The sequence below is a fragment of the Arachis hypogaea genome, chromosome 8 (genome assembly GCF_003086295.3).
Source record: "Arachis hypogaea cultivar Tifrunner chromosome 8, arahy.Tifrunner.gnm2.J5K5, whole genome shotgun sequence".
Classification (NCBI taxonomy): Eukaryota; Viridiplantae; Streptophyta; class Magnoliopsida; order Fabales; family Fabaceae; genus Arachis; species Arachis hypogaea.
Genome location: NC_092043.1, coordinates 1,449,630 through 1,593,808, shown reverse-complemented (window position 1 = coordinate 1,593,808; position 144,179 = coordinate 1,449,630). Strand labels below are relative to the sequence as shown.

The 144,179-nt window shown below is 31.8% G+C and overlaps 7 protein-coding genes across 7 annotated transcripts; 4 read left to right on the top strand and 3 right to left on the bottom strand.

The window, feature by feature from the left end:
• Positions 1 to 31,810: 31,810 nt before the first annotated feature.
• LOC112705602 (protein SHI RELATED SEQUENCE 5) lies at positions 31,811 to 34,052 on the top strand. The gene is made up of 3 exons (XM_025756475.3): positions 31,811 to 31,950; positions 32,409 to 33,103; positions 33,450 to 34,052. The coding sequence occupies exons 2-3, from the start codon at positions 32,428 to 32,430 to the stop codon at positions 33,803 to 33,805; spliced, it is 1,032 nt and encodes a 343-aa protein (XP_025612260.1). The 5' UTR covers positions 31,811 to 31,950; positions 32,409 to 32,427; the 3' UTR covers positions 33,806 to 34,052.
• Positions 34,053 to 39,837: 5,785 nt separating this feature from the next.
• Positions 39,838 to 47,192, top strand: LOC112705600 (V-type proton ATPase subunit a3). Its single transcript, XM_025756471.3, has 18 exons — positions 39,838 to 40,001; positions 40,127 to 40,171; positions 40,638 to 40,760; positions 40,851 to 40,958; positions 41,149 to 41,259; positions 41,352 to 41,525; positions 41,777 to 41,914; positions 42,016 to 42,123; positions 42,294 to 42,401; positions 42,507 to 42,655; positions 42,843 to 42,996; positions 43,093 to 43,253; positions 43,349 to 43,555; positions 43,638 to 43,821; positions 43,922 to 44,005; positions 44,099 to 44,289; positions 46,481 to 46,540; positions 46,616 to 47,192. Exons 1-18 carry the CDS (start codon positions 39,861 to 39,863, stop codon positions 46,821 to 46,823), a joined length of 2,454 nt encoding a protein of 817 aa, XP_025612256.1. The 5' UTR covers positions 39,838 to 39,860; the 3' UTR covers positions 46,824 to 47,192.
• A 227-nt stretch (positions 47,193 to 47,419) lies between these two features.
• Positions 47,420 to 79,714, bottom strand: LOC112705601 (cysteine proteinase 15A). The gene is made up of 6 exons (XM_025756472.3): positions 79,295 to 79,714; positions 78,914 to 79,137; positions 48,703 to 49,391; positions 48,485 to 48,604; positions 48,085 to 48,331; positions 47,420 to 47,913 (listed from the first exon to the last, which is right to left on the bottom strand). Exons 3-6 carry the CDS (start codon positions 49,150 to 49,152, stop codon positions 47,636 to 47,638), a joined length of 1,095 nt encoding a protein of 364 aa, XP_025612257.1. The 5' UTR covers positions 49,153 to 49,391; positions 78,914 to 79,137; positions 79,295 to 79,714; the 3' UTR covers positions 47,420 to 47,635.
• Positions 79,715 to 80,023: 309 nt separating this feature from the next.
• On the top strand, positions 80,024 to 83,786 carry LOC112705605 (transcription initiation factor IIF subunit beta). The gene is made up of 6 exons (XM_025756476.3): positions 80,024 to 80,486; positions 81,160 to 81,268; positions 81,626 to 81,759; positions 81,854 to 81,928; positions 83,114 to 83,263; positions 83,368 to 83,786. Exons 1-6 carry the CDS (start codon positions 80,292 to 80,294, stop codon positions 83,488 to 83,490), a joined length of 786 nt encoding a protein of 261 aa, XP_025612261.1. The 5' UTR covers positions 80,024 to 80,291; the 3' UTR covers positions 83,491 to 83,786.
• A 16,115-nt stretch (positions 83,787 to 99,901) lies between these two features.
• Positions 99,902 to 102,546, top strand: LOC112705599 (protein WALLS ARE THIN 1). The gene is made up of 4 exons (XM_025756470.3): positions 99,902 to 100,245; positions 100,329 to 100,391; positions 100,475 to 101,146; positions 102,175 to 102,546. The coding sequence occupies exons 1-4, from the start codon at positions 100,025 to 100,027 to the stop codon at positions 102,365 to 102,367; spliced, it is 1,149 nt and encodes a 382-aa protein (XP_025612255.1). The 5' UTR covers positions 99,902 to 100,024; the 3' UTR covers positions 102,368 to 102,546.
• Positions 102,547 to 106,900: 4,354 nt separating this feature from the next.
• On the bottom strand, positions 106,901 to 110,478 carry LOC112708286 (protein NRT1/ PTR FAMILY 8.2-like). The gene is made up of 4 exons (XM_025760473.3): positions 110,333 to 110,478; positions 110,021 to 110,238; positions 108,103 to 108,647; positions 106,901 to 107,875 (listed from the first exon to the last, which is right to left on the bottom strand). The coding sequence occupies exons 1-4, from the start codon at positions 110,436 to 110,438 to the stop codon at positions 107,077 to 107,079; spliced, it is 1,668 nt and encodes a 555-aa protein (XP_025616258.1). The 5' UTR covers positions 110,439 to 110,478; the 3' UTR covers positions 106,901 to 107,076.
• An 8,612-nt stretch (positions 110,479 to 119,090) lies between these two features.
• LOC112708299 (dehydration-responsive element-binding protein 2D) lies at positions 119,091 to 119,804 on the bottom strand. Its single transcript, XM_025760486.2, has one exon. It carries the CDS (start codon positions 119,802 to 119,804, stop codon positions 119,091 to 119,093), a length of 714 nt encoding a protein of 237 aa, XP_025616271.2.
• Between the last annotated feature and the right edge of the window lie 24,375 nt (positions 119,805 to 144,179).

Sequence of the window (144,179 nt, the reverse complement as noted above, 5' to 3'; positions counted from 1 at the left end):
TTAGTGACAACATTGGTAGATTCAGCATTACCCAAGTGCATGGTACCGGTCAAGTACGTCACCAAATTCACCGCAATACCCAGTGTCGTCATCCTCTCCATCACTTCTCCTCCTGTTATTAGTACATATATAATGAATAAGTCTAGCTAGAAGAAGAGATATATATACATATCATGATGATGAGTTGATTAAGGAAGAAGTGACCTAGAATCATGGCGGAGGCAGACCAGCCACTAGTCTTGGACCGCTCTACCGGAGCACCCTTATAGTTGGTGGCATCTGGGATTGTTTTCTCTTGTGTTGTGGGGAGAGCACTCATTATGATACAAATTAAATTAATGGAAGATCAGATCAGATATTGAAGCTTTTATAGGAGAAGTAAGGGGTGCTATGCCTCAGGATTCACTAGCCTCACCCCTTTATATACAACAAGGAAAGGGCTATAATGGAACAGTAGTAGTAATATTCTTTTTATTAAAGCCTTCAAAGTCTTTACCTGAATCAATAGAAAGTATTTTTTTCCTTTGAAAATAAGATATGAAAATCATGTACCTACAGTCACTGACGTGACGGAAATTGGCGAGTTAAGAAATTATTAATAAAAACACGTTGCAAGTACAGTTCTTAACCAGCCGAAAATCTGCTTATCAATTTAGAAGGGTTGTCACAATATTGAAATTAAAATACTGGGAGTATGAATCCCAGGTCGTCTCCCAACGAGTTGCAGAGAGATGTGCTATTTTATCAATCAGGTGTTTTAAAAAATGGTTGAGTTGATAAACAGAAAATTAATTTAGAGAATTTAATTAATTTTAAATAAAAGCCTTGACTGGGAGTAGATTAGTTGAAAGCCTTATTCTTGTTGAAGTACTCTCAAGATTAATTAATAATTGGAAGTTGCTCTGCTTAGTTATCCCTTACTAGGTAAAGGAAAGTCAAGCAAGTTGGAAAGTTGTTTCTAGTCACAAGTCCTAATCCTCTCCCTTGGGAAGGACTAGTGTCAATGATTAGAGGGTGATCCAACAATAAACCCAATTATAATTTCTCTCTAGAGTGATTCAACTCAAGGTTTCCTTTTAATCATCTCTCAATCAAGTTATGGAACTACTCACTCATCATAATTATAAACTTCACAGAATTAATGGGGAAAATAAAAGAAGACATGATAAATAATAATGAAAGGGATTAATTGAAAATAAAAATAGTCTATATTAATAACTTATGAAAATAATCAAATGTCAACTCTGGAGGATTTAGGAATATGGAAGAATAAATGAAAAGTAAATAACAGAATATAATGACTAGTATCGGAGGTAGACTCTTCTCAAGAGCTAAAGCCAAAACTTTCAAAATCCTAATTATGAATGTTCAAGTGAGTAAAACCTAGGGGAGGAGTAAATTCAAATCTAAAAACTAAAAATTATGCGGAATGAATGTTGTTCTCTGTCTCTGCATGTTCCCTAGCTCTAATCTGTGTTTCTGGGCTGAAAACTGGATTGAAATTTGGCCCAGAAACTCTGCCAGCGACTTCTGAAATTCTGCAGATCGCGCACGTCACGCGGCCGCGTCGTCCACGCGTTCGCGTCACTCAGCGTTTCTCGTACTACGCGTGCGGGTCATCCACGCATTCACGTCGTTCAAGCAGCTTCCAATCCGCACGGTTGCGTCAGGCACGTAAGCGCGTCACTGTTATTTCTTCCATTTCACGCGGTCGCGTCAGCCATGCGACCGCGTGACTTCTCGCTGGTTATCTCCTCTATTCTTTGTGTTCCTTCTATTTTTGCATGCTTCCTTTCCATCCTTTAAGCCATTCCTGCCCTGTAATTCCTGAAATCACTTAACACACATATCAAGGCATCTAATGGTAATAAGAGAGGATTAAATAAAAGAAAATAAAAGCCAAAGAAGTATGTTTTCAATCATAGAGTTTTTTTTTTGGAAGGAATTGTAATTACATGCAAATCATATGAATAAGTGGGCAAAGACTAGATAAAACCACACAATTAAACACAATATGAATCATAAAATAGTGGTTTATCAACCTCCCCACACTTAAAAGAGATAAATATGAATAAACAGGAACATGCAAGACTCATGTAATGCAATGCAACCTATATGCATATGAATGCAACTATATGAGTTGGTCTACATGATTAAAAATAGATAAGTTTTCTAAGACAAAATATGGGGCAGATTTCACTAATTCAGAGCATATTGTAAAAGCAGATAAATTTGTAAAAAGACAGCTTGTGAAAGCAGGGGATACAGGACTGAGCATTGAACCCTTACTGTTGGTGCATGTGCACTTTAATCATCTCTAGCATATGGGGTAATCACTCTATCCTTCTCTAATCATGCTTTCAAAAAATTTTATTTTTCACCTAATCAATCAACAATTTTAAAATGCCAATGCAAACATCATGAGGTCTTTTCATGGTTGTAATGGGGCTAAGGTAAATGTGAGGATACACATATGGCTAAGTGAGCTTATATATTGAATCTTTAATTAACCCAAGCTCCTACCTAACATACATATACTCTATATAATTTCAACATTCATCTTAGCTACCCAGAATTTCCTTTTCACATTCCATATTCATGTATCAACCTTTATTTTAATTTTATCATATGTGCATTAATTATTAAATTTTGACTTATCATTGGGGTGATTTTATCCCCTTATTCACTAAAATAAAGAAAATATTATATATATATATATATAATTTTTTTTGTATAGCTTACTAATGCACATAGATTTGTAATTTCCTTTTATGGTTTCACACGAATAGGTACCTAAATTCCCTTTATTCTATTATAATATATTTTCTATTACCCTTTATTCCCACAATTTTTCCATACTCAATTAACACACAAATTCTATCTTATGCTAACCAAAGATTCAATTGGGATTTTCGATTGTTTTCCGCTTAAGGCTAGTAATATGGTACAATATGGAACGAATGGGATTAAAAACAGCTCAAAGTGGTTAACAAAGATAGTTAAAAAGGGTTGGCTTATTTGGAATATGTGAGTTAAACAAACAATGGCCTCAATCATATGCATGCACATAACACATTAATTTTGGACATATAGGATAAAACAAAATTCAGATTACAATCATAGAGAAGTAAACACACAAGAAAAAAATGTTTATGGTTAAATGGTGTAACCATGTATTTAGGCTCAAGGTCTCACGGGTTGTGTGTTCTTTTTAGCTCAGAAATTCTGTTCCAATTTCAACTTCAAACAAATTTAACATAAATATTTTGATTTAAATTAGTGAAATTTAAAAAAAAATATATGGTCTTAAAAGAAACTTATTGTCTTTTCAATCAGGTAGAACATGCATGCAATTAATCCTACTAATATGCAATCTATCCCATTCTAAAGAAGAAGAAATTGGTGTTAGGGGGAAAAGAATTACCTCCGGAAGTCAGGTACTGACCGACCTCCCCACACTTAAGGCTTTGCACCGTCCTCGGTGCCATCTGTCAGGAACAATGGTGGGCTGGTGGTAGTATCTCCACAGCTGGGACCGTCATGGCTCCTTGTGCTGGTAAAGGAAGTGGAGTCCGGAGTGCCTGGGTCCTCGTCAGGTCTGTGGTTGCCTGTGAGTAGCTCCTTGAGGTATTTGAAACGGCACTGGTTACGGCACTCTCGGAGCTTTGCTTTCTTGTCTTGTTAGTCCAACCGCTTCAGTATTTGATGCAGCAGCTGACTAGTAAATGATGGAGGAACTGCAGCATCCTCTGTGGACTGACTGGTAGTGGCAAGTGGTGGCCTGAGATATCTCCCGTTAGGGACGTACTGATCATCCCGTGGAAGTATGGCTTTGGTGTCTCCAGCTCTGTAGGAGACTCCGGCTGCTAAGACAAGATCAAAGACCAAGGCGGGGAAAGGTAGGTTGCCCGCAATTTGCACGTGTCCCATAACATTCTAGATATGTCTCGGTAAATTTAGAGGCTAGTCTGTGAGGATGCAGCATAGTAGAACGGCCATGTCTGCGGTGAAGGAAGACTCATGAGTGCTCGGAAAGATGTAATGGGACATAATCTGCGCCCATACGTGAGCCTCTAAGGTAAGTGCGGAAGCCAAAATTCCCTTAGGACGGGAACGATGGTATCCAAAGATCCATTTGCTGCCAGGTTGAGTGATAACTCTGAGAACAGCGTCCCAGTCAAAGTTGTACGCCTGGCGCTTGAGAGCGGCTTCTTGAAAAGTGTCCAATCCTTTCGGAGCAGGGGGAAGATCTAAGGCTCGTTGAATGGCCGCTTCTGTAATGGGGACTTGCTTTTGACGTATATAAACAGACTGTAGAGTCGGCAGGTGGAAGTTGGAATAGAACTCAACTACCCAAGAAAGATTGAACCTGTCATGGCTGTCTCTGTAGGAATCCCCAATGTCTTTGTGCAATTTGCAGCTCAACAAAGTTGGCAATGCGAGGCGGAAGGATAAAAAGGTGTTTGTTGTTGTAATTCCGAACTGCCAGAATAGGAAACATCTACTCACAGTAGCGATTTGGAAATCGTGCAGTGTCCTTTGCTGGGAAGGCTCTCTCCTTTTCATCAACCTTTATAATCCTTTTAATTCTTTTTGTTGAGGGCTTGACTGCAGTTGAAGAAGGCTCTGCCACTAATGCTCTTTTTGTTCCTTTCCTTGCTGTGGATTTGGGGGTAGCTTTCTCTTTCCCTTTCTTGGTGGCCATCCTGACAGAAAACGAGGAAAGTCATTAGCATACAAGGGTTATAGCAAGGAAAAGAATAGGAAAGGTGGTAATCAATGCAAACATGTAAATACACTAAATATTGGACATATAGAATGGAACAAAATAAAGATTGCAATCATAGAGAAGAAAAACACACAAGAATAAAATTTTATGGTTAAATAATGTAACCATAAAATTAAGCTCAAAATCTCACAGGTTGTGTGTTCTTTGGCTCAAAAACCATGTTCCAAATACAACTTCAAACAAATTTAACACGAAAAATTTTGATTTTAAATTAGTGAAATTTTTTCAAAAATAAGGTCTTAAAAAGAAATTTATTATTTCTCAACCAAGTAGAATATGCATAAAATCAAACAAATATGCAATTAAACATGCAAATGCAACAATGAACTAACAAATAAAATAAAACATTGGTGTTGAGAAGAGAATAGCTAACCCGTGGAGATCGGTATCAACCTCCCCATACTTAAAGATTACACCGTCCTTGGTGCATGCTGAGATGTGCAGGTGGACGGGTGGTTCCAACTGGCGCCTTTCTCCAAAGATCGTGCAGATGGACTTGTCTGTCTCCTCATGTAAACGTCTTCCAGTTCGCTTCCGAGTGGCCATCCTGAAAGAAAAAGGAAAGAAAAGTAACCCAGGAATAAAAATAAGAAAATAAATAAAGTATGGGTGGGTTAATGCCAATTGATAAGGGTCTCATTTACATGGAAGCTTCAACATGTAAGTGATAAAACAGTAGAAGCGCATGGCAAATCAAGAGTGCAAAAATTTGCAACATAGGGGAAGAGTGTGGGTAATGAAAGACAATATAAATTCATGTCAATGCAAAATTAATACAAGTATCATAAAAGATTAACATTGATTTAAATAATATTACCCAACAGTGTAAAACAAGTCACTGAGCACCAAAATAACACCAGAAAAGACACAACAGTTGAATATGAACAAGTAACACCGATGGAAAAATAATAAATTTAGAAAAGAAAAGACAAATATGCACAAAATTAAAATGCAATGAATGAAATATGCAAATAAATTAAGAAAAATAGAATGAAGGTGAAAAAGAATGAGAAGTGAAAGAAATAAAGTAAGAAAGAAAGAGGAAAAGATAGAAGAAATTAGGATTAGAAAAGAAAAAAATAAGATAATTGGCGCTGATCTGGATAAGTTGTGTGGCGCAGGTGACGTGAGCGCATGGGGCACGCGGTCACGTGGGTCGCGCTTTGATGAAGTGACACGAACGCGTGTGGCACGCGGACGCGTGACTCGATTTGTGCTGGTGGCGCGAGTGCAACCTCGCGTTCGCACAACTCTCTGTTTAAATGCATTTTGCCCAAAAATCTGGGTGACGCGGTTGCGTGGTTGACGCGATCGCGTGGATGGCCTAAATTTGAAAATGGCGCGGACGCGTGGGGCACGCGTACGCGTGGTAGGGCTTGTGCTTCTAGCACGAGTCCAGCCCAATTCTAGCTCAACTTTCGGCCATACACCCTTTTTACGTCGATTTCAGGGCACGCGTTCGCGTGGGTGACGCGGACGCGTGGGAGGCATTTTCCCACATGACGCGGACGCGTCGGCGACGCGGTCGCGTGGATCAATTTGTGCCAAAGGCACGCCTCCAGGCTCCAGCCACGCTCTCGCGTGACTCTATGTTCAATTTGTTTTCTTCCCAACGCACCTATGATGCGGACGCGTCGCGTGCGATTTTTTTTTTGTAGTATGCATAATGCAATGCTAATATGAATGCTATGCATGATTCCAGGTTCAATAAAAATTCAAAAATAGACTAAAATTTAAACTGAAAAAAGAACGATCATACCATGGTGGGTTGTTTCCCACCTAGCACTTTTAGTTAAAGTCCTTAAGTTGGACATTTGATGAGCTTCCTGTCATGGTGGCTTATGCTTGTACTGATCCCGGAATCTCCACCAGTGTTTGGAATGCCAGCATCCTCCGGGGTCCCAAACAAGGTACGTAAAGCCCTTAGGTGAGTTCAAGAAGGCTTCAAGGCTCCCGGAGTGTTGAATGTCAGAATAGATTCCAGGATCCCAAATTCTACTTTTACACCCATCTTTGTCTTGATCTGCATTTTTCCAGCCGGGTGGTGAGTAGTATGAATTCTCACTGCAGTGACCAAACAGCTTCCGAGATCCTTTCAATTGAGCTTGACACCAATCATTGCACCTCAAATTGAAGTGTGAAACCTTATTGAATCTTGCATACCAACTCTGAGTGCGAGTCAATTCCCTTTTACTCTTAAAGCCGCAGAGAGCTCTAAACTGGCCATCTGTTTCAAGTAAACCATATTTAAGTGGAAAAGTAAAGATAAAAGCTAAGGATTTTACCCACTTGAGGTTTGTATTGGGTGGTAATGGCCTTGGGATAGGTGTTTCTAGTGGCTCTGCAAGCTCTACTCCCTTGCAGTCTTCAGTAAATTCCTCCACTTCTTTGCAAACCTTTTCCATTCCAGCCATGTCCTGGTCAAAGTCTTCCATATCTTCCTCATCACTTGAGTCATAATTAGGAGCGAGGTTGAGAAAAGTCGACCTCTGTATCATCTTCATATTCACTTAGGGAAAATTCTTCTGTCTCAAAGAATTCACTTGCGGATGCAAGTTCATTACTAGGAGGACTTGACTGGTGACTATCATCATCAAGAAAACATGCGTCTTGGGTTACTCCGTCCAGTTCTTCATAAGATACTTGCATTGGAGGCTGTGCACTATCTTCTTTAGCATTAATTGTAACGTCTTCGATGGAATTCTCCACAATTCTGGATTCCTGCGGAGGTTCAGCATCTCCTAAATCTTCAACCAACTCTTCTTCTTCTACAATGACAGCGTCCTCTACTTGTTCCAGTACGAAGTTATACTCTATGCTGTCCACTGGAGCTTCTCGTGTCTTCTTCACAATACATTCTTCATTAGATTCTCCACATGAAGCCATGGGAGTCTGTTGAGTGTCCAAACGTCTGAAAGATAATTGATTTATTGCTTGCTCCAGTTGATGAAGGGTTGCATTGAATTGGTTTACTCTTCGAAGCGAACCTGTGATTCTTGGCTTGATGGATATGGACATGGTGTGTAGGAGAGTGGTGGTTCTTGGGAGTAATTGGATTGGCGTTGGTGCGGATAAGGATCATGTGGTAGTGAATGGTGAAAAGAAGCTTGTGAGTATGGTGGTTCAAAGTTATGTCGAGAGGATGGTCTCTGAGCACAGGGTGGGGCTTGTTGGTAGTTACAAGGCGATCCACCAAATCTATCAGTTGGGCATGCATTGTAAAATGGTCTTTGTCCATGATATCTAGGAGGATGTTATTGCCTAAAGGGGTGATCAGATCCTCGTGGCTTCATCCATCTTTGATTGCTTAGACCTTAATGCATAGTCCAGTTATAGCTTCCATTCCTTGCAACAAAATTAGAACCAAACTCAAAGCGAGAGGGATGAGAATTCATAATAGCTATCAGAAATAAGAGGGAAGAGAGAAAACAAATAAACAAGTAAAAGAAAAATATTTACAATAACCAATAATAAGGCACACGTTTGCAATTCCCCGGCAACGGCGCCATTTTGAAGAACTCAAGACTGATGGTTTAGAAGTTATAGTAAACTCTCGTTGTAAGTATAGTTACTAAACCAAGCAATCAACCTTTCTTACAAACGTTTTGGTTGTCACAAGTAACAAACCCCTAAATAAATTGATAACCAAAGTATTTAAACCTCTGGTCGTCTTCTCAAGGAATTGCAGGGAGGTATGTTCTTATTATTGGTTATGAAGATTGTAAATCGGGGTTTTAAAAATGAGGAACAAGTAATTTAAATTGCAATTAAAATAAGTAAAAGACTGTAAAATAAATAAATAAATGTAAAACACACTTTTGGCAAGGTGTGAGAAATTGGAAGTCCTATCCTAGTTATCCTTATCAATGATGATGAAAATTGAATCTTAATTCCACTTAGTTAACCTCTACTGGTGCAAAGGAAGGTCAAGTGACTAATTAGTTTGATCTTCAAATCCTAGTTAATTCCTAGAAAAAGATTGGGATTATTGAAGTTCAAGCTAATTAGCAAAGATAACAATTATCGATCACGTTGAGTCTAATAACTCCTGAGTTACTGATTTCCTAACCAAGACCAAAAGGAGAAAAGTAAATCTACTGGAATAAAAATGTCTTCAGATTGGAAGCAATAGTAACATAAATAAAGGGGAGCAATAATAAACCGAAATACCTCAAATAACATTAATTCAAAGCAGTCAAATCTAACATGAAAAAGTTCATAAGCCAAATAGGCAACATAAGTAATACAAACATCAAAATATCTGAAAGTAAAAGAGAAATAAAAAGTAAAAGGAATATTGAATCTATGATGAAGAAGAAAAATTGGGAGTTGAAATAATAAAAATTCCTAATTTCTAAAAATCCTAATCCTAATCCTAAAAGAGAGGAGAGAACCTCTCTCACTAAAAACTACATCTAAAATTACAAATTATGAGCTGATGATTATGAATGAATGGATTCATCCACTTTATAGCCTCTAATATGTATTTTCTGGGCCACAAACTGAGTCGAAAACAGCGCAAAAATCGCTGGAGAAGAAATTCGCCACGCTGATTTTCGTCACTGCGACGCGTCCGCGTGGAGCACGCGTTCGCATCGCCTATCTGTACAGCCACTATGGCAAATTATAGATCAATTGAAGCCCCAGACGTTAGCTTTCCAACGCAAGTGGAACCGCATCATTTGGACCTCTGTAGCTCAAGTTATGATCATTTTAGTGCGAGAGGGTCAGGCTGACAGCTTTGCAGTTCCTTCAACTTCTTGTATTCCTTCTACTTTTGCATGCTTCCTTTCCATCCTCCAAGCCATTCCTACCCTGTAATCTCTGAAAACACTTAACACACATATTAAGGTATCTAATAGTAATAAGAGAGGATTGAAGTTAGTAATTTAAAGATCAAAGAAGCATGTTTTCAATCATAGCACAAAATCAGGAAGGAAAACGTAAAACATGCGAATAGTATGAATAAGTGGGTGAAGAATTGATAAAAACCACTCAATTGAGCACAAGATAAACTATGAAATAGTGGTTTATCAAGGCGTAAACTATGTAGCCGCCGGTGAAGGTGGTGGATGGCATGAAGGTGCCATCAAGAACGTTGCGCCACTACCACAATTGTTCTCCGTCACCACCATTACCACAGAGAGAGATGGAGACCCAGAACGATAGAAGAGAGAGAAAGATAGAATGAGAGAGAGACCACGAAAGGGAGATCACATTACGATGAGAAAGAGAGGGGTGGAGGCCACGGAAGAGCGAGGCGGCAGAGGGTGACACAGCTGCTGCCATCGTTGTTGGAGGAATTCACTGACGAGCTGCTCCCTTCCCATCTGTTGTTGGTGTTTGTTGATCATTGTCTCAGATTCGGTCTCAGATTCAGCCTCTATTGTAACACCCTAATTTTTAACACGTCATGATCGTACTAAAAGTGAGGCATTACTGACCCGTTTTTCGTATTTACTATTTAATACTGAGCCTTTAGTTCGATTTCGCGTTTCAATTTTTAGCAAAAAGCCGAAAAGTTTTGTTTCTATTAATTAAAATCATATATCAAAGATCTCCAAGTAATACTAGTCACATAGTTATTAATAATAATAAATATCATACAAAAGAATTCAAATGAAACTCAGATACAACTCCTATCCCTCTGTATAAAATAAAATCTTAACTAACAAAGGCGAGGGAATTCTAGGAAAGAGACTCAACACATAAACTTAACTCAAATAAGACTAATAATTGCCCACAGCTTCAAACTGAGTCTTCGAACCTGTGTCACTGAAAGGGTGAAAGATTTTGGGGTGAGAACAAACCACGCGTTCTCAATAGGGAATGAGAATGCTGTAAGAGTAATGAAATAAAATGCAAATAATTAACTTTACTCAATAAAACTATATTTTTATCAAATTTTTGAAAATATTTTTTACTATTACTTTATATAATTAATTACCTTCTTTAAATTTTTCGAACTTAAGACAAATCTCAATCACAACCTCAGTTCTCAGTCATCTCAATACACAAACTAATAGCACAGGAAACAGATCAACACACAAATAAATAGCAATAAGATAAACAGTACAATCACAGAGAGACAAGATAAGCAAACACAATCAAAAGCAAATGTGCAAACAATGATGATGCATGTCTAGTCCTATCACAGGTAATGAGCTCATTTCTCGACGCAATCCGACTCGCAAGTCAGATAACGCATTCCAGCGGCATAACCTCTACAAGTTTTTACTTCTTGCAGACGCTGATTCTCTAGCTGAAGTATGCCGAACATGACCTCTGCAAGTACTTGCAGGCGCTGATTCTCCAGCTGAAGCATGTGCCACTTTCTCCTAGAAGCCATTCCATACACATGGGCATCTCCGCATAATCATTCACACATAAAGCCTACGCTCTCCAGTGAGCGTTACGTACCGCCGTCCTCACTGAACCGTCTTTATTGTGTCAAGTGAGCGTTATGTATCGCCGTCCTCACTAGACACTTCGCATTAAGGCCAAACAACACTCAATATCTTTTCAGTCACTGTTCTCTGCTCTTCTGTGACAGAGATTTCTTTACTTAATAAACCGAATTCAAGTCATTTTTATTTAAAACCAACACCTCTCTTTATAACCTTTCCAAACCTCCGAAACCACTTTACTTACAACAAGTTCTTCTTTCATACAAAAACCAGTTCTTTCTTAACCATGATTTTCCCAACCTAACTTCAAAACTATTTCAGATTTAAACCTCTTTAAAACAATCATTTATTAAGTAAATCTCACGGCAGGGTCTCGACACTTTAGGAAGGACGACAGTCAAACTCAAAACATAAAGTCTTTCTTAATAAATCAAACCCAAACATAAATCTTTTCTTAATAAATCAAAAGCCAAATAATACAATTTTTCAAGTCCAACCTTTTTCTAAATATTTCAAACAAAGTCTTAAGTTTTATGATAAAATTTCGACAGCATCTCTCTTAAAACTCGGACTTTGCCACCCTTTTTGGGTCCCAACCGAACCATTCTCAACCTCTTTTCAAACATTTCCAAAATCAGAAATTATTTTCAAATCTCAATTCAATACCAACAAATCAAACCGACTTTCCAACTCAACAATCAGAATTCTCAGCATTCCTAAACAATCAAGAAATCAAATACATATTCATCACATTTAGTCACAAATGCAATTCAAACTTATCATTTAGTCATTCTAAACAATCATAAATTATTTGCAAATATCCACTGTACTTCTATGACATTCATAAATTAAAAACAGTTAATTTCAACATGAAATTTCCTACCTTCGTACGAAATCAGAATCAATGAAAATTTTGGGGAAGCTTTTTAACCGAGTTGCTGAAAAAAAAAATATCTGAAATCGTCTGTGTCTCTTAAAACTCCAATTAATCAAATTTAAAGAGAAAAAGAATTACGTCACCGTCAATTTATACCGAATAAAAATAACATCAATATATAAAAAAAAGGATACAAATATTTTTATTAGATTAAATTTTTTATTAGAATTACGAATCTCAAAAATTCGAAGTTGGACGAAAAGAGTTATAATTTTCTTTCATGCAAGCTTCGGTCTCTCTCCCCCTATTTCCTTTCTTCTGGGTCGGTGGTAATAAGAGAGAAATGAAGAATGATAATAGGTAATTAATGAAACAAGGGAATTGGTGTCACATTATATATATATATATATATATATAAATAAACAAGCCACGTTTTGGCTTTTCTTTCCTGATTCCTGCAATGGGCCAAATGGATAAGGAACTTAGTTAATAATAATAATAATAATAATAATAATAATAATAATAATAATAATAATAATAATAATAATAAATTTTATTTTATTTATTAAAATAATTTTTAATAAATAATTCAAACTAATAAAATAAATCATAATTAATTTAAACTTTAATAATTATAAAATTAATTTAATTATTCTTAGTAAATTAATTTTTAAAAATAAAAAATTTTAACTAATAAAATAAATTATAACTTATTTATATTTATATTTTTAAAAATGTGAATTGTTATATTTATTTTGCTTCGATTTGTGTTTGTCTTTTTTTTCTGTTTCCTTCTATTTTTACTTCATTTTGCTTCTGCCTTTACTTTATTTTATTTTTACTTCATTTTACTTTTCTTTTTGTTTTTGAATTGATTTTACTTGTGTTAAAAAAAATTTATTATACTAAAAAATTCTGATTAAATATTTTGCTGTAACTAACTAATTATGTTAAGGCAAAAATTCTGCTTTTAATCATATTAAAAATTGATTATGACAAATTTTTTAGTTCTGGATCTGTGGGTAATGTTGGAGGGCAGTGTGGATGGAAGAAAAAGGGGAATGAAAGAGGTTGGCGGCGAGGTGTTCGACAAAATGCCACTGAGAGGGATGGGTTGAATGGAGGTGACTTCGAAGATTAGTCTTTGGATTTCCAAAGAACGGAAAAATAGGGAACAAGGTAGTTCCTCTAAGTGAAGACATGGGTAAATTAATAAATTTATATTTCAAAAACGTTTTTTTTAACGTTAACGATTAATAAAGATATAATTATAAAATTTAATATTTATAAGAATCTAATTAAAAAAAATATATAAAGATCTAATGAAAAATTCGATAAAATTATAGTCATCGACAAAATAATTAAATCTAAAATTTATTAGTGATAATTTTATTAGTTTTGTCAATCAAAGTTTATTTTTTTTTGTATATCAAAGTTTATTTTTATAGATATTAAATTAGTTTTCATTTATTATAGTTAGTTTTGTACGTGACAAACATTTTTGTGGACAATAATAATTATTTAATCATAAAATTTCATAAAAAAAACTTCTCAACGATTTTTTGTTACGTTAAAAAAAATAAACCTTTTCTGATGTTAAATATACTATGGGCTTAAGACTAAAATATATATAGTATAGGCTTTAGACTAAGAGAAACCCACCGTAGGTTTCGTTTTTGGTCAGCAGGTGTTTTTATTTTATGTCATACACCGTCTCGAAACTTACACTAGAGAATGTCAAGCCCAAAAAGAAAGACCAAACAGGAATTTCTGGTTGAAAAAAAAAAAACTTGTGATCTCATAGATATAATTTCTTACCAAAAAAAAGTTACTGTGAAACGTAATGCTTAAAAAACCAAGTAAAAGTTTAAAAATATTTATGTGTTATTTTAATAATAACATGTGTACACTAAAATCAGCCACCAAAATAAAATACACATTAAAATATAAAATATATGTTAAAAATAAATTATATTACACATGTATTTAAATTTTATACACAAAATAAATGATAGCTAATTTTAACTAATAATTTTAGTGTGTAAATAATATTTTTATTTTACTCATTATTAATATATAAAATTACAGAAAAACGCTAATATTTGTTGGTGGCAATTGAAAATGGGTCCTTTTTTAGAAAAAAGAAATTATATGTGTAGTGTGTAACTTTTAAATTATGAACTATATTTATATACATACTTTTTTTTATATCTATTATATATTATTAATTTTACAATTAAAATGTGTTATATATTATTTTTTTATTATAATTAAAATTAAATTTTTTTTTTAAATTAAAAAGTTCTTCCCTCTTTCTTTTTCCTTTTTTGTCTCTCAAGCTCTTTTACTTACTCTATTTCTTTTATATATCATTATCAATGACTAATTACAAATTTCGAAAACAAAATGTATAATATAGTATTCTCTAATTACATTCAAGTTAAATTAAAGCTAAAATTGAAATTTTGAAATTGAAATATAGCTATATTATATATTATATATTATATATTATATATTAATAACTAATTTAATAATCAAAATGTGTCGCATAATACTTTCTTATTAAAATTGAGAGAAAATATTTTCCTCTAAAATTAATAAGCTCCCTTTCTACATTCTCTTATCTAACTCTCTTCCTTTTTCTATTTCTCTCTACGCTTCCCAGTCTATATATCATTTTTATTTATATTTTATATTAGTTGTTTGACAAATCAAAATACCAACAAACTATAACTCAAATGTTATAATCTCTCCATACCCACTTAGAACATTAGAGGTATCTGTCACCAAATATTTTTTCATTACAGTAAAAATAAAAATTTTTCTTTCAAAATTAGCAAACTTCCTCTCTTATTCTTCTTCTTTATTTTTCTCTCTCTTTTCTCTCATTTTCTATTTTTCTTACCCTTCAATTCTATAAAAAAAATAAAATTAACAAAATAATATACTTAAAATAAAAATAATAATAATAATAATGATAATAATTATATTATTATTATTTGCATATTTTTTATTTAGTTTTAAATTTTTACTACTTATCTTTCTAATCTATATTTTTACTTATCTTCTTTCAAATATTTATTACATATAATTTGAAAAAAAAATACTAATATTATGACTAAAAGTTAGAATTAGATTCAATTATTTAAAAAAATATTTTGAGTTAATTTTATAACTATCAATATAAATTTTTTTATGTTAATATTTAATTATATTTTTATATACATAAAAAATATATTATTTTTAAATAATAAACATAAAAATTAATTATTTATATTTGTGTAACAGACTTTACACCTAATTAAATATAAAAGTATACATATTAAATTCTTTCAAATTTTAGATAATAAATATTAAAGTTTCATTATTAGTAAAAAGTTAAACTCTTTCACATAAAAATAATAACTAAAACTTTTATTATTTAATTTTTTTATTTACGGAGATCCTAATCTTTTTAGCCGACGAAAACTTTTGTCTAATAATTTGATTCTATAAATTTTTTGTGTCATAATCTATAATATCAGAACAATACAAGCCGACACAATTTTAAAAGATTTATATTCCTATATATTACGGTAAAAAAATATTAGTTATTCTGTATATATTATTACCAAAATCGTGGGGCTATAACAGGGGCTACCGATTTATACCCGCAATTCTTGGATCGGGGCCCCTCTAAACATGAAAAGCCACAAGTAAGTAGCCTGTTTTTATATATCCAGGTTCCATTCGGTTTCCTAGTATGTATATATATGCTGCTACTTTCCATTCAACTTTTTATAGAGTAAGACTGAGAGGGCCTATCTAAGTGCATATAGTGATTCCTCACCGGGGCCAAGAGTTAATTGTGTCCAACCATGCATTGACCTATTTTGAAAAAAATCATTCTCACATTTTGCTGAGATCATCTTGGTCCATGCATTTTTACTTTCTATTTTATTTAACACCGTTTTTTTTTTTTGTGTACTCTACAACCGCATGAGAATTACTTAGAAGTTCGTTTATATATATAAGAGAAAAAAGAAAAAAAAAGCACAATAATAATAACGATGCATGGGTACTTAAGTAATTAAGCTATAGCTAGAGCCGAATTAGGGATTGGGGTTGTTGGTGTTAGAATGCGATGGAGAATTATTGAGCAGTGGAAAATGTAGCATAGAAAAAGACCGCTGAAAAGATCATTAGTTACGTCCTCTCAAACCTTTTAACTCCACTGTTACCAACAATAATGCCATATATGTGGACAATATAGCTTACTCAAGATCTCTTAATTATTACTATAAGCTTCAACTACATTAGCCAATATCTATGGATAACCATTCATCATTAAACTTGGTTATCATCCATTCATTCACCTTAATTAAGTCTAATCATCGATGCTTATGATGATGATATTTATCTAAACTAGTTCGTTTTGAGGATACATTATTTCATATATTGTTTAATGTTGTCGGCCTTGTTGACCTGCACAACACTTTATTTTCAGGAACTGTACCATCAAAGCTTGAGACCCCAGGGTGTCATTTTAATTCCGTCCAGTAACTGGCGCAACCCTAATTCATTCAAGCTAATTAAGCATCGTATTGTATATGCATTTATTACAGATAATAACATGATAAATAGTAGCACTTTTTTTTTTTACGATGAAAATAGCATGTCCAAATTCTACAAGTATAAAAAGAATAGAAAAGTCACCAAAAAAAAAAAGAAAATTTTTCTTATATACCATTAATAATTGTTTTATAATTAAATTGAGTAGATTGAAACTATAAATTTTATCTTTAAAAATATATGAAGAATCAACAAATAGTCAAATTGCATGCAGAACGGCCAAAAGAATATATTAAAAATAAAGGAAATAATTAACAAGGGTAGACTTTTTAAGCTTTTTATATATAAACAAGTTAAATAAATGTATTTCTTTAACTCTTGCCAATACCGTACAACATTAGTTGGTAAAACCCCCCAATAAAAAATGGAAGAAAAATGGAGCATGATTGAAAGGAAGAAGACGACAGGGACACTCGAGAGTGCGAGAATGTGCAACTTGAAGAAGGGGCGGCCTAATAATAGTAAAATAAATGTGTGTGTGGAAATGCAAGGCCTAAAGATGTATGATTATTTTGTTTCCTCGGGCCCTGTGGAGAACTTGAAAAATTCTTTTGATGGGAAAAAAATTTTAACATTAAAAAATATAATAGTATTATTATATAACAACAAAATTTATAAATATATCTATTTTTTAATATTTCGTCATTATTAGTATGACAATAAATGAATTATTTTAAAGATAAATATTATAAAATATTTTTGAGTAATACTCTTCAAATCGTAAATACTTTAAAATTTTTTAATAAATAAATTAAAGAAAATATTTTTGATATTTTTTATAGTATAAATAAGTAAATTATCCACAAAAAAATATTCTTCCATCTTGTTTTCTTAAAAAACCAATGAAATTTAAAAAATCATTAAAAAATAAACCAATTAGGATTATGATGATGAAGGACCTTTTTGGGAGAAGAGTTATCAAGTAATGGTTTAAGAATTGAAGAGCCCATCATATTGAATTTGAAAATATTAGTGAATGGGAGAAGAGCACAAATATGTTTCACTCGTTATACAAGACTCTAGTCAAATCATAATTATACAAATATCATCATTAATCAAATACAATACGTTTGATTTTAGGTCATGAATATAGCATACTTTACAAAATAGTTATAAAAATCTATAAATTATTTATACACGATTTTATAGAATACACGCTTAAAATAATTTGTCTCTTACGAGTTTTTACTCACTTTGATCTAAAATCACATACATATACAAAGATACTGTAAAAATTTAAAATTCTCAGTAGATATGACAATTTTTTTTATTTATGTTGGTATTAGCCATTCGTCATGAAAAATGTCGTGACTATTACAGTTATATAAAAATAATTTTAATGCAATGTAAATATATCTTATATGATATTATTAATTTTTTCATTACAAAAAAATGTTGAGTATCATCAGATTTATCGGTAAAAAAATAAAAAAATTCGTCAATATTATGTTTACTGGTGGATTTTCCGTCTAATTAAATTCGACGATATAAATCTCGCCAGTAAATATTTATTGTCGGATTTTAATGTCCACCGATAAATTGCAACGAATTTCCACCGGTAAAAAATCTTATGAATGTTACCGGAAAAAAATTCGACGATAACGTTGGCGCTATAAATTGAGCCTTCGTGCTATTTTACCGTCGAAAAAATCCGACAAAAAATATTTTTTGTTTTTTTTAAAAAATATGAATAGTCACTATCATCGGACTTTTTCGTCAGTAAATCTGCCGGTAGCGTGAATATTTTCTTTTTTTTTTCAATCTATGATGGACCTCAATAGTTAACAATTAATAGTTAACTTTCAATAACATCGAATAAATTAATATTTTATCTAAAATATATATATATATATATATATATATATATATATATATATATATGATGTAAAATATCAAATATACAGAATGTAAATATGAAACGAAAATTTGATAATGAAATACATAAGATAAAACTATATTGCTATTAATCTTATTCAGATGCATCATCTTCTTCCTCTGGTTCATCATCATCCTCTTCTGAGGTTATTTCCTTATCATCGAACTCGTCTTCTTCTTCTTTGTCTCCATCAACCCCGTCTTCTTCTTGAAGATCATCGTCATTCAGTGGTAGTGTGTCGTCGTTTACACTAAGGTCAATGATGTTATCATCCATAACAGCCAATCTAAGGGTGATCGGATCACCAGTATCAACCATCATTTTCGAAGGAGTTAGGTCATGAATTTAGAAAGGTTCCTGACCATATGTCCCATCAGATTCGATGCGACCTCTTGACTTAGTCTTAACCACAATCACCCAATTAGACTTGCATGACCGCAAATAAGGCAAATAGTATACCTGTCATGCATTTTGAGGTAGAACAAAAGGATCGTAGTGCCTATATTTCCTAATCACATTTACTTTAGTGATATTGTTGTCCTTGTATGTCGTGTTCCTTGTCACGAACTTGGATTATACAAATACCTTGTACGTAGTGCAACCAAAATACTCTAATTACACCATACCAATTAGAATGACCACTGGCTGAATCCCCACGAACCTAGCCCTCGGTGCTATCTGTTTTCTTTTCAACCGACCATTGTAAAGAATGGAATCGATATCTATTAACATTGTATACTGGGTAGCTTGTGCCCTTTTTCATTGGACCCCAACTAAGTGCAATTAGTTCAAATCTGTTGTGCTAGCTAGATACACTCTGATGTATTCTCTAAAGTAATTGAAAAAATTGTTTAGTGATGTATCATGATTTATTTCTTAGAATAACCTATGATACAATAGGATAAATAAGAAAACTTCAGTGCAATGAAGTTTTGATTAGATGATGAAGATAATATCCTACTAAATACAATAGTTACGAAGGCTTAAAAATTCACATAAGGTAGGGTAAAACCTAGTCACAGTTAAGCAACACATGCAGATGTGCGACATTGATTTTCTTTTTCTCTAACCAATATTCACTACCTGTGCTCATTGTAACTCCTTTAGAAATAAATATTGGATATGTTGGTCCTTTGATCCTGACGAGGTTTCTCCCCTCTCATCATTTCTTCCAACTCTTATTCTATGTGACTCAACATAAGACTCAAAATAGAAGGATCAAAATAGATGTTTCTTTAGCTAGGAATGCTTCACAAATACTACCCTTGATTTGAGCTCTGTTCTTCACGTTGCGCTTGAATAATCCAATCATCCTTTCAAACGGGTACATCCACCTAAATTAGACTGGCCCCATATTCTTGTTTCGTACGGCAGGTGGATTGATAATTGTTCCATGACATCAAATAATCCGAGAGGGAATATCCTCTCTAACTTACAAAGTATGATTGGAATGTTCTTGTCCATGATTGTGAGATCATTTACGTTAAGTTTCATAGCATATAAATCCCTAAAAAACTCACTTATTTCTGTAAAGAATTTTTAGATGTTGGTAGAAAGTTTTCGAAACGCAACAAGAAGCAATGAATCGATAAATACATGACAATCATGACTCTTCAACCCAGCAAACATACCTTGTGAGATATTTTCACACCTACCCAAGTTAGAGGCGTAACCATCGAAAAACCTCAGTCCTCAAATTCACCTACATATATTTTGCCTCTAGTTCTTTGTTAGAACGAATACTGCCTTTGGTTTAGCCTATTGGCTGTTATCAAGTCTCGTTAAGTTTAGCTCTGGCCGTCTTCAAATGTCTATCAAGTCTAACCTTGCCTTATTGTTATTCTTTGTCCTCTTATCGTCCATTTGTGTGCATGACATTATTAAATACGTTCTTTACAATGTGCATCACGTCAAGACAATGTCGAAACAAATTGTCTTTCTAATAAGACAAGTCCCAAAATACACTCTGTTTGGTTCAATTATGCTCCTTACCATATTCCAGAGGTCTCACACCTGCCCTGTTATCGACGATCCCTCGGATTCTACTAATGTGATGCCAAATTTGCAAACCACTCAATCTCATGAGTGCCTCTTCTTGTTCAGTTTTATTCTTCCTAAACGAGTCTTTGTTGCACCGAAAAGGATGATCAATATCGAGGAACCTTTGATAACAATCAAATCACAAATTCTTACCCAATTCGTCAGCCAAAATGCCTTTATATCTTCTATACAAATGGGACACGACATTCTGTCCTGAGTGGACTAACCTGATAACATTCTATACGCAAAAAAGTTGTTAATGGTCCATATCAACATAACATACAATTGGAAGTTTGTCTTGGTTAAAATATAATACGTTTCTACACTATTAATCCACAACTCCATCAACTCATCCACCAAGAATTGTAAAAAAAAATCTATTTTGGCCTTTGAACTACTTGGACCAAATATGATACAAGTTAAGAATATGTAGGGATCTTTCATGCACATTTAGGGAGGTAGGTTATAAGGAGTCACCACTACAAGCCAACAAGAGTATGTATTACCGAAATTAGAATTTGGTAAAAATCTATCATAGCACAAAACTAATCTACCGTACTGGGCTCGCTCGCAAATGTAGAGTGAACTGTATCAAAGTGCTTCCAAGCATCTCCATGTGACGAGTGTGTCATAAAACCATAAGCTCTCTTGTTGTTACTATGACAGGTCATGTGAGGGGTCAAACTCATCGATGCATACAACTATTTTAGCCTAGGAATTAAGGGCGAGTAGTGCATCTGTTTGTTTGAAAATCTCTTTAACCACCGTTTACCAATCCGTTCTTTCTCGACTTGAAATCTCAGTGCATCACAAAATTTACAAGCAGTTAGATCTACGTTTTCCTTGTAATACAGTATACAACTATTCAAACAACAATCAATTTTTACCGAATTTAAAACTAATTTCGAAAGTAACTTCTTTGCTTTGTAGTGGTTCCAGGGGATGCCACTAGTCCCGGCAGGTACTGAGTCATTGCAAAAGGTATCCCACTTATCAAAAGACTCTTGTGTGTGATTTGACTCAAACTTAATACTCATCATTCTAACACATGCAGACAATTTCGAATGAACAGACCCTTCATACAAGGATTTCGCGGCAAATTCTAATAAATGATAAAAATTCTTTACCTCTGGGTTAGACTCTTGTTCAGCATCTTCCGTATCAGTAGCATCTATTGCATCAAACACTATATCGTTGTGTCTCTCTTGGTTACCCTCCTGGTGCACGAAATTGAAAATCACAATTCTTGACAATTCTGCACAACTAACCAGCAAGTGCACTGGGTCGTCCAAGTAGTACCTTACGTGAGTAAGGGTCGATCCCACGGAGATTATTGGTTTAAAGCAAGCTATGTTTATTTTATTAATATTAGTCAGGATGCCAATAAGGTTATTTGGATTTAATTGTAAGAAGTAAAAGTGTTTGGAATAAGTAATTGTTACTTTATTGATGGAGAATATGTTGGAGTTTTGGAGATGCTTTGTCCTCTGAATTCCTGCAATGTAATATTCAACTCAATTGTTTGTAAAGTTCCATCCATGGCAAGCTGTATGTAGGGTGTCACCATTGTCAGTGGCTACTTCCCATCCTCTCAGTGAAAACGGTCCAGATGCTCTGTCACAGCACGGCTAATCAGCTGTTGGTTCTCGATCATGTTGGAATAGGATCCATTGATCCTTTTGCGTTTGTCATCACGCCCAGCAATCGCGAGTTTGAAGCTCGTCACAGCCATCCAATCCTTGAATCCTACTCGGAATACCACAGACAAGGTTTAGACTTTCCGGATCCTCAAGAGTGGCCGCCATCAGTTCTAGCTTATACCACGAAGATTCTGATTAAGGAAGCTAAGAGACGCTCATTCAATCTGATGTAGAACAGAGGTATTTGTCAGGTACACGTTCATGGATTGAGGGAGGTGATGAATGTCACGGATCATCACCTCCTTCACAATTAAGCGCGAATGAACATCTTAGATAGGAACACACATACGTTTGAATGAAATAGAAACAATTGCATTAATTCATTGAGACGCTACAGAGCTTCTCACCCCCAACAATGGAGTTTAGAGACTCATGCCGTCAAAGTGTATAAAATTCAGATCTGAAAATGTCATGAGGTACAAGATAAGTCTCTAAAAGTTGTTTAAATAGTAAACTAGTAACCTAGGTTTACATAATATGAGTAAACTAAGATAATTGGTGCAGAAATCCACTTCTGGGGCCCACTTGGTGTGTGCTGGGGCTAAGACTAAAGCTTCTCACGTGCTTGGGCTGTTTCTGAAGTTGAATGCCAGGTTGTGACGTGTTTTGGGCGCTGAACTCCAACTTGTAACCTGTTTCTGGCGCTGGACGCCAAACAGCAGCATGAAACTGGCGTTGAACGCCAGTTTACGTCATCTATCTTCGCGCAAAGTATGGACTATTATATATTGCTGGAAAGTCCTGGATGTCTACTTTCCAAAACAATTGAGAGCGCGTCAATTGAACTCCTGTAGCTCCAAAAAATCCATTCCGAGTGCAGGGAGGTCAGGATCCAACAGCATCAGCAGTCCTTTTTCAGCCTAACTCAGATTTTTGCTCAGCTCCCTCAATTTCAGCCAGAAAATACCTGAAATTACAGAAAAACACACAAACTCATAGTAAAGTCCAGAAATATGATTTTTGCCTAAAAACTAATAATATTATACTAAAATCTAATTAAAACATGCTAAAATCTACATGAAATTACCCCCAAAAAGCGTATAAAATATCCACTCATCACCTCCCAATTCATTTCTTCTATATTTGGTTCTCTAACTACCTGAACCTTCGTCGATCGACCCCCAACTATATTGAAATTCGAGGCACACTAGTAAATTCCCTACTCATCCACTTCTCCGTATTCCATCCACATCCAATACACATCCTTAAACCCATTACGGTAGAAGTGAAGTGTTATATCCGAATGTCCTAACCACTTAGTCAGCCGATAGCGCTAGCAAGAACACCTAGATACCCTTTGAAACCTAAACGGTTCCATGTTGAAGACATACGCAATACATGTCAACCCCCTCAAAGAATTCAATTTTTAAACCCCCTGTGCACTGTTGTTCTTATCATACATCTACAAATAATGACTTGGAATCATCTTGCAACAAACACCTTAAAATTCATCCAACACCATAACTTATTAAAATTTTAGAAAATTTGGCAACGTGTCTCCTATAATTTGAATCTCTAACTCCAACCAAATCTAACGATTATCATTTTCTTACAAACCAAACATGTTTTAAATAATTTAAACGAAATTTTGGTAGAACTTTCCCTTAATTCAAAGACATCCACCAAATAAATTTAACCATTTTTACAGAAAAAACAACTACATGTATAAATTAGAACAAACACGAATTCACCTTAACCGTTCTAGTGTACAACCCCTTATAACTCCACAATTTTCCAGCAAACAAGAGTTTTGAGAAGGCGCCTCTACGTGACCTTCTCCCACTTCTGTCTTGAAATACTATCCTAGAAAAAGTATGTCCAACATAAAACTTAAACAATTAATATATTTAGAGATAAAAAATCTACTTAAAACACGGATGCATAGAATACGGAAGAAGCAAACTCCAATTAATCTCAGATAAATAGCATCGTCCTAATAAAAAAGATAACTTATTAAATTCAGGCTTTTTTATTTATATAAATATTAAAAATGTTTAATTCCCTAAATAGGCATAATGGAAAAATATTGTCAAAGTGCGCATAGCCAATTCACGTGAAGCATTTGCGAAATAGATTTTGTTACCATTTTGTACGTAGCACCTGCGAAATGGATTCAGATGTGCCAGAGTCATTTCTAATGCATCGTCCACGAAATAGGAAGGCCCCATTTCTGCTTTGTTGGTCGTGAAATGGAAGATGCCGTTTCTACTTTATCACCTGTAAAATGGGCGAAGTAAGAGAGCATAATAAACAGAGAGCAAGAGTATGAGAAAGGGATAGAATAAAAAAAATAAATAAATAAATAAAGAAGAATAAAATAAATGAGATTAATTTTTCCTTTTTATAACAAGTATGTATAACATGAATCTTAATTTAAAGAGGAAGAAGATGCATCTTAAAGAAGAAACGAAGAATAAACGTACTAGAGGAGAAAGAAGGAGAAGAAAGAAAAAACTAGGGCAACACATAATATAATGAGTTGTTATATGTTAAATTAGATTGGGCCTGATCCAATATTTTTTTAACACTATAATAATAAGAATAATAATAAATATTTAATAAAATTTAATTTTTATAACTTAAAATTTTAATCTTATTTATTATTTAAATACTAATTTAAAATTTTATTAATATATTTTTATTATTAGTATTTTTTAATTTATTAAATTTAAATTCTTTAATTAATAAATACAGATTAAATAAAATATTTTGTTTGTAAATTTTAAATGGTTATATGATTGCATTTTACTTCTTTTGTGTTTAAGTTTTTAAAATTTAAATTTCACTATAAATTTAACATTTCAATTCTAACTAAATATTTAAATTCTAACCATAATTAAAATATAACCATTTTAAATTTTAAATAACTTTTAGGTAACTAACTAAATACTTTATTTAATTGTGCTGTTATTTAAAGAGTTAAAATTTACAAAATTAAAAAATACTAATAAAAAGATATTAATAAATTTTTAAATTATAGAATTCAAATAATAAATCAAGATTAAAACTTTAAATTATAAATTAAAAATTAAATTTCATTAAATATTTAATATTATTCTTATTATAGTGTTAAAAAAATATTGGATCAGGTTCAATCTAATTTAACGTATATATGACAACTCATTATATTATGTGTTACTTTAGTTTTTTCTTCTTTCTCCTTCCTCCTCTTCTAGTGCCGTTTATTCTTCATTCTTTTTTTTCAAAATGCATCTTCTTTCTCTTTAAATTAAGATTCATGTTATATATGTTTGTCATAAAAAAAATTAATCTCATTTATCCTATTCTTCTTTTTTTATTTATTTATTTTATTCTACCCTCTTTCTCATACTCTTACTCTCTGTTTATTATGTTCTCTTACTTTACCCATTTTGTAGGTGATGAAACAGAAATAGCATCCTCTATTTTGCATACAACAAAGCATAAATGGGATTCCCATTTCGTGGACGACGCATCAGAAATGACTCTGACATGTCTGGATCCATTTTGCGGGCGCTACGTACGAAATGGTAGCAAAATTTATTTCGCAAATACTTCACGTGAATTGACTATGCGTATTTTGACAATATTTTTTCATTGTGCGTATTTAGAAAATTAAAATATTTTTAATATTTATATAAATAAAAAAGCCTTAAATTCACATGGTGAAACTAATTCAACAAAACAAGCAAATTCTTCTAACAGCTCGAGTATCCTTAATTTCACCTTATTTAACCTACTTTAACTTAATTTAATTTTTATTTACATTAAATTAATATAAAAAATTCTAATCACAAACTTTATTATACTAATTTAATTAATACTTTGATAATAAAATGCCTAACAAAATCCTAAATTAAACTCATAAAAAAATTTGAAAAAAAACCCAAACCCTAGTCACAAACTTCATTACAATTATTTAATCAATAATTTGATAAAATACCTAAAAAAATTCTAAACTCACAAAAAATATGAAAAAAAAACTATACCAAATCCTAATCACAAATTTCATTACACTAATTTAATTAATAATTTGATAAAATACCTCAATCTGAAAAAATAAAAAATTATACCACATCGTAATCACAAACATCATTATACTAATTTAATCAATAATTTAATAAACTACTTAACAAAATTCTAAACTCACAAAAAATAAAAACCAACACCAAAAGCCGCAAATTTGGGGGTGCGAGTTTGGCAGATTTTTTTTTTATTTGGTGGGTCCCAAATCCTTACCCCACCCGCTTCTTTTAGCAAGTTCGACGGGTCGGCCTAACGAGTTCGACCCATTTTGCCACTCCTACTCTACACTGTGATTTCATTACGAAACCAAAAAAAAGTACTTTGGCACCTCTAATCACTCAAAAAAGATCCGTTCTCGAATTTTGTAGCTGAATATATAGTATATGAAAAGGAACAAATATAATGAAGATAAATTTTTTTGTATTTTTGTATTTTTCTCTTTTTTTTTGTATGGTATATTTTTTTATTGTTTTTTAAATATAAAATCAACAAGAATGATAAGATAATAATAAAATACAAACAAGATGGATAAAAACATAAAGGACTTGCAAGACACTAGACTTTTTTTTTTATACAAGAAGAACAGATATAGATTAATAAAGATTATAATCTAATACATGAGTTCTGATACTAAATGATAAAGAAAAAAAGAATAAACAAAATGACATGAATTGGATTGAATAAGAAAGATATATTAAAATTGAAATAGAAATAAAAGGTATAGATTAAAATTAAATAAAAAGAGAATCACTCTACTTTCTATTCAATTTCTTGATACAACAAAAAAGAGACTCCTCAACCTAAGTTGTCCACATCATAGTTTGAAAATTAAATCGAAGGGACTCCTCAACCTTCTATCCAATTTCCCGTACAACAAGAGAGACTTACTCAACCTCACTTGTCCACAGCAGGAGTGGCAAAGCAGGCCGGTTCGCGCTAACCCACCCCATCCCGCCTAGGTCCACGCCATAAAACAAGACGGACCAACCCGTCCCCACAACTAAGGTGGGTTCAAAATGCTAGCCCGTCTTACTTTATGGCGGATTGGCGAGTCGTCAGACTAACTCGCTTGACTTTTTTTTTAAAATAAAATTCATTGAAATTAATAAAAAATAATAATTAAAAAATCAAAGACAAATAAAAAATAGTCAAATTATAATATAATTTTTTAACTATCTTTTTGTTAATTTTAAATTTTAATAAAATTATTTAAAATAATATTTGTCAATAGAATTATCTTTATTTTAAAAAATAAGTTACATAATTTGAGGATATATACGAAATTATAAAATAAAATAAATAAAATTAATAACTAAAAGAAGAATAAAAATAAAAATAAAAAATGTTTAAAAATTATATAATTATTAATTTTGTAGCAGTAATCACTCTTTTATTTAATAAAAAATAAAAACCAACACTAAAAGCCGCAAATTTAGCGGTGCGAGTTTGGCAGAATTTTTTTATTTGGTGGGTCCCAAATCCTTACCCCACCCGCTTTTTTTAGCAAGTTCGACGGGTCGGCCTGATGAGTTCGACCCATTTTGGCACTCCTACTCTACACTGTGATTTCATCACGAAACTAAAAAAAGTACTTTGGCACCTCTAATCACTCAAAAAAGATTCGTTCTCGAATTTTGTAGCTGAATATATAGTATATGAAAAGGAACAAATATAATGAAGATAAATTATGGGATATAGTCATTTTTGGGTTGAAAATAAGTATTTATTTTTAAATAAGAATTCATTATTATAAAAGTGAACAATAATTATTTATTGATCAAAGAGAGTACTATTTGGTGTTGTTTGGTAACTTGCTGCGTGCAAAAATTTGAAACACGCGTTGGCAAATTATTAAATCAAATTGGATTATTATTAACTTTAATACCTGAAATGAGTATAAATTAAACTTGGATTACACATTATGGAAGAAGTAGAATCGCGTATAAGGCTATATCAAATAGCAATATAATGCAACCTGAGGCTGCGTCCTTATTACCTGTCACCTGGTTTCGTTATATTATTGTGGAGCCAATTATTATTAGTTGTTATAAATTAATTACGTTTGGGGCGTTCACGTGATACATACTGATGATGAATCATAGAGCTAGATTTTTTAATTTACACTTTTTTTTAACAATGTCTGGCTCACATTTGAGCTCACTGTACTCTCTTCTTCGTGCTTCTAAATTAAGCAATGGGTTAACCTGCTGTCACTGCTATGTGCCTAGTCCTAATAATGCTTTCTTTGTTTCAATAATAGAAGACTATTAGATATTAAAAGAGCCGAGTATAGCATCTTGGTTTGTTTTTGGTTTATATTATTCACTTTTTACAAATGCCAGCTAGCGGTGCTGTGATATTATACTATGTTTGTAGTTAAATTGACCCAATTCAATTCGTCTCAATATGTTCTATGTTGTATGTTAGTTTCATCCAACCAGCATTGAATTTTTCTAGAAATTCGGCGAGCAGAGAGAGGATATTGAATTTTGCTACAGACACTGCGAAAACTACGATTGTAATCATGGTCAGGTTCACGCGGAAACGAGAAAATTGTTCACATCTCAGTGTTGACAACTGTGATCTTTTTGTATGTTGTCATAATTGTCAACTCAAAATCGTCGTCGTTCGTGTGTGTTTGTATGTCTTACTCCAATTCGACAAATCTCAATGTTTCCATTTTATTAGCATTTAGAGGCATGAATATTATTATATTCTTACGTACCCTAATAAATGATTTTTATTAATTAAGCATGCAAATCAATTATGGATCCTTGTTATTATATTCAATACTTACAGCTAATAAGTTGAAAAAGTTATATATAATACCATTTATAGTAAGAGAAAATACGGAGAGTCAATATATATAATTTACAATGTGTATAATGAAAGAGATTGATTATGTAATAGTGGTTATTTTTAAAATTAGAATAAATACGAATAAATTTTATTTTTATTTTATATTGGACCAATTAAATAATTTATTATACATATTGTATAAATATATTTTTGGCTCCCTAACAGACTCTTATAGTAAATACAAGACTCGTCTTTATTTTTAAATTACAAACGCCATAATCTATCCTAGCATTAAGTTTAGCATGACAAATTAAACGCGAATAAATAAATATTTTATCTCATCCATCAATATTCGTAGCAAATTTTCAAATGTGTAGTCGTATTATTATTATTATAATATTATTTAATTTGTATTTGGAGCTTTCGTGTGATGCATATTCCACGACGGAAGACAAAAGTCAAAATTAATTAATACGTAGAGGCCCGTAGAATCTCAATCTTGTTTTATTTGAGGGTCATGAGTAGAATCTGAATTTGAACATATATATACTTAGTAGACACCCAAAGAGGAAGCAAATTAAACAGAGGCAGAAGCTATATAATAATGAAAATACTAAAATTTGAGTGAATTTTGGTTGATTATATTTTTTTGTTATAAATTGCTTAAAGTCAAGATGGTTCGGGTACCCCACTTGAGAATGGAGGCCCGTGTGAGAGGCCCATTGTAGACGAGATGGGAAGCATGCATTTCCTGTGCTGCTGTGTCTGGCCTAATTTTGCATCCCAGGTGTTGTTGACCTCTGATCTCCAATAAGAAACTCTTTTTCTATAATATCTCCAATCAAATTTATCCATCCATCCATCAATTATGCTAAATTTCAATTAAGTCAAGTATGTAATCATTGTGCGAAGAATTTTGAGTGGAATACGAGGCATATGGGGACGAGTACAATGTTGAGGAAAAAACAAACGATATATAATAATACAGGCTAGCTGATAGTATATGACAGGTAAAAATACACCACCCCCAAGGACTTTATTATTAAGAGAAATTGGTAAGTTTTTGAACTTTTATCTCAAAAATAAATAATTTTTTTTGTCAAATTTAATTATGAATAAATTTTTAAATTTTGTAAATAAAAAATACATAAATCATTTCGTATGGAATTCAAATCATTTCTATTTATAAAAAGTAAAAACCTACTTTTATTTTAATTTAGTAAGAGATTTATCTATTTTTATGATAAAAGATTAAGAAATTATTTGTCTTTCTTTCTATTATTAATTAACCTTCATTAAATCACTCCAAAATTTTTTGTTTAAAAATGGCGATAGTTAGAGAGAGTAAGAACGTGCCAAGAATAAGACGATAATGGTTGGATTTGGGGTGCAAGCGAATTTCTTAGATATACTAAGCATAATTTGGAATTTTTTTTGTTCTATTCCATTTATATTATAACTTACCTCATAATCATAACTCGGTTTTATTTGATTAACTACTCGGAAGAAACAAACATCTTACGTTAATTACTTGCACGAAATAGTCATCTTTTCCAGAACTCATCCGTAAAAAAAAGAAAATATTTCAAAGCATGAAAAAGGTACGTTCTTTATTCCATAGGGCACCACATCGGGAATATAGATTCATATTAATTTGAGCACTAGTATACTTTTTGCAAGAATCTATATTATGTATTCTTGATTAGCTGACAAATATATTTATTTATCTACCGAAAAAAAAAATAAGCAAGTCTGATTTAATTATGTAAGAGAATTAATTATCTAACAAAATTCAATGCTTTTCAACACTAGAGCAATAGCATATCATCTACGTTAAAAAAATGAGTTAATTTAATTAAGAGAAATGCTATACCGCCGAATTTATTATTTTTGGCTCGGTCATCAATATTTAAATATATGAAATAAAAATATATTATTAAATTATTAAACTAAAAAAAATAAATTAATTAATAAAAATAATAAAAGTTTTAATAACTCTCTAATATTTTTCTTCAAATAAACAACTTAGATTTAATTTATAAGTTAAATTTTGTTGTGAGGTATGATGAAATGGGGAAGTAGATGCATTCTGAGTGCTTCACACTGTAAAGTATTTTCCAAAATGGGGGAAAATGAGATTGCTTACCATGTAGAGTATTATCAAATAAAAAATGGGAAGAAAACTATCCATCTCTCTTAATTGCGGGAAGGGTCAGAGAGAAAGTACCACCGGGTTTTCCGGTGCAAGGACGAATAAGCAAAAGCTGATTAAATGACACGTGTCGGATGTGTGTCCGTTGGATGGTCAAAGCAGAACTGTGATTCACTCATCCCGGCCGAGATTTACTGAAACTGAAAGAGAACTGTAGAGAGGTTTGGCAGTGATAGATTTTCATGTTCCCTCACACTCACACCCTCTCTCTCTCTCTCTTTCTCTCTCTCTCACACTCACATGAGACACACACAGAGACATACTCTCTCTCTCTCTTTCTCTCTCCTCAAGTCTTGAGTGTGCTTCACTGCAGCAACAAAACCAACCCCGTCTGAATTGCTCTTGTAGGATATAGTGAGATACAGTCTACAGTTACAGTCTAAAAGCAAGAGAGAGATGGTTGGATTGGTGACCACAATTCATAAATGATAGTTGAACAGTAGAGTGGATGGGTGCAGTTACCATGGCGGCGTAGCAGAGAGAGAGAGAGGGGCTCTAATTCCGTGCCATAATTGCCTTTGATTTGGAGAAACTAAAACTGCAACTGCAGCTACTGCAAGAGAATTGATCAGCCAGCAGCAACATACACCAAACCCAACATCCTGTTTTCTTTGGTCATTTTATTCTTTGAAAGGTCTTTTTCTTTTTGTTCTTTTTTATTTTTAATGTTTTAATTTCGTTTTGGTTTGAGCAGGAAAAGAAAAAAAAAAAAACAGTTTTCCGCAAAAGCTGCAAATGCCCAAACAAGTCTATACAAGATCAAACTTGAGACGCCTCTCCCACATAATTCACAGTTGAGTTGAGTGGGTGAGAGAGTGACATAAAATTTTATTTAAAAAGAAAAAAGAAGATTGCTTAGGTAAAAATTATTAAGCAAAAAATTAAGAAGTATCTGCAAATAAACGTAACCCACCGTTTATGCAATTTAAACAGCTGTAGTAGGACGATGTTTGGGTTAAACAGAAACACTAGTACGTAATAGTATGCGATTGAATACAAGTTGGTGCGAGCTGAGTGCACTAGTATTTTAAAGATTCGCGAAGGTTCTATCTGCTATGGATGATATTATCTCTGAATTGGGGATAGTTTCAGCTTTTGGGTGCAACAACAAATGGCTGGGTTCTTCTCTCTAGGTGGAAGGGGAGCTGGCCCACACAGCAACAAGGAAGAAGAAGGAGAAAGAGTAGCAGAAAAACATCATCAAGACCATCACAACAGCAATAGCCTATTCTTGTTCAGGAACAACGAGGAGGTGTACAACAAAGGAGGATTCGAGATATGGCCGCAGCCCTACCACCAAAACCAAGGTTTCAGCAACTACTACTCGTTTGGGGTGGGTCCTAGTACTCATCAACCTAGAAGGAACCACAACAACAACGACAACTCCAACAACAACTCCAACGACGAAGGCGTCTCCTTCTGTGTCTCGGATGAGTCGACGAGATTCGGACTGACGATGATGAGGTCCTCCGGTGGTGGTGGAGGCACGGGGAGCGGCGGCGGTGGCGGTGGCGTAAACTGCCAGGACTGCGGGAACCAAGCAAAGAAAGACTGTGCTCACCTGAGATGCAGGACTTGTTGTAAGAGCCGAGGGTTTCAGTGCCAAACCCACGTGAAGAGCACTTGGGTTCCTGCCGCAAAACGCCGTGAACGACAGCAACAACTCGCTGCCTTGCAGCAACAGCAATTGCACAGTGCAGACACTTCTTCTAAACGACACAGAGACACTCATCCAGCTCTTGACACTCTTCCTTGCGCTCCTCCTGTTCCCACCATCACCACCACAGGTACATATATTATTATATATTATTTTTCTATACAGTACAGTGAGTGAGATATTGAGCAGCAGTAGTAGTAGTAGTAGTAGAAGAAGAATGCTATACCTAACCGATGAATGATGATGGATCCATATCATGTGAAAATGAAACTACACTACTAGCTTCATATGCTTGTCCTTATCCTTTCTGTCCCTCTCTCTTTCTTCTATTTCTAAATTCCGTCACTGTTTTCAAGTAAAACTGACGAAATTATTTAGGTTTAATTTCCATGTGAGCCCTTTTTGGTTGGAGAGTGGGCTAATTGCATTCTTTTTTGATTTTATTTGTTTGTCCTTATTATGATGATTATGATTAGGGTTGGAACTGGGTCAATTCCCTTCAGAAGTAAGCTCATCAGCGGTGTTTAGGTGTGTGAAAGTTAGCGCAATAGACAGTGTAGATGAACAGTATGCATATCAAACCGCTGTCAACATCGGAGGCCATGTTTTCAAGGGAATTCTCTACGATCAAGGTCCCCAAGGACTTTACACTACTGCCGTTGTTGCCGAGGGTTCTTCCGCTGGAGGAGGAGCTGAACCTCAACAACAACTCAGCCTCATAACAGCTGCAACCACCACCGCTGGGAACCCCTTTGACCCTTCTTCACTTTACCCGGCTCCCCTCAACGCTTTCATGGCTGGTACGCAATTCTTCCCACCACCAAAGTCCTAACATACACACCTGCACTCTCCCTAGCTAACTCTCTCGGAGTAACACCATTGAATTTCTATCCAGCCTTGTTATTTGGAAAAACGGTTATGAGAGTCTATGACCATGATCAAGTTAAAAGGGGCCGCGAGGATGTTTGTTACTTTGTTTTATGTTATCGAAATGCCAATGTCAATTCAGGTTTTCATGATTTATCTCGGCATTAGACCCACTTTTCATATAAAAATGATTTTGAATTTGATTTCTCCAATTGTATGTGGGACTGTGTGTTCCGTTTTCCTCGGCATAGACAGCATTATTTTGATCGATGTGTGTGCACTAAATTATGTTAAGTTTTTCGGTTATGGCGGTGATTTGATTTGATTTGTTAGTTTATGTAATTTTTCTTTTTCTGGGTTAATAGTTAGTGAGCCTTTCTGCTCGGTGCTGAACTCGAAGCCGCTTTTTCCTGTTTACCCGTTTGCTTGCCGGATTAAAATGGAACGAAATAGGTTCCGTGTTTGGTTTAACATAGTAGAATTTCAAATATTTTTCTATCCTTTTCCTTTTTATTATTAGTATCAAAATCCTCTTAAAATTTGCATTTATCACCATTAATTTCTTGGGAGAAACAGGCGAAGAATGCTCCATCTTTTTTTTCTTTGTCTCTTCCATGCATTGCGAACTTCGCAACTATATAGCAGGTAGAGCTGTCCAGCCTTTAAAGTGAAATCTGGATTCTGCGCGCATTATTTTCTTCTATACCATTGATATTTCATAATTATGTTACGTATAAATGGAGAATTACAACTAGCATTTACACCAACTACTTCTCTGAGCAACAATAAAATTTAGCCACTGGAATAGGCAACCATGATCCATGGATGTGACTTCCATATTCTAAAGTCGGAAAAGTCATCTTCTTTAATTTGGCACATAACGTTTAAATGCTTCTAAAAGTATGTGCATGTGATGTATGTTTATGCATATAAGTGTATGCTGCTACCAAAGATATAGGTCAAGGTACACATTGTTTTATAGGGTTAATGATACTTTCCTAGAATGCTTCTTTTAGTTCATAAGGAAGAACCAGAAACTCCTACAGAAAATTTCCCTAGTTTTGTAATAACTGGCCCATAACATGTGCTACACAACCTTCCGCTGATTGTGACCTTCCATAGTCTTTATTAATAACCTCCCCATACTTTTTTCTTTCTCTATTTTTCCTCTTCTTCTTCTTCCTTTGCTAGTGTTTATCATGTTTATAGACAGTACGTAGATAGTGTTTTAGAGAAAGTTAATTGCATCGTTAACCTATGTACCCTATTGTTCCTTTGTCACATATCTAGGAAAACAAACCCTTTGATTCCTTCATCGGGTCCATTTGGTAAACACTTCATTTAATTAGAATAATCAGCCACTCATCAATCATTATTTTAAATATTATTTTTTTAAAAAATTTATTATTTTAGAGGTGAATCAATACTATTAGAGTTCTACATTATATGTAAAGTCTTAATAGTTTTTATTGGTGTTGACAATTCTCACCCCTTAAACTAACTTAGAATATTAATGTAAACTCATTTAATTCGAATGTGATGATATTAGAGTTTGTCCTATATATATAATTGTTATTAGGCAACTTGACACATTATTCAATTAATTTTTTAAAAAATTTAAATTCTTGACCATTCCTAAATATGTGGATAACTATTACACTCTAAAGTCTAATGATTAGTCTAGTTCATGACTAGTAAAAAATCTTAAATACAATTTATTAAAAAGATTATTTCTATTGTGAGTGTGGTTATATTAGGTTCAAACTTGTTCCTATAGAAGAAGCTTCAGCAAAATGTTATCGAAGCTTTTGCTAAGATCTTCATGATTATAAGATCAGTTGAGGATTAAAGTAGACTGGATTTTATGCCTTTTAGAGGACACAACCATAGAGGGAATAAAAAAAGAGTTGAATCTATAATTGTAGCTCAAGTCTAGTCACTTCTGTTGGCCACATGCATGCATCAAGAGAAAAAGAAGAGAGGGAGAAGAACATTATAAAGAAAGTAGTTGTGACACCATATCGTTCATGTCAATGCTTTGGTTATGCTGAAAAACGTTAATTTTTGCTAAGCTAGTTCATCCTAAGAAGAAGCATCATAATGAAAATCACTCAAAGCATGAGAGTAGTCCGGAAAAGGCAACGCACACATGCACAAATAAAGTAAGATGGAATGATCGATGTTGCGCTAATGATAAAATCACCATTAAAAATATATCAAATTACATTATTATTGAGCTCCTTTAATTGTAAACAATATATTATACACAGTATTCTTTATATTTATCATACTTACATTGACTACACATTATACAAATATTGAATTATCAGGTATAATATCATCATCTATCTAAATCTTCTTTAAATTGAAGAAGACTGATGTAAGGTGAAAATTAAAGTAGTACATTTTTATTTACTAGAGTATCCTATATGTAAGGTGTTAGTAATTTCAAAGTATTAACCCCCCCAAAATACTGTTTAAGTTACCCACTGATAGAAACATACAAAAAAAATAGAAATCTAATTAATAATTAGACCTTTGGATTTTCTGATGTTATTATTGGAAGATTATCAGGTGTAACTGGAATGCTCTCATGCTGCCATGCATGTAAAGTTTCACCGTATAGCTAGTGCTATAAATTAAAGTCAAATAGTTATCATATTATAACTTAATTGAATTTTTAATCCCCGTCCAAACCTGAAAAATATAACGATAAATTTTGAACATGCAGTCCATAATTAAACGATGCGAGTGATATATATGCCATCTTTTAGGAATGCTAAAATGATTGATGAACTTCGGAATTAGGATGCAAGAAAAAGGGTGTATGTATCATATATATCCTTATTGCTTTAATTGTTTCTGCAGTTTATTTATTTGCGAATAGCCAAGGTTGTTAATCATTTGATTTACAATTCTACTATAACTAATTAGGGTACCAACCAATTATAACCAATTAGTGAATGAACTATAAAAGAAATCTAATAAAAAAATATTAGATATAATTTTTTTAATTTTTGAATTTTTTTTATATTTCAAAAAATAACATTCAAAATTTAACAAAAAAATATCTAAAATTATTATAAAAAACATCTAAAACTTAATAGAAAAAATTCAAATTTCTTAAAAAAAATCTTTAAAATTTAACAAAAAGAATCATCTAAAATAATTGTATAAGAACTTCTAAAGATGATAAAAAGATAATGCAAAGAGAGAAGGAGCAGCAGCAAAAAAGAAAAAAAAAGATGAAAAAAAAAATGAAAAAATAAGAGAATACATATTTTTTAGCGCAAACCTAATTCTTTAAATTTTAAAATTAGAGTTTTTATTTTAAAAATTGACTGTTTGATAGCTAAACTTTTTTTTTTATTTAAGTGAGTTGGTCGCTAGCTGCTATATCATAAACTCCTTTTTAAGACTAATGGTACGACCATGCAATTAATCTGCACTATTCATGAAATTAAGGTTATGGATTCAACCGCAGCAAAAGAAAAAGTTGTCCCTTAATTTGTTAATTATGTTTTCGAACTGTGAATTAATCTCAGAGAAGGCTATGAAGTGACTGTTATCTCACGTGTATGGTAAATGAAACCTAAGCTTGTCATGACGGAATTCATGTTACTATATACATTGTCATTAAGGCACCGTTAAGACAAAAGTAGGTACAAAGATTCTTGAAAATGAAAATCTTTTTTATTTTATTTTATGTTTTTATTTTTGAAGAGAACTACTACTTTCCTAATTCCTATAGCCTGTAGACAATAGAACTAGTGAGTAGTGACACTAAACATGTCAAATCACAATTACAGAATAATTATACAGAGAATTATTATTTAATTAGTTAATATTAATTATTTTTTATTGTAAAACGATCTTTTTTATTTTATTTTTATAGAATTTAGAATTAAGAATAATTTAGAGTTTGAAATTTTAAATTTAAAAATAAAAATATTGCTGATATTGATGGAAAATAACTTATTCTTTACTTAATTAACGATAAATTCTTAATATGAATTTGTAAATAAGAAATTATTAATGCTTTCAGACCAAAATATTATTTTTATTTTAAATTTTATTATACATCTAAGTATTTTATTTAATTATGTCTAACTAAATTGATTCAAACTCAATAAAAATCATTCTAAAATAATATACGTATAAAATTATACATTTTTTTAACTTTGACACCAAAATTTTTCAAAATTTTAGCTTAATACTGCAATTTTTCCCTTGCTTCTTCAATTTTTCCCTTGCTTCTTATCATTCTTCTTCCTTCTTTCTTTATACAAAATTTTTATGTTTTTATTTATAAAGTTATGTATTTTTTTGTGTTTATTTTCAAAAAGGATAATAAACCAAAAAATAAAACAAAAAGTTGCATAATTTTTTTATTTTTTTTTGTTTTATTCTTCTTGGAGGATAAAACAATTAAAATTATATGGGTTTACAAAAAGAATTATAAAAAGAAGAAGGAGGAGGAATATGAGTTATCTAAAAAAACAAAAAATAAAAAAATAGTACCAGATTTCTTAATTATGACATATAAAATAAAATGATGCAAATTTTGTTCGCTTCTTTTTTCTTCATGCACAAATTTTGAGTTTTTTTTAATGAAGTTATGTGTTTTTTTTAAAAAATTTTTGTATTTATTATTAGAAAAAAACTAAAAAATGAAATAAAAAATAGAATACCTTCATCTATTATTTCTTATTTATTTGTTTGATTTTTTTTAAGGGTGAAACAATAAGAATTATAAGAGTATGAAATAAGAAAAACTATAAAAATAAAAAGAAGTAGGAGGAGGAAGAAGAAGAAGCTAATTTTTTTTATATTGATTAAATATATGTGTAATACGGCGTTATTGGAAGATTAGGTATTTTTCTTTGATATGGTGTTTTTTTTTAAATTGATATTATTCAAATCAGACGGTCCGATTTGTTAAAAAAAAAATATATAAATTAGAGGATCTGATTTGTATTTTTAAATTTTTTTATTTTTAAAAATAAAAATTAGACGATCCGATTTTAACATTAAAAAAATTTTAATTTTCAAAAACACAAATTGGACCGTCCAATTTGTGATTGTTTGTTTAAAAAATAAAACAATAATACAAAGAAATTGAAGGCACTCATTTATATAACCCATAACAATGTAAAACACTTCTCTTCTCACATCATTCTGTGATACACTTTTTTCTCTCACAAAAAAAGAATAAGCGAAAAAAAAAAGTTAAGAACGTATACAAACAAAAAATGTGCTTACATAAATTTAACTTAGTTGGATTTAATTTTAAAAAAAATTGATTGTCTAATATTTTTATTTTATTTTAATCAATTAATTAATTTTGTGATGCAACATTTTAGACATCTTATTCTTAAATTGAAATAATTTTGAAATATTGGAAGGGAAAGTTGGCCAGCAATTTTTTATAAACTTGACCAGCATTTAACCATCAAAAGAAAATTGAATAATTCCACACCATTGAATTTAATCTCACACCATTAAAAACATTATTAATGACCAATTGATAATTACAAAACACAAAAATTACTTACCCCTAACACTCCTCATATTAAAAATAATACCCAACTACCATATATATAAATGTATTAATTAACTTTATTTGTGTAGTTAAACAACAACAACAATAATAATAATAATAATAAATACATATAAATAAATAACAAGGCAAAGAAGAATAATAACAACTTCAATGCGTGTGTGTTTAGAATAATAACAACTTCATCAATAATGCGAAACTCAAATAATGCAATAGACACATAATTAAGCAGTACACTTCAATCTTCATATATAATAAATAACTCAGATATTTATGTATTTAATTAGTTAATTTTAATTATTGCATGGGCATATTCTAATATGAGTACGAAATGCAAGCACAGTAAACCGCGGGATGGAAATAGCGGCAAAATTCGTAAACCAAGTCTTATTCGAGACAGTATAAATTCACATCCAAGGCGTTAAATCCGTGCTTTTGCATTTCGAAATCACAAATCACGATGATGAATGAAGGATGCCTTCCCACGATGGATCTGCTACGATCGGAGCCTATGCAGCTAGTTCAGTTGATCATTCCCATCGAAGCAGCTCATCGATCCATCTCTTACCTCGGTGATCTCGGCCTCGTTCAATTCAAAGATGTACGTGCGTCTTTTTCGATTCTTGTTGCTCTTTCTTTTTGTGATTCACAATTAATGCTCAGACTCGCATTTTTCTAATGTTACCACTTCCATTGTTGATGGATCGTGTTTGTATAATTTTCCAGCTCAATGCAGATAAAAGCCCGTTCCAACGGACATATGCTACTCAGGTGCCTATCACATTATTTCTTTTTGAGTACGTAGTTGCTTTAAATTTAATTTCTGCATTTTACAGAAAACAGATTCATGCATCTATGCCTTGTGTGCATGGCTTATTCAGATTTTGTCAATTTTATAGTGTTATTGTTACGGATATACATACAGGCACAAATAGTATGCGGATCATCTAGAACATTCTGTCATTTGATCTATTTAATTTTTCACTTGAGCAATTGGATTTGCAATTTAGATTTTGTTGAAATTTGAAAACAGTTTAGATCTCTAATTTTGGTGCTTTTTGAGACTCCTAAGAAAATTCGAGTGATTAAGCTGATACCTTAACTACACCCTGGAGAGAACTCTTTCAAGCTTATAAATATTGATTGATCTTAATTCTTACAACTTAAAATGAGACTGTTCTATTTTATAGAATTGATTCCTACGTACACTTGAAAACTTTTCCATTTTAATATGTAGATTAAAAGGTGCGGGGAAATGGCTCGCACGCTACGGTTATTTAAGGAACAAATGACAAAGGCGGGTGTATCTCCCTCGATGCAGAATACCAGAAATAGTGTTATTGATCTGGATCATTTGGAGGTTGTTATGTGCTCTGAAACTTTTCCCACTCACTTTAATTTTCTGTTTCAGAACTCTATTCCATGTAATGAAACTTCTCTTCATGGCTAGGTTAAACTTAAAGAACTTGAAGCTGATCTGCTTGAGAACAAGGCAAATAATGAGAAGTTGCAACACACCTACAACGAGCTGGTAGAATATAAGCTTGTTTTGGAGAAGGTAAGGTTTGCTAAGTACAACAATAATAGCTACAAATTGCCATCACCAAATTCGATAGGTTCTTCTATTTTTGAATTATATGCAGATTGTAAGTATAGATGGAAACATTATGCTTAGGCTGTTTCTTATCCTAGGTTGAATAAGGCTACTGATGGCAAAAGCAGGACTGTGTTTTTGTTTATCATTTCAGGTTGGTGAATTTTTCTCTTCAGCACAAAACAGTGCTGTAGCTCAGCAGAGGGAGCATGATGTCCAAACAACTGTTAAAGGGTCGATTGACAGCCCATTATTACTAGAACAAGTATCCCATATACCTTTACATATTCAGATTATTACTTTCCTGTTCTGTTCTAATTCTCTTGCTGGTGACACTTTGAAAATTATGTTCTGTAGGAGACAACAGCGTTTTCGGCTAAGCAGGTTAAGCTGGGTTTTATCAGTGGTCTTGTTCCGAGAGAAAAATCAATTCCTTTTGAAAGAATCTTGTTTCGTGCTACAAGGGGGAATGTATTTATGAAGCAAGCCGTGATTGATAAACCTGTGCTCGATCCAATATCAGGAGAGAAGGTTATTCTAAAATATTAAGTTTAAATCTATAGTCTCCTGTAGAAGTTCAAATATATAGTTTGCACGCAAGAGCATTATTACACGTCTTCCTTTTATCCTTTACCACTATAATGCTCAAGATTTTGGGATATTTCTATCTGATATTATCTTTTCCTTCTTCTGATTTGGGCAATTCATTCTTATATTGTCATTGGTTCTTTCTACTTTCTTAATCAGCGTTAGATAATAAAATCTTGACTGTAATCTTACAGGTTGATAAAAATGTATTTGTTGTATTTTATTCTGGGGAGAGAGTTAAAAGTAAAATTCTGAAAATATGTGATGCTTTTGGAGCAAATCGCTATCCTTTCTCAGATGACCTGGGGAAACAATTTCAGATGATAAGAGAGGTACATTACTTATTGCCAAGTTGCGTATTCGTTCATGCTCTTCATAGCCTGACAGTGGATAAGCCACTTATAATAATTATTGTACATTACAAACTTGTCAGGTGTCAGGGAAACTTTCAGAGTTGAAGACTACCATCGATGTAGGATTGCTTCATTGGAACACTTTACTCCAGTCTATCGGACATCAGTATGAGCAGTGGAGCCTTCTGGTTTGATAACAGCTTTGTTTTAGTATTTCCGATGATATTATCTCTGCTGAAAGAGACACATAAACTAGCACTTTTTTCTGCTTTCAGTTTTGCTGCGAAGTACCAAGCTTCTGCGTTTAATTAATTTTCATTCCGACGCTGATATTTCCTTTATTATGTTTAATTGATAGTTGAGGAGGGAAAAAGCCGTTTATCACACCCTAAATATGCTTAGCTTTAATGTGACGAGAAAATGTCTCCTTGCAGAAGGTTGGTGTCCTGTTTTTGCGACAAGTCAGGTTTGCTCTTGAACTAGGAATTTAATTCTGATATGAAGTGCATAAGCTTATATGGATTGCAACTTTACATTTGCTCTAATTAATTTTTAATTCAATACTTGACAGATTCAGAAAGTATTGCAGCGGGCAACTAGGGATTGTAACTCCCAGGTTGGAGCCATATTTCAGGTTCTCCAGACAAAGGAATCACCGCCGACCTATTTTTACACAAACAAATTTACTTCTTCTTTTCAAGAAATTGTAGATGCTTATGGGTGAGTTACACAGGGCTTAGCATATCCTTTCCAATGAGCTTTATATTGATCAAACCAGCAATTCTAATAATGACTTTGTATCGATAAATTTTCTGGTCTATTGCGAGTACTTTCTTTATTTGCTTATTTGCCTCCTGATGTATTGATAGTCATGGAACTAAAATCACCAGTTGCTAATACCTGACAGAGTTGCCAAGTACCAGGAGGCAAATCCCGGTGTATACACAATCATCACCTTTCCGTTCCTTTTCGCTGTCATGTTTGGTGACTGGGGCCATGGCATATGCATATTGCTGGCTTCTTTGTACCTCATAATTAGAGAGAAAAAGTATTCGAGTCAGGTACTCAACTCATCGATTTTTGTATTCATGATGATTGCTTCTTCGTCCTCATTTTCCATGCTTGCATTAATTTTTTCTCGTTGATGTCAATGGCAGAAACTTGGAGACATCATGCAAATGGCATTTGGCGGACGCTATGTTATTGCGATGATGGCAATCTTCTCAATCTACACTGGCTTCATATACAATGAATTCTTCTCTGTTCCGTTTGCTATATTTGCACCATCTGCCTATGCATGCCGTGATCCATCATGCAGGTGGTTGTCAGTACAATTTATTGAACTTATTTTTTTTCTTCTATGCTAATTGGTCACAGTATATGTATTTTAGTATTATTATTATTACTTTTCAGGGATGCTTCTACAACAGGTTTAATAAAAGTGCGAAACACCTACCCATTTGGTCTGGATCCTGTATGGCATGGCAGTCGGAGTGAACTTCCATTTCTTAACTCTTTGAAGATGAAGATGTCTATTTTACTAGGAGTATGCCAGATGAATCTTGGAATCATATTGAGTTATTTTAATGCAAAATACTTTGGAAGCAGCATAGATGTTTGGTAATAGAGAAATACTAGTCAACATGTGGTCTGTTTTTTATGCATGCAGTGCTCAATGTTTGACTTACTGATGTTGTTTCAGGCACCAATTTGTTCCCCAGATGATATTCTTAAATAGCCTATTCGGCTACCTTTCGCTCATCATAATTGTTAAATGGTTTACTGGATCACAGGCTGACTTATATCATGTGATGATATACATGTTCTTAAGTCCAACTGATGATTTGGGTGAAAACCAGCTCTTTGTTGGCCAGAAGTTTCTTCAAGTAAGAAATTTTTAAATTTGATTTCGGTACATTTTATTTTGTTTAGTGATACTGATTAGATGCCATCTATTAACCGTCCACACTGTTTCTTTACTGCTAGCTTGGATTATTGTTGTCAGCACTTGTAGCTGTACCATGGATGTTATTACCAAAGCCCTTTCTTCTGAAGAAACAACACGAAGAAGTATACTTTGAATCAATATTTTTTGTTTCTTTATTTTTCTTTTCATTCTTAATTCCTATTACTATACTCAAGCTTGATTATCATGCTTCACAGAGGCATCAAGGTCAATCTTACTCTCTGGTCCACAGTACGGATGATCCTATTGAATCAGGGCCACATAGCCCTCACGGCCATGAGGGGTTTGAGTTCAGTGAAGTTTTCGTGCACCAACTTATACATACAATAGAATTTGTGCTTGGTGCTGTGTCTAATACAGCTTCATATCTACGTCTATGGGCCCTCAGGTAGGTAGCTGAAAACATTTGAAAGCTTCTTTATCATGCTTGGATTTCTTCTTCGGGTTCTATCTAAAAAAAAGACAATTCTATGATGCCTTTACTCTAGTGTCGAATTCATTTAATTTACTTTCTAGAGTAAATATCAAATACTTAAAAATTTCTTTTTTTATATTTTTAAATTAAATATTAATTTTTAATCTTATGTTAACAAAATAGATTCTAAATATTAGTCACTGTAGCAATAAAAAAAAAAAAAGACAGAACAAAACTCACAAATAACCATTCATTATAAATCTATGAATAAACATCTAAAAAATCACTAGTCAGTAAAGCCAACCAAAAGTTCTTTTCCATCTAATTTTTTTTTTCTCCCATCATGCCGTTGCTCAGTGTTGAAAAGTTCATCATTGGCTTTCAAGAAGAAACCTTGACACAGATAGATTGTTACCGTCCGATTTAGATAGTGACCAGCGTTAAAGAAAGATTTCTTAACAAGTCTATTAATCGTGTAGTTCTTAAATATTAATTCTTTTCAAAATACATAAATTACAACACAAATACGAGTTTATACAATATATATAATACTATTAAACATGAAAAATTTTGCCATATGAAGCATTAACTAAGACATTCATAGGTGCATTATAAATTACACCGTTCTTAAAAAATAAGGACTTGCCAAAAAACCGATTTCTATTGAGGGACAGAAGGTTTTTGACTCTGATTTCTATTTGTATCTGAAAAATATAAAAAGATAACGGAGTGAATTTTGTAACTTACTCAATAATAATATATCTGTCATCCATATAAAAAAATACAAATTATATCAAAATAAATCATAAGTTCAATATGTATATAATACATGGTTTATACGTTAGGCTAATATCACTAGTACTAGTTAAAATCTGATGCATTCACAACTAACGTCACCGTTATTAGCTACAATTTTCTAATTAGAACTTTTCAAATCATACAAAATATATAGATTATTTAATTCTTACAAAATACCAAATCTGACAATAAATAAATATATATTAACTTCATAATAAAACTTACTTAGTATTTCAAAATATGCAAAAATATATTTAAAATAGTAGCATACCTTGTGGACAGTAATATAAAGTATTATAAATAATAACAAACAGAATTTGTAAATAGATATTTGTGGATAGTAAAATACAGTAACTGTGAATAGTAAATAGATATTTGTAAATAGTAAATACAATATCTATGAATAGTGAATATAGTATCTGGAAATAGTAAATGCAGTATCTTTATATAGTAAATATTGTATATAAAAATAGTAAATACGATATTTATGAACAGTAAGTATGGTATTTGTGATTAGTAATTACGATATAGTAACATATAAAAAATTGACAATTTAGGAAAATATTTGTACTAAAAAAAAAAATACTACAGATAGAGTGTTTATTTAGAGATTAGTTTTAAGGGATGTGTAGCTATTTCGGTGTATCACCTATACTTACATCAGTCTAATTTTAGCAGTATCTGAACTTTAATAAAAGTGAGAACAGAGGCGGAGCTAGAAGAAATATTAGAGGGAGGTTAAAAATATTTACACACTAAAAAAGACTAAAATAAAATTTTAAGGGGGGTTAAACTAAAATTTACATATAATTTACATGTAAAAAATTAAAATTAGGGGGGATTGTCCCCTTTCTATGTATGTAGCTTCGCCCCTCAGTGGGAATATTTTTTTCTTTAGCAAAAATTCTTTTAAAAGAGTTTTTTTTTTAAATAAAAGAATAATATTAAAAGAGAAAAAATAAAACATTCGTGTGTATAGAATGTGCCTGTTGTGGGTACAAAAAAAAGATGAATGATTGGCTATTTTACAGGGGAGGGAGGGGTCTTTTCACAAAGAAAGAGCAAAATAATTAATTAAAATTTTTATATGGGTCTCATATTTTTTATTTTATTATAATTATTAATAATATAATATTATTATAATCACGTAGACCTCATTGTTAATGTTAAAAAATCTCTTCCTCCTTGGCTATATGCTGCGGACGGAGAGTCTTCTATTTTTTTATTTTTTTTATTTTGGATATCACAGAGATGTCCTGTCTCAGCAAGTTTAAGCTATTCTTTCTTTCATTCTAATTCATGGATTGCTTTAGTATCATCCCCGCTTATTTTAATCTTCAATTGCTGTTTGTTTTAATTTGTTCAGTCTGGCTCATTCAGAGTTGTCGAGTGTCTTCTATGACAAAGTTCTACTTATGGCCTGGGAGTAAGTTCTTTTATTTGTTTTAGCAAGTGTTGGGCTGATAAGAAAGTTTGTTTGACATTTATGTATCTGATGCAGGTTTAATAATACCGTTATTCTTATTGTTGGCGTTATTGTTTTCATATGTGCAACTGTTGGTGTATTACTGCTTATGGAAACTCTAAGCGCTTTCTTGCATGCTTTGAGACTTCACTGGGTAGAGTTTCAGAATAAATTTTATGTGGGAGATGGTTACAAGTTTGCCCCATTTTCATTTGCGTTACTTAGTGATGAGGATGAACTGTAGTTGCCATATACAGATACCAGATAACATGTATATTAGAATGTCAGTTTTCCCTTAGCCTCTCCTGTAGTTTATGTATTCATGTCGAATACCATGTTAAAGAAGAGCACTGAAACAGTGTATTATCCTTCTTTCCTGTTTATTAGCCATTGCATCTGTTGTCAAATCTGCACTATACAATTTTGAGAGGAAGTTGATGGTAATTATCTGATGTAATCAGCATCTACAAGTTTAAGGTATGGTTCTCTAGTACGGAAAGCACTTGCCACTTAAAAGAATAGTTAAGTCGTGTATAAAGTAATTGTACAATCCTTCTAGAACTTGAAGTTGGTTATTGTTATTCACATATTCGTTTTGACTTATTTATTGAAACTTTAGTTAGAGTAATTGTCACATTTGATTTTATTGCTTTAGTGCATTATTTAGTACAGGAAATCGGGAATCGATCCTCTCACGTGAAAATTTCTTCTTGGAGTACTAGCATCATGACCTTTAGTGAGTTGAGCTCCTCATGTACAGCTAATTGCATTCAATTGATATCCGTTAATTTTAATTTCTATTGATGGCCCGGGGTTGAGTCAAGTATATATAAACTGGACTGTATGGAACAAGGAAATATTATTGAATGCTGAAAACTTTCCATGCCTACTGTTTCACACCTTACACTGATATTGAGAATAACAACCAGAAGCAATAATCACGGGATTCACAATAGATGAACACCGGCGTGGCAGTTTGCCAGTGTCCTTTGTGTCTACAACACTAAACCAAGTATTTACATAATATACCACACAACCATGAAAGCAACCTTATACTTAATGGCTAGATGTGCGAATAGCAGTAACAGTTGAGACCATGGAATCCACCCCACACATATTGTGACCTCTGCAGATCTTGTAATATCCATTCTCTCCCCAGTTTTCACCCCATGAGTTCTTTATAATCCAATAAGGCTTTTCCTTAAAGCGAATGGGAGCATAACCACCAGCACCATAGCCCACTAGAAGAACCCCATGATCCAAGTGCTTGCCACAGATTAATGGGCATGAGACTCCTCCTATATATGTCTGCATATAAACTGCATTGATACCAACTGTACCATGCAAAGCTATAGTTAGAGAGAGAGAGAGATAGAGAGAAGATCAATAAATTAATAATTAATTCAACAGATAATTTCAAAATTCCCAAGGGGGGATGGGGCAGGGGATAAAGATGGATGTCGGGGACAGGGAGCCAAGCCTCTGTGTAAAGAAAAATAAGCTACCTGAAAGAGGACCATTCTTCACCAGGTTTGCTGCAATTTGGTCTTCATCTAGGGAAACCACACTGAAATTGGACACAGAAGCAGCAATTTTGCTCTTGTCAAATTTGCAAGGGCCACGATCTCTTCCAGTGTAAGGATAGTCCTCTTCTCGTACTAGTCCACCAGCCTTCTTTGTGTACCCAAATGCAGTGGTCATCAACCCCCCATTGCAGCCCGAGTCACATGCATCATTTAGGTCTGGATCACACTGATAAGATTAAAGAAATTAATTGACCAATGTTTATACAAATTGCTGAATTTATCAGCAAAATATACAACTTCAGGCAGAAGTGCTTCAAGAATTGACACAAGCAACGCTACAAATTCAAGATGTATGTAAGTGAAAGACTGAAAGAGTTACCTCGTGATCGCAATCCACAAGCTGTTGCTCACTAAGGCTCACTAGCTCACCCGTTGCCAGAAAATGAGCTCCTTCCAACGCTCCTGTGGTGCTAAAGGACCAACACGACCCACACGTGCCCTGATCAACATATTTCCCCATAAAAGAGCTTAATCAAGAGCAATACTCAACACAAAACCAATTTAATCTAACTAAGTATACGCATATATTATACATGCCTGGTTCTTGACGTTAGTGACGGCTCCATGGTCGCGCCAGTTGAAGTCTTTAGGGAGATTGTCGGTAGGGAGGATTGGTGCGTTGTGAGCATCAGAGGGAAGGCTAAGAGGTTTAAGGCCAAGGAACTGGCTGCGGAACTCTGACGGAGTGAGATCGGAGAACTTTGTGACGCCGTGTATGGCGGAGGGGTCCAGCTCCTGATGCGACTTTGCTCGGAGCATGTTGCTCTTGAACACGCCAAACCGATAGTCGTGCTCCTCTTTTGTGGCGTACGTCTTGCTGAACTTGGTCTTGAAGGCGGAGAAGTGGTGCTCCGCGTTCAGCAAGTGCTCATCGCCATCCTCCACCACTTGACGGATCAGAATGTTGTCGTCGTCGTCAATCACCGCCGACGCGACGGCAGCAGAGAGGAGAAGCAGGAGGAGAGTCCAGCGTGAGTGGCGAGCCATTGGAGGAACGTAGTTAAGAATGAACGAATGAGATTGGGATATATTGTGAGATTTTATACGAGATTATGGTGATTCCACATGTGGTCCCTATGTATTATTGTTGGGGGGTTAGGCTGTTCATCTTTGGAGTACACTCATTAGCCAACCAAATGAATACACGGCGGGGCATCTTCTGGTCCTTCCTTCTTTACCCTTTTTCTTGGGACAATTGAGGGATATCCAATTCACCAATTCAGGTGCTTTCATCAAATTAAGATAAGACAAACATGGATTCATTCACCCGTTTTCCTCGGACGGTTATTAGCATGATTTTTATCAGAGACAAACAAACAAAACAAAATACAGATATTTGGTTTTTTTTTTCAATAACTTTTTGAAAATTATTTCGAAATAAGTTTTATAATTTTAATACGTTAAATATATGAAACCTTTTTTAAAAAAAAAGTTATTGCTGTTAGTAAAATAAATGAATAAATAAGGAAGAGGTAATAAATATAAAAGTATAATTATGTAACTTTAATAGTAATATTCACCATAATTATTATCACAATATAATAGATATGATTAGTATATTTACTAATATTATAGTAAGATATATAAAGAGAGAGAATAAAAATTAGTAATATGAAAGAGAGAGAAGAAAGATTATTATTGCTGGTATATAAAGAGAGGGAGAATAGTATTTGTTGTTGTGTAATAACAAAGGAGGCTTAACCTCTTTTTATAGGCATATAGAAGGAATATTTTCAACTTTCATTAATTTCATTCTCTTTTGAGAATGTAATCCTCATATAGGAAATGCGCATCCACGTCCCATACTTTTCATAACACTCCCCCTTGGATGACCATTTAGAATTATTGCTTCGTTAAAACCTTATTAAAGAAAAACCCAGTAGAAAAAAAACCTTAGTAAAAGAAAAAGAGTACAATATCATTTGTGATGGGGGCTGCCTCATTAAAAACCTTGTCAAGAAAAACCCAATGGGAAAAAACCTGACCAAGGAAAAAAGAGTACAGTCTCCCCCTCTTGCCGACATCATTTAATGTCTCGAAATCGGCGCATCCCAATCTCATGTACCAATCTTTCAAAGAAGGATTTTGGGAGTGACTTTATGAATAAATCTGCCAGATTGTCACTTGAACGGATCTGTTGGACATCAATTGTCCCTTGATTTTGAAGATCATGAGTGAAAAAGAATTTTAGAGAAATATGCTTTGTTCTATCACCTTTGATGTATCCACCTTTAAGTTGAGCAATGCATGCTGTATTATCTTCAAACAAGACAGTTGGAGCTATCTTCTGATCAATCAGTCCACATGATGGCAGAATATATTGGATCACACTCCTCAGCCAAAAACACTCACGACTAGCTTCATGTATCGCTAGTATTTCAGCATGATTAGAGGATGTTGCTGCAATCGTCTGTTTCGTGGATTTCCATGATATAGCTGTACCACCATATGTGAATAGGTATCCTGTTTGAGAATTCCTTTTATGTGGATCAGACAAATATCCAGCATCTGTATATCCAACTAATTATGACTTGGATCCATAGGGATAAAACAATCCCATATCAACCGTTCCATGAAGATATCGAAAGATCTGTTTGATTCCACTCCAATGTATTTTGCTTGGAGAGGAACTATATCTTGCTAGTAAATTCACAGCAAATGATATATCAGATCGTGTATTATTAGCAAGATACATTAGTGCGCCAATAACACTAAGATATGGTACTTCAGGACCAAGGATATCTTCATTCTCTTCCTTAGGATGGAATTGATCCTTTTCCACATCCAAAGATCTTACGATCATTGGGATACTCAAGGATGTGACTTATCCATATAAAATCTTTTCAAGATCTTATCTGTGTATGTTGTTTGATGAATAAAGATCCCATTTTTTATATGCTCAATTTGCAGGCCGAGTGTAACACCCTAACTACCAAAACTCACGCTTCCGGCTGCGTTACTCTGATAGCTCGGACATTACAACGACACTTATACTATTTAATACTAAAATATGAGCCTGTTTAAAACTTAAAACCGCAAAACCGCTCCCAAAGATACTTTTGTTCGACAAAGTACATCTATAGATACCATACAACTTACAAAAACTCATAAAGAGTACCTCCATATAATATTACAAGCATTATCCAATACAATTCCTATCCCTCTTACAGAATATATCAAAATAAAGGCGAGGGTTCAATAAATAATAACTAAAGCAGCACAAAGCATCTCAACAACAATTAAATAAACTCTTCGTGACATCTGCGTCCATATCCTGAAAGGGGAAAAATGTAGGGGGTGAGAACATCATCCTCAAAAGGGTTCTCAGTAGAGGGTTTTTGGGAATTACTGTAATAGGATACGTGAAGATAAACCGTACCAGTGATTAATAACCGTCTTATGCCTCTTTAAAAAAAATGACGGTTTACAATAAAAGAGAAATAAAAAATCCTTTTCTGAAGGAGGAAACTGTTCATTTAAAACAATATTCAAAAGCCTTTCAAAAGGTTTATCTATGCTGAACCAATTTAGCCTTTCATACTTTTCCAAACCAGAAATATAAAACTGGAATCAACCATCGGTCCATCTCAATTCAACCACGGCCCTAGGCCCAAATAATCCAATCCAACAACCAATCACCACAAACCAACAGAGTCCCAGTTGCAAACACAGATATGAAGTTCAAGCACAAACAAACAGTTACAGCAAGTAGAACAAGTAGCAGTTAATCTCAAATAGTCACAAAGGCAAACCAAGTACAATATGCACACCCAAACAATGTCACATAGATGCATATGATGCATGCCTATCCTAGTGACTGATGATATCATCTGTCGGTTATAGAGCCAACCCGACAAGTCCTGGTAGCTAACCATTGGACTGTCCCTCTGTCATACATCCCCAACTCGAGTTATACTCATCATAAACTTGATCATAATCATGATCCATATCCATCACCCTCACTGGTGAATATTTATGGGGGCGAGCTCATCCGAGACTTTCACAGTGCCCGGCCACACTTACGACATATGGTCAGCAGAGTCTCGAGTCTCCACCTGGAGCACGTGGTGGCTAGCCACTGCTTTCTCCCAGGGAACTCGTGCCTCTGATAGTGGAAGTGCAAATCACAATTATCAATAATTCAGCATATACATGCATTCATTCTCAGCCATGGATCAACATCCATCTCAGCCATCCGGCTCACGATTCAATCCAGAACCAGCCAATATTCATATCATACACAGCCATTCTGGCTCATAGTTCAATCCAGAACCAGCCGATATTCATAATCATACACAGCCATTCCGACCCAAAACAAAACAGCACTTCCACCATCCAACATCATCAAATTCATAAAATCGGCATTTAAGCCATAAATCACTTTTTCTCAAATCATTTCACTTTGATATCAAGTTTCAACTCTTTTCAGCCATGGCTTTAAAGATCTCATTTCTCAAATCATCTCAGGCTCATAAGCCACTTTTACTCAAAGTGAGTTCCCTTTCTAAAACAAAGCCGCTCTCGGCATTCTATTTCCAAAACTTCCAAAACCATGGAAAGTTAAAGATTCATTTTGGAAACATTCAAAGTCATCCATCCATCAATGGGATTTTATAACAAAGTTTCTCGGCAGAATCCCAAGTCTTTAGGGGAGAATAACATAACTCATTTTGCCAAATTCATTTAAAATCATTAAAACCTTGGCTTTCCGATTTGAGTAATAAAATAGGATCTAAGCCAAACCGAGTCATGTAATCCTTTAGTTCTTTCAAAGCCGTTTCCTTTACTTAGGCAAAACCAACTTCAACCCTATGATAAATGCTAGAACATTTCAACTGTTCAAAATTATTTTAGTTTTGCAAGAATTCAAAATTCAAAGAGTACTTAAAACCTTTCTCAAAACATTTCAAAATGAAACTTGTTAATAGACATTCAGGTTCTTCAAAGTCATTGAAACTCCTCTAATTGAAACCCTCAAGTCAAATTCAAAGGCATTGCCCTTGTCACATTTAAAACAGCTTTAAAACATAGGTTTCATCTAAATAACTTTCTCCTGAAAGAGATACAATGCTTTTCTTAAGAAGCAAGACCAAATCACAATTTCCTCTTTAATAATTCGTTTCAAAATCATGAATCATCCTTTTCTTGATAATTCAAATAAAATAGTAGAAGTCTTTAACTCATCATTTTTTCAAACAACATTTCAATAAAGATCCGAATTTTATAGAAATTTTGGCAGCATCTCCCCTAAAACTTGGACTTTGCCACCCGGTTCGGGTCCCAACTAAATCGTTCCACAATCCTTTTCAACAACCCAAAATCCAAAATCAGTTCAAGGCAAGCTAAATCCAACAGTCACCTCATTTTCATTTCCCAAGGAAACGGTTTAAAAAAAATCAATTTATTATCAGCCGATGAAACTCATTTCCAAGGCTTTAAAGAAACGGTTCAGCAACAAATCAATTATCAAAAACCAAGTCAATTAAAGTAAACCAGGCTGAATTCAAAAGTGCATCCGACTTTTCACAACATCAAAATAATGAACTCAATTCAAATCAATCCTCAACGGATTAAACTCAGATATTCAAATCTTTAAAGGATCAACTTCAAAACATTCCATTTCACAAGCTGCACAACGATTCAGCCAAACAAACATTCATAATCATTCGAGACAATCAATCAATACATAAGGCTGATACAATCACCAAATACACAATGTTTCACATCAGTATCCATATGTAATAATTCCAATACATAAAACATAGTTTTTGGAAAGCGCCCCTACCTCAAAACGCAAATCCATAATCCAAACGCCTCATAAGTTCTTTTCGCCTCAACACGAAATCACCGGCAACCAAAACCTCGGCTCCAAGTCACTTTCGCAATAACCATATCAACACTAATCGCAATATACAATAATCAAGACTCGACCCCACGTTATCAAAACTCATATTCATTAACTAAACACAACAGAACACTAACGCGAGGCTTTTCGAAACATAATTTTTTCCCGAAATAACATAATGAGGCAGCTACGATTTTGAACCGGCCCTGGTAACAGCTCCGGCGGTGGCCAGAAGCTCCGGTAGGTCAATTATAAAAACCGCGCAACATTAAAACCTTCTCAAAATTCAAAAAGGAAGAAACTTCAATTAAAACCCTTACCGGCAGAGTTTTCCGGCGACGGCAGCAAAGTTTTTCGGCGGCCAGAACAATGATAACAGCACTAACCAAAACAGAGCAGAATCTAAATGAGTGGCAAAACCCCAGAACAGTTTCGGTGACACAACAGTAGCATACGGCGAGCCCAACAGCTCCGGTGATGGATCTTCGGTGATGGTGAAGGAAGGCGGCGACCCTTCACAGCGGCAAGCCCAGCCTCGTGGTGGCAACGGCAACCCCACGGCGGCTCCTTTTTCGTGCATCCTCTCTCTGTGCGTGTGGTCAGCAGTGGCGGTAGGGACGGGTTCGACGGCGGAAGTCCGACAAAATCGGCGGCGCCGTGCTTCCCCCACGCTTGCGGGCTCGGCGATGATGCAGTGATGGTGTGGTGGTGACGAAGGCGCGCTGGCCCCCAAGCCCGAGACAGCCATCACTCGCGGACCAACCCTCTCCTCGGTTCCGCTCTCCCTGGCGACAACGCAGATGGTGTGGCTGTGGCAGGCTTAACTGGAGCACGATTAGCGGCTCGTGGTGACTTGACGATGACAGCCCCAAGCACGGTCTCCCTCGAGACCCAGCGACGATGCGGCAGCGGTGATAGTAGCTCCACGCCGGCGCCGTTCTTCCCCTCTCCCCTCTCCTTCTTCCCATTTTCCTCCTAACCCTTTCTTTCCTTGGCTTCGTTTTGCAGCTGTTGCTGCTGTGTGTGTTGCATTACTGAGATAAGGAAGGGAAACAAATAGGATGCAGCGGCTGGGTTGGGAATTAGTGCTTTCATTATTTTGAAAATTAGGGTTAGGGTTACTTTTGTAATTTCAAATAAAAGTAGGGGTAATATAGTAATTGAAACTCAATTAAATCCAACACTAATGATATATAGAAAATACTATTTGTTCATCACTTTCACAAATTATTTTCAATAAAATGTTCAAATCCAAAACTAGAAATAATATACTTAATTTCTTCATTTTCAAAAATAGCAGTATTAATATTTAAAATATTACTTATCTAGTCCAAATCATGTAAAATCCCTATTATTTCATAACTGCCAACTTTATAATTTAAATATAGAAAATAATCCAATAATTATAAAATTGGATAATAATCATAACTCATCTCAAATTCAATAAATCAAAACTTGCCTGAATTATCTTTAATAAAATAATTTCTGAAATTAAGGCTATAAATAACTATATGATTTGAGACTTGATCATAATAAGACTTTTCAAAGGTTTTGGGTCTTACACCGAGACAAAATTTAGTTCTTCCAAGATCTTTCATCTCAGACTCTTCTTTTTGAGTTTTTATAATTGTTGGAATCTCTTTAGGATTTCCAATGATATTTAAATCATCAACGTACACAACAATTATAATGAAACCAGATGCAGATTTCTTTATGAAAACGCATGGACAGATATTATCATTCTTGAATCCATTTTTGGCCAGATACTCAATAAGATGATTATACCACATTCGTCCAGATTGCTTCATACCATATAAAGATCTTTGCAATTTGACTGAGTATAACCCTTGCGAATATTCATTGGATGGTTTAGATATCTTTAATCCTTCAGGGACTTTCATATAGATATCATGATCTAATGAGCCATACAAATAGGCTGTTACCACACCCATTAAATACATATGCAGTTTATGATATGCAGGTAAACTGACCAAATAACGCAATGTTATCGCATCCACTACAGGGGAATACGTTTCTTCATAATCTATACCAGACCTTTGTGAAAAACCTTGTGCCACAAGTTGGACTTTGTAGCACACAACTTCATTTTTCTCATTTCGTTTTATCACAAATACCCACTGGTATCCAACAGGCTTTACATCTTCTGGTGTACGGACTACAGGTCCAAAGACTTCACGTTTTGCAAGTGAGTCTAACTTAGCCTTCATGGCTTCTTTCCATTTTGGCTAATCATTCCTTTGTCGACATTCTTTGACTGATCTTGGCTCAAGATCCTTACTTTCATGCATGATATTCAATGCCACATTATATGCAAATATTTCATTGACAATTGTCTTATTTCAGTCCCATTTCTTTCCTGTAAAGACATAATTTATCAAGATATCTTCATTTCACACTTTTTAGGTACATGAACGTCTTCTGGCATTAAAACTATATCAGAATTTTGGATAACTGCAGGTGTCTTTACTATGTCTTTTTCAACAAGAATCGTATTTACCTCTTTTCTTTTTCGAGAATTTTTGTCTTTGGAACCGGCAGGCCTGCCACGCTTCTGGCGTGAATTTGCATCAGTGGCTACTTGTCCTACTGGGACATCAATTCGAATTGGGGCATTTTTTGCTGGTATATAAGATTTAGTTATCCTCTTTGTATCGAAAAATGCATCAGGCAATTCATTTGCTATTCTTTGCAAATATATAATCTTTTGAACTTCTAGTTCACATTGCTCTGATCGAGGATTTAAATGCATCAACGATGATGCATTCCAATTAAGTTCCTTTTCAGGAAGCTTATTCTCTCCCCCCTAATGTTGGAAATTTTGATTCATCAAAATGACAATCCGTAAATCGGGTTTTAAATACATCTCCAGTTTGTATTTCAAGATACCTCACTATAGAGGGAGAATCATATCCAACATATATCCCCAATTTTTTTTGGGGTCCCATTTTGATGCGATTGGGTGGTGCAATGGGAACATATATCGCACACCCAAATATTCTTAAATGGGAAATATTTGGCTGCTGGCCAAAAGCTAATTGCATAGGAGAGAACTGATGGTAACTCATTGGCCTCAAACGAATAAGTGCTGCGGCATGTAAAATAGCATGCCCCCAAACCGAGGTTGGGAGATTTGTTCTCATAAGCAAGGGTCTAGCAATTAATTGGAGGCGCTTAATAAGTGATTCTGCTAACCTATTTTGTGTGTGAACATAAGCTACTGGATGTTCAATACTTATTCCATTAGCCATACAATAAGCATCAAAAGTTTGGGAAGTATATTTACCAGCATTATCAAGACAAATTGCTTTGATTGGATTTTCTGGAAATTGTGCTTTTAATCGAATAATTTGAGCCAGTAATCTCGCAAATGCCAGGTTGCGAGAGGACAATAAGCACACATATGACCATCTCGAAGATACGTCTATCAGGATCATAAAATATCTAAAAGATCCACATGGTGGATGAATAGGTCCACATATATCACCTTGAATCCTTTCTAGGAATTCAGGGGACTCAAATCCAACCTTTACTGGTAATGGTCTTAAAATTAACTTTCCCCGAGAACATGCAGCACAACAAAATTCACTAGTTTTAAGAATCTTCTGGTTCTTTAGTGAATGTCCATGAGAGTTTTCAATAATTCTTCTCATCATGGTTGTTCTCGGATGATCCAATCTATCATGCCAAGTTATGAATTCATTTGGACTAGTAAACTTCTGGTTTATAATGGCATGTGATTCAATTGCACTAATCTTGGTATAATATAACCCAGATAAAAGTGAGGGTAATTTTTCTAATATAACTTTCTTATTTGAATCATGAGTTGTGATATATATGTACTCATGATTTTCCTCATTCATAGTCTCAATATGATATCCATTTTGGCGAATATCTTTAAAGCTCAATAAGTTTCTTCGAGACTTGGTAGACAATAGTGCATTATTTATTATGAATTTTGTTCCTCCAGGAAATAAAATTATAGCTCTTCCGGAGCCTTCTATCACATTGTCCGAGCCAATAATAGTATTAACACATTCTTCTTTTGGCACAAGATGGGTAAAATATATATTACTTTTAAGAATAGTGTGCGAACTTGCACTATCCGCAAGGTAAATATCTTCAGAATATGTCCTTGCCATTTTTCTTCAAAAACAAATAATAATAATAATAATAAAAGTCAATCCGGAAAATAGATAACTCTGAAGCCTTAACTGTTTCTCCATATATATTTCACAACCAATTTACTGGTTGCTTTCTGATATTCTGAATTTACTGTTAATGCTTTTGAATTCTCAAACACTATTTTCTGTTTGGCTGACTAAACTAATCACTCAATCATTGTTGCTTGATCCATCAATTCTCGTGGGATTGACCCTCACTCACCTGAGGTATTACTTGGTACGACCCAGTGCACTTGCCAGCTAGTTTGTGGTTGTAAATTTCGCAACAAATTTTTGGCGCTATTGCCGGGGATTGATAGTGATTAACTACTCATTGTTTGATTGCTTAAATTAGATAATTTTTTCTTTTCCTTAATTTTATTTTAGTATTATTAATTTTTAATTCTCAGTTTTTTCTTTTCCTTTATTTTTCCTTGTTTTTCATTTCCCCTTCCCTGACCCGTGCAAATTTTTTTACTTCCTTTTATTTTTTCTTTTTTTCAAAACTTTCGTTCGTTCCTGATTTATTATTCCTTTTTATTTTTATTTTCTTTTTTTTTTCGTTTTGTTTCTTCCCATTAATTTTCATCTTTTTATATGTTATTAGTTTTATTTTATTTTTGTGTTTAATTTTTAAAATATATATATATATATATATATATATATATATATATATATATATATATATATACATTGCATCATATAATTATTTTTCCTTAATTTTTGAAATTAAGTTTGGTGTTACCTAGATAATTTTATTTTCATTTTCCTGTTCAATTTTTTTCATTTATTTCAAAATTTCTAGCTTAATATTATTTATAATTTTCGAAATTTAATTATCTTAATTAGTTAGTTGTTTATTTTATTTCTTTACTCAGGTTACTTCACATGGAATTCTCTACACTCTGACGTAGAGAATCTCAATTTTTTTCTTGTCTTCTTTCTATTTATGAGTAGGAACAGGGACAAGGAATCTCTTTTAGACTTTGATCCTGAACCTGAAAGGACTTTCAAGCGGCGTTTGCAACAAGCAAGGCTTTACAAGGCTGCAGAGTCCACCATGGATCATAATAATGCTGTTAATGCCAATATGTCAAATCCAATTGGGAATGAACAACCTAGAAGAGTGCTTGGCTCATACACTGCTCTTGCTACAGATCTTTATGGAAAAAAATTGTGGTGCCTCCTATAGCTGCAAACAACTTTGAACTGAAACCACAGCTAGTCACTTTGGTGCAACAAAACTTTCAATATCATGGACTCCCTCAGGAAGATTCCAATCAGTTTATCTCTAATTTTCTGCAGATTTGGATACTGTGAAAACTGATGGGGTGAATCCTAAGGTGTACAAACTCATGCTCTTCCCATTTGCCTTGAAGGACAGAGCAAAGCTGTGGCTAGATTCTCAACCCAAGGAGAGTTTGGATACTTGGAAAAAGGTTGTCACTGGGTTTCTTACTAAATTTTTCCCACCAAAGAAGCTGACTAAGCTTAAGGTGGAGGTTCAGACCTTCAGACAGAAGGATGGCGAGACCCTCTATGAAGCTTGGGAGAGGTACAAGTTGCTGACTAGGCAATTCCCTCCGGACATGTTCTCTAAATGGACCCAACTAGATATCTTTTATGAAGGCTTGGGTGAAATGTCCAAGATGTGCTTAGATAATTATGCAGGTGGTTCATTGCACATAAAGAAGACATCGGAGGAAACTATTGAGCTTATTGATTTGGTTGCTAGCAACCAATATTTATACTCATCTAACAGGAATCGTGTGAACTCTGAGACCCCTCAGAAAAAAGGCGTGTTGGAAGTAGAAGTTTTTGATGCTCTTCTTGCTCAGAATAAAATTTTGAGTCAGCAGATGAATCTGATTACTCAACAATTGAGTGGGATGCAAGTTTCAGCTGTCAACACTCAGAATGCACAAAAGGCCCCTTATGACATGACAGGTAATTTTATGCAAAATAAAAATTATGATTATGCTCAATCTTCTTCTGAACAGGTCAATTACATGGGGAGTGCTCCTAGAAATCCCAATAATGATCCCTATTCTAAGACCTATAATCAGGGGTGGAGAAATCACCCAAATTTTGGGTGGAGACAGTAACCTCAGAGGCCACAAAATTTTAATAATAATTCTCAGGGTGGTTTTCAACAGAATAGTTTTAATAACCACCAGTTTCAGTCATCTCAGTAAGCAACTTCTCAGCCCCTGCAGAATAATGATTTGGAAGCAATATTGGCAAGTTTTAGATAGGAAACCAAAGCATTAATCAAGAACTTGGAGATTTAGATGGGTCAATTAGCCACAAAAATTAATAAAATTGATCAAAGGACCACTAATAGCCTTCCTGGTAACACAATTTCAAATCCAAGAGAGGAATGCAAGGCTATCACCTTGGTAAGTGGACAAGTGGCAAGTACGGAAGTACAAGATAATGAGGAGCCTGTTGAAAAAGAAGCTCTAGAGGAGAAGAAGAAAGAAGTAAAGCACGTCCCTGCAAAGTGTGCAGATAACTTATTCCCAGACTCTCTTGACACTTATCCTACATTGCCAAAGGCTCCTGAGTACAAGTCTAAAATGCCATATCCTCAGAGACTTCAAAAGGAGACCAAGGACAAGCAATTTTCAAAGTTCTTGGAAGTCTTCACAAAGTTGCAAATCAATATTCCTTTTGCTGAGATTTTGGAGCAAATGAATCTCTATGTCAAATTCATGAAGGAGTTGTTGTCAAAGAAGAAGCTTTTAAAGGGAGATGAGACAATGGTCCTGACTAAGGAATGTAATGCCATCATTCAGAATAACTTGCCAAAGAAGATGCCGAATCTAGGGAGCTTTCAAATTCCATGCACCATTGGGAGCACAACCTTTGAGAAAGCATTATGTGATCTGGGAGCAAGCATAAATTTAATGCTCTTGTCTGTGATGAAGAAGTTGCAAATCCAAGAGGCACAACCCACAAGGATAGCATTACAGATGGCAAACAAATCTATAAAGCCTGCATATGGATTAGTGGAGAATATCTTGGTCAAAGTGGGTAAGTTCTTTCTCCCAGCAGATTTTGTGATTCTTGACACCGGAGAGGATGAGAATGCCTCTATAATTCTAGGAAGACCATTCCTAGCCACTGGAAGAGCTCTAATTGATATGGAAGAAGGTGAATTAGTGCTTAGAGTGCATAATGAGCAACTAGTCTTTCATGTCTTCAAATATATACATTCAGCAGGTGAAGAAGAGAGGTGCATGCAGACTGAGCTTATTGATCCAAACCTTCAAGAACCCTCTGATGATGCACAACAGAATCTGCAACTCAAACCTCCTTTGGTGACAATCAATAAAATTTCTCCTGACATCAAACCTAAGCTTGGTGTCGGGAATGCATCATCTACCAAGGAGGAGGTTCCCAGAAAGAAGAAAGTACCCAGGGACTTGAGAAACAAAAAGATTCCCACTGAAGGCTTCTCCCCAAGAATGAAGGTGGTGTTGACTAGCAATCCAGTGTTTACTTATACAGTAAACAGAATCCTCTCTTTGGAGCATATTGAGCTACTTTATGGAGACACAGGGAGAAGATTCATAGTGAGGGGTGAAGAGCTGAGCCCCTATGATCCTCCTCCTTAAAGGAGTTGACCGTCAAGCTAGTGACAGTAAAGAAGCGTTTGTCGGTAGGCAACCCGATGTTTTCGTATCCTTTAGTTTGATTTATGTTGGTTTGATTTTGTTATTTATTTGGTTTCAATTGAATTTTTATTATTTTTTCTTTGTTTTACGTATGTTTGGATCATGCAGAATTATTGAAATAGAAACAGATTCCTGAATATAGAGTTACGGACATGCAAAAAAAATTTGTCTCTGGAGGGTCTGCGCCTAACTTGAGAATTCTCAAATTAGGCGCCATATACTGCGCGCATCATTCAATTTTTTTCTGCAGGGTGCACCTAACTTGAGAATTTTCAAGTTAGGCACCATATGTTACATACCAAAGAGCAAAATTCTCTGGAGGATCTGCGCGTAACTTGAGATTTTTCAAATTAAGCGTAAGATGTGAAGACCCAACACAAGTCAGGCACAGGGAGAAGCAAGTTAGGCGCCGAGGCAGCTAACACACTCGGGAGGCCTCAAGTTAGACGCACCATTACATCAAGTTAGGCGCTGTATGTGTGGAATAGGCCATCAAGTTAGGCACACCAATTATCCCCTCCCCTTGCACCGAATCCTAATCATATCGATTCCAGGATTTCTTTCTTTTCCCAAGCCTTCAACCAAACTAAAACCGTGACCCCACCCCCATTCCTTTACACCTGAAACCCCCCACACCCCCTATTATACAACAACTCATATATATGTTAGGATTTGGTTGAATTAGTCCCACATTGCTTAGGATAGCAAATGGAGTGGGTGGCCTAGGCTATAAATATAAGGCTAAGTTCTCCATAATTTTTGCACCAGTCAGAAACACTTTAAGCTTGTATCTAATTTTTCTTTTCCTATCTACTCTTTGATTAGAGAGTGTTGTGAGGTGTAGTTAGATATTTGCTTTGAGAGAGTGTGGTGTACTGGGGTGCCGGTGTTAGAGAGAAAGAAGTCTATGTGTTGTAACAATTTTCACATAGTGATATTCTCTGGTTGTCATTTGACAACGGCCGTGGTTTTTTTTTCCGGTAATTGGAGTTTCCACGTTAAATTCTTGTGTTGTGATTGTGTCTATTTTATTTCTCTGTCAAAGGTATTTTCTCAAGGGGGAATGGTGTATTATTCCCAACAAGTGGTATCAGAGCTTCAGTTCAGTGTGATTTATTCTTAGTATGCTCTGTGGTTGCAGCCTAGTCTGACCTTCCACATCAGAAAAGAATTTTGTCCTATAGCTTGAGGTTGAGCTTTGGTTGCTGTTGTTGTTGCTGGAAGGCAGTGTGACACTGTGAGAGTGCAGTTTGGAAAGGTTCTGGCTAAGGAAAGACCTGGTATTTAAGTGTGTCCATTGTGACCCACCTCTCTTTCATGGGGACCCTTCCTAGTACACGGTCTACAATTGAGTTATACTATTCCAGTATACGGTTGCAACAATGTCAGGATATTCAAGTGCTGTGAAGCTTGAAATAGAGAAATTTGATGGAAGAATCAATTTTGGCTTGTGGCAAATACAAGTCAATGATGTGTTGATACAATCAGGTTTGCACAAGGTGTTGAAGGAGAAGATCTCTAGTTGCTCTCTCTATGAGAGAAGATGATGTTCTCTAGAAGACAAGAAGTATCCTCATGGTATTGCCGCACTGCTATGGATAAGGATAAGTTGTGGCAATCGGGTCCACAATTGCACACGGGCATTGGTTGGCGTTGAGATGCAAGGTGTGTGGCGGAGTTAGGTCGATGGCTGAAGAACTTCCAGGAAAAGCCAATTTGGAAGTTGCACCATAAATTTTCAGCAAGGTTTCGATCTGTACCAAGGCGAAATGCTTGGAGTGGTCTAATTCCAAGTGAGTATACTTTCATGGTGGAGTATGATAGTTCTCTGAACTATGATTGTCGGTATAGACAATGGCAGCAAAGAATTGTCGATGTTGACAATGGAAGCTGAAGATGTGTGACTATTTCAATTAAGGTGGAGATTGTTAGGATTTGGTTGAATTAGTCCCACATTACTTAGGATAGCAAATGGAGTGGGTGGCCTAGGCTATAAATATGAGGCTAAGTTCTCCATAATTTTTGCACCAGTCAGAAACACTTTAAGCTTGTATCTGATTTTTCTTTTCCTCTATACTCTTTGATTAGAGAGTGTTGTAGTTAGATATTTGCTTTGAGAGAGTGTGGTGTACTGGAGTGCCGGTGTTAGAGAGAAAGAAGTCTATGTGTAACAATTTTCACATAGTGATATTCTCTGGTTGTCATTTGACAACGGCCGTGATTTTTTTCTCCGGTAATTGGAGTTTTCACGTTAAATTCTTGTGTTGTGATTGTGTCTATTTTATTTCTCTGTCAAAGGTATTTTCTCAAGGGGGAATGGTGTATTATTCCCAACAATATATATATATAGGCCAATTCTATGGTGTCTTTTGTTTGGTGTCTAACTTTTGCCTAAATTAATTTTTATAGTAACTTTAAAATATTTAAAAGTTTTTAACTTTTATACTTTTAAATTTAAAATTAATTATTTTACCTATTTTAGTAGTTAGGCAATACTTTTTAGGCGCACACACACACATATATATAATCCTATTCCCTTCAACTAAACCCCCCTTATATATACCGATATACGTTTCCCCATCTCTATATATATAAATAAATAAATAAATAATTATATATATATATATATATATATATATATAAAAGAAAAATAATTTTTTTTACTTATTATCTTTCTTGTTCTTTTATTATTTTCAGTTTCTTTTGCATTAATATTTATTTTTACTCCTCCGTACGTCTTTTTATGTCCCTCCTTATTTTCATTTTTTTTTTGCTTGAGGACAAGCAAACTTTTAAGTTTAGTGTTGTTGCTTTGCTTGTGGATTTCCTGTTTATTTAATAGCGCCAAAGGGAGATGAATCATCTTCATGGAGGAGCACAGCCTGAAGAATGAAACGGCCACCAGGATAACTAAGGTGGTTGAGTTCCTTTCATTCTATATTTCCTCCCGTTCTTATTATGTTATATTCCTATTTTTTGCTATTTTACTTTGTTTCTGCATGATCCTTTGTTATTTCGATTCCTAGGTTCTAGTTTATTTTGCTATTTTTTATTTTGTTATTTGCTCTTAATTTTGAAAAGTGTCCCATGTATCGCTCACTGAGCTTGCATCCAAAAGAAAAAGAAAAAAAAGATGTATTGCATGAGAAATATAGTTTATAACAAAGAACAGTCTTATTTACTCAATTGTGGTGGTATTATTTGTGATTCTGGATTAATGATATGAACAGTGCATACCTGAATTTGAATCAAAGGATGTTGATGTATAAGGAACATAAATTCAGATAACTATTATGAATTCTCTGAAGTTAGTGAAAGCTTAATCCTTGAAGCAAAAGAAACAGCAAAAGAAAAATAAAAGCAAGGTCCAAGGCTCTGAGCATCAATGAGTAGGGAGGTCAGACATGATTAAAATCTCAAAGAGTTGTTTTCCTAGTCATATGCTTGTGGTGTAATTCTGTCAAGTAATCCTTGAGACAGAGTACAAAGAGTCGAGATCAAGTACATTTAACAGAGTATGCCAAAGGCTTTGAGCACCAGTGTATGGGAATAACTGAAAGAAAAATCAGAACTTAAAGAGAGCTCCCCAGTTAAGTGCTTGTGATGTTCTTGTGTCAAGTGAAGCTTGAGACAGAACATTTAAAGTCACAGCTAGGCTCAAGGTGCAAAGCACCAAAGAAAAGAGAATTAAAAGGAAATTGTTGTGTTTAAGGATCAAACTGAAGTATAAAAGAGTAGAGAATTTATAATATTATCCGGATTCTAATTCCGAATGACAGTGACATCCTTCAGATTCAAAGGAGAGTGAGATGCCAAAACTGTTTAGAATTACAATAGATAAACCCCACTTTAAGAAGAGACATGAGCATAACTGAACTCTCACTTCTCATGAAAATTCACATCTTAATCATGTACTAATTTTGGTTGCTTGAGGACAAGCAACAACAATTCAAGTTTGGTGTTGTGATGCGTGAGCATCTTTCCTGTCTTTTCCTAGTGAATTTGCATTCAATTTGTTGAGTTTAATCAATAATTAATTATATTTTAGCCACTATGGATGCTACTTTGAGTTTTGTGTAATTCTATTTATTTCAGATAGCATTCAGCTGGATTTGATGGAGTTTCCGCAGAAAAAGAGAAAAAAGCGAATGATGCTGTCAACACTGACCTCTTTGCACTCTAACCTGAATAGCTCGAGCTACAAAAGTCCAATTGACATGATTCTAGTGGCGTTGGAAAGATAACTTTTAGATCTTTCCAACGATGTATAATAGTTTGTACTTCTTTTCCATTAACTCTGCCAAGACTGTGCCTAACTTGAAAAATTTCAAGTTAGGCGCAATGCACAACAACAACACGCAAGATTGGTTCTGCCCACTTCAAGTTAGGCGCACTAAAGCCCAAGTTAGGTGCAGCGTCACTCAACTAAACTCCAATTCATGCTGCCATGCCCAATTTAGGCGTTCTCCATTCCAAGTTAGGCACCAGTTCGTCAATTTAGCAAGTGGTCCCAGCACCAAATCAAGGATTGCACGAGTGTTTAATTAAATTCTGATTAAACAAATAGGAAAAGATATTATTTAGTTTTAGAAAATATAATTTATATTAATTAGGATTAGATATAAAAGGGAAAAGAATAAGCCCTTCGGGCTCCTCTCTTCTCTTCTACCTCATTCCACAATTTACAGTTTTTTTACGAATCCTAGTTTTCTTTCTAAACCACGAGCAGCTAAACCTCCACTATTAAGGTTAGGAGCTCTGTCTATTGTACGGATTGATACTATTATTTTTCTATTTTAATTCATATACTGATTTATATTTCAATAATTGTTTTCATTCTTTATTTTATGAATCTGGGTGGAACGGAAGTATGACCTTGGTTCTAATTGAGTTTTTGTATAACTTGGAAAAACTCTTTACTTGAACAACAGCTTGAAAGCATATTTTTCTAAATCTCTAATTATCTGGACTTAACGGGATACGTGACATATAATCCTCTTATATTTGGGTAATTAGGATTTCTGTGGCATATAAACTAGAATTGAACTTCACCCTCTAATTGGAATTAAATGACCAAGGAATTCGCGGTTGATGAATTTTAGAGGAGACTAAAAAGGTCTAAGGAATTAGGGTTTAGTCACATATAGTTTGCCATGAATTAAATCTTGCATGATTAAAATAGTTAGTAAGAAAAGTCAATTCGGAAAATAGATAACTCTGAAGCCTTAACTGTTTCTCCTTATAATTTACTGCTTGCTTTTTGATATTCTGAATTTACTGTTAATGCTTTTGAATTCTCAAACACTATTTTCTGTTTGTCTGACTAAGCTAATCTCTTAATCATTGTTGCTTGATCCATCAATCTTTGTGGGATCGACCCTCACTCACCTGAGGTATTACTTGATACGACCCGGTGCACTTGCCGGTTAGTTTGTGGTTGTAAATTCTGCACCACTCTCCGGTTGATCAGTTCCCGCGAAGCCGTAGTTATAACTTAAAAAAGTAAGTTTCTTGGAAAGAAAAAGGAACTTTATTAAAAGTGGGTCTCGTCAAAAGTAAGGCATAAAAGGTGATACTAAAGTAGGGCATAAGCATATCAAAACTAGTAAAGTGAACATGAAAAATAACAAGGTATAACCGAATTGTCTCCGAGATGTCGATGCGGCAAAAAGGATGTTGCCCCTTCCAAGTTCTCGGGAGCTCCTTCCCGTCCAGTTGCTCTAGTTTGTATGCACCTTTCCCTTGTACTGCTTTAACCCTATATGGCCCTTCCAATTGGGAGACAACTTTCCTTCCCCCAGTACCGGTGGTCCAATGCCGTTGCGCCATAAGACTAAATCTCCTTCGTCGAATCTTCTACTATCCACTTTGCAATTTTAATGCGGTGGCAACCTCTGGTTCATTTGCTTTCGACAAGTGGGCTATCGCCCCTGTCGCGTCTACCAAATCCTTTTCACTTGCCTCATCGCCGCCCCCTAGCAGGAGCCTTAGATTGGGTTTCCTTATATCGACAAAAATAATGGCATCTACTTCATAAGTAAGATGGAAAGGCATTTCACCGGTGGCAAATTGTGGTATCGTCTTGTAGGACCATAGGACTGGGGCTAGCTCGTTTGCCCACAAGCCCTTTCTCTGCTCCAGGCGCTTCTCGGTTCTTTTAGGATGACCTTGTTCACTGGCTCCACCTGCTCATTATGCTAGGGGTATTCAACAGAAGAGAACCGCTGCTTGATACCAAGACTTGCTAGGAACTCCCCGAATTTCTTATAAAAAAACTGCATCCCGTTGTCCGATATCACGACTTCAGGGATCCCAAACCTGGCGATTACCTGAATCTACAAAAATTTGTGGCAATTCACCGATCATATACTCGCTAGTGGCTCTACTTCAACCCACTTCATATAGTAGTCAATAGCCACAATTAGAAACTTTACTTTCCCCAGTGATGTCTGAAATGGGCCCAACAGGTCAACTTCCACATTTAGGGGTGGCAACGGGTAGGGTAGGGTAGGGTTTGAAGCCAACCCTAACCCTACCCGCGGGTTGAAATTTTTATATAAACTCAACCCTACCCTACCCGCGGGTTGAGAATATCCCAATCCTAACCCTACCCGCTCTCAACCCGCGGATACCCGACCCTACCCGCGGCTTATAAAAAAGATGCAAAATGTTATATAACTTCATAATAATTTAAAATGGAACTGACTTTTATGTAAAAAAAAATATTAAATTATCAATTAAGGATCTTTTTTTAGTGGCTAAGGATCTTTTACATTTAGTGAGAGGTCTTTGGTTCAACATCCAGTTGAAACATATTTTTATATAAATATATAACATATACATATATAGGGTGCGGGTTGGTCGGGTAGGGATGATGCTCAACCCACACCCTACCCGACCCGCACGAGAATTCAACCCGCACCTTACCCTACCCGCTGCGGATCGGGTTGACAACCCTACCCGATCGGGTGGGATCGGGTTGGGTACCCGCGGGTAGGGTACATGTTGCCACCCCTACCCACATTGGGAAGAAGGTCGGGAGGCCATGATCGAGCTCAACTCTTCTGTTGGTGCCTTGTGAAAGTTCGGGTTTTTTTGGCACTTGGGGCATTTTTTAACATACTTGCTGGCATCGGTCATCATTGTGGGCCAATAGTAACCGGCCCTAATGAGCATCTGAGCTAAACCTTTCCTATCGATATGATACCCACAACATCCTTCGTGTACCTCTTTCAGGAAGTAGTCCGTCTACCCGGACCGCAAAAATTTTAGCAAAGGTTGATTGAGCCCTCTCTTATATAGATGGCCTTGCACTACGCATACTTGGCGGTCTCTCTTCTCACGAGCTTGGCTTCTCTCGTGTTCTCGGGTAGGTCTCCCTCTTCAAGGAACCGTTGGATCGGATTTGTCCAGGAAGCAAGTTCTTGGTGATGATCCTAGGTCAAGCATAAGGCTACCGATGGCTCCTTCGTCAAGCCTTGAATAAGAGATTGGTTTTTCGCTTCAAATTTGGTGCTAGCCAGTTTCGACAGTAGGTCAGCTCTAGTATTCATTTTCTTGGAAACATGTTACACAACCACCTATTTGAAACTCCTATACAACTGTTTGGTTTTCTCTAGGTACTTCTGTAATAGCGGGTCATAAGTTTGGTACATTCCGTTCACTTAGGCCGTTACCATTTGGGAGTCACTGTTGACTTCGAGTCTTACTACCCTAACTTCTTTTGCTAGCGTTAAGCCCCCAATCATGGCTTCAGACTCCATTTGGTTATTCGACACTGGAAACTTGAACTTGATGGACTGGTGGTAAGTCACCCACTCTGAGTTCTCTAATATTGTTCCTGCCCCACCGAACGCTTAGTTGGATGCTCGTAAGTCACCCACTCGAAGGCTATCCACTTTTTCATCAGGATAAAGAATGGTAGTTCCTTGTATGCCGACACGCCGAGGAAGCGGGAAAGAGACATCAATCTCCCTGCTAAACTTTTCACATCCTTCATGCACTTGTGGCCTTCCATGCAAAGCACGGTCTAACATTGGTCCGGGTTGGCCTCTACCCCTCCTCTGGGTAATAATGAACCCTAGGAACTTTCTTGCTTCCATGGCGAAAGCACATTTCAGGGGGTTTAGCCTCATATTGTGTCTTCGGAGGGAGTCGAAGATGACCTGCATGCCGGCCACCAGAGACTCCAGCTCTGCTGTTTTGACAAGCATGTCATTGACATAAACTTCCACCGACTTTCCTATGTGATCCTTGAAAACCTTGTTCATTACTATTTGTTATGTCGCCCCCGCAGTTTTTAGCTCAAATCGCACGACTTTGTAGCAATATGTTCCCCGTGGCGTTATGAGTGCCATCTTCTCCTCATCAAATCGGTGTATTGGGATATGATAGTATCTTGACTAGGCATCCATGAAACTCAGGAACTTATATCCTACCGCCGCGTCCACCAATGCGTCTATGTTGGGTAGGGAGAACGAGTCTTTTGAGCAGGCTTTGTTAAGGTCTGAGTAATCTATACACATTCTCCATTTTGCATTCGCCTTCTATATGAGATCCATGTTCGACAACCACGTAAAGTAGTCTAATTCCCTGATAAAGCCAGCTTCCAACAAGTTGGCCGTCTGCTTAAACCCCTAGTTTGATCTTTTCATGGACGTCCTTCGTTTCTTTTGTGCGACAGGCTTTGCCCTCGATTTTAAAGCTAAGTAGTGGGACATAAACTCTGGGTCTATTCCCGGCATATCAGCTAGGGTCTAGGCAAAGGGGTCTCCATTAGTTCGAACGACTTTGATCAGTCATCCTTTCAGCTCGTAAGGTAGGTTTTGGTTTACAAATGTGAATTTATTCTCTGTCTCCCCCATCAAGAAGTTTCCAAGTCACCCTGGGGCTCCGGGCAGGGGTGTTCATCAATCCTTGCATCCAAATCTGTCAGGAGGATGCCGGCTGCTTCCTTGGACCTTATTAGTAGGGACAAATTGGCATTATTGCAAGCAATTTTCGTTTCTACGTCTCCTTGGATCGTCCTTACCGATCCGTCGTTTGCCACGAATTTCATTGTTAGGAACTTGGTGCAAATGATCACCAGCAGATCGTTGATGGTTCTCCTCTCGAGGATGACATTGTAGGCCGTAGAGTCCTTCAAAACTACAAACTCGGCCATGGAGGACTTCCTACTTGCCCCGGATCCTATGTAGATCGGAAAACCGACGGAGCCGTCTGGCTTAATTTAGTTATCACCTAGTCCCACAACCTTGTGGTGGTGGTCCTTAAGGTCACTTTCTTTAACCCCAAATCATCGAACATATTTCAAAATATAATGTTTGAGTCAACCCCTGTGTCAACTAGAATTTGCTTGACCAAGCCTGTCTCGATTCTTGCCGTGACCACCATCGGAGGGTCCTCGGGTAGGTCGTCACGGCACCAATCCCCAGGGCCAAATGATATTTCGGGAAGTTCTCTGGGGAGGGGTCTCCCCCTAGTCGTAACAACAAAGACCTTAGCATCCTTCCTCTCTGCAGATTTCGACTTTGGCGGGGTGTTTCTGCCGACCACAACATTCACTACTACCGTGGGTCCTGTGTCTGGTTCTCCAGAATGCTTTTCATTGGCTTTACAGCCCAACCTTGATCTTCTTCAGACCGTTCCCTCTCTTTCCTTCTGGTTCCCAGATGAATCGAGAGAATTTCGTCAACTTGATTTCCCGAATGGCTTGTTCTAATGCGTCTTTTAGGTCAAAGCAATCTTATATCTTATGTCCGAAGCCCTTGTGGTAGTCGCAATAGTGGTTCTTGTTTCCCCTATCCTGTCTTTCAACTGTCTCAGCTTAGGTAAAATGCCTCTATTCACAATCTGTTGGAAAACCTCCACTATTGGGGAGGTTAGGGGGAATAGTTCGTGAATTTTCCTACCCAGGGGAGAGGTTTGAACTGCCTTCCTATCATCTCCCTTGGGGTGTCCCTCGGCTTTTCCGGGTTGGCGACGTAATGGGGGGTTGGGCGGCTAGCTGCCATTTGTTGGCGGCTACCACCTGGCTGACCTCCTTGTTATTTATGTATTCTCTCGCCACGCATTGTATATCCTGCATTGTCCAAACGGGCTTGGTGGTTAGGTGCTTTTGGAAGTCTTCATTCACCAGACCGTTCGTCAGACATAAGCTGGCCACAGAGTCTGTGAGGCCGTCGATCTCTAAGCACTCGTCATTGAAACGGTTCAAGTACTTTCTCGTAGGCTTGCAAACCCATTGTGTTATCCTTAAGAGATTGATCAGATGTCTTGCCTTGACAATCCGAGCGATAAATTGGGCTAAAAACATCTGAGAGATGCTTAAGAAAGTGGCTATGGAGCTTTGCAGGAGGATGTTGAACCAACGAATTGCCGGACTTGCCAGAGTTACGAAAAATTCCCGACACCTGACCGTGTCTCCCACACCCTCTAGATTCATCCTAGGCTCGAAGGCCGTGATGTTCTCTTGGGGGTCTTTGGTGCCATCATATCTCATGTCTGTCGGCTTGTCAAAATTCTTAGGTAAATGGGTTCTGAGGATGAAGGGGTAGAAGGGAGTAACGCCCATCACCACAAGGTCTCGACGCTTCCTTTTTCACTCCTCCCTTCGTTCCCTGCTTCTCGACTTATCTTCGGAGTGATGGAATTGGGCGTGACCATCAGTCTGGTCGCGTATGTCGTCCTTCTCTCCCATGCGCTATCGTTCTTCCGACCTCCTCGGCGGGGATCGAATATGCGAGTAGCTCAACTGTGCCTCTGCTTGCAATCGAGCATTTTAGCTAGCCTCAGAATTGTAACAGTTCCTCGACGCCAGCTTTCTTTCAAGGTTTGGGATCCTGTGCCTATGTTCTTGCATGATCCGGGAGTTGTCACCGTCTGTTTTCCTAAAGGGATGCTTTTCGGGGGATCGATCACGAGAGTGGTCCTAGTCGGTGGGGATCGGCTAGTGCCTCTGAGAAGTCCTGTGCTCAACCTACTCATGAGGTGACCGCTTGTCGTTCGTTGTTTCCGCCCTCTCCTAAGTCGTCCTCTGGGTGGAGGAAAGCCTCCATCCTCAACGCGCATCAAGTCCCCACAAACGGTGCCATTGTTCGATGGTTCGTTGAGTCAGTCAGTTGTGAAATGTTGGAATGAAGATTAGGACCCGAGCACTGGTTCTAAGGTGGGGAACTGCGCTAGCAGATCATCGGTTTATCGACAGATGAAGCCATTTGCAAGACACTCCGACGTTTAAGTTAGTATCCATACGTTGAAGTGGCTAGATTAGGGTTTGATGACGTATCTGGAGAAAAGGATAGGTTCTTCTCCCTTATCCTTATTTGCTCGGGTGAGCCTCTCTTCCTCTATGGCTCAGCCTTTTTGAAGCTTCTACCAACTGCTAGCGGTAAGAATCTTTGATACATGAGAACGAGTCACGTAAAAAACATCTCTCCGTACGGATATGAATGCGTGCTCGCTCGGTAGACCCCTAACCCGTGTTGAGTTGGGCCATAATAGAAATAATCTTGCTGTTCAATAAAGCCATTCTCTTAAATTTGGAGAAAGATACATGAAGCCTTCCATGCTAGATTATATATTCGGGGGATAATCAAGTAAAACAACACCTTATTGCTTTTTGGGGCCTGTTCGAAAGGGATAATATGATGAACATGTAAAAAGATTTATCTTTCATCATATCAAAAAGAAATATATTAGTGTAGTATCTGGCTAATTTTTTTTGTTATGGAAGTAAAAGTGGTAATATACTTTAATATTGTAATTTTTGGTGTTTTTTAAAACTGTGGAAGTACACAAATTCCTGAATTTGATTTCTGTACTTAAAATTTTTTAATTTTTTTAACACAAATCCCTGAAACCGATTTGTGTACCTCTCAAAAATCCCTGGGTCTGATTTGTGTACCTCTCAGAAATCGGACGGTCCGATTTCTGTACCTCTAGAAATCGGACGGTCCGATTTGTGTACCTCTAATAAATCAGACGGTCCAATTTTTGCTTCTCTAGTTAAATGATTCCACATTTGACTATAACACCCAACAATTCACATTTAAGAAAAACACCACTGTCACTCCAATATTAAAAATAAAAAGTTCTGTAGTATCTTTCTTGTACAATGTCGTGTTTTCTACGCCGTGATTTTGTTGTGAATGAATTTCCAACGCAACCCCTAACTAATAACCTTCGGTTCTTGCAATAATTGGTGTCCCAACTCCCATGCTGCAAGCTAAGGTACGTAAGATTCCCTGAGGATGACTCAGGTACGAACTTATATTTCTATATATTAATTGCTGGCTTCCATCAATAAATCGAAACAGCATGTGGAAGTATAGCCAGATATACTTTGCCTCAATTGCTCTAATAATAGCCGATGGACATACATAGAATTTGTTTCTTAAACTTGCAGATAAAGCTTTAATTATTATATACTATATCCATCAAGAAACTCATGCTTGCACCCCTAACAATGTCGTTTTCTTCTTGCTTTTGCGTGGCGGAGTAGTCTTGGTTCGGGGTTTATATATATGACGACATAAAACATGCTCATATATTTAGCTAAATAGGAAAAAAATTAAATAAATAAATTAAATATTTTATTTAATGAAATATGTTATTCAGAGGATAGTTATTAATTTACGTAATATTACTTATTTCGTTTCAAAATAGGCATTGACATTTTTTTATAGTATAAATAAGATAAATTAATTTTTTTATATATTTCGAATATAAATAAGATACAAAAGTTATTTTTAATATGGATAGCATTTGTATATATGTATTATGCAACTATATTCTATCATGGTATGTGTTATGCAATAATTACGGATGGATTTAAGGAAGACAAATAGTGGTCTTGACCTCCCAAAAATTTTAAACTCGTATAATGTTATAATAAAAGTATTGTATAAAATAAAGTTTAATAGTATAGTAATAGTAAAAAGAGTTGGTATTCTTTATGTATTAGGATTTAATTCTCTCTATACATATTTATATTATTTGTAATTTTTATTTGATTTAGAGTTTCTTTTTTACATTTTCTATTTCTTAATTAATTTTAACATCTATAATCATATAAAAAGTATTTTAATATTATTTATAATAACATTATTCTTTTTATAATTTTATTTAGTTGTTTTTTTATTATTTTTTTTATTTTTATCCCTATTATTTATATAAAAATACTTTAACATATTTTAAATTCATATAACAAAATTATTAGTGCAATTAATTTATATTATTTCATGTCATATTTTTTATTGATATAAAATATAAAAATATAATTTATTGTCACATAAATACTTAAAAAAGTAAATTAATTAACAAAATATTTAAAAATAGATAATCTTATATTTTATTAGATCTAAAACCATAAAAAATATATAAAGATTGAGATAATTTTTTTATTTGACAAATACTTATTAATTTTTTAATTAAAAATTAATTATAATAATATCTATTATCAAATATATGACATTATATTTAATTATACAAAATATTAATTTTCGCCTCCTCCACTCTTAGATTCTTGAATTGCCACAATGTGGAGCTACAACATTATTTGAACTAACACACAGGTTACATGAAGCCAACACGCTACATGCGTCTTACTTGTGGTGGAAGCATATTGTTTTAGCGAAGCGAGATGCGTATTGAGCCAACCTCAACACGGAGCCAACGTGTTGTAGCAAGTGTGCAGATATTCCTCTGCTTTTCTAGGAAATATGCACAATTTTTTAAAGATTTTTTTTATTAACACGGTTCATGTGTATTGTCAGTATTTGCATGCAGAAAACATGGTTACTCCAAAAATTAACATGTGACATAGCAGAAGATGGCTTTAAAAGCCTCCCATCCGAGCTCTCCTCCTTACTCGTTGAAGCGCCATACTATGAAGAGAGTTGAGAAGGTATTGAGCTCTTTTCTGCGCTTCCATTTCCATCCCACTTTGCCTCTTTTCATACCCATCTTAGGAAGCTTCTTTGTTCCTCACCTTTTATCCGCCACCACCTCGTCCTTGGGTTCTTCGTATGATGTCTTTTGCTCAACTTTTTCTCAATGCGAAAATCCATGACAAGCATCCTATGTTGTGTTGTTAAACTCTCTCCCGGGATAATTTTACAATTAATGCAAAATTTTTGGTCGACTCTCCTCAATAAGAAGAAGTCAATTTGAGATCTTGTCATGCCACTCTTATAGGTTATAATATGTTTGTCTCTCTTTTTAAAACATGTATTTGCGATGAGAATGTTAAAAGTTGAGGAAAAATCCAAAATAGATTTACCCTCGGCATTGATCACCCTGAAACCATGGCCTCCGTGAATACTTCCATACCCCGTCACTTCTCTTCCAACATGGCCATTTAAATATCCTCCTAAGAAAATCTTATCTCTCGAAGGTATGTCTTGGACCAAACTCTCTAGATCCTCCCAAAACATTATCTTGTGTTGTTCGTCCAAACCCACTTGCGGTGCATAGGTGCTAATCACATGAAAATCACCTCCCTCCACCACAAGTTTGATAGAGATGATCAGATCTTCCACCCTCTTGACATCCACTACGTCCTTCTTCCACTACTTCTCCACAATAATACCAACACCATTCCTATTTTTCACCTTTTTTGTATACCAAAGTTTAAAACCGGAAGTATCCAACTCCCTAGCGTGTATCTAAACAACATTGAGAAAAATTAGTATGGGCAATATGAGGAATTACTGGAGCTTATCGGTACATTGGAGGACAAATATTTCATAATTGGGGATTTTAATGCAATCTTAGCAACCCATGAGAAGGATAGAGGTAGAGAAAAATCTCCATAGTCAATTTAGAATTTCTAGAATTTTGTTAATAGAGATCTACTAGTTGATATGGGTTACATTGGGCCAAAATTCACATGGTAGAATAGGAGCTGCCAAGAGAGAGCAATCAGAGATAGGTTAGATAGAGGGTTGATCTCACTGTTTTTATGAGAGGAATATCTCGTCGTTACAATTACCCTTTGGAGGACACTGGTAGTGATCATAGACTGCTTTTGTTTTGCTCAGGTGAAGGTGGTCAGAGAAAGAAAAGACACTTCTAGTTTCAAGAGAGATGGTGCAGTTTGGAAGCAATCAAGAACATTGTTTGCGAAACTTGGCAAGAGAGCATACAAGGTTTACCCATGTTTCAATTATTCCAGAATTTAAAAAAATACAGATCTAAAATTGTTAAGTGGCAAGCTACGAGAGCAAGCAGTTTAAGAAGAGACATGGAGAGTATAGAAGCCTCACTTGCGGTGCTAAAAGAAAATCTAGCAATGGTAGACAAAAATCAGATTGATCTCTTAGAGGAAGAATTAGCTAGAACCTATGTGCAGGAAGAGAGATTTTGGAAGGAAAAATCAAGAGTAAGATGACTGAAATGAGGAGACCAGAACACTAAGTTTTTTCATTCAAAGACCCAGCCCCGAAATAGAAGAAATAAAATTTAGAAACTCGAAGATGAGGCTGGAAATTGGTGCACTACTTTGGGATAGATTGGAGACCGAGCCCAAAGATACTTCAAGGATTTTTTTTTACTTCAGGAAATCCAAAAGATCCCTCACAGAGCCTAACAGATCTTAGAAGAAATATTTCTGTGAAAATGAATAGAGAACTAACAAGGCAAACTATCGAAGAAGAAATAAAAAGGGCAATCTATTCTATTAACCTAGAGGCAGCCTAGGTGACGATGGCTTTACATCCAAATTCTTCCAATTTTATTGGAATACCATCAAGCGGATGTATACAAAGCTGTTAGAACTTAGAAGCTTTCTTGGAGGAGGACGAATGCTTAGGGGGTTCAATCACATTCAAATTTGTCTTATTCCAAAGATACAAAATGCAACTGCAATGAATCAAATTTGGTCGATCAGCCTCAGTACTCTGTTTTATAAAATCATCTCTAAGGTACTTGTTCATAGACTGCAACCTCTTATGAATAAAATTATTCGTGACAACTAAAGTACTTTTATCCGAGGGAGATTCATTAGTGACAATATCTTAGTGGCTCATGAATTTATGCATTTTTTGAAGAATAAGGAGTATGGTAATCACGATATGGCACTTAAAATTGACATGAGTAAGGCCTATGATAGGGTTGAATGGAGTTTTCTTTGGTTTATAATGGAGAAGCTGGGTTTCTGTGATAAGTGAATTGGGTGGATTAAAGAGTGTGTGTCTACAATCTCTTATTCTGTTGTTGTGGAAGGAATTCCTACTAGCTTCTTTAGGCCAAGCAGAGAACTCTGTCAAGGGAATCCCCTCTCTCCCTAGATTTTTCTTATTTGTGCAGAGGGACTGTCCTTTTTGCTCCACAAAGAAAAACAGAATAACCTACTACAGGAACTTTGGTTGAATAGTAGATGCCCCTCCATTAACCACCTATTACCCGCAGACGATTCTATATTGTTTGAAAGAGCTAATAGGCGATCATGTGACAAGATCCTAAGTATCCTACAACAGTACAACGAGCTGAGCGGCCAGCTCATTAATTTAAACAAGTCGGCCATTTTTTTCAGCAAGAATATGCCTCAAACAACCTGGACATAACTAGCTACTTTGATTGGGATTCCTAATATTGTTGCTCAAGACCGTTATTTAGGCCTTCCGTCAGTTATCAATAGAACCAAAAGAGAAACATTCTCATTTGTTAAAGATAAGGTTAGAAAGAAGTTGCAGCACTGGAAAAGAACGATGCTTTCAGCAAGCGGAAGAGAAGTTTTGATAAAGGCGATTGGCACAGCGATAGCAATTTACTCACTTAGTTTTTTTAAGCTTCCAGATACTCTTTTAGATGAAATTCATAAAATAATGATGCAGTTTTGGTGGGAACAAAAATAGAATGAGAGAAAAATACATTGGATAAGTTGTGATTCAATCAGCAGAGACAAAAATTTAGGAGGTTTGGGTGTTAAAGATCTCAAAGCTTTCAACCTATCGATGCTTGCCAAACAAGGATGAAAACTTCTAACAAGAACACATTCACTAGTACATAAAATCTACAAAATATAAATATTTTCGACATACCTTGTTCTTGGAAGCAAAGCTTGGATTCAGAACTTTTTGGGCTTGGCAGAGTCTCTTGGAGGGCAGAAAAGTTCTGGAGAAAGGCGTTAGACAGTGTCACTACCCATGGCTCCAACAGAATAAAAAAAGGACCCGTGGTTCGGAAACCAACCCCTTTTCAGGTTTTCAATAGCAGCAGAACAAAATCTTGAGATGCATTGGGGTCCGGGAGCTGATAACAGATACTGAAAAATGGAACACGGAGCTATTACAGGAAAATTTTAATGCAGAAATTGTAGCACAAATATGCAAAATCTCAATTGAACAAAGAGGGGAATCAATTGTTTGGGTGAACGACAAAACAGGGCATACTCAGTGAATTTAGGGTACTTGATTGCATACCAGTTTTATCATTCGCCGATAGAAAGTTTAAACCCTTGATTTCAAATGAAAGACTTATGGCAACAAATCTAGAATATATAATGTCAGCCAAAAATCCAAAATTTCATATGGAGATTAGTCCATGAGGGTATAATAATGCTAGAGAAGATGCATAACAGAATCCCCAACATTGATCCCCTTTGCCCAAGATGCTTGACAGAGCCAGAAACTGCATTGCACGCAGTGGTTTACTGCCCGGAGTCCATGGCGGTTTAGAACAGGTCCCAATTTGCCAGTGACATCTTAAGAGACACAAACCTTCAAGCATGGTAACGGTGGAATCACATGGTGGAGAATCTCAAATCTCAAGCGAACTTCAAGAAGAAAAAGAGTGAGATTGCTTAACTTCTTTGGGAACTTTGACTGACGCGAAACTCCTTCACCGTTGAACAGAACCGATGAGAACCTGAAAAAGTTATGTCCCAGGCAACGATAAAAGTGAACCAGTACAGAGCTCACTACATGCAAAAGACAGTTGAGGCTTTAAGCTTCTTTTTCAATTTCTTTAGCTTTTTCTTCATCCCCTTTAAGTTTGTCATCTCATTTTGGTTTAAAAATACCAAATACTAAATTATGCTGATATTGTATTTACTACTTTTTTATGTAATAAATTACAAGTTTACCTTTAAAAAACATTAAATTGAATATAATAAAATAAAATATTTATATATAAAATATTTATATATAGGTACTTAAAGTTTATCATGGAGATAGTGAGGGTTGATTGCAAAAAAATAATATGCACTAAGTAGTTCATTTTAGGTCCATAAGGATGTGAGGATCAGTAGCATGGCAAGAGTTAGTGGGCTGGGAGCCCATTTAATTAGGAGTAGGTCCAAGTGAAGTCAGCAGAATTGACTAAGGGTTGTGATGCAGGTCCCAGAGGCGAGTCTGGTTTGTTAAAGGGGGAAGAAAACAAAAGAAGGAAAGGGAAAGTGAGAGAAAGAAGCGGAAGAAGATGGAGGAGGAAAACGGTTATGTTGGCAGCAGCACCTCCAACTTGGAGACTTCCAAGGCGGAGCGATCTGTGTGGCTTATGAAGTGCCCTCTTGTCGTTTCCAAGTCGTGGCAGAACCACCCTCCTTCTCAGCCACTTGCCAAGGTCGTTCTCTCCCTTGATCCTCTCCACGCCGATGACCCCTCTGCTCTTCAGGTATCCCCCAAACCCTAAATTCCCCTTTTCCCCCCTCGATTTTTCCCTTGTTTTCAGCTTCTGCTTCATGCTAATTCGCTTCTCCTGTTGTGCTAGATCCGTTTAGGATAGTTAATCACTCTTTAGATTTATTAGCTGTTAGGTTTAGCTGTTTTCTTCCAAAGTCTTACGCTCCTGTGATATCGGATTATGCGAAATTGGCAGCTTGTTTATTTTTCTCGGTCACCTGTGGATTCTTCTAGGCATATTGGCTTGAAAACGAAGTGCTTTATGACTACTGATTTTAGGAACTAGTGTGATTTACGGATTTATAATTGTTCTTTGTTTCGAAAAGCTACAAGACACCAAATCCCTTATATTTATTCCACTGTGTTCAGCCCTTTTTTTTGGTATTATTAATTGAATTGACGTTGTTTTCCTTGTTAATTTACCATAATGTTGTAAAGTGAATTACTTATAAATTGCATTCAACAAATTAAGGGTAGTAGCTAACCTTCAACTCACATGTTTCCCCGCTATTGTTCAATTTTAATGTATTGACTTTGCTATTAAATTGAAGTTTTCAGATTTTAGATTCATCTTTATATATTTAAGTGCTCTTGAATCTTGATTAATATTCTCTGCCTGTATTAATGTGAGAAAATTCGTTTATACTCTCTCATAACTATGTCAGTTTACAATGGAGATGGCTGGGACTGATGCTGTTAATATGCCAAAAACATATTCCCTGAATATGTTTAAAGACTTTGTACCTATGTGTGTTTTCTCAGAGACAAGCCAAGGTCAGAATCGTATTGTCAGCTTAATTACACTTTTTGTTCTTGTTTACTGGTAGGAATTTCAATTATCTCTTATTGGATCAAGCAAGATCGTGTTGCATTGAGTTTGATGTTTATGTCGAGAAGGGATAGTTGGAAGATAACTAAGTAAATGTGAGATGGAAAGTCATTGAGTTTAAGAAATGAAACAATTGTTTAATATTGGTGTAATAAAACTAATAAATATTCATGTTCACCTGAATCTCATTTTGCAATGGTTGCGCAGTAGTCACCACTGTAGTACAATGGCCGTGAGATGTGTTATACTTGAATCATAGCTACCTTAAGCCTGTTAACAGGTTTTATGTTTATGTACGTTAGGTGGCAAGGTTGCAATGGAAGGGAAGGTTGAACATAAGTTCGATATGAAACCCCATGGTGAAAACATTGAAGAGTATGGCAAATTGTGTCGTGAGAGAACAAACAAATCCATGATAAAAAATCGACAAATACAGGTAGTGCTTCATGTTTAGTATTTCATTGTTCCTTTATAATGTTATATTTCTATGATTAAAAAGTTGATTCTGGTTCCCTTGATTCAATTGGAAGGTTATTGATAATGATCGTGGAGTATTAATGAGGCCAATGCCTGGAATGATTGGTCTAGTTTCATCCAATTCAAAGGTAACCCACTTTCTATACTTTGTATGATAACATGCTCGTAGTTGACTCTACATCATTTTCTTATGCTTATATAGAATTCTGGGCTTTGTATGCCTATGTCTTACATTAATGGCAAATTCATTGTAATATATAGCTCATTATATACAGGCGGATAAACCGGCCCCGGGACTTGGTCTTAAAGAACTACATTTATATATGGGATCTATTCTTGATGAAATAAACAATCTTACATGGTTTTGTGATTTTATGTCATTATTTTAACTATGAAATGGGTTTAAGTTTCAATTATTTTTTTCTCATTAATATTTTCACTTAACCAATTTAATATCATATACTCAAGTGGTCTTTATACTTTTTGAAATTAATTTTTAGATAATCATCTCTATATCCATTTTTTAGAAATTCGTTTATTTTTTAATAATATTAAAATATTAACGTATTTATCATTATATAGAAAATTAATAATGAATTACTTCATTATATTTTAGTAATCTCATTGTGTACTTTAGATATTCTTTTAAAAAATACTAATTTTTCTTCTAAACTTTATTGTTGAAAGGAAAAAATTTTACCTTATTTTTCATGATAATTTATTTGGACTATTGTTTTATTTTGAGAGTTGTATCTTATATTCTATAAGGGTACAGATACTTTTGAGTTAATTAATAATTTATGATTTGTTTCAAAGTTTTTGAAATTTTTAAAAGAATTAATTTTAATTAAAAAGGTACGTGACAGCTTCTTAACACCATAAATGCACTGATATCTTGTAATTTTATAAAATACTATTGATATTGTTTTGTCTTCTTTATGTAACTGTCATGTTAAAAACGAAATTACTGAAAAAAATTTCTATGATATATATTGATAAAACTTAAAAAAAAAACTCAAATAGTTATATATCATGCCTAAATTACTTTTATGAAAAAAATATAACAAAAAAAGAATTAAAAGCTCGTATAAAATTTGGCCCCTTGCATATAAAAAATTTCTAGAGCTGCCCGATATTATATAATAGCCACAATGCAACCATAAGTGTTATAATAAGATCCTACCATTGTAATAAATTGGTGTAATAATAATGCAAATTCATTGTTCCGAGAGGAGAGCTTGGTCCTTCAAATGTGACTTTGCATGTAAAAATTTGTTCGAGAGTCTTTTCTCATAAGTATGAAACTTTCACAGGATAAGAAGAAGACACAGCCAGTTAAACAAACTGATACAAAGAGAACAAGAAGAGATAGAGGAGAACTGGAGGATATAATGTTCAAGTTATTTGAAAGACAGCCTAATTGGGCATTGAAGCAGCTTGTCCAGGAGACTGATCAACCTGCTGTATGTCTTTGTTCTGTGTGTGTGTGTGTTTGTGTTGAGTGTTGATGCATTGAGGGAATACATATAGCTCATTTGTCCTATTGGCCCACTATTTTCTTTTGCAGCAATTCTTGAAAGAGATCCTGAATGAACTATGTGTATACAATAAAAGAGGTGCCAATCAAGGAACTTACGAGCTGAAGCCGGAATACAAGAAATCTGTTGTTGAAGATACAAATGCCGAATAAGGGGGAAACAGAAAGTCGTATCTCTTTCTGTTTGATGAGTAGGGAAGACTCCACACGCTGACTGCTGAGGGTAAATATGTTGATGGAAGGGCTAAAAAGTTATTGGCTAACAATAACCAGCAAAACGTGTATCTCTTGCATAAGATTTAATTGTTTTACCGATCATGACAGTTTCAGTTGTATACAGTCAACGACTTTAGCATAGTATAAGGTTGCTTCCTGGGTTACATTTGAATGTATCTGCCCCTATGCATTCATTTTACAGGTGTATCTATTTATGACAGATGGCTTCATTATGTTTGTTCCCCACCCTGCTTAATTATTCTCTATCCAAGATCAAGCCGAATGCGCACCCAACTTTGGTTTCATTCAAGCTTGCAGCTGCTAACACACTCACTAATGTCTTGAACAAAAGAGAATATCATGAAAAAACTTTAAAATGCTAGGACAACGAATGAGAATACCATGAATCTGGTACCTGTTGGTCACGAATAACTTAGGACAGTGAATATTCAGGTGGTGAATGCAGTAAATTTTGGTGCTTGTTGGACAGGAATAGTACATTAGTAGTTGTATTTTTATATATATATATATTTTTGTACTTTTTTTATGATATAAAATATTTTTTTATTTTTTATCGATTACTTTTAATACAGAAATAAAAGATAAATATAAAAGTAGTACATACAAGTGACACAACCTTCTCGCTTCAATATGACAAAAACTAGTGTCATTTTCTTGTGCGATGCTGACAAATGCTCAACTTGATCCAGGCAAGAAACAACAACGAAAGAATTGTGTAGTAAGATAAGGAAACCAAGCATACATAAATTCATTTTATCAATCGGTTTAAAATTGAAGGGTTTATTAGGTCACATGTGAAGATTATAAAATAAAATTTTTTTTTATTAAAAATATAAAAAATTTAAATTTTTTATGTATTTGTTTTGTATCCATTAAATGAAAATATTCAAAAATTTTCATTAGTAGTAAGTTTAAAGGCACATGTTAGCTAACCTAAAATTGAATAGCTATCTAACTAAAGTTAATCACTAAAATTAGTTATCATATATATATAAATATTTTTTTTTATAAGATAGGAAGACTCGAATTCGCGATTTTTTCGGTGAGTATGAGAAGATTATGTTATTTGAATTATAATTTATTGGTATATTTATATATAAATATATTTATTATTTCATTTATTTTTAATATATATTTTAATATATATTTATACTAATAACTAATTTTAGTAGTTAATTTTATATACATGGTCTATCAAAATAATATGAATGCGATAAGAATTGGATCGATATATCTCTTTCAGGATGTGATCAAACAACTATGAACGGCACAAGATTATTAGATCTTAACTTTCTCTGCATGTAGTTTGCCACTTAGCCTCCCACTATATCAACATGTATATCTACAATTTAAAGGCCTTGTATGATCGTGCTTTGTCTTTTTCTCAAATGTGATCATTATGTAGGAGCAATCACAATTCACATCATCAGAATTGTTATCATTCTTGAAGAAGGAATCTTCCACGTATTTTGGTACGCATGCATGTTACATATATATTTGGTGTGATGGTAACCATGATGCAAAAGCTAGCTAGCTTATTAGCAGCTTTTATCATTAAAATCATTTCTTATATTTCATCAATCAAGCAGAGAACTAATAATAGATGTTTTCTATCACTCATTTTTAGTAAATATCAATTAGGTATTGCTGCTATGTATATGGTCTTAGAAAAAAATAATATATGAACAGTTATTTAAACAAGAAAAATAGGACTACCACTAATTAATTATAATTAATTCTAATCAACAGAAAAATAAATTTGCAGTTTTTTGTAAATATAAAAATTTAACTTTTAGAAATTCAAGAAGTCAAAATTATTACTTATGAATTTTTTTAATTCTTAATTTAAATCAAGATGTTAGGAATATCTCGTAAAAAAGAAAATGGAAAAAATTGTATATCAATTCTTTTAACTAATATTTTATTTTTAAAAATTATTTTTATTAATCTTTACCAATTCACTTCTCTATTAGTTGACTGTTATCTAAAAAGAAACATTGATTTCCTAGCAAAATTTACAGAAGACATTCTTTACCATTGAAGACAAAGCCATGTTGTTAATTAGAAACCTTCATCAGTTAGCATCTGGTTAAGGTATATATATTCATAAAAGGAGATAGAGGACATCATTGATGGCCATATATTCAAGTGGAGATTTGAATGTGAAGAGATGAGACTATAGAAATAGCGATGGTCCATGCATGTGAAGCACCAACAGTGACTCACTATGGTGCAATTCAACTATGAATTAATGAATCTTCTTTGTCAGCTTTCCAAGATTTTATCCAACACACTTCTTTATTTCTTCTTCAAAGTCAAAGATTCCAATACCATCTTCTCTATTAAGCGAAACATCAACTTCAAAGTTCAAAGTGAACCTAATTAAGCCTGTGCGGTGGGTTGGGTGTGTCCCGGTTCTGGGACCCTTCCATACCACCACATTCCATAGCCGGCCACTTTAATTAAAAGATTTCTAAAACATGCAAAATGAATATGATGAATCTTGGATTTGAGATGCATTATATGAACTTAAGCTTAATAATCATGATTGATTACTAATGAGACGTTTCTCCTATCCTGTCAGATATTATTTCTTCCTACCTTAGATTTCAATTATACTGTTATATTCTACATCGTAACTAATTTACCAACCTTAGCTTCGTAAGGCAGGGAAATATACACATTCATGAGTGAGCCTAATTCAATCCAAAAATTAATTTAAAAGAGGTCAATTATCTTTAGAGAAATATTAGATAACTATTAGAATTTATTATTTTTTTGTTATCAGTTGGTCATCAATATCTAAAAATATGGGATAATATGTTGTTGGATTATTAGACTAAAAAAATTAAATTGATAGTTAAATGATGACCAAAAGTAATAAATTTTAATGCCCTTAACATTCCTCTTGTCTTTGTGTTTATAAATTATTTAGAGTAAATAGCAATAAAGAAACAGTTCAAAATAGAGTTACAACATTTGAAATGTTTTTCAAAAGGTATATATCTTTAATTTTAACTTAATTTACATACATTATTTAGATGGACGACTATAACGACTTGAGTTTAGTCCTACTTATTTAAATAAGTAACCAATTCTTACTATCACTCATATTCATCTAGAAAGATAATCTCAACAATTTTCTTACTAAAAGAGAGTAATCAACTGAGATTACTCAAAAGGTGGTAATTGATCTCACCTCTACACTTATATATAACCTGATACTCTCAGATATTTTTCGAATTCCAATTTACTAAAAACTTGTCTAAAACTCTTGTTAACTTAAACATCAGAATCTTTTGCAGATAAGTAACAACCCTCCCTCCTCACGACAAACTCGGACGGCACCACCTCGACACCAGAAGATGTCGAACGCTACCCCAAAAAAATTTGTACCTCACGTTTTCAGGCACAAATTCATCCAGTAACTCTCGAAACAGTTTCTAAATATTCTCGTCTAGTTTTTGTTTATTATTATAATTGAGCCTCCCTCAACTACTAATGTATGTCTTCATCATAAAGAAATGATAGCTCTTTAAGTAATATCACACCAGGGGGTCGGTTTTTGGTATATGTTTACATATAAGAATTAAAGTAATAAGTTGTTGAATATATATTTGAGATAACCTATGATGACTTGAAGATAAGAATCAAGCAAATAAAATACGGAGTTATTATTAGACACACAAATCAATATGAAGTGCAGTGGTGAGCTTCAAGAGAAATTTTGGGGGGCCAAAAGTTTTAATTTGATTTATAGGAAAAATTTCATCCAATGCAGAGAAAGAGTTTAACTCAGAACCTACAAGTTGGTAGAGCCTTGAAAGTAGTTGTGCACCAGTTGAAGTATACTACTTATTTTATAAATAAAGCTTATTAGCGGGCCATGGCCATGGAGTATTGTGGCTCCTTGGTATGAAATACTAATAAGGATAAAACAGGACGAACAGGGCCAAACTTTGAAAAGGAGGTTATATATTGTGGAGATGGATATTTTTTAGGAGGAATTCATCATTTCATCCATAATCAACACGAAAGATTGCTTGGTCAAAAAGGTAAAGTTCGAAATAATTCACATTATTGAAGCTCATAGCATGGTTTTTTTTAAACAAAAAATTATAAGGACACGCAACTTATATTGATATAATTAACTTGGACCAAGATGACCAAAATTTAATAGCTGTTGATATATAAGTGGTTTTAACCCAAAAAAAAAGGTGAAATTAAATTGATCGCCAAAACAGTTGTGGGGTTCTCGTAGGACGTTATAAATATGGCAACTACTCAAATGAAGATGCTAAAAACATCTTTTTATGAAGATTCTTGTGTTAAAAGTGTACTTTGTTTGTTTAGCCACACTTTAAAAAAAATAACACTTTTGCAACACATCAAAATCAAACCATACATTTTATCATCTAATGGTAAAAAAGAAGTATCTTCATATGAAGACAATAGTAAAATCTTCATGGTAGTATCCACCTATAAATATATCATTCATGTTAGTGAAACTGCAGTGTCTTGATGTGAGTATGAACAAATTTTCTTGTGACAAAAGTTCGAAAAAGAAAGAAAATAACAATCGCTGGTGGGATTTAATGGGTAGTGGTAGGGACTAGGGATCATAACGTAAAAACATGAGAGAAAGTAATAAGCATAAAGTGAGGAGTGATATTAATTAATTTTCAAACTATGGAACTGGAATGTATGGTTAGATCCAGAATTCCAGATTACATGTCTCATTATTATATTCTTATTAACATCCTATTAATAAGAATTAGACACATGATAAAAATAAAATTAAAAAAATAATAACAAAAAAAATTTAAATAGATATAGTTAAATTTTCTCGATAAAATATGAACAAAAATATAATACTGAGAGATGATTTAATTTCTTTCCAATTTGTTTATGGTTACAAAAGGTACGGATCCAAAAATGTTATTATGGGGCAATAATACATATAATATTAAAAATTATGTAAAAATTATATAATATAAGATGTATTACAAAAATATACCAATGAAGAATATGTTTTAAAGTACAAAAAATATGTGTATATTTTTTATTAACGAAGTGGTCAATTCTTCATATCATAAAATTCATTGATAATAGAATTTGTGTCAAATTTTTTAGCAATTTTTTTTCAATATAATTAAAAGACAATTAGCAAAAAATTTATCTTTTATTTTATTTCTGAGTTATTATTCACAATATTTATAGTTTAAAAAAATCTCTTAATTATAGCAGTTAAAACAGAGAAAATTAATACTAAATAAATAAAAAAACAGTTAAAAAAAGAATTCACTATATAAAATTTAAAATTTTTTATTTAATTAAAAAATATTAATAATAATATTTTTTATATTTTTTAATATTATTATTTATTTTTAAATATTAAAAATAATTAATATTTAAATTGAATTAAATTATTATTTATATTATATTAAATATCAAATAATTTTTTTTAAATTAAATATATACATAATATCTTATTATTATTAATTTTTTTAAAAAAAATTGGGAGCAGGCTTCCACTGGCCCGTATGTCCGTCTTACGATCTCTTTCAGTTAATACTCAATTGCACTTCACTTATTCAAGCTACGATTGGCTTCCCTCTTTTATTAATACTATATCGTTGTATTAATTATATCTATATCCTTAAAAAAGCAAGATTTTGTGAAGTGGATATACCGCAATGCGGCTACTTTAAAAATTTGGATTTATCGAAAATGACTAAGCCTATTATAATTTGTAACCTTAACCGAACCTTTATTTAGGCTATGTTTATTTATTCATTTTCTAGGCTCTTTATATTATCAATGATATATAATTTGTTATGTAAAGATAAGTTTGAAGCTTTTTATTTTTGTTAGAAATAGTGAGATTCTCCAAATCTCATACTAAGAATAGTTAAAATGTATATAGTTATTAAAAAAGTTTAACCTAAATATGTACTCAGAGATATGACGTTCTGTATGAATATTAAAACCTTAAGTATTGTTTAGACAATTTTCTTTTTGGATTTGCATCCCGTGTTTTCCGTTCCTTTAATTTCATAGGTTTATTATTATTATTAGTCCTATTTGATCACCACCACCACATTAGTTTAAGTGTCTATGCACTATTTATTACAAACTGAGTAAACAACAATATTTATCTTTAATTTGATACATCCAGCCTATATATACACTTTGAATTTCCAAAGCTAACGCTTTTGCTTTTGCTATTCAATCTGGCTGCTCAAATAATGGCCAGGATTATATATATATATATATATATATATATGAGTAATGCTTAGAGTCAGCAATTTTAGTATTTTGTAACCATTAATTGGTTATCAATAGTATTTTAAATGGTGTGAGATTATATCCAATGATAAAAAATTACTCTTTTCTTTTGATGGTTAAGTACTGCCCAGAAACACAAAAGTTACTGGCCCTAGACTTTTCATATATATATATATATATATATATATATATATATATATATATATATAATGACTTTTTTGAACAACATAAATAATGAGTCTTAAAATTGGCTCAATTCAAATAAAATACATTACACTCTAAATTACTCACATAAATCTTAATATTAGAATAATCATCTGCACACCTAGTGAATTGAACATCTGATATATTCATTGTTTACATTGTTTAATATTTTCATTATGTACCTATACTTTTTCTATATATATAGGTGTGTCTTTGGTGGTCACATTGTTCAGGTGATTAAGCTGTGAAGATTGTTAACAACTGACACGTGAAATGTTGATAGTGTTTTATCGATTTTTAACAAATCGAAATGGTTCAATATCTAATTATCTGAAAGCGAAATATATTTCTCTTATGAGTACCAGTTTTTAAAGGTGTAACAAAGTCTCTTTCGATTGAATTAAAACAATAAAAAAATTGAAAGAAAAGCAAAGCTAACTTGAAAGTAATAAAATAACTGAATTGAATTTAAATAAAGCAATAAACTATTTTTTATGGGATCGAAGGACTTTGAAATAAAAAACAAAGTACTGAATCTTAAAGAAAATGAAAAAAAGTAAATGTGCTTTAAAGATAATTTTGTAATTAAAATAAAGATTATAAGAAATTTAAAAAAATTAAAAGACATGAAAGGAACTCTACAGAAAAGAAAGCTCATAAAAGACTCAGGAATTTGCTGGGAATACGAATATGCGAGAATATTTTCTAATTCGAGATTCAACTTTCGTTTCTTCGATCTTATACCTATTTATAGAAGTTTTCGACCAATCAGATTCAAATGTAACTCCCACGTGCATTAATCTTTGAGTAACCATTCCCACTCTTTTGTACAACATTGGTAACTTCCAACAATCAGCTCTACGTGTTCTTCTTCTTTGATCAGGTTTACGGAATGACTTCTACCTCTTTTTCTCAAAGAATCCTTCTCGATAAGGATTACATTTCTCGAAAAAATATTTATTGTATCTTGACCTTGATGTCTTTGAAATTATATAATTTTTCGACTAACAAATCGCCCCTTTAAAATTGATGCGTCTATCGAGCTATCAGTTTAAACACTCAATCCTAATTTTCTTCAAAACTTAAAGACCTATAACTAAACAATTAATTTAAACATGGCTCATTATTACCCATGTTTCCACTTCCTTTAAAAAAAATAACGTCCACGATGGTCTGTTTTCCCACGAATGACTATCTTCTCTTTCCTTTAATTGTGGCTTCTCAAAAGAAGTCGATTCGTTTTCAAAATTTGAAATTTTTTTTTTTAAAACTTTCTTTATAAACCTTTCTTTATAAACCTTTCATCTTCATAGCTCATTTTTCTTTTCCAATTCGTCTTCTTTCAAACAGCTACCCTAGTCTTTTCCTTAAATCTCTTGTACACCTTTCTTTATTCTATACCAAATCAACACTCATTTCTTTTCCTTCTCGACATCAATGAATTCTTCTAAAACTCCAAAGACTTCAACAACTCAAGACAAAGAAAAACAAGTTATGACTGAATCTCATGACCAGTCTAACCTGAGAATACTATCTCAATCAATGACACTGTCATTGAGGATCCTGAGAATATTACGAGTGATAAGAAAATTCTTGTCCCTTTTACTGTTGAAGACGATACTTACTGTTTTGTCGGCCCTTTACAGATCTCTGAACAAACCAAGAAAAATGCTCATTTCTTCCCAAGTGTCGAACGGAAAGATTTGCTTATCAAACAAAGTTTTTCATAGCACCCTTCATTGACAATAAAAAATCTTTCAGAAATAATTATAAAATTACCTTTAAAACTGTCGATTTCCTCGCTTGGTACCAACAGCTGGAACCAGTAAAAGGCAAAGCTTGGAGAACACAAGGTATTCACGAACTCCTTCGTCTTTCTCATTTCACACCAACTACCCATCATTGGATGATCGGCGCTGCGCTCTGTTTTTGGAACAAAACCACGAACAACTTTCATCTCCCATGTGGAATGGTTGGCCCCACACTTTTCGATGTGGCCGCCATTACTGGACTATTGATGGGCAATCCTATGATCACATTCGATATGAAACCCACCAAATCTTACAACATTATCCAAAAGAACTCTTATGAGGACTTCATTAAACACAATATGAGTAGAGAAAACAGTTTTGTTACAGACGACGAAAGTGTAGCTTTCTTATACTACTAGTTGAATGCTATCGTCTTCAGCTCGAGGAACATCTCGATGCAAAAACTATTTATTCACTAGCTGCCTTACTTCACAAAGGGCACAAACTCAATCTGGACAAATTGCTTTTAGAGAATCTGTATGATAAATTGGGACAACTAGTTGACGGTCTCTGAAAAAAGTCTTCAATCAACGCTAGGGATCCTTTTGACTTCTACAACTTTGGCTGAATGCTATTTTTGAAAAACATATGAAAAAGGGAGGGATCACAACTTCAAACAAATAACACATTGAAGGTATTTGATTAATTACTCTTCAACCAAATTTCCAAAATGCCAACTCAACTGAAGAACTCTTTTGGGAAGCATTCTCAAAATTCCATTCATGCAAAAGTTTTTGAAATGAGGAATTATTGCTTGTCCCTTTCATGAATCGAAGGTGTGGTCTGTTCTGGTTCCAACGACTCTTTTTTTCCGCTATTGATGATAACCCGTTGAACAACACCATTTGGGCCAACTTCCTTGCTGTTCAGGTGTTTCCAACAAGAATTTCTCAATACAAGAAAGAGCAATTCAAAATTACCCTCCACGCACCCTATTATGTTGCAAGACAAATGGATTTTTCACAAGCTCTTCCAGCGATTCTGATTCCAATGACTCATCAAAGACTTCTTTTCCGTTTTCACATCTCAAACCTAGTAGATCTGCCCAGGTATAATTATTTACTATTTTAGCTTTGGGTCTCATCGATTTTCATTTTATTTCACTTATGACTATTTTTATCAAGACAAAGGCTGGAAGGACCATTCAACTAATGCCTTCTGTGTCGATAATACAAATCGATCCAGAAAAGTAAGAAGATCATCATTTGAGCTCATCCTCTTTAGGTGGCAAAATGATCTCTCATTATATGCCTGAAGCCCAAAAACCTCTGATGAGCGGATATTTTATACGCTTTTTGGTAGTATTTTCATATAGTTTTTAACATGTTTCATTCACTTTTTGTTATGTTTTTATTGATTTTTATTCAAAAATCACATTTTTGGACTTCACTATGAGTTTGTGTGTTTTTTCTGTGATTTCAGATATTTTCTGACTGAAATTGAGGGACCTGAGCAAAAATCTGATTCAAAGGCTGAGAAAGGACTGCAAATGCTGTTGGATTCTGACCCTCCTGCACTCAAAGTAGATTTTCTGGAGCTACAAAAGCTCAATTGGTGCGCTTTCAATTGCGTTGGAAAGTAGACATCTTGGTCTTTTCAGCAATATATAATAGTTTATACTTTGCCCAAGATTTGATGGCCCAAACTGGCGTTAAACGCCAGCCAGAAACCCTTTTCTAGCGTAAAATGCCAGAACTGGCACCAAAACTGGAGTTAAACGCCCAAACTGATACCCAAACTGGCGTTTAACTCCAAGGATGGCCTATGCACGTGAAAGCTTCAAAGCTCAGTCCAAACACTCACCAAGTGGACCCCGAAAGTGGATTTCTGCACTATTTGCACTTAGCTCATTTTCTGTAAACCTAGGTTACTAGTTTAGTATAAAAACTACTTTTAGATATTCATTCAGGATGCATGACATTTTTTTTACATTTCATATTGTATCTTCTATGGCATGAGTCTCTAAACCCCATAAGTAGGGGTGAAGAGCTCTATTGTGTTTCAATGGATTAATGCAATTATTATTGTTTTCTATTCAATCACGCTTGATTCTATTCTATTATAAAAAGTAGTAATATTATTGTCTTATAAATTTTTTAAAATTAAATTGTACCTTTCTAAAAAATTATTTAGGAGTTTATAAAAAAGTTAAAAAAATTACTTCTCTTATAATCAAGGACGGATCCACTCATGTGGGTGTGGGAGCAAGCGCTCCACTATAATTAAAAATTTTATTTAGTAGTATATAATAATATTTATTTGTCCCCACTAAATTATTAAATTTGACCCCACAATAATTTTTTATTCAACTTTTGACACTTGATAGCCAATTTAAGAACTTCATATTAGATGTCCATTATAATGATCAATTTTCAAATTTAAATAAGATTGGTGATCTTTCTTAGAAATCGACTCGAAAGAATATTATTTATCTATTTGTGTTTCTTCTTTTAAAATTAGCTTTAGTTTTTTTCGTAATAACTACACTAATTGAATGAACTTTTTCAACTATGAATATCATCAAAAGCTAATTTGTATGAAAGTTGAGTTTTAAATGATTGTTTAACGACATATAAAAAAAAGACATTTTAATTATATTGTCAAGGTTTCAAAATATGAAATATAAAAAATTATTTTAAATTATATGTTATTATTTAAATTACTATTTTAGTATTTTAATTTGTAATTAGATATTTAAAAATCTAATCATATTTTACAATAACAAAATATAATTATAATAATAATTATGCTACATATACATAAAATAATCATTTGTACAAAATAAATCTTAAAATATAAATTTAAAATATAAAATACATATTAAAAATAAGTTAAATAATATATGTATTTATACACAAATTTATAATAAATAATTTGATAGCTAATTTTTTTATATAACCGTAATATTTTTATTATAAAAATTATTATAATGTTATATATATTTCACCTTCACTATTAAAATTTTTTGAATCCATCACTGTTTATAATATTACTATTTTTTATCACATTTTTATAAAATAAACACTTTTAAAACTAAAAATTCAAATACAAAATAACTTATTTATAAATTATTTTTAATATAGTTATTTATTATTTAAATTATTTATTTAAAAGAAACTTAATTAAATTATTTATCAAAGACTGGGGCATCGTGTTTAGCATGATTTCTAATTTAGTCATACCTTTAGTCATGACATATGTCAATTCTTTATTAGTTGGTCAATCCTTAGTCATTATAAGTATAAGTATAACCACTTCAAGCCTAACCACCACAGTCGTGGTCTTATATATCGTAATTCAAACTTGTTAGCCAGCCATTACTTTAGAGTTTAGCCATCACTTCTAGGCTACTAAAATTGAGGTTTTCTTTTAGGTCCTTATGCTATGGCCATTCAATTTGCTTTCAAATCTATGTCATCCTAGAAAGGTTCGTTCATCTCTTGGGGCGTTTCCTTTTATCAATGTACCCATAAAAAAAGATACAAGTTAAGCATGATTATGATTTAGCATTTTGTTTTGCAACTCTCATACGGTAAGGTAACATTTTCAATCAAAGCATTTACCCACCACGATCATTCAACTTTTATGCTTTACACAAATATGTATATGAACTAACCTATAATGTTAATCTGGTTCTTCTATTATCAATAATCAATTATCATTCATCCCAATTTGAAGATGACTAAACATGAGTGACCAATTAATAAAGTGCACATGCTAATATATCTATGGGAACCATGCAATGAATGCAACCAGAAAAGCAGCTATTTAGCATCATGTGATGGGGCATGAGGAGTAATAGCGCCATTTCTCTGATATATTAATTCCCTCTTTTTTTCAGCAATTTAATCATCGCTTTTTAGATTGTGTCATGCAAACTTCTTAAACCAACCAACAATCCAACATATTGGTGTCATTTACAGTCAGCGGATATTATGTGCTTCACGCAACATTATTATTACCTACTAATAATGCATAATTAATTGACTCTGCATGCTGCTATTCATATATCTTTCATTATATGAACTTGGCGTGACCTAGTTACTTTAATTTGCATTCAAAATTAACCTTAATTGTAATTAACACGACCAATTATATGATAATTGGTTCTCATTAAAAAAATATGAGTAATACAAAATAACCAACTTTTCAGTTAATATTAATTATTTTTTTAAAAATATTTTATTTCCTTTAAATTTTAAATCTTAAATCATAGACCTTTAATTTTATATCATAATTATAAATTATAAAATCTAAATTCTCAAAAAAAAAATGAAAATTTTTGGAATTATAAGAAATTCATTAACTAAAGATTAATTTCCTATACTTCATAAAAAAATACATATATATGATAAATAAATTACTAAATATTTGTCCATGCAATTAGAAAGAAACACACACATCAAAACGCCACAATGGAAGTGGATGTTAGATATTTATGTGATGGGGTACTGAAGTTGAATTTGATTTTGGAAAATTTATTTCGAAATTAGAGAAAGATATATGATACCCGACTAAAGCTTTTCTTTTCTTTTCTTTTCTTTCAAATTAAATTGAGAAAGGTGGTGGTGGGAGGGGCATCATGTCTGTTTAAAGCGAGGAGGGGCTTTTCAGCAATCCGCATATTGTGCTAACTTTGCATTGGGAGTGGGAATCTCACTTCATTAGCCTCCTTTAATACCCCATATCAATATCATTAATATTCATTATACACAGCAAAATTTCTCATTTATGCGTTGACCGCTGTTTAATTTGAACTTCTAATTTTTTAAGCAATGAGTACCGGTACTAGAAAATGGAACCTACCACAAAAACCGGAAGAAATTATATGGATTTTTTTTATTATATTTTTTTATATATTTTATCTTCTATATTAAAAATGATTGATTAAAAAATAAAACAGATAAAAGTTTTATTTTTTACACCATAAAAATATAAAAAAAATTATATAAAAAGTGATGCAATCATTATTTTTAAAAAACTATATATATTATAAAAAAATTATTTTTGCTAGGTAGACAATGACTTTTGTAAATAAGATGAATAATGAATTCTTGAATTGACACAATAAAGTAAAAAAATACTCCATCATCAAATTATCTCTTAAACCTTAACATTAGGATAACCATCTGCACAACTAATGAATTGAACATCCAGTAATTGTAATTGTTAACTGTGCATGAGTAAATCGAATCAAAAGAAATAACCATCAAATTAAAAATAATAAACATAATCATTTGCATACCTATTAAATTGAACATCTGACATATCAATTGTTCACATTATTTAATATTCTCATTATCTACCTATATTTTTTTTTAAAATACATGCATGTTATATAACGCGGTACTCTACATGTCCTACTAAGACAACAATAATAATCAATTTAAAAACAGAGTGTCATTACATATTCAAGTCTTTTTTAAACTAAATTTAATTAAATTAGTTTAAATTCAACAAAATTTACTCACACAACATATGTGCATAAAATCACACAATTTTTCTTTATGTTTTTTTTTATGTTTTTTCGTACGTCTCCTTCTTCTTTTTCTATTGGTGCTGTTGTTGCTGTATTTTAATTTTGTTTTTTCTTCTCCTCTTCTTTATATAATATTGCAGTTGTTTATTTTTTTGTTTGATCTTAAAAAAAATAAGAAGAATTAAAAAAAACTAAAATAAGAAGAAGATAAAAAAAAGAAAAAGATAAAAAAAAAGAAACAGTAGAAAATAAGAAAAAAGAAAAATTTTGAATTATGTATAATATTTATTTAAAAAATATACTGAAATTGCTTAACAATAACACATAAATTTATTAGTTTTGATATCGAAATTTTGCTACAAAAGTACAAAAAAATATTGTTTATTCTGAATTGCAATCTTATTAAGTTGAATGAATGTAGATTCTTCTTCTTCATACTGATTTTGTAGCATTATGTGTGTTTCTTTTTTTTTTTATTTTTTTTATTATTGTTAAAAAATAAAACAAAAATAATCATAAGAAGGTAAAATAAGAAGGAGAAGAGGACCAAGAAAAAGAAGAAGACGAAAATGATGATGATGATGATGCTAATAAATAAGAAGGATGAGGAGGAAGAGTTTTGAGTCATCATTAAGTAATTTCGCTTCATTTTGATGTAATTTTGGTGCATTTTAAATTTAAATAAGGTGTATTTAATTTGGTCTGAACTTGTTTTGAATTGAGTTTGTTTGTATGTCGTCATCATTAAGGAATTTCAGTATATTTTGAATTTAAACTATTATATGTATAAGAAAAAGATGACGATGATGACAATAACAATAATGATAATAATAATAATGACAATGATGATGAAGATCGAAAAAAAAAGGAGAAAAATAAAAGAGAAGAAGAGATTCAAATGAAAAAAGGAGGAGGAAGAGGTGATGGTAATAACAGTAACGATGATAATAAAAGAGAAAGACGAGGAAAAAGAAAGAGAAAGAGAACAGCAACATCAATAAAGAAGTAACATAGGTGAAGAAGAGCGCGCGTATAAATTTAAACTTTTGATAACAACTTAATTAGATTTGGTTAGTTATTTTACTTAGTTGGGTATTTTACTTGGTTGCGGAGCTTTTTCTAAAAAAAATTGTACAAAATTTAATAATACACGTTTATATTGGTTAGTTAATAACTTATTTTGATTTATATATTTCAAATTTATCCCTAATATAATATAGTATAGTAGTACTATAGTTTTGTGTGTAACAACTCACTACATGAATAGGAAAAGAAGAAAGAAGGGTTTAGTGGGGTATAGGGTTTGATGAAGATGAGAGCGCATGGGTATCCACCACCCCACTCGTGCGTGCTATCTATCAATGGCGGCTCGCCAATTGCTCAAGCCCCAAGGTCTGAATCTCATCATGAATGCCACGGTCTCATAGCCACCCGAACCAAACCTCTCATCACCTCTGCTATGTCAATATTCCTTAGAGCGAGGTTAAATTCAGCTCTTCCGTGATCCATTCTACCATCTTAATAACAAAAAATTTGGTGGAAACAACTTTTTTGGTAAGTTGTTGAAAACATTGTTTTTGCCTTAGAAACCCACTACATGTAATTAGAGTATGAAGAGAAAATCACACCGTAAAAGGAAAAATATGAAGAGCTAATGAAATATTTATACAATGTATATAATAGAGGTTTATGGAGTATTAGAGATATAATTATTAGTATTATATTTTTCTATCAACTGAAATTTTTGGGGTTCATTTTATAACTCAATAGCCATTGTATACATTGTACAAATAGTCCATTATCTCCCTAGCGGAATCCAATAAACAATTATTAGTATAAAAGAGCGCAAGACTTGATTAATAAAACTTGTACGTTAAAGTGGTCTCTCTATAGAGTAATAGTCCACCACTTTCTTGTCACAACTCACAAATGTTTTCATTCTGTATAATAAGTCATTATACAAAATATCTTTATATAAAAATTATAATTAAAATATTAATCATGTTAGTGATATATTGAGATTATCTATTAAAATTAAATATTAATATAAAATATATATTAAAAATAAATTAAATTATATATATTTATATATAAATATATAGTAACTAATTTTAATAGTTAATTTTAATATAGGTATAATATTTTTATTAAAATATAAATATATATTATATTAAATAATATAATTATTAAACTAATAATCAGGTTGTGTATATAAAAAAAATCATTATTGAATTATGGTATAAATTCATATTTGATATTTTATAAATTTTTAATTTTTATTATAACTAATTTGATAACTATTTTTTAAGGTTTAAGAAATATTTTTATTAAGTTACTTATCAACTTTTAATTATAAGTTTTATATAAAAACATTTTTATGTAAATTGGAAGAATGTATTTGGTTAAAAGCCCCTTTTTTTTATTGGTAAAAATTGCGGTTGGAGGTGTCTAGTCAGCAAAGATGGTGGGAGACAAGCAAAAACATTTTGAAGGGTAGTTGTGGGGTCAAAGCCCCTATAAGGCTATATTTATACCCTCGCTCTTTGCATCCCCTCTTCACCACTTCTCACATACACTAGCTTTCTATAGCTAGCTAGACTACTATTATTGTCATTATCTCTTGTTGAATTATTTCTAGCTTAGCTAGTTTGTTTCTCGATCAGATCCAATGGCTGATTCAGGATCCTCATCGTCAAGGAGGATGTGGTGCTCCATCCCAGAGAAGCTTCAACTACATGGTGCCATGCTGGCACTCCAGTTTGGCTATGCTGGCTTTCATGTTGTCTCAAGAGCTGCCCTTAACATGGGCGTTAGCAAACTTGTCTTCCCAGTCTACCGCAACATCATTGCTTTTCTCCTCCTCCTTCCCTTTGCATACTTCTTGGAGAAGTTAGTACTCGAAATAAAGTTTGATGTTTCTAAAATAAACTTATCTTTGATCTTAGTGTTTAATCTTTTTAATTTGTGCATAGGAAGGAGAGGCCTGCCATTACTTTAAACTTCTTGCTGCAGTTCTTTCTTCTGGCACTTGTTGGGTACGTATAGTAGTGTATAGTTTTTTAGTTTTATGATACATACATTGATCGTTATTCATTTATATGCACATACGTACATGCAGGATTACAGCGAACCAAGGGTTTTACTTGCTGGGATTGGACAACACATCTCCAACATTTGCATCTGCAATACAGAACTCTGTCCCAGCCATTACATTTCTCATGGCAGCCATACTCAGGATAGAGAAAGTGCGGCTCGACAGAAAAGATGGCATGGCAAAGGTAGCCGGAACAGTATTCTGTGTGGCGGGGGCGTCCGTCATAACACTCTACAAGGGTCCAACCATCTACAGCCCAGAACCACCGCTGCAGACCGCAGCCATGAGCTTAGGGGCGGCAGCAGAAGAGGGAAAGAACTGGACCCTGGGATGTGTCTACCTCATTGGCCATTGCTTGTCTTGGTCCGGTTGGCTCGTCCTGCAGGCTCCGGTTCTGAAGAAGTACCCGGCTCGGCTCTCCGTGACTTCCTACACGTGCTTCTTTGGACTGTTGCAATTCCTTGCCATTGCTCTGGTGGTTGAAAGAGATGTGAATGCTTGGATTTTCCAATCAGGTGCTGAAGTCTTCACTATTGTATACGCGGGAGTGGTTGCTTCCGGCATAGCCTTTGCGGTGCAGATATGGTGCATTCACAGAGGTGGCCCTGTGTTCGTGGCGGTGTATCAGCCAGTCCAGACTCTTGTCGTCGCTGTCATGGCTTCCCTTGCTTTGGGTGAACAGTTCTACTTAGGCGGGTTCGTTCTCTTCCTCCTTAATTTCTCCTTTCTCACACTATAGCCACACACCACACTCATTTTATTTACTTTTTGTTTCCCACCCTACCATGCATGGCTCATACCTTTCTCTTATCTTACAACTATAGTACTTGCAAACTAAAATTAGCTATCAAAATTAATTACTAAAATATAAATATATAATAAAAATAAACTAAATTATAATATTTATATACAAATATGATGAATAATTTTATATACAAATATGATGAATAATTTTAATAGTTAATTTTAGTATATAAGTAATATTTTTATTTATTTTATATTGAGAATATTATTTTTTATATAAATTTAAAATATTAAAATTGAGGTGATTAATTATTTTCATAAAAATATATATTTTAATATAAAAATTATATTTTAAATTGTTAGATAATTTAATTAAATATATTTAATTAATTAGTTTATAATATTATTTTTATTTTAAAATATACAATTATATACTATCTATATATTAAAATTAACATCTAATATAAAATAAATATTAGAATATAAATATATATTAAAAATAAATTAAATCACACATGTATTTATATACAAATATATTGGTAGTTGATATTAGTGTGATAATAATTTTTGTAAAATATATCCATAAAAGTATCTACCTAAAATTAAACTCTAAAACAGGACCTAGCGGGTACAAAAGCATCCTAAAGGTGAAGGCTTCTAGCCCTCCTTAACTTTCTTTTACAAAAAGAAGTCGACTATACCAAACAAAAACATACACACTCGAATCAAAGGCTTCTTTCAATAATGATTCCACGTTCTAGAGGCTTATTAAAAAGTTCGTACAATTTTCTTTTTTGAAAAAGTCTAGGTCACTGACTTTAATTTAATAAATAATTCTATATTTTTATTCCTTCTCTTGTATTTTCTTCAAAAAGTAGAGGAGGAACATACTTAATTAGTTTATTTACAAGGGAAAGGAATCATTGTTATGCATGTGATTGATATTAAAAGAGTTATGCATGGTTGTTGTGGATGTATAGGATCATTGGAGCAGTTTTGATCGTAGTGGGTCTGTATCTAGTCCTGTGGGGTAAATCCGAAGAGAAGAAATTTGCATCTCAATCGCAACATGTCATTGCTTCTGGTCCAGAGCACAGTAGCATCAGGCCCGCAAGCCATGCCAAATCATCTCTTACTCAGCCTCTTCTTCCTTCCTCAACGGAAAATGTTTGATCAACTTCAAAAACCCTAACTTCATGCTAAGTTATTATTATTATAGCGTTGCTTTTCCGGGACAAGAAAACGAAAACGAAGCAACCATATCGGTTATATACATTACTACTACTTTATTGTAATGTCACGCTGCTTGTGTGTGTATGATGATGAATGATGGGTTTTTCTTCTTGATTGCATTGTTTTCTCTTTTGTTAATTATTCAACTTAATTAATGTTTTTTTTTTTTAAAGTACAGAGAATCAACTACACCATAAGTTAACTAAGTCAATTTCCTTTATTTTTTATTTTAAAATTTAAAAAATTAAGATAGTAAATATATATATGAGATATATGCTAGACATCATTATGAGATAGAAGGGGAAGGTAATGTAACAAAGACCCACATATATAAATAATTTAACAGACGAACAACACCACATCTTTCAATACAGTACTCACTTATTGTATATTGTTTAAAAATTATTAAAGCTGGCTAAGCATCAAGATTTTTGCTAAGCCATAAGGTAACTGTCATCACTATCACACTACTACTCAAACGGTATAATCATTGTGGTCGGATTTAATCTAATGAAACGATATGATCTATCTCTAATTTAACATCATTGCTTAGATTGGTGGTGCATGCTCGTATAATCCGCGAAAGCGTGACAGACCCAAATAAGTAAGAGCAATTGTAAGAACTAAAAGGGTATTAGTCAAAAACCAGCGAAATACTTTTAGATGAATTTAATATATATGGATGTTTCTTCTGCTAAGTATCAGAATGATTCTTTTTCATACTAAATGGATGTTCTTTTATATATTTTTCGAATTTTTTTGTATTGCAAATGTGAATGTCTCTATTTCTTTAAGAATTTCATATTTATTTTTTAAATTTTATAGATATTTAATTATTTTTGCTAAAATATAATTGAATGTTTCTTTTGTTAAGTATTAGGATGCTTTTTTATATTAAATAAATGTTTTTTTTATAATTTTGTAATTGTGTAGGTTGCAGTCTCTTTAATCATCAAAATGGTACCTAATATCCCAAAACACAGGGCAACATCTTCATATAAACAATGAAATCAGCTTTCTCCCAAACATTGCAAACAAAATTATCAATTGTCTCTTGGCCCAAATAGTTAGCACCGTCCAGCCAATTGGACCTCAGGATCCCAACCTCCAGCTGGAACATGTCGCAAGTATTTTTAAACCATACGGTGGTCTCCAAGATAAAGTTTTTAATCCTTCTAAATTGCTACAAGAAAGAGAAAAAATGTTTCTAAACTATACGGTGGTCTCCAAATAAAAACAAAGTAAATGAAGCATGCTGTACCTTTTCAAGCTGATCAAATCAATCTAGTTGATTAAGCAAATTCATCAGTGTTTTCTGAATCTTACGATCAGTGCGTCCGCATTGGTGAGAGAGAGAAGTCGGTGTGTGTGATTGTTAGAAGTGAGTAGGTTAATATGAGAAAAAAAAAAGTTTTTATAGATTTTAATTAGGTTTATTTAATTAATTTTAAATTTTTTAAATTTTAAATTTTTTAAATTTAAAATTAATTATTAATATAAATTAATGTAATTTTATTTAATTTTTGGGTGATAACCTTTTGTTCCAAATATTTTTCCAATAAGTAATAACAAATAAAGGCACTCGTGCCTAGTGGGTTTTATAAAATGACATTGACAGGCCAAAAAAGAAGCCAGCAGAATTAATTATTGGAGATGCATATGTATCATGTGCACTACCAATGGCCGACCGCACATATATGTGTGTGTTTTACTCATTTTCTACCAATTTAATTTACGTTTAATTTATCCTCTACTGCATATTCCAAGTAAAATCTTATTATATAAATAAATTACACAGCACTTTTTTTAAATGCCATATGTACACTTAGCTTTATGGCATACACATGTATTATATATGGCGAGTTTTTTGGTGGTTGGATACTGGTGACTAACGGTGATCATGCTTTGATTCACTAATAACATCATAGCATCTGGTCCCAAAATTTTTTAGGAATGAGCGAAATAATGTCGTTGAGGAATATGCAATTAAAGATAAACACAGTAATTTTTGTAAGTTTGCTGGGAAAGTATTTATATAATTTTACAACTGAAAAATAATTTTTGCTTCTTTTTAAAATAAAAGTCTTGATGTTCTACTGGATAAGAAGCATCACCATGGTGGAGTAACGTACCAACAGAAAATGAATACGTATGTTCTTTTACTGAAACTCGAAACACCGTATCTTGGGACTTGGAGCCACTGGAAGAAGTTTCAGTTAGAAGTGTTCGAAAGAACAGCGGCAACTCATAAGCGTCTTCGGCGGATTGATGAGGAAGAAGGGGCATGTTCTCATCAGGTTCAGATTTTTAGTTGGGTATGTCTTCATGAAGGCCATGACAAAAAAAAAGCAGTGAGGGTATTTGTGGAAAATGGTGCATTTGTAGATACAGCGGATGTTCAAAACGAACTCAGTAGCCAGATTGCAAGTTCCATTGGCTTATTAGAGACGAGAAACAAGTTAAGAAAACCGTGACTTTCGACGTGGAAAAATATGGAAGACTTTTAGCCTACCTTTGATGATTTTTAGATGTTGTGGAACCTTTTGAACCAATCTTTTTATTTTTTGTATTTTTCAATTTCTTACATTTTTTTGGGATGATTTAGTTAGTTGTTTATAACTCTTAATTAATATCCAAAATTTTTATCTTTTTTCATTTTTTTTATTAGTCAATTTATCATGGTCAACTATGTCAAAGTTTACCTTCTATTTGTGCTAAATATGCCACATGCCAACATTGCATTGGTTGATCTAATTTAATCACCTTAATCACCATAGTCACCATAAGAAAAAATCACCATAGAAGTCACCTATATATATACCGTATAGAAACCGCATAAATAAACTGTGCTACACTGCTACTAACATTCTACCAATCTAAACCTGAAAACACAGCTAACGTGAACTAATTCTTGTGCAAGATACAAGCTATTTGACAAAATTCGTGGTAAATAGTAGCATGGTTTATTTACCTAACGTGACAGATCCCTATATTGATCACATGCGTCGATAAAGAGAAAGGAATGATAGATGGGATCCGTGATCATACATCATATCGATCGAGTTAAGCCTCCCATTTCTTAAAAGTTTACTTTACTGACATTATTCAATATTGGTAGTTACTTTTCCTTACTTTAGTTTGAACTTTTTCTCCTCGCGAGCTTCTTTAGTTTCCTCTTTATAGACGACATCCCGTTTTATCCTTTGCACTGGTACTAGCCCTGTCAAACTGCCACTGCATAGCTGCGTTGTCCCCAGCAAGATGATGCATCTCTTTTAAAAAAAAATTGTTAGTTAGGGGTAAACATTTTTAATTTAAAAAAATAAAAATGTTATTAATGTTAATTCAAATACAACATTTGAGCCAAAACTCGTTCAGGCAACAATATATATGTATAATATTGACTGATACTTTTTTATCTTCCATAGAAATTTTATATTATATAAAAAAGATTGAAGAGTATATATTGGTTTATTATGAAAACCAAATGAGTGCAATATATATAATTAGTTTTCGCAAATATATTAATATAAGAAAAAGTTTTAAGAATAGTATTTTTATTAAAATTTATTTAATATTTAACTATAAAAAAAGTGTATAATCTTATATTATTAGATATAATTTTTATACCATTAAAAATATTAATAATAACTAATTAATGACTATAAATTATCAAATATACTTACCCTTTAACACTACTAGTAATATAATTTAAATTCCGTGATAGAGCATAAATTAAATTCTTTGTCGTATTTCATACTACTCTTAGTCTTAGAGCACTTTTTAAAGAAAGTGCATGGTGTGGCATAGTATAGAAGGGAGAAGTTTCACATTATGCGCCGAAAGATATTTCTGTTGGAAGATAAAATTAAATGGGACTAAAAGCTAAAAGTACGATAACCCTTGTAGAACTGTTGCAATCATTCATAGGTAAAATGCTAAAGCTTAAAGCCTTAGGCTTAAACTGACTACTCTGTGCAACGACCCAAGAAATTGACAATTCACAATTCTATCATATTTAGATAAGTGATTTACCAGTTTACCTCTCCCCTTTCCTCCAAAGATTATTGGTCTAACCTTCACAGCATGTTATTCTGCAAAGAAAAGTAGACTATATCTAGAATTCTATAGCAGATATATTTGTAGGGTATAATTTGGATACAACATAATTTGAACATTAGAATTATTTAGTGACATTTGTTGGTAATAGGAATTGAGAGAGGATATGGAAACTAAAGAGTAAAGGAGAATGAAATGTATTGTATTGTATTGTATTGAATGATGATTATAGATTGATTACAGAAGCAACTACAAGGTACTATATATAGCAAGCTTACATAATTCTGTTATATAACAGAAAACAGCTAGTAACTGATTTTCCTAAGACAATCACTAGGCTTTAGCTTGATCTTGATCTTTATTTATATTGCTCTTACTTCCTCTATTAGTTGCAATCAACTGTGAATGAGCTAGCTAGTAAAAAATTCATAATAATACTGTAATTCCTGTTTGAAGCCAATTGGCTTGAAATCAGAAGAATGAAGGCATTGAACATTCACGTAGTTATTGTGATTTCAACAAATAATAGTAGTAAAGAATTTCAAAGTCAAAGTCAAAGTCAAAGAATGTGACATGTCACTAGACACTAGCTAGGTACGTGGTTTCCCTTTCCCTTTGTAAGAATAGGCGACGAATACGTAGACGATGAAGTTGAGAGCATTGAAAGCAGTTACGATCCAATAAAAGTAATCCAATCTACTCGCATTAAGATCGTTCCTCAACCACCCTCTGTTTCCTCCACCAGTGGCACCTTCAATGATCTGCACCAACACACTGTTCAACCAGCTTCCGATCCCAAACTCGCACAGAAACATTGCACTGCTAATGCTTCTAGTCCCATCCGTCGCTTCGTCGTAGAAGAACTCCAACTGCCCCACGTAAGTGAATACCTCTGCACACCCAATCATGAAGTACTGAGGGAACAACCAGAACACGCTAATGCTATTCCTTTCGGGGTAGTGCTCGCGTCTTTTCTTTTCCACTAATGCAGCTGAAGCCATGGCAAAGATCGATATGAAGAGTCCCACTCCCATTCGTTGCAGCGATGTGAGGCCACGTGGATGCCCTGTGCGCTTCCTGAGGAATGGGACTACCAACTTCTCGTAGATTGGGACCACTATCACTGCGTTGATGGCGGCGAATACCGGCACAGAACCTGCAGGGATAATGAATTTGCTGCTCAGGTTTCGGTTGCTTATGTTTGCTTGGCTTATGAAGAAGGTTGACTGTTGAGAATAAGTCAGAGCTAGAGCAATGGTGGATGCCCACACTGGAAGGACTCTGATGAATGATTTGAACTCTTCCACCTGTGTCACTGTGCATATCTCCCATCTGTTTCTTCTGTTTGTCCCTTCTGGGTCCACTATCACTGCAGCCTTGTCAAGAAAACTAAAGAAACAGAATTCCATTCATTTTCAAATGAGTTAGTGTTATTGACGCAACTAAAATTAATGAAAGTAGATATATCATAAATTCATATGCAGTTATCTTTACACATAAGTGAAAATTGATAATTAAAAATTATTAAATATAAAGACATATAAAGACAAAATTTTATTTGGAGAATGAAATATTATGAACTTAAGTACTCTGGAGTTGAAAATAGATAAGCTCACCTGTATTGTTGAGTGTGCGGTAGCTTACTAGCACCAACGATGTTAGAGTTTGGGGTTTGGACCTCATAAAGAGGAGTATCAATACCTAGTTTGACTCCTTTAAGATGGTTCCTGAAGGAGGCTACCATGACTTGTAGAAACCTAGTGAAGGGGCTTCCCATAGGTTTTTGAAAACGGTAGTAACGGACACCAAGAAGTAGGATAAGAATGGAGCAAAACATGAAGATGGTGGGTATTCCAAAGCCCCAAGACCACCCTACCTGCTCCTGCACATAAACTGGTACAGTGATTCCAAAGAGAGCGCCAGTGTTGATGGCGAAGAAGAACCAGTTGAAGAATGCAGACTTGTGTACAACTTCTTTGTCGTCTCCCTCGTCGAATTGGTCGGCGCCGAAGGAAGAGACACATGGCTTGATTCCACCTGTGCCCAGTGCAATGAGGGCCAATGCACCGTACAGGAATGCATTTTGGTCTTTGGTTGCTTCTTTGTGTTGCTGTGGGTGCAGATTGCTTAGTGAAGCTGAGAGTGTCAGCATAACCATACCCTGCATCATGCATGCAATTCGCAGAATCAACAAAACCAGCTACACTATCTATGCGTAGCTTGACATAAAAGGTAAATTACTCTATGATTTATATAATATCTATAATTATAATTAAGTTGAATGTTAACCATCATAATTAAGTATATGTTCTTTATTTTTCTTTTTCAACGTACACCTCCTCCACCCTCTGGTGATAACATTCTCAGAGTTCACTATCTATACAACTTTTGTCTCATAAAAGTGATTAAATTCTTGTGCATAATTGTCACCTCATTTTGCAAATTCTATTGATCTCCACTTCATCGACAACAATGTCTTTAATATCTTGAGGATCCGAATCTACAATCTCTTGAAACTTGTATTTGACATCATCAACAACAATATCTTTAACTGTGATTATAACTTGAGAATCTAAAAAATCTTTTTAAATATTTTTATGACTTCTATCATTACGGATCATAAACTCTCCTCTACCTTCAAGTATCAATTGCATTTGTAAAGATCTCTTTCACGTTATAAAACTTATTTGATGAATTACTTTCGATATATATATATATATATAAAATTACTATTGATATAAGTTTAATATATCTAAATGTCAAAGATTATTTCATTTAATAAGTTATTTATCTAATGAATATATCTCAAAGAAAAAATGTTTGTAAACACTAAATTTGATACTAAAATAATTAAGTGATAAATATAAGAAATGATATTTGCATAATGTTTTATAATTTTTTGTAAATTTTTTATAATATAAAAAATTTTATACTTTTAATTTTTTTATCAATCACATAAAAAACCCAAATTTATACCTATAATGTTTTTCTGTGAACATAAGTGAATACAAAAATATTAAAATTTAATTGTTCGGTAGTACAAGGGGAAGCAAATTAAAAAATAATCAGTTATCGAGAATGAATTTTTTTTAATTTGTTTTAATTAATATTGTCAAGTATATATAACTTTTTTCAAGAAGTTTTTTTTTTATTTCGTTTAAACAATATAGAATAAAAGATTATACTTTACAATATTAGATAAAAAAAAATAAAAGGAGTAAAACAATAAATAAATTTTAAAAATTTTATATTTTGAACAGATAAATTTTAAAAAAAGTAATAAAATTCTTTAAAATAATAAATATAGACACATTATTTTTAAATTAATATTTATGATTAAACTAAAAAATTTTAATTTAAACTAATTTTTATTCACATTTATTATTATAAATGATTTTATTGGTATTTTTTTTTTTAATTAAGTCATTCAAAATATGAATCTTTAGAAATTTATTTATATTTTAGTCTAAAATACATGTCTAACAGTCTAAAGACTTAACATAAAAAGAAAAGGAAGGAAAAAAGAAAAGTTACAATGGCATAGATGGAGGAGAAGATGAGGATAGTCCGAAAGCGACCGAAATAAGCGTCAGCAAGGAAGGCTCCGAGAAGCGTAAAGACATAAGCAGCGCCAGCCCACTGGGAGGCGTGCGAAGCTGCGTCTGGAAGCGACTGATGCATTACTGAAATCAAGTAATTCACCATATTCACTCCTACTGCGAAAAACGCCAACCTCTCCACCACCTCGTTCACTGCCAAATCAAACGAACAAACAAACTCCCATTTCATATATAATTTTAGGTAAACATAATTTTGAATCTAGTTTCTCATTTATCCGATCCGTACCTATGATAAAGGGTGACGCCTTCCATCCTCCCGTTGTTCGCTTGTTGGCGATCCTACCCTGCACATCCACGCGACCGTTGCTTACAAGATCACTACTCCATTCCATCCTCTATTGAAGAAGAGAGAGGATGCAAAAATGTATCAGTTTATGGTTGTATACAACTGGAAATTATATATGTACATCCATTAAATTGAGAGAAATAACATGTAAATAATGCAACTCGATAAAACAGTTTGTCTATTTTCAACTTATTTTATATTCTTAAATATTTCATCAAAAAATATGATCACAAAATATTTTCAAATTATTACTTTCCTTCTATATTTTCACTACCAGAAGAAAATATCTACTCATATTTGGTTGTATTCAACGAATTTGGACTTTGGAGTATATTTATTGAATATAATTTCTTTCACAATAACTTAGTTGACTACACCTTAATATGAGTCCTCAGAATTAAAGGGACTGTTGACTTCTATGTTGTTCTTTGCCTCAAACTATTGACTTCATAATGCATTTATGCATTTATGCAAGAAAGCTGTATGTGTTATGTGTACATTTCATCATGCATTGCATGTCAATTGAGTGGCTTAAAACTCGAAAGGGGTAACGAAGCAAATACACACGGCATCTAATCAACATGATAGCTAAGTAAAGAATGTTAAATAATATGATGAACATACAGTTTTATATTATTAGAACTAATTTATAATTAATATAAACAAAATCAAAAAAGAAACAAACTTAACCGACTAATGGTTCTACAATCATGTTTTCCCTGCTAGTATATATATAAATATATAACAACTCACACGGCTTTGGTTCGGAGTTGGTATTTTGTGGTGGCTGGCTATGCTGCAATATTATGGATATCTGCCTATGTGCGGCAGAAACTCAATTCCTGAATTTTACGGGTAACAAATGGAAGCGTACGTCATATATATACATGAAGTAGTTGCTCAATACACCAATAAGTGATGCATGGTGACATGCATTGCTAACTAAATTTGTTTCTCACTGGTCAAACTCACTGCCGCCTATAACCAATTATCAATAAGAGCAATGTTAGGGCCAGCAATTTTTGTGATTGTTAGCCATCAATTAACCATCAATAATGATTTGATGGTGTGAGATTGGTGTGAGATTTCATCCAATGGCTCATCTTCCTCTACTGGTTACATGCTGGCCAAAATTCAACAAAACTGCTGATCTCCTAAACTTTTTCTATCAATAATTAGCTTTCAATTAGGTGTTTGTTATACGGCCGGCTCCTATCCTTCAACTATACTTATCTTATCTGAGTTTCTAATACAATGTCAATGTTAGATTGAGGTATGATGTATAATTTTTTTAAAATATAATATTTTATAATGTATAATTTATAAAAAATAATATGAATAATAGAAATATAAAAGTTAGGTATGTATTTTTTTTAAAAAAATATCTTTAATATATAACTTATAAGCTTTTAAGATTCGAATAAGAATAATATTTTGATTTTGACTAATTTTATAGTTGTAATTATTATTTATATTTAATTTAATTTATAGAAACATGAAATTATAGGTATATTAGTAATACAACAACATCAATAAATCCTTATCACATTAGGTAGTATGAGTAATGTAAATTATGTGGATTACATGACGTTTTCACATGACGCCAGTTAAATCTATCATATATCATGTCTATAGTAAACAAGTTTAACATTATTTATATGAAAATCTCTTTCGATCATCTCATGTATGATATTTTTTGGTCTTTTTATACTATTTGTCTCGTGTCTACCTTACATTTCATTCAACCTTTTGATCATATGCTTTGTCAATCTTTTTCTTACATGTTTAAATCAGTTGAGACGAGATTTTACCATCTCTGTAACAATAAATGCTACTCCAGTTTTCTATCTTATATATTCGTCAATTTCTTATTTTATCCATACATGTGTGACCGGTCATCCATCTCAACTTCCTTATCTCTTCCACACTTGACTTATCTTCATGCTCATTACACCATATAACATACTCGGTTTAATGGCAACACAATAAAATTAGACACGCATTACACTACTTTGACGAACTTACTTGTATCCTATGTTTTACATTATCTTCAATTTTTCTATTATTTTATATGATACACTCAAAATATTTAAATACTATTTACTGTATAGGATGCTTTCTACGATTTTTATTTTTGTATTATTATTTTCTCTCGCTCACTAAACTTACATTATTCTACATTAGTAATAACAATTAGAGAAATTATTATGGTCCTAAAATATTTTTATATGTACTCTAAAATTAATTATATTATTTATTTTTAATTCTCATGAAAATTATAATTATGATTTAAGTCCAAAAACCAAATTAAAATTTTTTATAAGAAATATAATATTTTAAAATTTTAGTGATATTAAATAAATAAAAAAGGTATATGAGTTTGAAAAATGTTAAGTGAGGAAGTTATTTTTATAATTAGATCCGACCAAGTCTTTCTTCTTCTTATGTCTTCCCTTCTTCGTCGCCTTTGATTTTTCTTTAACTAAAACTTTTGATTATCAATTCTTAAGTTGTTAAATTAATTAACTTAGTTGGATTTAGCTACTAAATAACTTAATTAATCATGTAACATTATCATATGAGTCTTTTATTTTGTAATTTTAAAGACAAAATTCTTCTTATTATTATAAGTAGAAATTTGTGATTTTCAATCTTAGAGTAGTATAATTGTGTCCTAAACTCGATTAATTAATAGCTTTTCAGTATAGATACATAAAAATTAAAAGAAAAATCATATTACACAAACTTACAAGTGGTTTTGAAACTTTTTTTGTAATTGTTATGAGATAATAATAATAATAATAATAATAATAATAATAATAATAATAATAATAATAATAATAATAATAATAAAAAGGAAGTAAGCTAGAGACTTTAACAGAATCAATCCACATACCTTATATATATAGCATTACATGTTAGTTAGTTAACAACATTTTATCAAGGAGGAACACTAAAACTTTAAAGTCACCCAAATAAATTTTATATTGAGAATAATGGAAACTCTTAATTTCTACTTGTATGACATACATAATTGATATATGGTTTATGAGCTTGAGAACACACAGCCTGTGAATTTTGAGATTAATTGTATGGTTGCATTCAAATCATAAAATTTATTCCTGTGTGTTTTGCCCTTCTTTTTCATCCTGGTGTTCTTTACTTTGCTTTAATTTATATGTCTGATTATAGAATATAGATACATACTAAGAAAGTGATTGAGGCCATATTTGATTATTAACTCACTTATCCCAAATAAAGCCTACCTTTTATGCCATCCTTGTTAGCCCCCTTGAGCTTTTAATCCCTTTCTGTTTTATAACCACATTACTAGCCTTAAGCAGAAAAACAAAATAAAAATTCCAAATTGAATCCTTGGTTAGCTTAAGATAGAAATTGTGTATAATTTAAGTGTGGGAAATTTTATGGGAACATGAATGATAAAAAAACTAGGAATTTAAATTGAATAAATTATTTGAAAATTTGGGAAGCATGCTCATGTAAAATCAAAACAATTAAAAGTCACCATGTGCAAAAAAAAAAATCAATGCACATGGGGGCAAAGTTAAATTTAATGCATGAGTTTGCAATACAAAGTGAGAAAATTTGGGCAAATAGGTTAAGACGCTTTGATCTATATAAAAGTATGTATGTTAGGTGAGATCTTAGATTAATCAAGGATTCACTTATTGGCTCACTTAACCTTATACATATACCCTTACCTCTACCTTGGCCCCATTATAACCTTAAAAAGACCTCATGATTTTTGTTTGTCTATATTCTATATTTGTTGATTAGTTAGATGAAGAACAAAGTTATAAAAAGTAAAGATAAAAAGAAGATTAGAGTGATTAACCCAATAAACACTGAGTGACTAGAGAGTAAATACAAAATCCAGTGAGGGTTCAATAGCTCATCACCATATATCTCTGCCTCAATTGTTAATTGTCTTGCAAGTTTGAAAAAAAAAATATTTTTACCTATCTCAATTGTAAAAGTGCTTTAACATTGTCTAAGGTTGGCTATGCATATATAATTCCTTGAGAATGTGAATTAATTTAACTACATGTAAGTTTTATATACAAGGGAATAATAACTAGATTTGCATGACTCATTTAGGTAGTTGCATCTAGGATAGATTGTATTGCATGAGATTCCACCACTTTACCTTACTCCTTATCTTGGATTTAGCATGAGGACATGTTATTGTTTAAGTGTGGGGAGGTTGATAAACCCATATTTTATGATATATATTGTGCTCAATTTAAGTGATTTATTCAACCCTTCACTTACTTATTCATAGAAATTGCATAAGTTTTGCTTTTCCTTCCTTATTATGTGATATATGTAAAATACATGTTTTCTATGCTTTAAAAGTAATTATTTTAATTACTCTTTATTATCATTCGATGCCGTGATTTGTGTGTTGAGTAGTTGCAGAGCTTCTAAGGCAGGAATGACTTAAAGGATGGAAAGGAAACATACAAAAATGGAAGGAAAGCACCAAATGAAGTTTTTGAAGAAACTGGCAGCGACGCAAACGCATGGATGACGCGGCCGCATTCCCAGCACGAAAAGGAAGCGACGCGACCGCGTGACCCATACGGCCGCGCGCCTTAAGCAGAACACAGATGACGCGAACGCATGATCAAAGCAAACGCATGACAAGGAAAACTCCGAATGACGCGACCGCGTGACAGATGCCACGCACCAGAAATTACAGAGAACGCTCCCAGCATTCTCTTGATTTTACTTACACTACTATCCTTAGCTCTAGTCTCCATGAGAAATACAATAGCAATTTTATCTGTTTACACAGATGCAAAAGTTTCGAACTGTTGGCTGAAGGTGGGACTTGATAAAGCCCGCCTCCTCGGCCATGGATTTATTTTCTGCTCTACCTTCCATAACTCAGTTCTTATCCGCTCCTCCAACGTTCTCCTCCCTGTCTCCACCCTTGCCTTCTTCCTTCCTTTGCTTCTTTATATTCACTGCCACTTTAATGTGCTTATCCTCTGACCATTTAGAATTAGTCAACATTAATACCTCATCTTCATCTCTTTTCCTTTTCAGGTTTAGACCGATCTCCATTTTTTTCACTAGTTGTATCTCCCACCCTGTAACTTTAGATTTTGTCCTTTGTTTTCTATTACCCCATCCTTCTTCACTTGCCAATTCGACAAAGTAATCCATTCTTTCCTCAAATATCTGCAATTTAGGATCCTTCTCTTTTATGTTTATCTCATTGATGATCGGTTTCCTATACATCCACTTTTCTAATGTCCTTTGTTGTTGTTCATATTCTTGTACCCCTTATTTCCCTTTTCCTTTACCTGTATCTATGCTTCTTTTGCCAATCTTATCCCCTCCTCCTTTAGCAAAGTTTTTTAGTATTTTTCTGATCATTCTTTGTTCTATGCCTCTTGTAGCCTTAACCAATGGGTGATGCTTGGTTACAATTTCGAATCCGTTATTATATGTTTGCTCTAGTTTTTGTTGTTTTTTATGTTGAAACGGTTTTTCTTTATCCCTGGGCAATAGGTTTTGATATATTGGGGATATCTGTATTTATAGAAGCTTTAATTTTCGTGCTTATCCTAATAGTTGGTTCAGTTTATGCATGGCGAAAAGGGGCATTAGAATGGCTTAATTATTGAATATTTAGATAATAAAAAAAAAAACATTTAGACAGTGCAGGATAACCCCAAGGAGTTGCGGGTTTTTTTCTACCAATTGGGGCCCTCCCTTCACCACCCCATGGGGATGATCTACAGGGTTCATAACTACTCCTCTTACTACAGGACGCTTACCTAGCCAACATTTAGATCTGGCTCTACCCAAAGTTTTCTAGTTTACCCCAACATTCCCCACTTGTCCGACTGTTCCTTTTCCAGCACTTTATAACTATTAACTTCTTGTTCCACTTGTTGAAGTTTCAGCCTATCTCTTTTTACCTGCTAACTAGTTTGTTTGACTCTTCTATCTTGTGTTGATTTATTTTTCATACCATCCATTAATTGAACTGGATCCACTGTATTAGTTGGCCATATATTCCTAATCAGTTCAAGGTTCCTTTTCAACCTTTCTTTCATATTTGCAATATTTTGGGCCTGTTTAGAGAAGGCCCAATATCCATTTTTCTTCCCCACGTCCTCATCTGGCGTATTTAACTAGATTATATCCTTTATTTCAGTATGTTCAGCCTCCAATCCCTGAAAATCAGGGATTTCCTGAAGAGTCCTTACCTGCTCCCTTGTCTCATTTTTCTTGTTCTCTCTCCATATTTAGTTTTACAAGAAATCTTTCTCTCTTACTTCTTGCTGCATGTTTAGATCAGCTCTGATCACACTTTCTTCTGTTTCTTGTTCTTCTTCACTCTCTCTACCCATGTTTTGATTTGCACGTGCTTGTTCTTTTTCATCCCCATTTTTCTTGTTTCTCTAACCTGAGATTCCTATTTTCATGGTTGATAATGATCGAACTTGGTTTACCCCTAAACCCGCTGAATACTTTTGTTTAGTCTGGTCCAAACAAGCCATAGCTATTGGATTCTTGTAAATTTTCCTCTCATGTCCTATTTTTCCGCAATTAAAGCAATAACATTCAGAAAGCCTTTCATACTTGAAAAAAATTCAGAGCGGTGGCTGATTCTCCCTATCCATAAAGAAGCCCGTAAGTAAAAGCTTCTTTATGTTAATCCCAACTCTGACTCTTAAAAATGTTCTTCTAAATATCCCCTCCACCAAAGGATATTCAGCTTTAGCCAGCACTCTTAGCATTTCTCCTATTAACTTTCATGTTTCTTTGTTCATATGCTTAAGTGGTATACCATGAATCTGTATCGAGAATTCCATATAGTCATGATCTACTTCAAAGACTGATTTTTCTCCCATCTATAGCCTGAGATTAAATAAATTTTCTCTAACATTCCAAGGTCCATTCTAAAGAATCTCTAACCCTTTCTTTCTATCTCTGAAACTGAATAAAATCTTTTTTAGGCCAACATTAGTGACTATCTTTCCCATATTTCTAGTAGTACATTTTTGCATGTTTTAAAGCCGATCTCCTTGTCACTGATTATCTTTCCTTACCATGTTCAAACAATCTTTCTTATATCCAAGAGCTTCTGTATTATTGAGTTTGATGACCTTACCTTCTATGGATTCCATTCTACAACTTGTTACCTTGTGTTTATATGCTTCCAGATGGCACTGTGGATCTTTGAGTATATGCTAAAATGTTGATGGAAGATTTTTTACTAGAGAAGAACCTCGCATTCTAGAAAAAGATACTCTCTTGACGAGAAAAAGTTACTCTCCTAATAAGAGACTTCGTTTATTGTAAATGTAGTTATCTACTATCTTCATCTAAAAAAAAAAACAAAAACAAATACAAGACTTTTTTTTTCTTAGTTTTTACCAATTTTTGTGAGTATTAATATTATGTTTTACATGTTTTTGTTGGCCTAGTTCACGGCCCACATTTTAAGACTCAATTTTTGGTGTTCAATTTTTTATTTTGCCCTCTGCAGTAACATGAGTTATTGCACTTTTATTATTCTCAGCACTAATTAAACAAGCTTCCCTTCATAATCCTTTCACCATTTGTCACACATCTACTGGTGGGTCACAATTAACCACCATTAACCACCATTTCTTGTGCCACCATATAACTTCTCTATATGTATAAAGAAAGCTAAAATTGATTGAAACTAATAATAATGACAAAACCCACAAATACATGACTGAAACTTTTGCAGTATTCATAAAAACCATTTATCTGGTGTACGTATATATGTTAATATAATCTTTAAAGAGAGATAAAATTGATTGAAAATTTGATATTTGAAATAGAATCTTTAAGCTTGAAAGGGCGGCTTAGAATCTAAGAGCTACCAGAATGCAGCCTTCAGCCTTCAGGAGCAGCAGAACAGGGTTATTTTAACAGGTGGCTTCATTGTGATTCAGCAACTCTAAATGCATATAATCATGAACGTTTTCTACTGATATTTCACAAAAAAAAAAAGCATAAAATTAAGCTCACAATTGATTATACTCTAAATTTTTACCAAGGAATTTTGTACTATATATGATATAATATGTACACGATTGATTCAGTATGCATGAGTAAATAATTGATCCAAGTATATATATGGTAAATATAAGGTGACATAATTATTGGCATATAAAACTTGAGCACGAGCAAGGTGGCGGTTGGGCAGGGTGAACTGATAATACACAGTAGAGACTAGTCCATAATAATCATATACAAACACAAGTATTCACACAAGACACACATTCCTTTTAGCACCACTATGGATCATCCTCTTGCACTAATTTTCACGTACAAATTAATTATTCTTTAATTTATAGAGAAGGAAGAACCACGTCCAAGTGCCCAAATAGCCACGCACGTTGAATTGTGGATTTCACTTCACTACTTATACTACTATATATATATATATATATATATATATATATATATATATATATATATATATATATATATATATATATATATATATATATATTTATTTATTTATTTATGATAGCCTTTAGATATTGTATACCATATACACTACCCCTTTCTACATGGTTTTTATGTTTATGACTTTATGTACATGATGGTATCATAACATATGGTATAAAGTAACAACTCAGCAAGTGTAGTAGTTGACAGCATTGAATGGAGATGGCTTTTACATGCACCATGGGGTGTCCCAAACACCAACATCTGCCAAGTTGGCGTTTGGGTAAATTCCAGTGGCAGCCTCTGCAGCAGCAATTACAGGGAAATCAAGGGACATGGCTGCTTCTGTCCAGATTGATTCATCAAACACAGGCAAACAATCATTCACTGATCCCCAGAACGGTCGAAGAACATCCTCCTCCTTATTGTTGGTGCTGTCCAATGGAAGGGAAGAAGACACAATGGATGAAGAATCACTGCGGTATATTGGTGGCCTAACTTGCTGATGAAGAGAGGCCACCATGGACGACGCTGTGTTGACGCTATTATTACAAGAAGAACTAATAAGTGGTGTTGCTGGTGGTGGAGTAGTAATAATATTATTAATAAGAGGGTGGTTGCGATGAATTTGGGGGGAATTACTAGAAGAAGAATGGTGATGGTGATGAAGAGGGAGATTGAGCTTAGCATCAGGGCCATAGAGCTTACGAGCAGCAGTATCATAAGCAAGAGCAGCTTCATGAGAGGTCTCAAAGGTACCAAGCCAGAGACGAGCACCACGATTGGGTTCACGGATCTCAGCAACCCATTTGCCCCAAGTTCTCTGCCTAACACCCTTATAGGTGCAGCTCGCATTCTCAGGGCCACCTTTGCCTCTCATACAACCCTTTCTGGAGCTGGCTTGTGCTGGTTTCTTCGCCTGTTTCCTCTCCTCCATTCCCATCGTCCCCGATTTCAGCATCTTCTTTTGCAGCAGCACATACACACACAAAATACTAGGATAGAAGGAAGCGTGTTGGTGGAGAGTAGAAGCAAGGAGACTGGTGGTATTTATAGTAGTGCGAATGAGTGAATAGATACATAGATAGATACATGTACCTGAGACGTGGCCCAAGGTGGGGCTATGCTGCTACTTGTCATGATAAACCAGACAGATCGTGTCCATATAACGCCTCACTGTTAATTTCTCCTATACACACTTGGCTTCTGCTTTTGTCTCGCACCAGCTCATGTGGCACTACCAATTTTAATTCTTCTTCTTTTTTAAACGAATATATCAACAAGCTAATTCATCATTATTTTTTGTGCTGGGTGAAATGAATGTAGCATGCATCAAAAAGAGTGAGAAAGGCGGTTGTTTGGATAATCCAGTCTTTATTATTGTTTTGTGTATATTTTTTGTTACTTGCATTGTGTTTTTGATGGTTTTGGATAAAACTAAAAGTTAAGAGTCAGTCGTTTAGCTAGCTATATGGTGGGAGGTAGCGGTGTGGTTTAGGAAGAAACGGTTGAAGATAAGTGCGTACAAAAATGAGAAAGGATTTCAAATAATAAAACTGCGCATATGAGAATATGCAGCCTTTATACGTGAGAACAAATAGTCACAGATGTTTCGTATGGAAGACTTTAGCATAACTCTCATACTAATATGGACCAGAGTTAACCTATATTTCACTTTTATACATCATCAATCCTGCTTATTATTATTTGAATTACTTTTTAGCAATTTATTCTTTAATTTATTAAATAATTATTAAAAAATAAAACAATTTAAAATAACAGTCTTTTTATACATTTAATATTTTTTTTTATTAAGTCCAACTAAATTGATACAAATCCAACAAAAACTAATGCTAAACATCTTTCAACTCTCTACTAACGCATATCTCGCACTCTTTAATATGAATACCTTCTTTTTTTTCGTGTTCTTATTCTCTTCTTGTGTTTTTTTCTTATCATTTTTTTATAGTTGCTGTTATTATTGTACTTTTTTTAAGAAGAATATGAGAAGGTGAAATAAAAAAGAAAAGATGAATAAAAAAAAGTGATGATAATGATAAAAAAGAGAAAGAGTTTTGAATTATACATAATTTATCAAAAAATAACACCAAAAAAGTTTTAATTGCGACATTGAAGTTTTTCAATTTTAACATTGAAATTTCTTAACCATCACACAGGTTTTTGTTAAGAGAAGAAAAAGAAGTTATTCAATTTTGACATGAAATTTTTTAATCATCATATAGATTTTTGTTAACAAGGTGAAACAAGAATTAAAAAATATGAAACAAGAAAAAAAGGAGAAAGAATGAGAATTTTAAATTATATATAATTTATCAGAAAAATAATACTAAAATTTTTAGGCGTGACATAAAAATTTTTTAATTTTGACATCAAAATTTTTTAACGGTGATATTTTCAACTAAATGATATATTTTTTTATCATTAAACCAGTTGAGTGATATTAAATTCATATATAAGAGGTTTATTATTTGTGTCATTTACAATAAATTAATGTATTTTTTATTATTCTAAAACATATTTAAACATATTAGTCTTGTCAAGATTTTAAACTTGTAATTTTTAAAATTTTTTTGTCATTTACTAAAAATTTTTGTGTTATTTTTAATTAAATGATCTATTTTGTTATTACGGAATTGATTGTATGGTACTATAATGAAGAAGAAGAGGAGTAACGAAAATTTTGAATTGTACGAAAATGACATTAATTTTTTTTAACCATGACACAGAAAATTTTTTAATGAATCGTTCAACTAATTGTGTAATATTTAATTAAAAAAAAAAAAGATGACTATGGTAATAGTGATAGTGGTGATGATAATATAGGAAGAGGAGAAAAAAAAATTAAATGACAAGAAAGAAAAGAGGTATAGAAAAAGAATGGTGGTGATGATAATGACGATAACAAGAAAAAAGAAAAAATAACAGAAGTATAAGAAAGAAGAAAAAAATTACCTAAAAAAAGTGCGCATAATATTTAATTAGACTTGATTAAAAATTTTACTTGATTGTTGAGTTAAAATAATAAATAATCTATAATTTAATTAAAATATTTTAGATAAATTACATAAATATAGATATAATACTCAATAAATCTTATGACCAAATACAAATGTATTGAGCACAAAAATAAAAAAAAAGGTTTATATATATTATTTTTTTAAATAAATAAAAAATTTTAATTAAAGAAGTATATTTTATTAATGATTATATCTTATCATGTGAGTATAAATTAAAATGGATTCTCAACAAATTTTACATAAAATATTTGAGTTCTTATTAAATTTTTATTATTTTGGAATTCTACTCAATCTGATATATCAATCTGATATATGCACTTGTACTCTTTAAGTTATGGTTTTTTATTATTTTTATTTGTTATACGATAAAGATTAACTTTTATATTAAAAAAAACTGATATTATATCTATAAAAAATTTTGATAAAATTATACAAATTTTAAAATATTATTTAAAATTGTTAAATTATCCCTCTTATTCTAACTTAACTCAAAATTAGTCACCAAAAAAACTTAACTCAAAATTATAATATTTTATTTTGAGTTTTTAACATAAAATGAGAAAATACCACATCTAACTTAAAATTTTAAAATGTTAAGTTAATGGATCTCTCATGTTATAAATTCTTCACTCTTCTTTACTTTTTTTAAAATGAGACTAATTTCAACACTTCTCACACTTGTAACAATAACACCTAATTCATTTGTTCTTTGAATTTCAGTGTCACCTCGTTTTCATCTACAATGCTGGCAGAAAATCTTTGAAGCATGTGGTGTCTTTCACTTCTACTAACGGTAACTAAAGTTGGACAATGGAAAACAACTTCCAACTCTCAATAAAAGACGTGTCTTTGAAGTGTTATTTCTTTTAAATTTAAAATTATTTATTACTTGCTCTTACAAAATTACTATCAACACTTGAAAGTTTATAAAGACTCTAAAACATATAAAAAATATAGATAATATTTTAAGTGATAAAACTAAACACATAAGACAATACAGTCTTTTCGGACGTGAAAAAACAGTCTCAATATTTCATATAAAAGACTTTAGAATAAGTAATTAAATGAAAAACTAAATTTCATTCATTCAAATGTATATGCAAAATAGTTTATTTATATTTTATTTTTACACATTATTCATCTTTCTTATTATTGCTACTTGAATTACTTTTTACTAATTTACTTTTTAATTAATTTAATATTTATAAAAAAATAAAATTAACTAAAATAATAAATTATTTATAATGTGACTTTAATATTTTTAGCTAAGTTATATAAGTATAGATATAGTACCATACTCAGTATAATTATAATTGAGTATAATAATAAAAGTCTATATATTATTTTTTAAATAATAGAGATTTTTAACTAAAGAAATATTTTTTATAATTTATTAATCACTGGTTAATTAGTGTCTTATGGTTTATTAATGAGTGTATCTTATCATTTGAGTATATATATATAAATTGATTCTCATCAAATTTTATATCAGATATTTTAATTTTTAATAATTTTTGTTACATTAAAATTTTCTGATTATTACTTTTGCCAAACAGTTTAATTTCATCACTTACAATAAAATATTTAATATGCATACAAAAAATTCTTAATAAATTTAATTATATGATAATTAAATTTTTAATAAATATTATTATAAAAATATTAGTCTATTATTCATAGAATATCTTAAAAATTTTTAAAATAATAAAAATTTATTAAAAATCAAAGTGCCAAAATATAATTTTTTAAAAAAATTAATTTTAAATATTTACTACCTATCAATATGAGAATTGCTTGTGCTATTTGATAAATTTTTTTAGAATTCTGTTCCTATTTAATATATGCACTTGTGTTCATAGCTTATGACTTATTATTATTTTTTTATTGAATGTTAAAAAATTTTTTTAAGAAAAAATAAAATTTATATTATACCTATAAAAATTAATTTCAGTTAATAAGTTATCTGAATGTTAACAAATTATTTAAAATTATCAAATTATACCCTACCATTGTTTAGTTATTTTACACTTAGTCTTTACGCTTTCATATGGTTCTCACCAACAATGATTATAAAAATTACTTAAACCTAGGGTGTCATTTATTTTCACTATCAAATACGAACAACTTCTAAATCCAAATAAAAGAATAATGTGTTACCGCTGATACTTCTCTTGAATCTAAGATTGAGAAAAAAATATCAATTAGCTGTTCATAAAAAGGATAAAACAGAGATTATAATTAATACTTAGAAAACTCAATATATCACCTGATACTTTTCCTGAATTTAGGACTGATAAAAAATACCAATTACCTACTCAACATAAATTAGAGAGTATGATCATTTCTAATACTTCTCCTGAATTCAATACTTACAAAAAAAATCAATTATTTGTTCATAAAAAAAATCAAAGATTATGATCAACATTTAAAAATTTAATTTGTCATTTTGATACTTTTCTTGAATTCAAGACTGATAAAAAATATCAATTACTTAATCGTTAAAAAGATAAATCAGAGAATATACTTCTTTAGAATTTAATACTGACAACAAAATATCAATTACATGTTCATAAAAAAGATAAACCAAAAATTATGATTAACATTTAAGAATTCAGTGTGTCATCATTAATATTTCTCCTAACTCTAAAACTGACAACAAATATCAATTATCTACTCATAAAAAAGATAAATCAAATATTATGATTAATAAGAACTCAGTGCACCACTGACATTCTTCTCTTGAATTTAAGATTGACAAAAAAAATATCGCTCATAAATAAGATAAACAAAAAATTATGATTAACACTTAGAAACTCATGAAAGGCCTTAAAAGATAATTACGTGAAAAAAAATAAAAATAAATAAATAATAAAACTTCACGTGCCGCATGAGAGTTGAGACAACGCAGTCTTTTGTATTAGTAAAAATAAACAGTCACAGGTGTTTTATATATGGTAGATTGCAGAATAAGTAGAAAAAAGAAAAACATTTCACATATTTAGAATAATAAAAATAAAAAAGGTTTAATTATTCTGTTGGTTTTTATATTTTTACAAAATTTTTAATTAAGTCTTTGTACTTTTTTTCTTTAATTTGAGTCATTGCAGTAATTTTTTTTAATTGGATTTCTATATTTTTTTATTTGGGTTTTTTCACTAATTTTTTTTAGTTAGATCCCTATACAATTAAACTAATTACTACCAAGAGGGACCTAATTGAAAAAAAAATGGTACAGAGACCTAATTAAAAGAAAAAAAAAGTATTGAGACTTAATTGAAAATTTTACAAAATTATAAAGACCAATAGAATAATTAAACCAACAAAAAAACTAAATCTAATACATCTAAACTTAGAAATGAATAGAAATCTCATCTTATACATTATCCATCTTATGGATTATTACTTGAATTATTATTTAGTATTTTGTTTTTTAATTTATTAAATATTTATAAAAAATAAAAATTAAAATAATAAAAATAATAAAAAATTTATAATTAAATTAAAAAGTTTTTGCTAAATTATTATATAAATAAGGGTACAGTAATTATATTTGGTATAACTTCTATTGCATACAATGTTTTGAGTACAAAAAATCTAAAAAAAAATAGTCTATATATTATTATTTTTTAATTAAAGAAATATATTTTATAATTCATTAACAATAGATTAGTTTGTTTTTATCCTAATTTAAGTGGTACTTGTTATCTATATTTGTTCTTATCGCTCTATATTTTTTTTATTAATTGTATGAGAACGTTCTATTTTAAATAGTTGTTTAGGTCTTTTATTAATAAAAAACTTAATCAATAATTAATTAATGTATTATGATTACTTAGTTAATGTATTTTATTATGTTGTTGTAGGAATTATTATCTAAATATTTTAAATTAATCTTTTTATACGTTTTAATTTAACTTAACTCGATATATCTTATTTCTAATTTATAATTTTTTTCATTTATACCACCTTTTTTTATCAACAATACATGTAGTTATTATTTAAATCGTCAAATGTAAAATACTTAAGTTAGAACGAATAACCTCTAACTCCGAATAAAAAACACCCTAAATCTAAGACTGATAACGAATATTTTGTATGTAAATAAGATGAACTGGAAATTAAAATGGGAAGTTATCATCAACACCTATAAAAAATTTTGAAAAAGAAACTCTACCAAAACTGCAGCTTTTTAAGATGAAGAAGTCAATAATCTTTTTTGGTTTACTTTTAATACCACCAAAAAATTAAAAAATTTATAGAAAATGTGTGAAGGGTATTTAACTAGTTTTAAATAAAAATAAAATTTACTTAAAATATTATAATTTAAATTAATTTAAAAAAGTACTCACTTATATTAAATAGATACCTCAAATATAATAAACAAAACAATTAAATTTTATTCGAGATAATACATACTTAATATGAGTGTGTTGCTAAAATGCACCTATTTTTAGTGTTTTATTCAAGTTTTACACTTTACAAGTAATAAATTTATTTTTATGAATTAAATATAAAGTTTAATTTTCATGCTATAAAACTTTTATATAATGATCCAATTATATGTAAAGGTGAAAATTAATCGAGTAAATTTTGATTTTGACAAATTTGATTCATGTGGTAAATATATAGCTAAAGCCTAGGTCTAATAAATTTATGAGTCTATTTAAAATATTTATTTGGTGAATTACAACTTAAAGAATCTAAATTAATATTAAATATATTTTATAATTTTTAATTTTTATATAAATTTTTTAAAATTATCGAACTATCCCTCTTATTCTAATTTAACTCAAAATTATAATATTCTATTTGTATTCTCTAATAACGTATCTTTACAGTGTTATTTTTTTAAAAATTAAAAATTATCTATTACCTACTCCTACAAGAATACGATCAATACTTGAAAGTTCATAAAGAACTTTAAAGATAAAAGCATATAAAAAATAAAAAAAATAACATTCCAAACGATAAAATTGAACACATAAGACAATACAATTTTTTTGAGCGTGAAAAAATAGTCTCAGTGTTTCACTTACTACTTGAATTATTTTTTACTAACTTACTTTTAATTAATTTAATATTTATAAAAAAATGAACTAAAATAATAAATTATTTATAACGTGACTTTAATATTTTAGTTAAGTTACATAAGTATAGACTCAGTACAACTATAATCGAGTATAATGATATAGAGTACAAAAATTAAAAAAAATATATATTATTTTTTTTAAATAATAGAGATTTTTAACTAAAGAAATATTTTTTATAATTCATTGATCACTGGCTAATTAGTGTATTATAGTTTATTAACGAGGATATCTTATTATTTGAGTATATATTTAAATTGATTCTCATTAAATTTTACATATTTTAATTTTTAATAATTTTTTTATATTAAAAATTTCTAATTATTGCTTTTGTTAAACAATTTAATTTCATCACTTACAATAAAATATTTAATATGCATATAAAAAATTCTTAACAAATTTAATTATATGATAATTAAATTTTTAATAAATACCATTATAAAAATATTAGTATGTTATTCACAGAATATTTCCAAAGATTTTAAAGTAATAAAAATTAAAGTGCCAAACATATTTTTTTTTTAAGAATTAATTTTGGATATTTACTATTTATCATATAAGATGAGAATTATTTGTGCTACTTTTATAATTTTTTCTTTAGAATTTTGCTCTAATTTAATATATGCATTTGTATTCTTAGCTTATAACTTCTTATTATTTTTTTATTAAATGTTAAATATTATTTTTTATGAAAAAATAAAATTTATATTATACCTATAAAAAATTAATTTCAGTTAATAAATTATCTAAATGTTAAAAAATTATTTAAAATTATCAAATCATACTCCACTCTTCTTCGATTCTTTTATAATTAGTCTTTATACTTGTCTCATGATTCTCACCAACAATAATTGTAAAAATTATTTAAATCTATGATGTCATTTATTTTTATTATCAAACACTGAAATTGGTTAAATATCAACAATTTTTAAATCCCAATAAAAAAACAGTGCGTTACCATTGATATTTCTCCTAAATCCAAGATTGACAAAAAAATATCAATTACATGTTCATAAAAAAAATAAATTAAAGATGATCAATACTTAAAAATTCAATATATCACCCTGATACTTCTCCGAATTCAAGATTGATAAGAAATATTAATTATCTACTCATTAAAAAGATAAACTAGAGAATATGATTACTCTTAATACTTCTCCTGAATCCAAAACTGATAACAAAAAAAATAAATATCAATTACATGTTCATAAAAAAAATAAAATAGAGATCATGATCAACACTTAAAAATTCAGTATGTCACCCTAATACTTCTCCTAAATTCAAGATCGACAAAAAATATTAATTACTTATTCATTAAAAAGATAAATTAGAGAATATTATCACTCCTGATACTTCTCCTTGAATTTAAGATTGACAAAAAAAAATATCAATTTCATAAAGAAGATAAACAAGAGATTATCATTAATATTTGAGAATTCATTGTGTCACCGTTGATACTTCTTTTAAATCTAAAACTGACAAAAAATATTAATTATCTACTCATAAAAGAGATAAATCAGCCATTATAATCAATAAGAATTCAGTGTGCCACTGGTACTTCTTTTGAATTTAAAATTGACAAAAAAAATATCAATTATCTGATCATAAAAAAATAAACTAAGAGTTATGATCAATGCTTAAAAATTTATAAAAATATATTCTTTCGCATTAGTGAAAATAAATAGTCACAGTTATTTCTTATTGAGGACTTCAGAACCAAAAAACAACCCAAATTCTATGTACTTAGATTCATATTTAGAACTAAAAATTTAGAATAATAAAAAGAAAAAAAACGAGCTTAGGAATTAATAAAAACCTCATTTTATATGCTATCTATCTTGTGGATTATTACTTTAATTATTAATTATTATTTATTTTTTAATTTATTAAATATTTATAAAAAAATAAAAATTAAATTAATTAAAATAATAAAATATTTATAATTTAATTAAAAAGTTTTACCTAAATTATTACATAAATAAGGGTACACTATCTATATTTAGTATAACTATAATTGTATACAATGTTTGGAGTACGAAAGTTTAAAAAAAATGGTTTATATATTATCATTTTTTAATTAAAAAATATATTTTATGATAAATTAACAATAAATTAGTTTGTTTTGATGCTAATTTAAGTGATAGTTATTATGTATATTTATTTTTATCATTTTGTATTTTTTATATTTTTTTATTGATGATGCGAGAACATTTCATTTTAAAATTTTAAAATAGTTATTGTTTAGGTCTTTTGTTAATAAAAAATTTGATCAATAATTAATTAATGTATTATGATTATTTAGTTAATGTATCTTATTACGTTGTTAAAGGAATTACTATCTAAATAATTTAAATTAATTTTTTATATGTTTTAATTTAACTTAACTCTATATATCTTACTTCTAATTCCTAATTTTTTTCCACCTATGTCACCTACTCTCACCAACAAGTAGGACTAAAATTCTGGAAGTGAGTTAAGCCCGCTCATTAATTATTTCGAACTCGACTCCTTAATAGCTCGATAAGCTAAGTTCGTGAGCTAGTGAACCAAGTTTGAGTTTGAAATTGAGCTCATAAATTAAATGAGTCGAATTTGAGTTTGAATAAGCTCAGCTTATTAGCTCGTGAACTTACTCGATTATATATATTAATGATATTAATTATTTAAAATTTTATATTTTTTTACATATAATTTTGATGTAGGACATAAATAAAAAATTTATAATTTATTGATAGATAATAATATATAAAATTGATCTTTTAAAATATTGTTAAAATATATAAGTTATAATTTATTAATATAGAATTATAGATTATGTATTTATGTTTCTATTATTTGAGTCAGCTTGTGAGCTCGAGGTAGCTCGTGAGCTTGAGCCAACTCGTGAGCTTTCGGTGAGTCGAGTTTGAGCTTAAGAAATAAGTTCGATTGTTAATGAGTCCAGCTTGAGTTTGGTCTAGCTTGACTCAACTCGACTCACTTCCAACCCTACCAACAATGGGGATGCTCCTATAAAGACGCTTAAAACGTTTTTTTTGTAAAACGCTTACGTTTCGCATTATTATTGGATGTATTAATGAACCGGTTATTTTAAATTTTTTAATAAATTAGAATAAAACCAATTGCTTTTATAACAATAACAATAAACCCAATTTTTTTAGAGATTTAATTATATTTTTAAATTTTTAGAGATTTAAATGTCTACAAAATAAAAAGTAGGAATATATTTGTCTTTTATCAAAAAGTTTAAAAGTATTCGCCTTAGTGCTTTATTAAAAATTATAATACAAACAATTGGGTTTATTATTATTGTTAAAATAAATCGATTTTGTTTTGATTTATTAAAAAATAAATTATTAACCAATTTAATAAAAATATCCAATAATAACATGACACATATAAACGTCTTTAAAAAAGGACATTTTTTGTATCTTTATTAAAGTGACCTCCACCAACAATACATGTACTTATTACTTAAACCATGAGATATAGAATATTTAAGTTAGAATGAATAATTTCTAAAAGAACACCCTAACTCTAAGACTGACAACGAATATCTTGAACGTAAATAAGATGAACCGGAAATTAAAACTCAAAGTTATCATAGACATTCATGAAGGATTTTGAGAAAGAAGTTCAACCACAACTACAACTTCTTAAGATCAAGAAATCGTTGACTTTTTTTAGTAACTTCATTGTTACTACTTCTAATACCACAAAAAAATTAAAAAATTTATAGAACATGTGTGAAGAGTATTTAAATAGTCTTAAACTAAAAATAAAATTTACTCAAAATATTATAATTTTAAATTAATTTAAAAATGTATTCAATCGTACTAAATAGATTCTTCAGACATAATAAACAATAAAAATTAAATTTTATACAAAACAATACATACTTAATATGAGTGTATTGCTAAAAAGTATCTATTTTTAGTGTTTTACTCAACTTGCAACTTGCAAGTAATTAATTTATTTGTATGAATTAGATATAAAATTTAATTTCAATGCATATAAAATTTTATATAATGATCCAATTATATGTAAGGATGAATTGAGTAAAGTTTTGGTTTAGATAAATTTGACTAATGTTGCAACATTACAATAAAGGCGGAAAATAGCAGTCGGTGGACTTGGATACCGGCTGAACAGTGAAAATCGCTGCCAAATTAGACATATATATCTTTAAGATTCAGTAGATTATCCTATCTTCTTGGCGCCAACAAAAGCAGGAGTAGAGGCGCGAAACACACATGCTGAAGAACCCGCCCTCCGTGTGTTGCAATATTAGCGGCTACTGCATCAACAAACGTGGCTAATTGGAAGTTTATCATTTTTCAATTTTTCAATTTCATTTTATATCTTATAATCATTAAATTTTTGTTCATAATATATATAGGCGTTTTAGCTAATAGACTCCTGAAAAATCGATTTAATAAAATGAATTCAAACCTAAAATGAGCTAAGTCATGAGTCCCGTCCAAATAGTCTAGTTCACTTTTATTTTTAATATATATATTTTTTTAGATGATTATTTATGTAATTAATAAAAAAATAATTATTTTTTATTGTGACTTTAGTAAATTAGATGAATGTATAAATTTATTTTTTATTAATGGTATATCAAAAATTCTTTTTTTTTTTGATGAACATAATATATTAAAATTAAATTCTTATATGTGATGAAAAATATTTTAGAAAAAAATTTGTGTACGCTAATCTTTTTTATATCCCATTATATATTATTAGTGTATAAAAAGACACTAATGTATTTACCTATTGATTTACTTTAATTTTTTAAAAGTATTCGGCTTAGATCGTGTAATTTGATCGGATCAAACTGGGGTTAATAATTATAATGCAAATAATTTATTATTGTTAAAATAAATCGATTTTGTTTTGATTTATTAAAAAATAAATTATTAACCAATTTAATAAAAATATCCAATAATAACATGACACATATAAACGTCTTTAAAGAAAGACATTTTTAGTATCTTTGTTAAAATGACCTCCACCAACAATACATGTACTTATTACTTAAACCATGAGATATATAATATTTAAGTTAGAATGAATAATTTCTAAAAGAACACCCTAAATCTAAGACTGACAACGAATATCTTGAATGTAAATAAGATGGAACCGGAAATTAAAACTCAAAGTTATCATAGACATTCATCAAGGATTTTGAAAAAGAAGTTCAACCACAACTACAACTTCTTAAAGATCAAGAAATCGTTGACTTTTTTTAGTAACTTCATTGTTATTACTTCTAATACCACAAAAAAATTAAAAAATTTATAGAGCATGTGTGAAGAGTATTTAAATAGTTTTAAACTAAAAATAAAGTTTACTCAAAATATCATAATTTTAAATTAATTTAAAAATGTACTCAATCGTACTAAATAGATTCTTCAGACATAATAAACAACAAAAATTAAATTTTATACGAAACAATACATACTTAATATGAGTGTATTGCTAAAAAATATCTATTTTTAGTGTTTTACTCAACTTGCAACTTGCAAGTAATTAATTTATTTGTATAAATTAGATATAAAATTTAATTTCAATGCATATAAAAATTTTATATAATGATCCAATTATATGTAAGGATGAATTGAGTAAAGTTTTGGTTTAGATAAATTTGACTAATATTGCAACATTACAATAAAGGTGGAAAATAGCAGTCGGTGGGCTTGGATACCGGCTGAACAGTGAAAATCGCTGCCAAATTAGACATATATATCTTTAAGATTCAGTAGATTATCCTATCGTCTTAGCGCCAACAAAAGCAGGAGTAGAGGCGCGAAACACACATGCTGAAGAACCCGCCCTCCGTGTGTTGCAATATTAGCCGCTACCGCATCAACAAACGTGGCTAATTGGAAGTTTATCATTTTTCAATTTTTCAATTTCATTTTATATCTTATAACCATTAATTTTTTTTTCATAAATTATATAGGCGTTTTAGCTAATAGACTGCTGAAAAATCGATTTAATAAAATGAGTCCAAACCTAAAATGAGCTAAGTCATGAGTCCCGTCCAAATAGTCTAGTTCACTTTTATTTTTAATATATATATATATATTTTTTAGATGATTATCTATGTAATTAATAAAAAAATAATTATTTTTTATTGTGATTTTAGTAAATTAGATGAATGTATAAATTTATTTTTATTAATGGTATATCAAAAATTCTTTTTTTTTTTGATGAACATGATATATTAAAATTAAATTCTTATATTTGATGAAAAATATTTTAGAAAAAAAAATGTGTACGCTAATTTTTTTTATATCCCATTATATATTATTAGTGTATAAAAAGACACTAATTTATTTACCTATTGATTTACCTTATTTTTTAAATGTGTTTTTAAGTATTAAAAATAAAATTAGTTAGGAATATATTTGTCTTTTATCAAAAAGTTTAAAAGTATTCGGCTTAGATCGTGTAATTTGATCGGATCAAACCGGGGTTAATAATTATAATACAAATAATTTATTATTGTTAAAATAAATCGATTTTGTTTTGATTTATTAAAAAATAAATTGTTAACCAATTTAATAAAAATATCCAATAATAACATGACGCATATAAACGTCTTTAAAAAAAGACATTTTTAGTATCTTTGTTAAAGTGACCTCCACCAACAATACATGTACTTGTTACTTAAACCATGAGATATATAATATTTAAGTTAGAATGAATAATTTCTAAAAGAACACCTTAACTCTAAGACTGACAACGAATATCTTGAATGTAAATAAGATGGAACTGGAAATTAAAACTCAAAGTTATCATAGACATTCATAAAGAATTTTGAAAAAGAAGTTCAACCACAACTACAACTTCTTAAGATCAAGAAATCGTTGACTTTTTTTAGTAACTTCATTGTTACTACTTCTAATACCACACAAAAATTAAAAAATTTATAGAGCATGTGTGAAGAGTATTTAAATAGTTTTAAACTAAAAATAAAGTTTACTCAAAATATTATAATTTTAAATTAATTTAAAAATGTACACAATCGTATTAAATAGATTATTCAGACATAATAAACAACAAAAATTAAATTTTATACGAAACAATACATACTTAATGTGAGTGTATTGCTAAAAAGTATCTATTTTTAGTGTTTTACTCAATTTGCAACTTGCAAGTAATTAATTTATTTGTATGAATTAGATATAAAATTTAATTTCAATGCATATAAAATTTTATATAATGATCCAATTATATGTAAGGATGAATTGAGTAAAGTTTTGGTTTAGATAAATTTGACTAATGTTGCAACATTACAATAAAGGAGGAAAATAGCAGTCGGTGGGCTTGGATACCGGCTGAACAGTGAAAATCGCTGCCAATTTAGACATATATATCTTTAAGATTCAGTAGATTATCCTATCGTCTTGGCGCCAGCAAAAGCAGGAGTAGAGGCGCGAAACACACATGCTGAAGAACCCGCCCTCCGTGTGTTGCAATATTAGCGGCTACTGCATCAACAGACATGGCTAATTGGAAGTTTATCATTTTTCAATTTTTCAATTTCATTTTATATCTTATAACCATTAAATTTTTTTTCATAAATTATATAGGCTTTTTAGCTAATAGACTCCTGAAAAATCGATTTAATAAAATGAGTCTAAACCTAAAACGAGTTAAGTCATGAGTCCCGTCTAAATAGTCTAATTCACTTTTATTTTTAATATATATATATATTTTTAGATGATTATTTATGTAATTAATAAAAAAAAATTTATTTTTTATTGTGACTTTAGTTAATTAGATGAATGTATAAATTTATTTTTTATTAATGGTATATCAAAAAAATTTTTTTTTGATGAACATGATATATTAAAATTAAATTCTTATATATGATGAAAAATATTTTAGAAAAAAAATGTGTACGCTAATCTTTTTTATATCTCATTATATATTATTAGTGTATAAAAAGACACTAATGTATTTACCTATTGATTTACTTTATTATTTAAATGTATTTTTAAGTATTAAAAATAAAATTAGTTAGAAATATATTTGTCTTTTATCAAAAAGTTTAAAAGTATTCGGTTTAGATTGTGTAATTTGATCGAATCAAACCGGGGTTAATAATTATAATACAAACAATTGGGTTTATTATTATTGTTAAAATAAATCGATTTTGTTTTGATTTATTAAAAAATAAATTATTAACCAATTTAATAAAAATATACAATAATAACATGACACATATAAACGTCTTTAAAAAAAAGACATTTTTCGTATCTTTATTAAAGTGACCTCCACCAACAATATATGTACTTATTACTTAAATCATGAGATATAGAATATTTAAGTTAGAATGAATAATTTCTAAAAGAACACCCTAACTCTAAGACTGACAACGAATATCTTGAATTTAAATAAGATGAACTGGAAATTAAAACTCAAAGTTATCATAGACATTCATGAAGGATTTTGAAAAAGAAGTTCAACCACAACTACAACTTCTTAAGATCAAGAAATCGTTGACTTTTTTTAGTAACTTCATTGTTACTACTTCTAATACCACAAAAAAATTAAAAAATTTATAGAGCATGTGTGAAAAGTATTTAAATAGTTTTAAACTAAAAATAAAGTTTACTCAAAATATTATAATTTTAAATTAATTTAAAAATGTACTCAATCGTACTAAATAGATTCTTCAGACATAATAAACAACAAAAATTAAATTTTATAAGAAACAATACATGCTTAATATGAGTGTATTGCTAAAAAGTATCTATTTTTAGTGTTTTACTCAACTTGCAACTTGCAAGTAATTAATTTATTTGTATGAATTAGATATAAAATTTAATTCCAATGCATATAAAATTTTATATAATGATCCAATTATATGTAAGGATGAATTGAGTAAAGTTTTGGTTTAAATAAATTTGACTAATGTTACAACATCTTTATCTTTATAGTAATACAAATGGGGAGCTCATTTGCTGACGTGGCGCTCATAGGTTGAGTCTGAGAGTTTATTTGCTTAGGTGTCATCACTAGAAATTTTTAAATTTATATTTATAAATTATAAATTATTATTTGTTTAGGTTGTTATTTTCAAATTTTAAGTTTGGGTTGTTTTACTTAGGTGGTTATTTTTTAAATTTTAAATTATTTTATTTGTTTGGATTGTTTTACTTAGGGTTGTTATTTTTTAAATTTTAAATTTGATTTAAATTAAAGTCAATCAAATTTAAAAAATTTTAGTTATGAGTCAACTATAAAAATATAAGTTATGAGAGATGTAAAGCACCACAATTTAAAGTACATCAATCCATTTTTTTACATATATTCAAAATCTCTCTACTTATTCCAATGGCTGGTATTCATAAAATTGCAGACATCAATTCTAGCATCGACAATTTGTGTGTACGTATACGAGTGATACGGTTATGGACAATACCAAGTTACGGAAATTCTCCATTGCCATACTCAATTGAGATGGTTTGACTTGATGAAAACGTGAGTTTTCTACTAATATTTTTCTATTTTATTTTAAATTTATATTATTTATATTTTAAATTTATTTGTTTATTCTCATCTAAACGTTCTTTGATTTTTGTTCATCAATTCTATTTTATTTTATTTTGCATGTTTTGTAGTCTTTGACAAGGAGGCAAAACAAGTTCTGGAAAAGAGTTGTGTAGAGATACTTGATCCACTCCTATTGGTAAGTTCTAACCAATATTTATTTCTAAAAATATTAGTGAAGATATTTTTAATGGTAATTTTTATATTATTTATTATTAATATATTATGTAATACCCTGCAGAAAGAAGATCTATGGGATACACCTACACTTTTTTTCAACCTAATTGACAAGACCTTTCTCTTCATCGTTGAAGTTCAAATATCTGATTATCCATATTTTTCACCTTCTTATAAAATTAAGAAGATGACTGATAATCCATATTTTTCACTTTCTATTAAAAATCAGTTTATTTTTCTCTTCTTTGGTCATTAGTAGTATCTAATTTTTAAATAATAATTAATAACTAATTATAATTTTAGGATGTTGACTACATCGATGGTTTGCTTCCAATTTCAAATACATCCTCAATCATTGAAGGAAAAAAAGTAGAAGGTGCTAAGGTATTTGTTCAAAAAATGAATCTTTTTTTTTATTTATTTTCTCAAAGTTAGATCTTTATTTTATTCAAAAAAATATTATTGAGATAAAATTAAAGGTGAGAATGAAGTCTTTAATTTAACGTAGTATTTTGTACAGAATTTGTTACTTGAATTCTCCAATGAAGTTGCGGACAATGATGAATCCGAAGTATTGAAAAATGCTATTACACCAGCCAAGCGACTATCCTCGGAGTCGGAAGATTTGAAGGTGCAAGGAGATATCTCAATCTGCAAGAAGATCAAAATTGAGAATGAAACTTGAGAATTTGGATGCACGTATTTTAGAATCCCTTCTAGAGTCTATCTAATAGAATAATTTCAAGTATATGTTTGTTTTGGTAGAAACATTATTTTTTCTTAAGTTGTTATTTTTCTTTTGGTTTTTTTCAAATTATACGTTTGGAATTTAGAATTTTTTTAAATATAAATTGAAGTTATTTGGTTATTGCTTGTGGTTTTATTTTTAATTCTATTCACACTGTTGATATTCTGTTAATTTCTAATTTAGTATTTAATGTCATAAAGTTATAAATTTCTCATATGAATTATTGTTGATACAATTAAGTTAGTTATTGATTTTTAATGTGTATTTATTTAAAAAAATCTAATTATAATTTTTAATTAAAGTATTATGTTTAAAATTTTAAATTTGAATTCAAATAAACTTTTTTTTTAATTTTAAGTAAGCAATTGAGTTTGAAAATATTTTTTAAAATTTTATATAATTTATAAGCTATTATACTAATTACAAAAGATTATATTAAAGTAAATAGAATTATCAGTTTTATTAAAATGTGAGGTTATTTATATTATTTAAAAAAATAATAATTTTACATTCTTCTATATTTAATTCTGTTTTTAATATAGTTTCGATAAAATTGAATTAATTTATAAAATTTTATTTAAAAATTTAAAATTTGTACTAGCTAATTAAGAAACTCTATTTAAAAATTTTAAATTATTTGCTTAGATTGTTTTACTTAGGTTGTTATTTTTAAAATTTTAGGTTGTTTTGCTTAGGTAGTTATTTTTTAAATTTTAAGTTATTTATTTAGATTTTTATTTTTTAAATTTTAAGTTATATACATATTACTCTTTTAAATCATAAATTATTATTTACTTAAGTTGTTACTTTTTAATTTTAAATTATTTGCTCATAAATTAAAATTTTTGAAAAAATTAATTTAAATTTATTAAATTAAATAAAGATAGTATTTAATTATTTAAATTTTTCTAAGATAAATTTTATTTATAAATTAAATAACAACTTTTGTCGTATAAGATCTCTACCATGTTTAATACGTATTAGTTATAGTTAAGAAAACACATTTTTTAAAATCTGTTGATTTTTTTTATTTGAACGATATATTTAAAACTTTGAATATTTATTTTATCTACAAATTTAATTCAAATTTAAATTAAAGCCAATCAAATATAGAGAACCTTTATCTTTATAGTAATACAAATAAAAATCTTATATGCTAACGTGGTGCTCATATAAAAATCTTTATCTTTGAACTCAATGTGGGTAACTTTATGATTACACATTATGAGTATGTGGTTAATTTAAACCAATATACCGATGTGCACATACTTTCAGAATTATCAAGTATCCCACGAGATGGATTTAATTTTGTGAGTTTTGACACTCTCAATACTCTTGCGTTCGATTATACGTATTTGGTTGGTAAGTTTATTGTTTTAGAAAAAGTATAATTCATGGATAAAATTATTTATTTTATTGATAATTTCGGTTGTATTTTTTACTTAACAAACTTATTGATAACAATATTTTGTTATTTTAATCCATTTTAGATGTTATTGAATATTATAACAACTTGAGTTTTTGAAAATTGAATAATGCGTTATTCAAAATTTATTATATTTGTTGAGAATTTTAATTAAAAAAATTATCTTTTTAAAAGTAATTAAAATTAAATTTTATGATACTTTAAGTTTAAAATTCATTAAGATTTTTAAACTATTTTTATTATAATGAGATATTTAAAAAAAATAAAAAAATAAAAATTATTATTAATTAAAAGAGAATCATTTATTTGGCTTTCGATCAATGTGAAAAAAAAAAGCCAAACGTAGCTTATAGTTATCGTATATATATAACACTTCTTTGGACTTCATTCATTCATTTCACCGAATAGGATTTAAGAAAGAAAGAAAGGAGTTGAGAATGAGAGAGAGACAAAAGCTTGCATGAGACAATCATCAAGATGTTGTTATTTTTTAAAAAATACTTGGTTTTATCTTTATAAAATAAAATAAATAATTAATTATTAATTTTTAAATTGTAACTATTTCTTTAATAAAAAATAATTTATAAAGTGTGTTTAAAATTTTATGAATTTTTTAATTTTTAAATTTTAAAATATAAAACATATATGTATATAATTTGGTACAATTTTTGTTGTTGTTATTTTTTAAGTTATAATTAGTTTTTTTTTAATATAAACACTTATACATATTAGATGAGTAAAATGAAATCTAAAAATTTTAATATTGACTTCAATGTAAATTTATTTATTTAGATTTGTTTCAATATTTTATTCTATAAATTTAAATTTATTTATTTTAGTATTTTCTATTTATATTATTATTTTAATTTTATTTTATTATAAATATTTTTGTTATATTATATTTTTTGTGCTTGAAGAATTTTAATTTATTGAGAAAAAAATTATTTTCGGTGAATAAATATTTTTCTATCTTTTTATTTAAAATATTATTATTAATATATTAGTATTAAAAATATAAAAGATAAAGCATACTTAAAAAAAATGTATTATGAGATTAAATGATTTTAGGATTGTGGGTATTTGTCTACACGGGAGGCTGCGTGGAAAACTTTGGCAAACAAATTATTTGTCTTTTATTTATCCGAAAAATAAAATATCATCTTTAAATACGATGACAATCTTGAGAAAATCATGGATTAAGAGAAAGGGAAAGATAAAATGTTCTTAGCATGGATGGAGACCAACAAAGAATTTGAAGTAGGTCAAACTTTAACGTATGCTGAGTTTTCAAATCAATTTGTTTATAATATAGAATAAAGGAAATGATATCCATGCAAGAGAGAATATTTTATTAGGAGATTAAACTATATTCCATCGGGTACATGTGATATATACTATATGAGAATTTTGTAATTATTCAAAAATGTTGCACAACATATGAGTCTATTATGTAGTTAATGGGATTACATATCCTAGCTTCCAAGATATTTTCTATTTTATGGGACTATTGCTTGACGATAGAAAATTCATTGCAGCTATTAATAAGGTTTGGTCATCAATTGAGAAAATTGTTTGTGATGCTATTGATATCTAATAGTGTTAACAAACCATATCGTATTTGGAATACAACTTAGATATTATTAGCTGACGGGATACTATATATGAGGAGAAAAATATTGAAAACCAAGGTATTTCACTATATGGTAAATTATTATCGCATATAGGACTTTACTTGCTAAAATCAGTGTTTACCAATGGGCAACTTCATGTTGCTTTGTTAAGAGTTAAGAGTCGCAATAGTCTAAATATTTTACTTCTAGATGAAGACAACAATCAGTGATGGACCCAGAAAATTTTAAAAGTAGGGCAAAAATATATATACTAAAATAAATTTTGTTAAATATTATTAATTATATAGAGATATAAAAATTAAAGAGTTAGTGAACACTTTCATTCTTAAAATACTATTCATTATATATAATTTATAAAAAAATAATTTTTATTTCTAAAAATTTAACTTAAAATATTTTAATTAAATTATAAATACCTTATTATCCTAACTAATTTTGTATACACATTTAATAATAAAAGACTGAATTAATTGGTATATTAGCACCTAATGATACACTAATATTTATAATTTGAAACTAGAATTATATATAAATACTAAAAAATTAAATCTATATACGAAAAGTATGTTTATATAAAATAATAGAAACATAATTCACTATTTTTTCTTTCTTTCTTTTTAAAATAATTAAATTTGTTATATATTTTTTAATTTAATTTTGATATAATGTTAGATGAAAGATTTTATATATCTGTTTAATTATATATTGTAATTAAAATATTTTTTTATAAAATAAAATATATAAAGTCACGAAGAAAATAAAATATTAGATTAATACCTAAACTACAATTGTTTGAATTAAAATTTGCAATTGAAAATATCAAAAAGAGAAATAATGGAATTAAAAGATACATAGGGTCATGGAAAACTATATAAAAAACATAAAAAATTTAAAATTTATTTTTTGATAAAGAGAAGATGACCACTAGATAAGGAATAGAAAAAAAGGTAAAAAATATAAAAATACAAAGAGGTTTAAGGAAATAAAGGAGTGACGACACAAGAATTAAATTTGATTAGGTTAAATAATAATCAAAATGATAGAGAAATAAAAAAAATGAATTTGAAACTTTAGCTAATTGAGTTTAATTTATTTATAGTGGGGTCATTTAAAATTTAAAGTGGATGCATATTATATATAACTATATTTTAAAAAAAAAAAATTAAAAACACTGTGGGGGCAAGTGCCACCTCTTCTTAACTAATGGGTCCGTCCCTGACAACAATCCAAACTTATCAACAACAAATGTCGTATTTAACGAAGTTTTTAATAATATTTAAATAAAAAAATAGTATTTTCATTTTAGTAACATATTATGATTTATACTTTTGTATAAATATTTATCGTAGATATAACTAATTTATTAACTATACTTTCAAACTTGAAATAAAATGTGTAACATGGAGCATAACATCATATACCAATTATTTTTCTAATGAGGTTAGTAAAATACTTGGTTGTCGATAAATTTTCATTAGCCTTATAATATAAAGTTGTGTAAAATTGACATTCTACTATTACAGTTATATATATGTTCTTATTTTTTCATGTCTTTTTTTCTTATAGCTCAAAAATATTATAGACTTCAAACTGTTTCATTTGCATTTTACTTGAATAAAAATAAAACAACATATTAAATACGTTTATTATATAATGACGATGATAGTATTATACTAAACTTGAGAAATTTATAATTATAAAATATTATTTTCGATTTATCATATCAAATTAAAATATAATCCCGTGCATCGCACGGGTTTAACACTAGTTACAATAAAGGCGGAAAATAGCAGTCGGTGGGCTTGGATACCGGCTGAACAGTGAAAATTGCTGCCAAATTAGACATATATATCTTTAAGATTCAGTAGATTATCCTATCGTCTTGGCGCCAACAAAAGTAGGAGTAGAGGCGCGAAACACACATGCTGAAGAACCCGCCCTCCGTGTGCTGCAATATTAGCGGCTACAACGTGGCTAATTGGAAGTTTATCATTTTTCAATTTTTCATTTTCATTTTATATCTTATAACCATTAAATTTTTTTTCATAAATTATATAGGCTTTTTAGCTAATAGACTCATGAAAAATCGATTTAATAAAATGAGTCTAAACCTAAAACGAGTTAAGTCATGACTCCGTCTAAATAGTCTAATTCATTTTTATTTTTAATATATATATTTTTTTAGATGATTATTTATGTAATTAATAAAAAAATAATTATTTTTTATTGTGACTTTAATTAATTAGATGAATGTATAAATTTATTTTTTATTAATGCTATATCAAAAATTCTTTTTTTTTATGAACATGATATATTAAAATTAAATTCTTATATATGATGAAAAATATTTTAGAAAAAAAAATGTGTACGCTAATCTTTTTTATATCCCATTATATATTATTAGTGTATAAAAAGACACTAATGTATTTACCTATTGATTTACTTTATTTTTTAAATGTATTTTTAAGTATTAAAAATAAAATTAGTTAGGAATATATTTGTCTTTTATCAAAAAGTTTAAAAGTATTCGATTTAGATCGTGTAATTTGATCGGATCAAACCGGGGTTAATAATTATAATACAAATAATTGGGTTTATTATTATTGTTAAAATAAATCGATTTTGTTTTGATTTATTAAAAAATAAATTATTAACCAATTTAATAAAAATATCCAATAATAACATGACACGTATAAACGTCTTTAAAAAAAGACATTTTTCGTATCTTTATTAAAGTGACCTCCACCAACAATACATGTACTTATTACTTAAATCATGAGATATAGAATATTTAAGTTAGAATGAATAATTTCTAAAAGAACACCCTAACTCTAAGACTGACAACGAATATCTTGAATTTAAAAAAGATGAACTGGAAATTAAAACTCAAAGTTATCATAGACATTCATGAAGGATTTTGAAAAAGAAGTTCAACCACAACTACAACTTCTTAAGATCAAGAAATCGTTGACTTTTTTTAGTAACTTCATTGTTACTACTTCTAATACCACAAAAAAATTAAAAAATTTATAGAGCATGTGTGAAGAGTATTTAAATAGTTTTAAACTAAAAATACAGTTTACTCAAAATATTATAATTTTAAATTAATTTAAAAATGTACTCAATCGTACTAAATAGATTCTTCAGACATAATAAACAACAAAAATTAAATTTTATACGAAACAATACATACTTAATATGAGTGTATTGCTAAAAAGTATCTATTTTTAGTGTTTTACTCAATTTGCAACTTGCAAGTAATTAATTTATTTGTATGAATTAGATATAAAATTTAATTTCAATGCATATAAAATTTTATATAATGATCCAATTATATGTAAGGATGAATTGAGTAAAGTTTTGGTTTAGATAAATTTGACTAATGTTGCAACATTACAATAAAGGCGGAAAATAGCAGTCGGTGGGTTTGGATACCGGCTGAACAGTGAAAATCGCTGCCAAATTAGACATATATATCTTTAAGATTCAGTAGATTATCCTATCGTCTTGGCGCCAACAAAAGCAGGAGTAGAGGCGCGAAACACACATGCTGAAGAACCCGCCCTCCGTGTGTTGCAATATTAGCGGCTACTGGCAGTGGTGGAGCTTAGTTCAGACAAGGGGTGGCCATGGCCCCCCAA

Bases quoted from the DNA above. Each gene is read 5' to 3' on its own strand.
- LOC112705605 (XM_025756476.3), top strand. From the start codon at position 80,292: ATGGAGGAGGAAAACGGTTATGTTGGCAGCAGCACCTCCAACTTGGAG. The intron at 81,269-81,625 runs GTCAGAATCGTA...TATGTACGTTAG, and splicing joins TTTCTCAGAGACAAGCCAAG to GTGGCAAGGTTGCAATGGAA. The intron at 81,760-81,853 runs GTAGTGCTTCAT...TTCAATTGGAAG, and splicing joins TAAAAAATCGACAAATACAG to GTTATTGATAATGATCGTGG.
- LOC112705602 (XM_025756475.3), top strand. From the start codon at position 32,428: ATGGCTGGGTTCTTCTCTCTAGGTGGAAGGGGAGCTGGCCCACACAGC. The intron at 33,104-33,449 runs GTACATATATTA...GATTATGATTAG, and splicing joins TCCCACCATCACCACCACAG to GGTTGGAACTGGGTCAATTC.
- LOC112705600 (XM_025756471.3), top strand. From the start codon at position 39,861: ATGATGAATGAAGGATGCCTTCCCACGATGGATCTGCTACGATCGGAG. The intron at 41,526-41,776 runs GTTATTCTAAAA...GTAATCTTACAG, and splicing joins ATCCAATATCAGGAGAGAAG to GTTGATAAAAATGTATTTGT. The intron at 43,556-43,637 runs GTAATAGAGAAA...ATGTTGTTTCAG, and splicing joins GGAAGCAGCATAGATGTTTG to GCACCAATTTGTTCCCCAGA.
- LOC112705601 (XM_025756472.3), bottom strand. From the start codon at position 49,152: ATGGCTCGCCACTCACGCTGGACTCTCCTCCTGCTTCTCCTCTCTGCT. The intron at 48,605-48,702 runs GCATGTATAATA...TATGTTGATCAG, and splicing joins TCACTAACGTCAAGAACCAG to GGCACGTGTGGGTCGTGTTG. The intron at 47,914-48,084 runs GTAGCTTATTTT...TGCATGGTACAG, and splicing joins GAAGAATGGTCCTCTTTCAG to TTGGTATCAATGCAGTTTAT.
- LOC112708299 (XM_025760486.2), bottom strand. From the start codon at position 119,804: ATGGGAATGGAGGAGAGGAAACAGGCGAAGAAACCAGCACAAGCCAGC.
- LOC112708286 (XM_025760473.3), bottom strand. From the start codon at position 110,438: ATGGAATGGAGTAGTGATCTTGTAAGCAACGGTCGCGTGGATGTGCAG. The intron at 110,239-110,332 runs GTACGGATCGGA...TTGATTTGGCAG, and splicing joins GGCGTCACCCTTTATCATAG to TGAACGAGGTGGTGGAGAGG. The intron at 108,648-110,020 runs GTAACTTTTCTT...TGCATGATGCAG, and splicing joins TCTCCTCCATCTATGCCATT to GGTATGGTTATGCTGACACT.
- LOC112705599 (XM_025756470.3), top strand. From the start codon at position 100,025: ATGGCTGATTCAGGATCCTCATCGTCAAGGAGGATGTGGTGCTCCATC. The intron at 100,246-100,328 runs GTTAGTACTCGA...ATTTGTGCATAG, and splicing joins TTTGCATACTTCTTGGAGAA to GAAGGAGAGGCCTGCCATTA. The intron at 101,147-102,174 runs GTTCGTTCTCTT...GTGGATGTATAG, and splicing joins GAACAGTTCTACTTAGGCGG to GATCATTGGAGCAGTTTTGA.